The sequence below is a fragment of the Anser brachyrhynchus genome (genome assembly GCF_964034855.1).
Source record: "Anser brachyrhynchus genome assembly, chromosome: 2".
NCBI lineage: Eukaryota > Metazoa > Chordata > Aves > Anseriformes > Anatidae > Anser > Anser brachyrhynchus.
The window spans coordinates 111,593,868-111,738,046 of record NC_137695.1 but is presented as its reverse complement, the minus strand read 5'-3'; the positions used below and the strand labels follow the sequence as shown (position 1 = coordinate 111,738,046).

Sequence of the window (144,179 nt, the reverse complement as noted above, 5' to 3'; positions counted from 1 at the left end):
CAAGATAATAAAAAGTGGGAGAGGATGACAAAACACCAGTGGCAAGCAGAAGGCACACAGAGCACAAGCACTCAGGAGCACCCTTCGGAGAAGCTCCGATCCTCATCTCTTTGCGTTCTTCACTCTTCTTTCCTGCCCCCTGCGGAGGAGCACAGGCACACAGTCATATCTGCGGTGCTTTCACAATCCCGTGGCGCTCTCTTTCCAGTAAAGCGAGAGCGGTTTAAGGAATGAAGGATCTGTTAAAGCTGTGCAGGGTGTGAGAAATGTGAAAAATTTGGAGGCTGGATTCTTGGTCTTGTAAAAGTTATGCATCTAGGTAATCTAGCTGCCTGTTTTATGGGGAAATCCCATACGGGCAACCCTGTAAGGTGACCTGTTTCATCCTAGTATAGGAGTCCAGACTAAAACAGGTTAAATCTGTCCCTGCTATTAAATCTCTCTCACCAGCAATTAGCTTGGGCAATTAGCTGAAATTAACCATCTAACTTTCAGTTAAGTGGGATGAATCCCTCGGGTCCCAGCTTCTTAGCTGTGGCTTAACATTTCCTGCCTTTTACAAGACACATTTCCCATTTGCTTGGAGTTCAGCGAGGCGATGCAGCAGGCGGTTTGTCCAAGGAGGGGGTGAGCTCCTTGGATAGACTTTGCTTTTTGGCACCCTCACTCCACCCTGTGCGCACCCTTCCCTCTAGCAATGACATATTCCATCTTCAGGCAAATCAGGCAATTACTGCTGAGCACACCATTGTCCCATTGTCCAGGACACAAGCATTATGCCTGCTCTTCCCTGAGTCCCTCCAGGAAACGCCAGGAAATTTGTATAGGCAGATAACTGCGTGGGGAGAGGGCATAAGAGAAGGAAGGCTACAGGACAGAGGAGAAATTTAAAAAAAAATAGATAAATACAACAGTTATTGTTTATTAATTTACCTCCTCCATTTTGTATGGTGTTGGTGTTTTTTTTGTTTGTTTGTTTGTTTGTTGTTTTGTTTTGTTTTGTTTTGTTTTTTCTTCACCAAGAAACACTGTGCTTAAGGAGTAACCACCTCTTGCCTCCAGTTGCTGATAACCATTGTGGAAAACAGGCAGCCTTCCAGCCTCACACGCCCCCGAATGGTTCCAGACTCACTGGACGTGTCCAGAAGTAGATCGATGACATTTCTGGCATCCTGAGGCTGTCAAGCCAGCACAGATGACCACAGCCCGGCACCAATCATTGATTATTTCCACTCTTCACTTGGACTCCTGCAAGCTGAGAGGTGGAATAAGAGACATTGCAGCAACCTTTGTCCGCCAGAGGAATCCCCCAAGCAAAGAAATCCTTGCAAAGACTGCCTTTTCTTTGTCTAATCCATTCCTTAATTATGATTAATTGTTTATCTTAGTTTGGCCATAAATCATCAAGCATGCTCAGGGACTTGTCCAGCAGAGACAAGCACAGCTTCTGAGCTGACACACCGCTGGCGCTGAGTCTCCTGATCTACTGGCAAAAGAGCTCTCGGTAAAACCCAGAAAAAAGGAACTGCAAAAACAAACATGAGCAATAAAATAATACCCTACACAGAGGATAAAGAAAAGGCTAAAGTCAGCATTTTATCTGATAGTCCATCTTCAGGAAACGTCTGTGAAAACAGCTTTGGAAAGTAAGAGCTGATCTGGCTGCAGATATTCCTTGAAATAAAAAAGGTGCAAAACCCCGGTGCCATTATTTTTAAGAAAACAAAATAGTTCTAATGAAAAGAAAAGCATTTTGACAACCTGTGAAATGCAGAGAACCTGATTAAGGGTAAAGTGTTAGAAGATACAAAGCTGCTCGCAGAAGGATTCGTATACTTGTAAGAGCAAAAGGAAATAGTTATGCATTAAAAAAGAGTGAAAGAAAAGGGATAGACAAACACAGAAGAGGCTGGTACAGTGATGAAGTGTTTACCTAGCTAGGCTCTCCCTGAATCCCTGAGTGCCATCATCACGGTTTTCCTCATTCTTGGAATTTTTTGTTTCTTTTTTTTTTTTAAAATGACAGGCGATCATACCCACAAAAATCTCCACACTGCTCAGCTTTGCTGCATGCCTTCCCCTCTCCACTCACACAACATGCTTTCTGCAGGAGAAAGATCAAGACAGCAAGCTGACAGGTGTCACACTCCCATTAAAGACAAGAAATACGGCAGCAAAGGTATTTTTGCTGTTCCAGCACCCTGGCTAATGACCCCAGTTAAGAAAGGCATCGTAGCTATTGCTCCTAAAAGCAAGCTCCCCTTCTCTCCTCATGTTCATGTTCGTGTTCAAAATGCACATACCTCCTGCTACACCAGTGGAATTAATCTCACCTGTGCCAATGTCTTTTCCTGGGGACAGGATTGGAGTGCAATGCAGAGAAGCCCCAGTTCCTGCAATGCAAAAGATACCCTAAACCTGCCACCAGAAAATGAAGGCATAGCAGTGGGGAGACCTGGCAGAAGCGCTGTCCTGAAGCCTGGTAGCAGTGTAGGTACTGCTAACCCCACTGTCACATCCGAAGTACTGCAGAGGCACATTTACCATGGGGGACGCTTCCCAGAGCGACGCAGAAGTGGGCACACATCTGCTGCAGGCTGTGGTTCGTTCTCCATTTCTTTAAAGATAGCAGAAGCATCCCGAGGACTGCACAAGAAGAGGAGCCCTGGAGCCGGGGGCATTGTTAATACAGGGGGTGGCTGTGGGATGCAGAGCTCCTAAAAGTATCTGGTTATTAAATAATAGAAAGCCACTCTGCTCAGGTATTGGAGGCGGTATGCCTGGAAATTATGTGATAGGAATCAAGTGGCAGCCTGCCATCCTACCCTGCGACTCCTGCCTCTTCCTCACATCCTGTGCCAGAATCAGCCGATGGATCCAGATCCTGATCTGATCTAGCTGTTACTGGCATGAAAATGGGAAGGGAACCATCACAAACAATAACAGCTATACGAGTATCCCTTCAGAAATTGCCTAAGCAAACAGACACAATAACATAATCCATCCAAAAATAAAAAAGGGATGCCTCTAAACAGCAGCAAGTGGAAGATAAGAACTATCCTTTTATCGAGTCCAGAGGCCTCCTGGACAGAAGAAAAAACAAGTGGAAGATCAAATGGATTGTGGGTCAAGTAAAGCACTAGGCAAAGAGGTTTGAAGCGAAACCACAGGACACATTTGTCAAGCTCTTAAAAAAATAGAAATGCAGGATCAAAGCAGAAGCACTTTGCAAATATTAACATTTGTCACCTACTTTTACTTTTGATGTACTTCATTTTGAAGACATTTCTCCCTTTTCTCTCTCTCTCTTTTTTTTTTTTTTTAAACAGGATAATCTAATCTTTTGGTACACACACTTGCCTCCTTCAAAAGAAACACAGTGAAAATATTACTGAAACATGGATGACTTTAATAAGAACAGATTAAAAGAACCAACATAAGTAAAATAAATAATAAAAATATATCAAACAGCAGTCCAGGAAAATGCTGTTGATACGGTCATCCAATGTTCTAATATAAAGGTTTTGGTAGTTTTCCCAGCAAAATATGCGTGAAACAATAACTCTTTGTATTGCCTTGCATTCAAGTGGAGGAAGAGCATTTACGCAGCACTTGAGTCAGCAACAATATCATTAAAGAAAACCACATCAGCACCAAATAGATCACGTTCATTATTGGTGTGTTTGTGTGGTTTTGGAGATGTTACTCCGTTGATTAATAGGATCAAAATATGGAGAAAGAAAAGAAAGAAAGAAAGAAAGAAAGAAAGAAAGAAAGAAAGAAAGAAAGAAAGAAAGAAAGAAAGAAAGAAAGAAAGAAAGAAAGAAAGAAAGAAAGAAAGAAAGAAAGAAAGAAAGAAAGAAAGAAAGAAAGACTTGAGAACTTCTTTGGGAGCACTTTCGGCTGTGTTTTCCTCTGCTACATGTACTCTGTGGCCCACGTTCTTTGGAAAACAGCAGTAAGAGAAGTCCTCACTCAACGGTGGGGTGCTGCTCCTGCAACACAGGGCAGTGGTTTGGCTTGATCCCTTCAGTCAGAAGCTTTTCGTGTCTCCACCAGCACCCAGAGCAGCAGGACAGCAGAGGGAAGCGGTGCTGGAGGACCTCCAGTGTGCATTGAGAGCAACCTCATCGAGAGCAACATCCTGGATCTGCAGCACTGCGGCACCGCTCTGTGCAGCGCAAGGTAAAAACAACAATGCCTCAGGCCCAATTTAGGAAATTCGGGAATTGTCAAGTGTGGTAAATCATCTTTAAAGCAAATACTCTCAAAACGAGAGAGATAAAGCTCCTTGCCCTGCGACGAGGCCGCAGGCAGGGTTTCAAAGCAGCCTGGTGGCGTTGGGTGCGATCCTGCCGCCCGCTGCCGCCGGCGCTGCTGAGACTGCTGGCACCAGGGTGACACGCCAGCAGTCGTCAACAGGGGAAGTCTGTCTGGTGCCTGCTCTTTGTTCCAGCCCCACTTTCGCATTTGAGAACCCTTATGATATACTTTCTATTCACAGCAACTTTTTAGCCTGTCGCAAGTGTGGCCCCAGCGATTGTAGTTTGGCAAATACAGCAAGAACCCACACAAGCCTGAGCCCTTCAAAGTACATATATATATATTTTTCTTTTTGCTCAGTTTCCACTTGTTAATATTTGACTGAGTCTGTAGTTTGAACAAGTACTTCCCAAATATATTTCAGCTTTCAGGAAAAAAAAAAAGCCACTGAACATTTACGGTTCTCAGAGCATTTATGGCTGAAACTAGTTCTGCAGGTTCAGCCATCTGTCCCGCCTGTCCTTGCACAAGGCTGCTCTTGTAAAATGCAGGCACTTGTCTTCATGGGGAGCTCATACTGCCCCTGGCACCACATTCAATTCCTGGATGTCTCATCAGGATGATTTCTTGGAAACACTAAGAACAAGGAAGATGCTAGGAAGATGTGGCTCAAAATGCTTACAGCAGCAGTGGGGTGAGAGGCATTGATGTGCAGATAGCAATGTTTCAGTGGTTCCACCTGAAGCTCCACAAGGATATACCCAAAACAAAGGACTGCCACCATCTCCATAGAAAGAGGACGATGAGGCATGTGCTTCTGATGACAATAAAGAGAAGAGTGGTACCAGCAGGAACATCAGAGCTGGTCCAATGGGGTCATGACTCAGATTACCACGTGGGGTGGTTATCATTGCTAACTGCCACCCCACTTTGCTGTGTGTATCACAACTTCCAGGTACTTGCTCAATTTGCATAAAAGTTTGATTTCTCACTGAGGTTCATGTGTAAAAATTAGGCAAAAGTGCTTCACACTAAGGAACATTTCAGCCTTTTAGTCTCTGTTGGAGAGATGTACCTGAAACTCCACAGAAGTTGGAATAAACAGGGCCCCACCAACTCCAGCAGCTGCTCTTCCAAGCACTTTGTGGTCTGTGCAATCTTTGCAGAGGGGACCTGATGTGGATTTACACAAAGACTTCTTCATCCTGCTTCTGGCAACACAATAAATTTAAAGAGGATATCAATGAAGGAAGTTATAACAATTGTTCTTATGTGAACCTGTTCATTTATTTTAAATCTCCTTAATCCTATGCCATGACAAGTGTGAAATCTGAGAATTTTACAAGGCCAGGTTTTTTTCTTTCTTTCTTTCTTTTTCAGACGTGCACATATGTCAGACCCAAATTTTATATTTCTGTACACAAGACAGAAATCATTTATGTTGATTTTTCTTTTATATCAAGATGAGGAAACAAGCATGCAGCAATAACAACAAGGAAGCCCATTTTCCTTTGAAGAAAGACCCTTTGTTTTAAAAAAAGCCTTATGATGTGTAAATAGCTGTGTTATTAGATGTGATAGGTGGTTTTTAACATGCAACTATAGCATAACTGTGGTAACCTTCAGGAAGCCCTGAGAGGCTTTCACTTGAACGAAGAAGTAGAATCCAGGGTTGATCTCAAAGCCTGTCTAATTACACAGGCTTACAGGAATTGTAAAATAGGATTGAAACTGCACTGCATCACAACAATTCAACTTTCATATTTCATTGCTTCTGACTAGAACAAGGTTACATTAGGTGAAGCTCTGGTCTTCTATGGCAATTAAAAAAATCCGATCTTACCTGTATTTCTGGTCCCAGAGAAAAATAAGTAGAGTTGAGAAAGATGAAAATTATGAAAGTTTTTTTAATAGGTTGACTTCTGTTAAATACATCATTAAGGTTAATAGCATTTATTTATGGTTCAGGATAAGTGTTTGAATCAAGTAATTATTTTTGTTTTTGTTTTTGTTTTTTAACCTTATCTGTCTCACTATACCATAACAAACCTCAGAACCAAAGAAACCCCCAAACCCAAGAACAGAAGCTAAAAACCGTTGTTGTCCTCTCTGATTCTGTCTCAGTGCTGGTGAAACCACACCATCTCAGACTGGTTGCATCCCCGCCCCTTGCAGGCATCCTGGGTGGTGGCCTGGTTTCACTGAGCTGGGTTTTGCTTGGCCGCTTAAATAATTACTTAATTTCCACTAGTTTCTTCCCCACCTTCCCATGGTGCTACCTTTCCACCCTTTCTGTTTTCCAGACTTCAGGTGTTAATGTCAATTCTCCATCACCTCTCCTCTGTTACCATTTTTCCAGGTGTTGCTTTACCTTCACAGATGCTTATCCCAGTGTATCTTCTTACCGGGTCCTGCTAGGAAATTACAGTTGGAGATGTCTTACCATCTCATCCCTGGAAGACACCACTTCTGCTCTGGCACATGGAAAGATCACTGCTTTCCTTGCAGTAATAACACCTTTCTAGCTTAAGTAGGCAAGCAGAGGCAACCTGCAAGCTCTTGTCTACAGGAACAGCAGCTGCTGCCCAACAACTCCTCTTTGTAGCACTTCTTCATCCTGGAAGCACAGCCACGGGGCTGCTCACATCTTCAAAGTGTAAATCAGGCTCATATCTTGGATGCAACTGGTACAGTTAGAGCATGGTCTGTTTAAATCAGCTTAGAAAGTGAAAACCAAATAATGAATGAGCACAGAATATTAGCTTGGCAAAACTCCACCACAATGATTTGTTTTCCAAAGTGCAGCTGATTTACAGATTTGAGGCCTTCATTGGTGCTCTCCAGGTTTAAAGCAAGATATTTCAACAAAAATTATAGCTGATGAGCAGTTCTGCTGATCCAGGAAATGTTCTGCGGGTGACAGGAGCCGCTCGTGGTATGTGGAAGAGCAGCGTACTCCAGCCGGTGCCGCTACATCTCTGCACAAAGCAGCCAAGAGGTGTCACTGAATTTATTGGCTTTCCACCCCCCAACCCTGCCCAGGGCCCTGTGGCTGCCCCACTACCCCCATGAGTCCGGAGTGGGTTTCACTGGATTTCTGCTGATTCTCCTCTTGGCAACACTGGTGAGGCCACCCCTGGAGTGCTGGGTCCAGTGCTGGGCCCCCCAGTACAAGAGGGACCTGGATAAATGGGATAGAGTTCAGCAAAGGGCCACCGAGATGATGAAGGGGCTGGAGCATCTCTCCTCCAAGGAGAGGCTGAGAGAGCTGGGACTCTTCAGCCTGGAGAAGAGGAGGCTCAGGGGGATCTGATCAGTGTGTAAAGATACCTGGAGGCAGGGAGCAAAGAGGTCAGAGATGGGCTCTTTCCAGTGGTGACCAGTGCCAGGACAGGAGGCAATGGGCACAAACTGGCACACGGGAGGCTCCCTCTGAACACCAGGCCGCACTTCTGTGCTGTGCAGTTGATCAAGCACCGGCACAGGTTGCCCAGAGAGGCTGTGGAGTCTCCTCCTTGGAGATCTTCAAATGCTGCCTGCACAGGGTCCTTGGGCACGCTGCTCTGGGTGGCCCTGCTTGAGCAGGAGTTGGCCCAGATGACCTCCACAGGTCCCTTCCCTCCTCAGCCACTCTGTGGTTCTGTGAAAAAGTCACCTTTGGCCTGAGCAAGCCAGCAGAAGCTCGGATGCAGCTCTCTACCACAAAACTACCCATGGACCATGGGGACAAGGTGCTGCCTGAATAGCTCAGCTGCTGGAGCTGCACCTACATAACTGGGAAGTGTTTCTCTTTTTAATGACAGAGGCACTCATAGCTGATGTCAACATGAATATCTGACTTTCCATCCTCAGGCAGTCCCCCACATGCATTTAGGAGCTCTCTGGGACAGAAGAGTTTTTTTCACTGTAGCATGCAATGAGACAACAGAAGTTTAATCCCCATGTACAACAAAGTGCCATCAGAGGTGGTATAAGCAGTACAACCCTATTGATTTCAGTGTCCTGTAAATAAAGATTTACATTCACTGTGTCAAATTTTGTAGTTGTTGTTGTTCAAAGCACAATGCAAACTCCAGAGGATGAATTGTGTCTACACTTTAACTCCTGTCCCATAATTAAGTCACCTGGTTTATGGATGTGATTAAGGGGGACAATCTGTCTTTCAGATGGCATGACATATTGGCTAGGAAAGCAATGTGGATGTTTACTAACAACCTCCTCACAAATTCTCATGTGAATAAAAATGGGAAAAAGGGTTCACTCAACTTTTAAAGTTAGGAAGACAGATACAAGACATTATTCCAGGTATGATGTGAAAGACAAAAAGACAGAGCTCCTTCCACAGTCAGGGGAAAAGACGACTTTGTTTCTAGTACATCCAAGCTTGAGAAATTATGAAGCAGTGGAACAGCAGATGATATTAATTTACTTGGGTCTCTGGAAGAAGAAGTTAAAAGATTCTGCCACAATATTCTCACCACCAGAAAGACCAACAGTCAAGGGACAATTCTCGGGATGGTGGGAGAGGCTTTAAGAAGAAAAGCTTTGGCAGATTAGAAAGTGGAAGGGGATGCACTCGCATTACAGGGAAAGGACTCGACTGTGAGAAGGTCTAGTCAGAAATGCAAATGTTTTAGCCTTCAGACTTAATGGCATAAGTGTTTCTATGTGGTATCATGATACATTGTGCAACATCTCCTGGGCCTCTGTACCATGTGGACTTTAGTGACGTAAAACCAGTGGTTTGTGGGGCATCCTCTCTAATTCAGTGATACGGAGAGGAAAGATGGGTGTTGTAGACAGCCCCATTCTGTACCCGATGCCAGGACTTCCTGCTGGATTGACAGGAGCCGGGAACATTTGGGTGCAGCTGGTAAATGTGGCCCTCACCAGTCCGGATGGGCAAACAGGGATGGCCCTGAGGCCTCCCCGCCACCAGACCTGGGCCTACAAGGCCTCTCAGGCTCACTTTTAAAGTTCTCACTTCTAAAGTTTTTTCTTAGATTTTTTTTTTAAACATTTTATATTTGGGCTTTTTTGGTTCACTTTCTAGCCCTGGCCTCTTTCATGCTACAAGTTGTTCTTCTTTATGCCACCTCCATGACTTGTTTTTTCTCACAAACAAAAAATGAGAAAATTATTTAAAAAAAAAGAAGAAGAAGAAGAAGAAGTGGAGGGGTGGATAAATATAAACCAAAAGGGCAAGAACACAGGAGAAAAAAGTGCTTTTTAATGTAAAATTTAAGGTAAAAACAACAACAACAACAACAAAACAGGAAAATGTTGAGAGAGTATCAGAAGTTTCTCCAAGAAATTTCTTCTTCCAAAGATGAGCTCTGAAATTTCTTCTCCTCTTTATTTTCATCTACATATTTTCAGCTTAGGTATTTCTTTTTTTGCAAGTAGCCATGCAAATGCTTAGCAGCTCCTGAGGGCACGTGAAACCCAGCTCACCCCTTAAACTCCTCAGAGACAGCACTCAGTAATGCGAAGTATGAGATGATTACTTATTATATTCACACACCATCATGTAATTAAAACTTTATCTGAAGAAGAGAGAGGGGAAACCTCAGAGCTGATTTCATGTGGCTATCAGTGAAAATTTTTAATTGCTGTTATGTCTGCTCACATTTTTTCATACGTACTTCTAGGGTACAGTGAGGGGAAAGCTCACCACTGTAGCATGCCATTCACAGCATGGTATGAGGTTAGTTTTTTTTTTCTTTCTTTCTTTCTTCCTTTTTTTTTTTTTTTTGCAAGTGTTTCACATTTTTCCAATAGATGTGGGCAAAGTTTTGTGTAATTTTCCAGTGACCTTGATTATGCAATTCTGTGTGGCTGCTGCCCCAGGCGACATCAAAGATGCCACTCTTGTTATCAGGTCGTGGGCAGCCCCAGGGTGCTAGGGACACCCTGAGGGCACCTGGCCATGCCAGGGGCAGATGGCCCTCCATCCTGCCTTGATTGATGAGCTTGACCTGGGGAAACTCTTATTGCTCCTACTCCACTCTTTTTTTTTAAAGCAGGTTAAAGCTGGCAGGCATAAATCTCACAGAGGCATCATCAGACAGGTGATCATACCCCCAAAACTCAAGGTATTTACGCCCCCCTCCAAATAGAGAGGGTGGTCCCAACCCAGCTTATCACATGCTTACCTCCAAACGGGGGCTCTAACCCCACTGAAGTCAAAGGGTTAAACTGGGCCTCCTTTGAAGTCTGCAGTGCAAACCTTCATCCCAACCGGGCCCGTTCCTCCCCCCAGCGCTAAGTGCTTTGATGAATCAGCGCTGAAGCACCCAAACGAGGTGCAAAGCAACATCTCCTCCCTAGCATGGCAGGCCCAACCCTCACGAAGGATGATGGAGCTGTGGCCAGGGCATGGCCCTTCCACGCTTGCTCTCAGGGCCCATCATGGATAACAGTGGGAAATCCCACATGTGTTAAATCCACGATCCTCTCCACAGCCTGGCCACCACCACACAACTAAGGGTGACGACCTTGCAGAGGCCATCAGAAGGAAGCAGCACGGGAGTTACTGGTCTTGCTCAATAAACTCGCCAACCTCGCTGTCAGCAACGGGTTACAGGAACGGGAGAAACCAACAGCAGATCAGAAGTGCGAAAATGCTGCTAATGTTGCAAAAAAAACCCCTCCCATCACAGATGGATTATTTTTAACTGTTACCATAATTTAAACCTCACCCCCCCAAAAGGCGAAAGTCACCTACACCCAGAGTTTCAGATGGTTCAGTGTTAGATATTTCGGGGGTAGGACCTGGAAAACCAACCTATGAGAGGTTTCTACCTGCTTCTCTTTGAGTACTCCTCTCCATTTTTTGTTCCCTTTTCCACAATTTCTTTTCCTTGCAAGCCTGGGAGGAAGGTTTGAGCAACCAGGTGATCTGTCTCCCAAGTGTTTGGTGTGATGAAGCGGAGAGGAATGGAAATCACCCACTCATCCTGGATTTTCAGAATTGCTTTGCTTTGCATCATGTTTCCTGCTACACCAGTAAAGAAGCATCTTTTTTTTTTTTTTTTTTTTTTTTAAAGCAGAAAACTGAGTGAAAAATAAGAAGGAAGAAAAAAGAAAAGATAAGCTCTGGTCAATCAAGCCCCAGCTCTCTTGTCTCCAGTTTGTGATATGTTTTATGATCTCAGACACAACAGATTGTGAGCCTGCAATGTTTGGAAATGGTAGATGATTAAACCTTCTGGCCAGGTGTAAATGCAACCTTTGTCTTCTGCTCACTGTGTGAGAATCACCTTCCTTCTCAAAGTCCCCGGCTGGCCCTGGTCTCATCAGTGTTACAAACATCCCCTGCCTGGAGTCACAGCCACCATGCACTGCCACTTTATTTCTAATCTATAAATGCACCAATGCAATCCATACCACCTGAATTTTCCTGAGCTACAGAAAAGAAAAAAAAATGCCAAGCAAGCTACTAAAAATTTGAAAGAATGTGGCCTGTGAGTTTTTCTACTTCTTCTGCTGGGGGGATTTTGTACCAGGTAAATAATAAAAAATGTGTAATGATTGACTAGGCTTTTAAACCTGAACTGAAGGTAAGTTTGTCTTGCTGTTCCAGTTAAATATTCTCACTAGCCCCCTTCTCTTTCTCCAGTTTATCATGCCACAAAGTCCCTTTCAGCCTGATTCATTCTTTATTCTTTAGAAATTTGGGCAACAGTCAAATCTGACCTTTAGAGCCATAAACAAATTAAATTGTTTCACAACCAAATAATACGAAACAATATTGAATAGCTCAGCTTCCGCCGAGTTTCCTCTTAAAGAGAAAGAAGCCCCAGAACAGCACGACACCGAAAAATGGAAGATAGAGAGATGGAGCACGAGTGATGGGGAAACACTGGAGCACAAGTGGTGTTCATACAAGCGATGGGGAAACACTGGGGTCTGGCCCCGGACTGGCAGACACCAGCACTTGGGAAGATGCTGTCAGAAGCCTTAATTTACCTAATTATTTACTCTGCTGGGAGCAGGGTGCTCCCCCAGGGCATGTCCCACTGCAAGCTTGTTGCTGCAGAGACCTCAGGCACTGGCAGCTGTGGTTCAAGGCGAAACCCAATGGCGGCCAACGTGTCCTCGGTGCCACCAGGCTGGAACCATGCCTCCTCTTCCCTCTGTTTGCCTGAACTTTGGCTGTGCACAGGGCGGCCTCCCTGCGCAGGTGGCACCCACTGCCACACGGTCCCCCTGACACAGACGAGGGGCAGGGCTGTGTCACCCGCTATCGACACCGCGGGGGCATCCTTGGCAGCCGTGCCATGCCCGTCCCCTGCGCCTGGGACGGAGCCCAGGTGGCAGCTGCTGGCCCTGGGGACAGCAGGATGCAGTAGGGCTCAGCACATCTGCGGCGCATCGCTGGAATGCGAAGCATCTGGCGCAGATGAGGAGGCTCGATAAGGCTCCTCGCTGTCCTTAAAAACGCTGTGGAGTGCCAGCTGGGGATTCCCCTGGCAAAGGTGGATTCCCTGCCTGGCACCAGGCTGATCCCAGGCGCTGGGACCACCACAAGCAGCCCAGCCCCAGCCCCCGGGGAGATGCCCTGTGGTCCCCTCTGCGGTGGGTGGCAGGGTCACACCCGCATGCCTGCTCACCTTGTCCCCTTCGCAAGGGGAGACCGTGGCTGGCTGCATACAGGGAGCAACAGGCACAGGCTAGGCATAGGAGACATGTACTGCCTCTGTGCTACCTGCGTTTCGGCAGCGATACTCTGAGAATTATATACTCACTTATATAATATATATATATAATATATAATAATATGTAATATAACAGGACCCTAAGCCATGATTAATTCTTCTCAGACACGCAGTTTGCACACAGGCAACAATATGCTTACATGAGACACAGAGACAGCTCGCTTTGCTGCTGCTTGTCACCTAGGCTGAAGCCTCAGCTCCATATGTGCTGATAATCACTGCTGTTACAGCCACTGATAGGAAAAGCCTTTAATTATACACAGCTTTGTACAAAGCTGAGGCACGAAGAGCATTTGGCTGCTTTAATTAACCTTAAGAATTATGAAGCCGTGTCTGCAACTGAAATATAGTTTTGCCTTTTGTAAACCATTTGACACAAGAATTATGAGGCCAAGAATTAGATGTAGGAACACATCCAAATATTTATACTACGTTCATTACTCTGGTATCTGAGCGCGTGTTTACACTGTAACCTCCACTTCTACATCCGTTAATTTTACTTTGCTGCACAGCCCGTGTTACCCACCCATCGCACGGTGCCACTGCCTCCCTGCTGCAGGAACTGCCCTACCTCACCCTGTGCTCTTCCTTGTCGCTAAATGCCACTGGCTTCGGCAGCACGGAGAGGAGCAGATGTTCTTGCAGTTGCCACAATTACGCCGCTAGTGGTTAAAGAGAGTTTGGGCAGGAGCCGCACAACCAGGACGTATTTAATTGCTGGGACGATTCGGATAAAAGCTCTTTCTCTGGGTAATACACTTCCCACGTGCTCAGCACAAAACCTGCTGCAGCTTCTCCTGTAGCAGGCAGTTCTCCTTGCTTCGAAGCCAGGAAGCTGGGTACAGCAGACTTCCGCCCTGCACTGGGATGTTGCACGTCCCCGATGGACTATACCCGCTTACTTTGCCTTGCAAAGAGCTCCAGCCCCAGCATTTCATTATGGCAAGAAAACAGGGCAGCAGAGCTCTGGTAGCTGCTGTCATCAAAATGCTAACAGAGACTCAGGCTAAGTGTACTAAATGCTTCACCATTAGCAAAGCCAACGTGATGTATTTTTTTCTGAAGACTGGGGGAGGGAGGAAGCTGTCAGCAGTGACACTGAGATAGATGCAAAGCTGTGAAAATGACTTTGGATAAGGGTTTAGAAGTCTTCTGACAAAACAAAATATACACGCATTTTAATCAAGTGTTTTGCTCAATCTTTAATGAATCTTTTCATTTGAAATATGTTAGCTGATGAAGTGAAAAACAAACTGAATTTGGAAAAAGAAAAAAAAAAGCCAACAAGCTTAATTTCAGAAAGTTCAAAACAAAATATGGTGTGCCTTGGAATTTCCTTACTAAATTATGTTCTAATAAATCACTTGTCTATCCAGACTGTCCCATCTAACTACATTTATTATAGTGAAAAGTGGTGTTAGTAATTACACTCAGACACACATAAGAATTTACCTTTTTTTTTCTTCATGCCTATGAACGATCAGAATCGCAAGCACGCCAGGCAGAGAGTTTGTGCAAAGGGCATTTTGTAGCTTTTATATTAGGAAGCTAAACAATTTGAGAGGGTACTTCCAATTCCTTGTATCAGACCCCCTAACCCATGCCCAGGAGACGCCTGTTGAGGTCAGCACATTCACAGGGGCGATCCCAATGGGCACCCCCTGCTCTGACTTCCCTGCTGGTCTCTTCTGCCACCCCCAGTGCCAGACACAGGCAGCAGAGGTGCGAGCATGGTCCCAGCGTGTGGCAGTCTTGAACTGGCTTGACACCACCATTTAACATCGCCACCTTGCCTCTGCATTAATACCAAAAGGTTTTGTTATTTCTGTGGATGCATTTCTTTTTCCCCACACCGGTCTCACCCCCCTTGAAGAAGGAGCGTGGCTTTCAGGGGACATTTCATGACTGCCAGCCAGATGGAGAGGAGGAGCACCGTCCCACCCTCACCTGCCTGTCTGTTGGCAAGTGGGCAGGAGATGCTGGCCACCACCAAGAGAGGCTGGGAGAACCTGCTGAGGTGGGAAAGGAGCTGCTGCCCCACCACACGGGGCCCGTGGCCACCAGGGAAACCCAGCACGAGGAGCTGGGACCAGTCCCACATTTGCACACTCATCCCCATGGGGACAGCTCTTGTCCCCCCACCTAAGAGCAATTCAGGTTACGGAGACTCAGCCTCAGCTGTGCTGTTGCTGTTTCATCCACCTGTTATCTTCTGGTGTTCTTCAGAAATTACTGCCAAATTATGCCTTTTTTTTTTTTCCTTCCTCCATTATTAATTTCTTTTCTAGGGTGGATAGCTTCCCAGATCACCCTCCACCCACTTACACACATGCATGCACATACACTTTATAGAAAGTGTTTACTTATGCGGGGGCAATAGTTTAAAAGGTAAATGAAATAGAGGACGCAGCCTGGATTGGCTTAGCAACACAAACAGTGCCAGCAGGTAAAGGGCCCGGGCCTGTTCTTTCCCACCTCAGAATTGTTTTAAAATGACACCCCTCCATAATTAATTGTACAGCACCTGATTAGTCACTATTGACAGACCCAGAGCCAATTGACTCTTTTTTTTTTTTCTTTTTTTTTTTTTTATCTGGCTGGGGAGAAAATATGAAGTGCCTGTAGCCACACACACACACACACACACACACGCGCTGCACCTCCTGGTGATTACATCAGGCAGCTGAGCAATTAGAGCCCCGAGTATCAGCGCTCGAGCTGGAGGCAGCCGTGGCAGGATCACAGCCCCGCGTTAGCCTTTAATATGAAAATGAAGAAGGGAAGCAACAAATCCAATAAACCCGAGGAGTCAAACAAAGCCAACTGGGAGTTCGTTTGTTGATAAGCCGAGGGAAGAAACGCGGCTGATAAAGCCGGGTGCTTCTGCGACTCCCGTCTCTCCCGTGGGTGAGGAGGATTAAATTACTCAGGAGGCAGCCTGAATACACCCAAGCAGGAAAACAACCCCAAAGGCAAAAAAAAAAAAAAAGAAAAGAAAAGAAACCACGTGCGTGCCCTTCATTTGCAGCGGGGCCGGGGCAGAATGGGTGCGTTTCTACCCCTTTTCCTCTTCCAGGCATCTGTGAGCGCTTTGCAAAGCAAATGAGTTTGCTCCCTGACAGGGCAAGGACACACGGGAGTGGACCAGCAGCTTTTGCTCACCTTGATCTGAAATTGTGTTATCTTGCTGAAAGTTTGGAAAGAACAAAGTCAGCCTCCGCTACCAAGAAGGCAGTTTCCCACTCACTTCACAAGGTCCTTCATCTCAAGCTCCCCAGCAGCCCGCTCCCCCAGACGCAGGGGCTTCATGCGCCTCAGCACAGTACCAGTTTAACTCACCTGCTGTACAACCCAGTAAAGCTAAGTCCTGCCACTGTGCAAACACTTTACTCTCAAAGAAGAGGATCTGTACAAGACCTTAGCCAACTTCAGAGTACTTCTGTGTAAGGTATTAAGCCAATATTGGTGCCTACATAGGAGCTCGCACTGGTTTGAGTTAATCAGTTTAAACCCATACCTTTAGATAAATACTTGTGTGCATGCAGACAATGACTTAGGATTTGACCCAAAGCTCAATGAATACAATGTAAATGGATGCGTAGTCTGAATAAATACATACATACATACATAAAGAGCCACTTGATTAAGGTTCTGTGGCCATTCTCCTCCCAGAGGATGCACTGTGCTCAGAAAAACCCAGAGCCAGCTCTAAAGTGGATTACACAGCTTTGGCAGAGAATCTGCTGCTCTGGAAGATGAGGAGCTCATCAGGAACATGTTACAGTAGAAAGTTTTCCCTCTGTGGAAAGGCCCCCACATATCTGGACTACTTTAAGCAAGGTGATTTTTCCCTGAAGAAGTGCCTGCAGAGCAGGGATCCTGCTCTTGACTGACATGAACCGTCTTGGCTATAGGAGGAGTCCAAGCCACGCTGGGTCCAAGGTGACAAGCCCTTCTAAACATGCCTAGCTCTGGACTGGGCTGGTACACGTGGTCCAGACGTGCCCTGAGTTACTTTCTCAGTTAATATATTACAACAGTATAAAATGCAGCATATGGTTTATAGAAATTGCACCGGTTGAAAAAGCACCAAATCACAGATATTTATAGTTACACATCAGGGTTCAGATCTCTGTGGAAGCACATAAATACTGCACCAGTTGATGTCCGCACAGTCCATGGCCAAATCCTGGGATCAGGAACATTACCTGTCCTCCTGCACTTGTTCACAGCTGCCCTAATAATGAGAATCAACTTTTATGGCTCAAAAGAATGCTGCAAGGACTTCGGGGAAAAAGAAAAAAAAAAAAAGGAAACTGAGCCACACCTTTGCTTTTAACTGGAATCAAAACTGTTTTGTTTCTGTAAAACCATTATTAGCCTCAAACATTTTTTGTTTACAGGAACTGTGTCACAGGCTCTATGTCAAAACACAATTTTCTCAAGAAACACTCTGTAATTGCCACTTAACTCAAATCCCTAAATGTCTGCAGAATAAGGGCCTAATCAGAGGCAACGAATCCCAAGAAAAATAAAAGATTAGACAACAGCAAGCCTACAGGCTGAAGCAGTGTATTGGGATTACAGTGGCATGGCAACTTGGCTTCAGAGGAAGGTGCACAATTCTCACTTCAGTTCTGATTTTTTCTTCAGCTTTATTTTTAGGCCACGTTATATTTTAGTCTTGCTTTGCCTCTTATTTTTCAGGGAGGGCTCTTACACTCCTCTTCATTCCTGTTTTCTCATTCCATTCCAGAACTTCTGCAAAGAGCAGGTTTTCTGCATTTTCCATTCCAGAAATCTCTACTGGATCTGGTCCTACAGATGATATTGTAACCAGAAGTCATTTCTCATATTTTATCCTGCACCTGCTGAAACAAAGCATGGAGCTGCTGCTCCGGTAAAGAATACATACTTTTGGATCACAGCGCAAAAGATGGACACCTAAAATTATGCATGCAGAGAACATCCGCACTGATTTTCCAAAGAGACATACAGAATTCAAAATACTCTTGTGGTAGCACGTGTGTCCTCACACTGAAAGTCAGACTCTCAAAATTGATTCACAAACCTATTTAATACAGCACTACATAAACAGAGTCAAAAGTTTGCAACATTTCCTCTGACCCACCACCAATAAACTCCTGCTGCTACCTTCAGTCACTCCTGGTCTCCAGAAAGAACACCTGTACTACGTAGCCCAGCTAAGTCTGGCTCTCAGGGTTCTTGCTTGACTTCTGCAGATGATTCCCTTTGCTATTCAAAAGTGGCTTACATCTTCAGCAGCAAACCAACCTCCTGTGAAACCAATAGCTACCTGGATTGCCTGGTCTGAGTGACAGGTGACTTTGATAACAGAATAGAGATTATTGCAGTGGAAGAAGAAGGGTAGGATAGTTTCTGATGGGGTTCAGTCCCCAGGTTTTGTTGAAAAAGCAGTGGTCTGGACTATTGAAATACATCACCTCAAGTTTTCTTTCTTGCATGTCTCCAGAAACTTAACTTTACATGCAGGCCTTGTCCTCCTGGTTTGAATTTCCCCTGGCCTATTACTCAGCCACAGCCCATCTTCTTTCCCTCCCTATCTGCACGCAGAGAGACTTTTCCCTCTGACTCCAGCAACTGCTTCCCTTTTACAAGCCCCGTCTGCATGCAGCTGTGCTAACAGGCCTCTCCAGGGCCCTGCCCACTCCCCAGCTGCCTGGTGTCAGGAGGTTAAACCCAGCACGTGCAGGCAGGTGGGACCTGCACAACCTCCTTCTGGCCATGCTTGTCACCTCTCCCTCCATCCCACTCTGTTTCCCTGCCCGTGTCCTCACGACGTTCCCACAGGAGCTAAACCCACTCCCTCAGGACCTCCAGCGTCCCCTGTTTCCAGTCAGGCTGTCTTTCTTCTCACCTCTTCCATCTTCTGGTTCCAGGACTGGACCATGTAGGCAAGGAAAGCCATGTTCTTGTAGCCTGAGGCACCAGCTTGGGACTCAAGAGCCCGAGAGTCTGATCTACCTGGTTCTGCTCGTTGCCTTAATTGTGAGCTCCCATCTCCCCATTCCTATGACAGGTTATTGATATAAGAGTGTCTTTGGGATACTAAATTCATCTGCAAAGTACTCCCTGTGTTAATGGACTGGCTATTACCCCAGAAAGAGTGCTTTGGGCGTCCCTATTCGAAAGGCAGCCCTGCTAGCTCTGGCATAGACGTGGTGGAAGGACAGGCACAGGGAGCTATGGTATACTCAGGTACAAACACAGGACACAGGGTCATCAAAAATGGAAGTCCCTGCTAACCACAAATGTGTCTCTGTCCACAGCAATGCACGAAGAAAATAAAGAAGTCACTAATTTTTGGAAGAGGTTCTTGATCTGTTTTGCAGGGTTTGCAGTGATCTGGCTAATACCTTTGATAAGCCATCAGAGCCACTCCAGAGCTCAATCTCCTGAGTCCTCTTAGGATGTAACTCCAGTGTCCAGTTTACATATTGGTACTGTGCAGGGAAGCATTACAAATGGATGACTGCGTGGGATTAATCCTGCTCAGGCCGCATGTTCCTGTAGGCTCTGGATAGCAGCCAGTTCCACATCATTACAGCTTCTGAACAAGAGGAAGAGCCTCCTCTGGGGCAAGATACAGCCTGCAAAACCTTGTTAAGTGTTCACAGGTGGGGTAGTCAGTAGTGGGTTATATGACTAATGTTATCTTTAGCAGGACATCCTCCTTGCTGCACTGCTTTGTAGCAAGTATCTGGAGAAGGGATGAAGTTGGAAGTGCTCCCACTGTGGGGGGAGCAGGGAAATGGGGGGACACTGGGCAGAAGGCGAGTATGAGATCTGCAGGCACAGTGGTGTTTGGTGCTTCCTGAGAGAAGACTCCAGGTATAAGCATCTCAGGTGATGCCAAGAGGCTGAAGATCTGAAAACCACTGTCAGAGAAGGAAAAAAAAAACCAAGAGACAAGGTCTTCCAGGAGCAGAGCCTGTTGCTCCAGATCGTGTGTGGGTGTTGGGAAAGCTGAGACCAATGTCTCAGGCACTGGGGTGGGAGTCTGGAAGCTCAGGTCCTGTCCCTCACCTCTATATCTGACCTGCCACGAGGATCTCACATGAGCTCATCTGACTGTACCCAATGGTATCTAAGTAATAAGCATCCTAGAGGCCAGTGGAGCCCCGCATCTCAACATGCTGCAGCAGCACGACTGATCCTAACAAGAGGAGGGGTGATAGGCTGTGAAGTCATGCTTCCCTGGGTCCTGGGCAGCTGTAATCCATTACAGACAACATTGTAATAAATGCTGATAATCCTTTGTTGGTGGGGGGGAAATGTCTGGGGGCGGGCAGGCAGTACATTCAGGCTGAGAGCTTCAAGCCAAAGGCTGAGGAAATGCTGGCGAACCTGGAAGGCCAGAGCACTGGGGACAAAAATCTTCAAATCTTCATGGGAGTCCCACCTTGATCATCAGCAAAGACCTACCAGTGAGATTGTACTCCTGGAGTCGTTTATCCCTGACACTCTTATGCTTGCTCCAGCTGTATTTTTCTGGCTTCTGAGCTTAGTGGAGCATGAGGAGGAGAGAAATGGAAGTGTTTAGGAGAGGCTGAACTGCACAACCAAAGCATTTTATTTCCCTCCGCCAGTCACAGCACTGCATGGGCAACCATTGGCTTCCAGCATACCCCTAGCTTTGATCTCAAATATCTCAAATCTGCTCTGTTATCTGTCTGCATTGTAAAATAGAAACATAAATTTGTGCTTTGTCCATTTTGGTGTCTGCTGCAATACACCCTGAGAGCCAGACCTGGTCAGCCTTAGAGCGACCAACAGCCCTGCGCATCAGTGAGGAAATGTGAAAGAGATGTGCCTGTACCCAGATCAGGAGATATGCACTAACCATAGGCTTATCTAAGGGATATTCCAGGTGTAACAGCTCTGACAGACCTGGATCACTGTTCTTTCTCATTAATGGTGTTTAGAAAATATTATTTCTATTCTACAGATCACTTTACTGTTAAAAATGTTTGCACCGTTTCAACACCAAAGTAAAAACCTGAATTGTTATTTTAAATCTCAGAATGGATATTATGGAGGGCTTTGTTGGGATAATTCCAGGAAACTTCACTTTGTCAAAGGCAATGCAAGAGTTAAGCTGAACCTACAGCTACTTGGAGCAAAAGGCTGAAATAGCAGATTTCAACTTCAGCCTCCACATGAAATGCAGACTTAATGATTTGTTTCAACATATCCAGTGCCACCAGGACTGGAAATTTTCCATGCAATGTTTAGAATTTTCAAAGGGAAAAATTGTTCCACCCAGGCTTTACTATATCCTGCAGTTACGCCAGGCGTCACCGTGTTTGTTAGCTGTTGCTGGTTTGCGTATTTCTTATTCTTCTCATTTTCCGCTGCATGTGGGCATCAGTCCACAGGTACTAACACTCCAGAATCACAGCCCAGAGACAGATCACTTAAAAGATTTAGTAATCTGTGAGCAAACAATCTCTGTCTAAGAGAAGCCACAAGTTTTGCTGCAGTCCTGCAGCTCTGACTGGTGAGGAGCCCCACAGGATTCCCAGACAGCTGGAATATCATTATTCCAGATGACCACTCAGCCCTGCCATCTCTTGCTCGTTTATCAGTCCATATTTGAGCAGGGTTTTCTTCAAACTAGGGAGTGATACCTGAATGATACCTGCACGTTGGCAATATTTGCTGTTTACTGTTTGCGGTGTCGCCTTCTTTTGTCTTCAAGCAGTTGAGCAAAGACACAGGAACTGCGCCACGAGACTGTGGCAACCTGCCACAAGCTGTCTGTGATAAATGTTTCATCAGATAAGCAGCACGTTGATCTAAGAACCTGTCAAAAAAAGAGAAACTTTGCTAGATAATATACTTCCAAGGAAAATCCAACCCGCTTGAAACTTTGGCAATCTGTTTCCAGCAGTAGTCGAGACTCACTGTTTAAAGAAAGAAGGCTGAGAAAAATAAACCCGTAATGCACCTGCAGATTTGTGCTTTCTTGTGATGGGAAACAGCTCTACCTCTGCCCCCACTGCTTTTGGTATGTTGCTCATGGTGTTATGGGGTCCCACCAAGTAGGGACAGGGAGCTGCTTGTAGTGGAGACAGCCCTGGTAGGTTACTGGTTCTTGGTCAGGGTGTCCACACCTCCAAAAGTACCAAAAAATTGGAGGCTGTGCAGGAAATTACAGATCAAAGGCGTCATCTCAGTGTTCAGCTTTTTAAACGGAGGCTGAGTTGGCTTGATGGTGGTACAAATTCATTCACAAGCAGACAATGTCACGTAGCAAAAGCCTCCTGGTTTTGGCAGAGAAAGCCACAACAAGAATAGCTGGAAGTTGAAGACAGATCAAAAATAAAATCCTATGTGAGAACTAAGAACGGTATTTTTACCAGTGAGGATGAAGAGCATGCCAGCAAAGGGCCACAGCCTTGCTGGTAGGTGTGTTTCAGCCAAAAGCAAGCTGCCTTTGATACCGATACAGGGATGAAGTCCAGGGGGGAGCTGTGAGGTCGGTGTTAGGCAGGAGACCCACAGCACTGCACTAACAGCGCCTCACAACCGGTCACAAGTAACATAGGAAGGACTAAAACTACTAACACTCGTGTTTCACTGCTGCTGCCAGCAGCCACCTCTTACACATTTTTTTTTTCCAATTTTCATCTTTAGCAATCCTTTGTATTCCTGCAGGAAAAGCCTTGGAATTGCATGCGCATCTTTATCCACTTACTTCAGTACACATATAATTTTTCACAGCCTGGACCACCCCCATCCACTTGCTGTGCCCTCAGCTCTCCCAGATCGTCAGATTTCCAGATGCTAAACATGAATCACCAATTGGGGGGGGATGCATACAACCCCCAGAAACAGATCCTATACATCCTACTTTATGTCACGACAAATGATTTGCCATTAATGAATTTCACCAGGACTAGCGGGGTGGTGGTCACAGGTGTTTTTCAGAAATCCCAGCGGCAGCTGTTTGAGGTATGGCAGCCGTGAGAGGCTAGCAGAGGTGTGTGCAGTGGCCAGTCCTGAGAAGGGACTCTCCAAAAGACAGAGGCATGACCAGATGCAAGAGGCAGAGTGGTGTGGGACCAGCTGAGGCTGGCATTGCTTGAATAAATCCAAGCTGTATATAGGAATTGTTGATTCAGGGCACTTGACCCTCCTATCTTCTTTTATTTTCTAATGCATCCACACCCCTAACGTGCCTTGTCATCTGTTCTTCCCCAGTTCTCCCCATCAGTAGTTCCCCATCCTACCCCTGGCCTATTACTCCTCCAACGCCAACACAACACGCCCCTGACCCTGCCTTTCCCCAGGGCAAGATGGGGCCACATCCCGTGTGTTCAGTAGCACCGTGGATGGCACCAGGCCACCCCAGCGGGGTGTCCTGCGGCCTGTCAGCCCCAGGGACGGTGGCGGAGGTGGCTTCCTGCTGCGTGCACACAGACCAGCTCGTTCCTTCAGCCCCAGCCGAGCCAAGAAACATCCTCCTGGCGAGACAGCCCATATTATGACTAAGGCAGAAGGCCACAGGTTTAGTCAGTTTGTGTACAGTTTGCAGTTATTCAGCTGTTTTAATGAGAAGAAAGACCTTCAGGCCCGTGATGTCAGAGATAAGAAAGTGTGGAAAGCAGCAGATGTGTGACCTTGCGGCTCTCCTATTGCTTTCTCCTTTGTTCTGGGTGCTGCAGCTCTTCAAGGTTTTAATACCGGGGAGGGGTGAGGGGAAGGTGAGGTGCAGGTTTCGTGGTAACTCAAAATCTAGGCTTGTGGAGCAACCTGCTGGCCTTTAGTACAAGCCACTAATGGTAACCGGAATCCAGCAGCTGCTTGGCAGTCGGGATCTCGCAGGCTGCAGCACTCTCCTGTAGTTGGATCTCTGTTCACTCTAGTAAGCTAGAATAAAGTTTCTCAGTGTTTTCCTGGGCAGGAAAGTTTTCCAAAAGAAAAATTTCAGTCTAGAGCCTTTTACATATAAAATAACATCTCCAAGCAGGTGAACTCACTTGAAAGAAACATTTCTGTTTGATGTGAATTTGTGCCCTTTGGTCTAGCCAGGAGAGCTGCACTGCAAGAGCCAGCAACAGGCACAGGTGCCTAAATCAAACCTGAATGGTCCCAGAGGCACAAAGTACTAACACTGGGAGCCCCACTTCTCTGCCCAGCTGCCAAAGAGCTCTTCAGATGCCTGGGACATATCAAGCTGAGTGGCAAAACATCTAAAGCCCATGGGGTTTTGTGCCAAGGTGTCCTTCCAGCCACCTTGCCATCACTCTGCCTGGATGTAGGGTTGGTGCTGTCTCAAATATCTTTAGGAAAAATAGGAGAACACAACTTCAGTGCAAAACTGGTTGGATAACCCAGTCCAAGGAGCAGTTGGTGGTGGTTCATTGTCAAAATGCCTCTTAGGCATCAGTTCTGTATAAAAGACCGAATCACACTATTAGCAAAAACAAAAACAAAAAAGTAAATATTTACAAAAAATGTTGGAAGGAAAAAAGATCAGCATTGTCCATACAACAGAAGAAATTATCCTTTTGTCCAGAGCAGTCCTGGTATGGCTGCTGATGTGGTGTCCAGTTTGGGGCAATGCATTTCAGTAAAGAGCTGGACTCCTTGGAGGGACCATGGGAATAAGCAGAGGTCTGGGGAATGTGACCTGCTAAGGCAGGCTGAAAAAGCATTTTAGGTCAAAAAGATTGGTGAGGACATGGTAATGATCTTCAGCTACATAAGACAGCTCTCAGATGAAGAGGGAAATAAGCCAACTCCCCTGTTCATAATGGCCAGGGAAGAAAACCTTTCTGATGGTAAGAGGGAGTCCTTAACAGGAGTGTAAAAACACCTTTCAGATACGGTGCATGCATAGCTGGTCACTTCTTGGGCAAGGAGATGTCTTTTGGAGGCCTCTTCCAATCCCCTTGTCCATTTCTGTGCCTACAGACATAGAAACCCCTCGCCACATGCATGCACACACACCATCAGCCACCCTCACGTACCCAGCACCACATAACCATCCTCACCACCAGTCTCCAGGCACCTCTCCCCTTGAAATTGTTCCATTTTTCACAGAGCAATGATGGAGCCATTTGTCCAGAGGCAGGGGTTATGCTTGCCTGGCCCGCCCTTGCGGCTCTGGTCGGAGCGGTGTGGATTGGAAAAGGTCGGCACAGCTGCTGGCCCCAGCACAGCCGGCCACCTACTCTCCCCGGAGCATCGATGGAGAAGATAGGCCTATTTGAAGACTATTTAGAGCACCTGTGTTACCCCTGAAAATATTTCCTGAGGGAGTTTCTCTCCCTTCATTGACTATGGGGGGAGCCAGGGTGATCAGGAAGCTAGATAAGCTTACTTGGTTCATAAGCTTCATCTCTTGGTTTGTAAGGTTCATCCCCAAAATGCCCTGCTTAGCAAAAGCAGCATTTCTGCATACGTTTCCCAAGACATATAATTCTGTTGCCATTTCTTCAGTGAGATGTAGAACCTGGAACAGCGAGGGGGAAACAGCCTGACACAATATTTATATTTCAAATTAAAATCCCACCACAGAGCCTTGTTGGTTGCGCCTGGAAGGCGGCACGGCAGGCCGTCCCCACGTGCAAACACCTTGCTTGACACATCAGGGACAGCAAACCGAGGCTGGCCGTGCCTGGCACTGGTGCAAATGCCACCAGCACCCAGCGCTGGCCCCGTGCGTGTTGTTCTCCTCCCCATCTTCTTCGTGTCGAGGAAGCTTTTGTGGCGTGCTGCTGCATTCACCTTGCCCCGGTAAAAATAAAAAAACTATTCCGGCCATATGACAGCTTTCTGCCATTTTGCTCAGATGGTTTCCCCAGGAAAGCCTCCTGCTATACCTCTAGACACATGCAAGGGGCCAGGGATGGGTAGGTAAACGGGGGGGCTGCCCCGAGCCCCCCCAGAGCAGGTAGGCAGCAGGCACCGCGCTCCCCGTGCGCAGGCCCCCCAAGCAGCTCATTGTAATCCTTATCGGGCCGACGCACATTTTTTGCTGGAGGTGGCAAAACGCCCAGGGGCTGCCAGGCTGCCAAGCTTTCGGCTAAAAATACCGTAAGGCACATTTCAGCCGGGGTCCATTAAAGAAAAGAAAGAGAGAGCGTGTTCTGGCTACAATGGGAATTACGTGAAGCGAGGCAGGGGGAGGGAGAGGGGGAGGCCCGGAGGGGTGGGATGGGACACGGGCTGGAGTGCTGCCCACCGGTCGAAGTGGTGGCACGGGGTGGAGGTGTCGCACGTCCCCGGGGTGATGGGCACAGCCGCTGGCACACCGTCCTGCTCCCCTTCCCTCCTTGTGCTGCAAAGCATGCTTGTTTTCACCACGCCTGCTACATGTGCTGCCACCACTGTCATGGTCATGGTGGAAGAGGGAAGGATAAAAAGAAAAAGAGGACAAAAAAAAAAAAAGGAGGGTGAAATACCCTTAGCATGAAAATCCTTTGGCTTCATCTGCTGCCAAGTGGGATGCCATTAGCTTGGAGGTCCCCAGGGAGATCCCCATTTAGATGGAGGCAGTCTGGGGTATATTTTGGGACCCCTGCACGATGGCAGGTGGTTCATTGACTTTCCCAGCCTTCATCAAAGCTAATTAAACACAACAAATTAAATTTCATCAATATTACAAAGGAAAGGAATAATTTCTGGGATCTACAAAGGGGGTTAGGTTTGTGAGAGTCATGACAGGCTAAGACATTTTGCTTTTCTTTTTATTTTTAACGTGCTGCCTCCGTGTTTAATTTGCAGAGAACCAAGGAACCTTCACCAACACAAACTGTTCTTCTCGCTGACCTTGCAGATAACCATGAACCAAAACATGTGGCTCTCTAATTGCTGTTCCTGACAGTGCTTTACAAGATTGTGCTAAATTTAACGAGGAGGAGGAGGAGCAAGCTGAAAACTTTTCCAAACATTTCTTTTCTGCAGTGGAGGGGAGGATTCAGGTGCAAGAAGAGTCACCGCAGACCTCCTGAGAAGGCAATGGAAGAGCAATAGGTGGAAATAACCAGAGGATCTGACTTTATTGTACAGAACTAATCTAACCTGAGGCTGAAGTCTGCATGCATGCGGGCGTTAAATGTCCATGTGCACGTAAAAAGCTTCCCAGTTTTACATGCTGCTGGTCCCAGTCCCCGTGCTTTGGGTTTGTAGGACAAGGGAGGACAGGAGAGGTGAGGAACAGTAGTGCCCTGCACTACCCTGCTCCTGCCCCATCAGCCCCACACCATGACGAGGACAGGAGGTGTGGGTGCCAGCATGTACCACAAATGCTCTGTAGGTGCTGGAGGACTTTTTGTTTTAATTTATAATATTTTGGTGTTGGTTTTTTTTTTTTCCTTCTCCTGCCTCTTCTGGCCTGGTATGTTCCACGCCTGTGATTTTTCAGAGGAAGCAGATGTTGCTCCGACCACAGTCATTGTCACAGTGCTTAATTTTATTAGGCTCTTAGGCAAGACTCTCAGCACCTTTCACAAGCTACATATGCCACCCAGAGTCTCAAACCACACTAGGGCAAAGCCATCCCTCAGGTGGATCACAGCATCTCCAAAAAGGACCCTAAAGCCAGGAGGCACCACATCAGCTTGGAGCTGCTTGTTTAGTCAGCTGGTGCTGCAGGAAAATAACTTGCCAGAAATCAGAGTAAAATCAGTACAGGGACATCAAAACACTGCCTTAAACATTCACTGATCAAGAAAAAATGGCTACAAAAGTCTGTTTAGAGTTGGTGCCTGGTTTGGTGAGCAACCCAGGGCCCTGGAGAGCCTTCCATGAGCAGAAACCTGGGATTAATTACTCCTCGCCCTGCCACTGCCGTCTCCATGCCTCTCCTCCCTGCCTGCGTATGTCGTGTCTAACAGGACTGCAGCTCCTCGGGCCAGAGGCTGCTTCTCACTCAAGCTTTGCATATTACCAGGGTGGCAAAGCCATTTTGTGGTTGTTTCCACAATCCGAGCAGCAGCAGCAGCACCAAACCAAACCTTTGGGCACGCTCGATGTTGACAAGTAGCGCTGCTGCCCGTGTTGACGGAGCGGTGACTTTGTACTGCGCTGGAGCCCGGGCTGTTGTGTCTCTTCCAATTGTATTGTGTTGTTTGGCTTTGGAAAAGAGCAGAAGCACATGACTACAAGGACGGGAGATTCTCCCATGTCCCCACCGCATATTTCAGGCAACCAAAATTAACCTCTTCACAGGAGGCAGAGACACAGCGTGCAGCGAGTTACAGCGAGCGCAGCGAATGCAGCAAGGGGGAGCGGAGCAGAAACAAACCGATTCACAAACACAGGAAACACAAAAAGCTGCTGCAGATAATCCAGGGCGAAATACGGAGCAGCTGCAGAGATCCACCTGGGCGGGAGGGAAGAGAGCATGGAGGACCTGCCAAGGGACGGGGCTGCGGTTGAGCTGTATATGAGAGAGAAGCATTTGATAGCTCGCGTTGCCAAGCTTTTATGATCCATTTATTTTTCCTGGAGGAGTGTTCAGCTTGGAAATAGTGTAGGAAGCACTGATTAAGGCAAACACCCACATTCCGGCACTGAAAGGAGATGGGCCATCAGCAGTACCTGCACTACGTGGTCTCCAAAAGGCCGTGTTGTGCCACCATCCTGCTACAAACCCAAACTCGTGCCCCAGCGTGCTGGGTGTTTTACCTCTCTCCTGCCTGCCCAAGAGAGGCCAGATGAGCTGTTGCCATTCAGGTGCTGCAGCAAGGGAGGAGAGGTTATTAGCAGGTGGCCCAGAAAGCTGCTGTAATGCACAGAGAATTCAGCAAAACATCTAAAATCACTGTTAGCACTTCAGGGAACAGCCAGCACAAGGATTTGGGTCTGAAAAGTCCCTCAGGTCTTTGCTATCTCTAGCTGCACATGGATGTAAAACAGCAACATCAGCAGAATTTGACCAAAATAATGGCCCAGAACCCAAAATGCCACTCCTTACATCCACTCATATTCCCTTCCTTCCTTTCCAGCCCTGGCTCCAAAATTACTAACCATAGAGAGCCCAGGTAGCTCCAACCCCAGCAGCAGTGGGAATTCCCACCCGGTGCTAACTGGTTAAGAATAATCTTTACATTTTCCCTAGCTGCCGTGTTCCAGCAAACTTGAATTAACAATTCACCGAGCGTGTTAGTTTTGAATGACTGCATTGAAATCAGCACAAACTCAAACAGAAGCCCTATAAAAAGCCAGGGCTTTATCGTGCGCTCGGTGGTGGCAGAAAGAAGGCCGGTGGGAAGGAAACAATACCCGTCTGAGCGGAGCGAGCGGTTATCTGCTTGCCATCAGCACAGGCCAGTCGTGTTGTTTTTCCGTCCGCTCACCATGTGAGCAGGCTACGGTGTACAGTACCAGGCGGTGCAAAAGCCCACGGCCGGGTCCTTCTGTTTGTAGGGCTTGCTGACATAAGGTGGAGTTCAGGTTATTGTGGTGTGGGACGTTTCCTGCCCCAGCCGCTGATAAAGGCAAATCCCAGCAGCCTTACAGGCTCTCTTTGTCCGGGACCAGAGCTATGCACAGCCTGCATACGCCCAGCCTGCTCCCTGTGCCCGAGGATGCTTCACCGCAGGCCGAGCATCCCCTGGGTGAGCAGGGGATGCTGACAAGCCTGGCACACCGCATCCCCTGAGCTTTTCACCTCCGGAAGCAGAGGAGGATGTGTCTGTGCTGAGGAGCAGTGCTGGTGAGCACGCATTCCTTCACACATGGAGTAAAAGGATTAAATCCGCCCCTAAAAGCGAGCCCAGTGCCGGCTGAGGTGTAAATGAAGGTCTGGCAGTGAAAACAGCATTAAGCTTGCTTTGCACCATCCAGCTTGGTGTCGGTGCGGGCGGCTCCAGGGCGATGCCTCTGTCGTGCCAGGTGTGCCCTGCCCCAAACGCCTGTGCAGTCACACTGGCACGGCCCCGTGACTCTGTGCGTGGCTCTCGCAAGCAGAAAAGCCATGTGAGGGGGTATGTTTTTGTAAAGAGGATAAGGCTGTGACAAGCACAGCTACATTGAAGCCACTCTTGTACAAAGCCTTGTACAAAGCCACAAACAGCAGTGTGTGTCAGACCGTGGAAACTCCTCTTACCTGTGCGACCCTTCCCCATGAACACACAGCAAAGCTGGCAGTGGCCAAGCCATGGCACGGGCAGTGGTTTCTCGTCCACATTCCCCCAGCATCTCCATCAGCCAGGGGGATTCAGTGTTCATTTGCATGGAGCAGAGACCCTCTGATCCTCACCTTGAGGGTGCTTACTCGGGTGTTAGCACACCGGTGCAGATCTTTGGGAGCCTCCTGATCGCATCTGAGCTGGAGGAAACCACCTGGCCAAGCCCGGTTTGATGGCGCTGTGCCTGCAGGAGGGGCGAGCACAGGTTCAGCACTGCAGAAGGATGACAACCACGAGGGGGGGAGAAGCCCTGGGTTAAATCACACAGGAAAAGAGGGACAGCCTGCACAATAAGCACGGCCAGGGTCACATCTCAGTCACGGCAGATCAATCCATCCATCTCGCCCCCATGCTAGTCACTACCGGCAAATTTTGCCCTCTGTGAATATTCCTCCCCGTTTCCCCGAATAAAGGCAATTCTCTCCAAGCTGTTTAAACTAACAGCAGCACAATTCACAGCCAGCGGCTTCGACCACTTTGTGTTCATTTGCTCAATCAACATTCGCCCTCTGGTAAGTAACTTTCAGAGAAAACTGTCACTCGCAGACAATGGGCTGGCAGTTAGCAGCAGCAGTTCTGAGTCTAAATGTTTGCAGACACTTGGGTAACATGTCTCATCCCAAATTTAAGCGGACAGCTGCCTCCCCACCTTCCCTCAGTGCACAGGGCTGGCGGAGCAGCTGGGGGACCGGCTTGGCCACCTTCAGCCCCATCGGACGAAGGCACCTCGGGAGGTGATGCGAAGGACGCGGCTCTGCTTTGAAACGCTGCCACCAAAGCCAGCGCTGCCTGGGTGCCACAGCCCTCGGCGGCCAGCAGCTCTCTGGCATCGCCCCCAAACCTCAGGGCTGCATGAGAATAATTTGCCTCTCTCCCCGTGGCTCACTTAAAACATTTGTTTTGACAATGAAAGCGACCATTAATTCCTCTCATTGATTTATTTTTCCTAAAAGCCCATTGTTACCGCTTAAATGTGCATGATAACTTGCCATTTGAGATACCAGCGAGTGGTTTATAGGCTTGTCTACCAGAAAAAGCCATGTCGGTTTATAAATGGGCTACTTAATGTGCCTCCCTTGTGGCAGTGTCCTTATTTTGCTTTGAGAGCAATGCTTGATATTGTTTAAACTCAAGACAAATCATTGCTTGCTTTCATTGACATGGTTTTCTTGTGCAGCTAGGACCTAACACCTTCCAGTTTTGATCATGCCGTACAAGTACCATGTATCAGCAGATCATCCAGAAGCTGCTGTTAGATGACAGACTCCCTCCCATCCCTCTAACGTGGATGAGGCCCCGAAATATTGTCATGCATCCTGTGACCACGATGGAGAAGTGAACAAAAATTATGTAGCAATAAATGCTCTTGGTGTAATTGTTTCAGACATTTATGTGTGTCTCTAGAAATTCTCCAACCATTTCCCTCCAGGCTGTGACTCTACCCAAGCTGCAACAAACAGTCATCCTTGTCCCCAACACAGCCTTTTTGTGTCCCCCCAGTTTCTGCCCTCTTCTCATCTGGGCACTTTAATTAAAGTTTCAAGGACTACCTGTCCTGTGCAGATGGATTTCTCTTTTTCACCTCGCCCTGCCAGCCTTCCTGTGAGTGTGTCCATGGGGCTACATGGGGTAGAGGAGGACCATGCCAGAAGGGCCACGAGAGCAAGCTGGACGTCCAGGCATTCACAGGACTTTTACCACGTGCTTATTGAGGCAAAGCACAAAGCAACCGTGAAATTGGTTTGCAGCAACAAATAACAGGTCTTAGAGAGCGGGGGCAAGCAGATGGAAAAGCTCCTTCTTCACGTTAGGTTCAGTCAGCACCTCCATCAGGCTCAGCCAGAGATACGTGGATGAGAACTGCTACAGAAAGGCAAGAGTACTTTTAGCTAGTGCGAAGATTAGCCCCAGAGCATCTATTCTCTGTTAATTCTTTGTTGTGTGATAATAACTGCAGAAATCACTGGCTTGTTTGTAGCCAGCATGCCCTGACCAGGGTGACAAGAAGAACTGCCCCTGGAGCACTCTGGTTGAGGCCAGGTACCGCTGGGTTTCTCAGTGTTACAGCTGTGCAACCTTTGTGGGCACAGGTATGCCATCCCTAATGTTTTTAGTGGGGTCCTTCCATCAAATGTCTCTACTTGCACATCTCAGAAAATAGAAGAGGCCATTTGTAGCCTTCCTGGCTGCACAGAAAAGCTCGAAAGACAGATCTTCTAAAGATTCAGAGGTCAGAAAGAGAAAAGTGAGGAGTGTCTCAGGCTTTTCCCTGTTTCATCAGGTATTCAGCAACCTCCAGCTCTTCCAGCCAGATCTGATTTCCCCATGTGTGGTGCTCTGGCAGCGCAACCTGGCAGCCTGGCTGGGTCCAACCGGCTCCTGTCAGGTGCTGAGGCTCTGGATTTTACATAGCTTGAGAAACCCTGCCTGGCATTCACCATCGGCATCTCCCACTCAGCTTACATTAAAATGAAAGCCAGGGGGGGTACATCCACATAAATCACCCCTCGCGCCTCGATCTACCCCCAGATCTGCCCACCTCAGCAGCTGTGGCAACCTCCCTCTCCCTGCTGTGCCACCAAGACCCCACTCTGCCGGGGGTCTTTCCCGGGGGGTGTCCCCGGGGGTGTCCTTGATGCTGGGGATCGTTCCAGCACAGCCTGCCTTTCGGGAAGGCAAATACACAACCAAAACATCCAGGCTGCGGGGCAGCTTGACCTTCGAGCGACCCTTCGCCTGACCCAGCGCTGGTCACTCTCACCAGCAGATTTGTTTATCTTGGGACCTCGAGGCTCCCAGCCCCGCTTTTTCTCCCGCCAGCCCCGCTCAGAAAGGCACAGCAAGGCCTGGGGTTTGTTTTTAGCCCCTTTCCTTCAGGCTTGTGCCGGAACGGGGCACAGAGAGTCCGTGGACAGCTGAGCTTAGCAGCCCTCGCGGAGGTCCATATTCTCACGTGCAGCACTTGGTCCTAGTGAAAATCCTAGGATAGGCCCAAAGTGTAGAAGTATCTGCGGCTTAAGGCAGAAACTAGATTCCCGGTTAGAGCACTACGGGATAAACGTCTGTCCTAGAGAAAAGAAATCATTGCTTTGATCTGCTCACGCTAGGTAAGAGGCCCCAGCTCAGCCAACAAGCCCTGGTACATTACAGTTGGGCCCAGTCCCCAGCCTGAGGAGCCGCTGGGCTGTGGAAACCACCCTGCGAGGGGCTTTGCCTTTCTTCCAAGCTCTGAGGAAAATTTGCCCAGGGATTTCCCCTCGTTTGGCCAGCAGATGCAGAAACGCAGGGCGATTTTTTGTCTTACCGTAGGAGAGCCGGAGGCAGGGGGCCTGGGGGGGCAGCAGGCCGCATCGCTTTGGGGAATGTCTGCTATCCCAGAAGGGACTGGAAACAACCCATCTGAAATATGCAGAGCCATTATCAGGCCCGGGCTTAAATAAACTTTACTGTCCATTCAGTGATCAACCTCCCTGGGAGCCGCTGGCTCCATTCGTCACTGTCACCTTTTCAAAGTGACTGCGATGACAGTTCATGATCATTAACTAGTAATGGTGTGCTTTGCATTAACAGGAGGGCACATCAAACAGGCAGACTCGCAAGTCGAGAGTTAACTAAATTATATAATAAACATTCTCCAGCTAACCAGGTACAGATGGCGACAAAAGGTGGAACAAAGTGGCAGGCAGCAGAGAGCGGGGACGGGGGGCACGGTGGGAGGGAGTGCTTGGTACGGGGCCTGTGGTGCTGCCCGGCTGCCCCGCGAGATGCTATTAATTAGCAATAACGAAACGTGGCCCTCCAGCTGGAGGTTGAAGCTGCAACAGCAAAGATGCAGCAGGGTTTCAACAGAACTGCTGTGGCCAGGGGCTTTTTTGGGTGCATTTTTGTCTTTTTTCTCAAAGGCGTCTTCTCTGGCACGCATGGTGGGCAGAGCGGAGCACTGAGGGCAGGGTTTGGATGGGAAAGATTTATCTTTGGAGAGATGAGGACGTGAGGTGGGAGATTTCAAAGGTTTCCTTGACACATCTTTCATCTGGGAGGGCAGGGACGGCTCGTCACCACTTCCTACTGGCACAAAGCACCAGCTGCAGGACCCTACGATTTGGTGGGCCTGGGGACACCAGCCTGGTTCAGAGGAGAGCTTGGGAGGCCAGAGCTGCTAGCACTACTCCCAGTACAATCCCTGCTGGGTAAGAAATATCAAAAAAATAAAATTAAAAAAAAATAATAAAATGATTTTTTCAATCTATTCACTAGAAGAAATTAAAAAAAAAAAAAAAGAAGCCATAAATCATATTAGTACAATTTATTTTATTATACTTGTTACAAGATCTTTCACACAGACAAAACTGATGCCTGAAGTTGGGGTTTTTAAGTCCATAATTCAGCACTTCAGGAAATGGAAAAATACTTTAACAGAGACTTCAGTGGGAGCTGGTGGATGCTCGGGGCTTTTTCAGAAATCCAGCCCAAACCCACTGCAGTGAATGCGTCTCCTGCCACATACTGACGCAGACCCTCTACTTAGATGCTTATCTATACATTGAAGGGCTTAAGGTTTAGGCAGCCATTTTTCAACCTCTTGATGTTTTAAATTAGCGCACAGTCACGATTGGGGAGACTGACTTAGAAACTGAGGAAAAATCATTACTCTCCAACAGTTTGTCTTCCTTCACTTCCCCACACCTCAGTCCCTTCAGCAACCGCTCAGGTCACTTACTTTTCCATCAGTTACCCTGCTTCCACGCCAGAGGTATGAAAAAAAAAAAGTCATGGGAAAAGTAACCCACTCTCAGCTCTTATCCTAATCTAGATGGCCAGCCGGGGGGAGGGCAGGGAAGGACACCCAACTGGTTCTTGCAGTTCCTCTCCCAACCACGCTTCAATCTGCGCTCGAAGAGCTTGGACCCACATTTTCCAAAAACAGCAGTTTTTCAGTGCTAAAATCATCAGGTGGGGAGAGCACTGACACATTTAGCTGCCTTTCTCTATGAACTTTGAAATAGGTTTTGTTCCACACCACGTCACTATAGCTTCAGGGAAAGTTGCTAGAATTCAGATTTCCAAAAAAGTCCTTTAAATTTGGGTCATCTTCTGTTGGGGCAGTTAATTTTGAAAGTCCACAGCTTGGCTTTCTGAGGCACCCAGAGCCTAGGCTTGTGTTAGATGGGGACAAAATTCACTTGGTCAGTGGGGACGCCGTGGGGAGCACTGGTGCTTGCAGAGCTGAGAAACCTGCAGACAGAAGGTCTTATCCAGGCATTTTTGCAGACGGACAGCAACTCCAAACATGATTATCTGCTGTTGCCATCCCCCCTGTCCTGGCGGTCGCAGGTCCCCGTGTGGGGTGGCATTGGGACGAACCGAGCTCTCCCATCTCAGCAACACCCCTGCCAGCCCTGGCTGCTGGTGCAAGGGGGCAGCTCCGATGCTCCAGCTGCGAATGGCTGTGACCAAGATGTGGCTCTGCCTCTGCTGCTGCCCCCCTACAAGGTGGCACCTTGGGGAAAGGGGGGTGTGGGTGCTGTCAACCGCTTTGGCCACCTCTGTAGGTACGAGTCCTTGGTGCATGCTCTGTTGCCAGCCTTCCTGCGACTGTCCTGTGTCATAAGTTTGGATGAAAGGCACTGCCTGGTTTGGTTCATACACAGCATCACGCTTCTGAGCACCCACATGCTCTGTTTCATGGGAGCAGAAGAGCAAAATAAACACTTGTCAGGCACAAAGGTAAAACATAATGTGACAAAACTGAAATAAGGAGACACAGGCATAACTACACCCCTCTTCAATGCTTAGGAGGGAGATTTAATTTCCATAGAGCCACCCTTGTCTACTTTAAACTGCAGCAAAAGAAGTGACAGTGTCCAAAGGCTAGCAAGGAGGCGAGGACACCCGCTGCCTCCCGTCCCCTCTCCAGAGCCCTGCCAGGATCACAGCTGGGCTCCGTCGCCTGCCCGGCACAGCGGTGTTGGGACACCGAGCATGTACCATCCTGCGAGGGACGGAGGCCTTTCAGGAGTCAGATAGGATGAAGAAGCCACATTATTTTCTCAGGAGATTTATATTGCTCATGGGATATTGCTTAACAGATCTTTCTGTCCCTCTTCCTCAGTCCTAAAACAATGCTTATGACAGAACAGAAAGGCCGAAAACTGCAACTGGTTTATGATTTGTTCTTTTACACATGCAGATGTTTCACAAACATTTAAAATAACAACCAACCCTGGGAACATAGCGGCTGAGGGAGGCAGCTCGGCTGAGGACTTCTGGGTCCTAAGCCTGGCCCCATCAGCCGTCGGCTGTGTCATCGCACACAAGTCCCCGCAGGACTGCTCTCCGCCGCTGCTTCCTCCCCTTGTTCTGTGGCACTTCTTCAGACGGTGAGCACGTCGTGGGGCAGGAACTGCTTCTTTTTAAATGTCTGCATGGCACCCGACATAATGAGAACCCTATGTGTGAGGGTCTTGCAAACGAGAGGCTTTGTATTTCAGTATCAGTGTAGCTCTTCTGGCAGCCCTAGAGCTGATATTGAATGAGGGCTGATGGACTCAGATGTACTTAGAGCAAAAACAAACAAACAAACAAACAAAAAAGAGCTCGGCTAGGGTGTAATATTAACCATATGCCCCATAGGGGATTGACAGAGAGTCTGTACTTATTCCTGAAGGTTAGTGCTGGGCTAAAGGTTACCATATGCTCTAGGAATGCTCTGCAAACACCAATGAGTGGCCATGAAAGTTGAAAACTTGAAGTTACTATACAGTCAAAGGTGGTTAATTGCAGCTTCTACAACCTGTTTGCCCAGGTATATAGAGCATTCAACTGCTTGGTTACAAGGGATGTTAGCTTTTCTCCTCACACATGACTGACTAATTTTCTACATACCATGTGAAAGAAAATGCAAATAAAAGTGGTTTTCAAACAGAACAGGTTTTCTTTTCCAGTGTGGCCTCTACAAAACTTTATAAGCTCAACAGTGGCTGGTCAGAAAGAAAAGATCAAGATCCACAGCCACGTAGCCTGGAAAGGAAAGGGAATGGAGTTTTAAAAACAGAACAAACCAAACCAAACCAAACAAAACAAAAACAAAAACAAAAACAAAAAAAAAAAGAGGAAAAGCAAACTTTAATATTGCCAGGAACTGCTTCTGGTTATGCTGTGAGGTCTCCATCTATTTGGCAAGCTGTTAAATCCTTCTGCACACCACACACATCTCTTGGCATTTGATGTGGGCAGAAGCATGTGGTAAAGACTGTTTTCCAAATGTTCTCAACTCTTCTAGGTGCTATGGACATTTCATCCTAAATAATAAGTATGGGTGGGCATCAAGGAGTGTAGATCCATAGAGGCTACATTTATCTTGACAAATTGTGCCTGTAGTTCTCCAAGGACCGTGAAGGCAGGGGCAGAGAGAAGCAGGGCAGGCAAGCAAATCAGAAGCACGAGCAGGATGGGGCTTATAGCATCATATCGTGGGACCCAGCTATAAGCAACAGAAATAGAAAGGAAATAACTGTGCTGGCCTGCCTTTACCACCTGGCTGGAGCTGTGTTCAAGCTGAAAGGTAGGTGTCCTTCTCCCAGCCATGGTTCGTGCTGTGGGGGAAGATGTTCCTCTGTGGGAACGTCTCCTCATTTGCAGAAACTGAGTGAAGGAACAGGCTGAGGTGAGGAATGTCAAGCTAAAATGCAATAGTAAAGGGCCCTTAAGGCACATAGGGGACTTCCCTTGTGACTGCAAAGTGCAAACTCAAGAACATAAATCACAGAATATTCAAAGGCACAAAAACACTGGAAACAAGACTGAAGTGGAGCTGGAAGGCAGAGTAGTGACTGGGACTTCTGACAGTACAACTCAGCCATTCTTTAGAGGTCTTAGATCAAATGTTTAAAAGTGATGGGTTCTTAACCGCATCAGAGTCTGTACTGAAACATCTCTGTCCCCAGCCATCTAAGCAGCTGAATAATCTACTGCAAAATGCCTATCTTGGCATCTCAGCAAAGAGCTACTCCAAGCAGCTGGCTTCTTTGGAAACAATTGTCCCCATCCACACTTTCTTCCTTCTTCAAAAACAAACAAACAAACAAAAACAACAGGAAAACCAAAAAAGCCAAAGCCTTTCACACCTGGTAGAAGATGAGATGCATTGCTAGTAAAATGACTTGAGGAGGGAAATGAGTCAAAAGTTGTGTTATTAATCCAGACAGGTAGGAGAGGACAGCACACAGGACTCTGATGTTTTGCCCTACCAGCACGGGAAGGGTAGGCTGCAAAGGAGCAAAAGGCAAAGCAGAAGAAACCCCCAGTAGTAGGGCTGGAAGGAAAGCCTTGCTGGCCACACTCAGCTGCAGACAAAACCTCTGCAGCCGGATTACTGCCCCAAGCCTTACCTTGTACCAGGGGCAGGTACAAGATCATTCCTTCAGGAAAAATGCACCTAAAAGACAAAATGGCAAGCACAGTGCTGACTAGGACACGGGTCTGGTTAATATTATTAAAGGAACAAAATTTCCCTTCCCCCAGAGGGAATCTCTGGGCCAGAGATTTGTGTGCAAAATAGCTCAAGTTTTTCCCTGTGGTCAAAGACCGGTGTTTTATTTATTCGCGGTCAGTCACATTGGACTTGTGTCACATTTTGCTGTGGTACTCCATTATTTAATAAAGTCCCGTGGACACCGGCCAATGCTGCTGCTTGACACGGACCGCTTTCTGACATTGCACCTGGCCAAGTGGATCGTTTTTTTATTGAGAGAGGAGGGGAATTAAAGGTGCAACAAGAAATTGTTTTTTAGCCCAAAGGAAAGAGAGTTGTCAAACCTCACAGCACTTTTTTTTAATTTAACTTAACTTGTTAGATGAATACAGCTGCTTATGCCACAGAGCACTTGTGTGTATGTATCAAGCTGCTCTTAAATCCTTCTTCTAAAACAGTGCACGTCTCAGCGATTTCCCATTGCAACCAAAGCAATAATGTGCCCATCCACAAGGGCTCAACTTCACCCTTCCTAAAGGTCCTGAGCAAGACCCCTCAAACCACTGCACATTCCCCTGTCCCAGCAAGGCAGCTCGGCCCCTGCCACCTCCTGCTGTGGTCACCGACTTCCAGAGCCAAGTTTTATCACCTCTCCTCAAAGTGAGGATGGCTACCACTGCTCACCACCACCCTGCAGCTTCTTTTTCCCCATTTCGCAGACCTGAATCTTGAATAAAAGGCTCTTAGGATGGATAACACAGCAGGACTGTCATACCAGCCCTGATATTGCGGGGTTGAAGACAGAGCGAAAATGGGGACCTGCCTGCCTTAATGAGAACATTTCAAGATGGCAGCTACAAGGCCTGGGAAAATAAACCAGGGGAACTAGACAAGAGAAAATTATAAACTGTTGAAGTCCTGGAGTACTTCCCGGTATTCAAACAGGTAATAGATTTGTTTAAATAACTGGAAGTAGTTTCAAAACGTCAACTTTGCTGCATTGTCTAGCTTCTCCTTTCTGGTCCGGTTCCAGTCCAGGAATGATGACTGGGAGGTTTCTTCTTACATGAGCTCAGGGAAAAGCACCTACTGCAAAAATAAAGCAAAACCCCACAGCACTTCAGTGGGGAATTTTTCAGCTGGCACACGTCTAAAGCTTTCATGATTTCCTGTTGTGCAGATAGCTTTGGGGAAATGGTTACATGACCTACTGCTGAAATGGCATCAATGAACTATCCACAGAACTAAATAATTAAGCTAGATAAATGTGACACTTGTTACTCTGCTTGTTGCCAGAATCCTTAAAGCTGTTATGGTCTTGATAACCCAAACACAAATTTCAGCCCATATATTACAGCCAGTTCTGATTAAGCAGGTGTCACAGAAAAGAAGTGGCCCTACTGCCCCCCAAAGCCCTCCAGCAGAAATCAGTGGATACATCAGAAACAAAAAAATATAGTGGAATTTCATCTATGTAAGAGCATGAGAGTATATTTGCTTCTTAGAAGAATGATGTCATTTTGAATCTACGTGGAAAAAAATTAAACTCCACTCACAACTGAAGATCGTTAAATGTCTTTTTTACCTTCTTGATATCCAACTTTAATTTGGGATAAAGACTGCTACTTGTGTGCTTCAAAAAATGTTCTTTTTCTCTGCAGACCTAGCTGGGACAATAATAACACACTCATGAAGTACAGCTGTCTGCCTGTAAGCATTTTATAAACATGAATGGACTATAAATTCAGCACCTCTGACATTTTGTAGATATTGTCCTCAATTCAGAAGTAGAGGAAAACAAGGCAGACAGTACTTCTTGGCTATTAATGAGGACTCTTGTTGGTTAGATGACACTGATCTCTTAATTCTCATCAGTGATCACTGACTTTAAGATAATTCCCCTTATTTATGCTACTGATCAGAAATTAGCTGCAAAACCTACACCATTTCGTATTTAGCTCAGCATTCTAAGGGACTAAAACTTGTGCAATCCTGTCGGCCACGTTTTACCAAATTTAACAAACTAAACTGAGAGACGTTAAGTTCTACAAAGTCTGAGAAAAATACACAGCTGCAAAAAAGGAAGGAATAAGGGGGAGAGGAAGAGCAGGGGACAGAAAGACCAAGAGAGACCAGCGTGGTTCCACTCATGGAAAAGCTGAAGGTCAGAGAATCCACTGTGGAGAAAGCTGATGAAAATCCAATTCAATTCACTCTGCTGCTCAGAGAGTGACTTGTTCCTCCATATGCTCCATGACAAAAGCACTCCTAATGGCAGTAACATGTGGACAGAGCAAATATTTCTCAACTGCAAGTGATTCATTGACTCAATAAGCATCTGGCCTAAACATCTGATGTACATTTAAAATTCCATCTATTTCCTAAAAAACATTCCTTATTTTTTGAGTGACTTAAAACGAACTACAACAATAGAAAATGGTGTCAGGATGGTCCTTTTGGGTGCCATTTGTGATCAGAAGCAAAAGCTGTTTACCATTGGCGTGGGCCAGATTGGGAGCAATTCTTTGCTAAAGCTGCTCCTTTCTCAAGCAGAAGAAACTGAACGCGTGCACGTAACTCCCGGCAGTTAGCGACCAGTGATGCGACCCAGGTCTGTGGGGAACAATTCGGGCCCAGAGAGGTGCTGATAACATTCCTTTGCAGAGGGCTATTCCCAAGGGCAATTAGTGACTCACGCCGCTGTGCACTCGCACACCAGGAGGACGTGGCTCCAGCCCCAAGTCACACCCTTCACGACCGGTCTCTATCAGATGACTTTTGCCATTCATGGGAACTGGCATAATTTACAGATCAATTTGTCACTTTAGACCTGGATCAAACACCAGCCCTCCAGGTCACAGTGGCTCCAGCCACGTATGAATCAACATTTAATATGGCATTAAGGTTCTCTTTCAATTGCTTTTAACTTTTGCGCACAGGGTATGCTTAGGACTGCGGAGGAGGGCTTCTCCCGTGCAGCCAAGTGGCTGCATTTTGCAGGCCAGCTCCAGCTGCCTGTCTGGAGTTACTTTCATCTTCTGATGATCCAAAGCAAGACTCTTCAGCTTCCCACACTTATTTCTCCCCTCTTCTCTATCTACAGACAAAGCAGTCTGGTCACAGGGGTCGCTGTACGCAGCATCCTTCTGTGGCATGCAGCATGGTGGGGATGTGAAGGAGCATGACATGAGTGCAAATAGTTATCATTCACTCTTCCAGCATTTCAGTTTATTTTCTTTTTCTTCCCCATTTTTGCTGGATTAAGCTTGTCTAACATAACACGGCTAACTCGGGGTGTCTGGGCTAGATTTGAAGTTCAGCGAGGTTCGTTATTTTCCAGGAAACACTCTTCCTTCCTCTCCTTCCGTGATTGTTCCCCCAGGTTTTATAGTTTCTTGTTCAGTTTCTCTCTTTTTTTCTTCCTCTTCCCCCTTCTGGGTTTGACATTTGTTCAGCTGCTCTTTTAGCAAGAGTCTTGTGAGTCTTACAAGAAGGTTTCCACGCAGTGGTGCTCCTAACCAGAAAGCCAGCTTAGCTGGGCAGATTGCAAGTTTCTGAGCTTCAAGCATGGCCTCAGACAGTGCTTGTTTCTCATCCTACTCCACTTGGAGATTAACACCTCCCAGCAGACAGCACAAGGGCTGTTGCCCTCGTGAACTGAAGAGCTCATTCTCGCTCTCGTCTACTGCAAGCAAGGATGCCTACAAAAAAGGCAAGTTGTTTTGCAGATCTTGAGACAGCATTTCTGGGAACTGAAGGCTCCTGTTGAAACAGCAATGCCTTCATTACCCAGGCACGCCAAGGCTTCTTATGAAACATATGGAAATATATGTATTGGTTTGGAAGATCCCCCCCCATCCCCCCCCCCCCCCCCTTTTGTGGTCATCTTCTATCAGTTCCCACAAGTATCTCTTCTCCACCACCAGGCAAATACTTCAGATGTAGCAAACCTGGCTATGTGCATTCTGAGCTGCCCTCCTGGCAGAGAGGACAAGAAAGACCTCAGGCAAGTGTTGCCTGACCTAAAGCCTCCACATCTTTTCTGTTTTTCCAGCACAGTTCATTTGGCCCATGACTGCTCCTGCCCTTCTTTCCAAAGGATTCCTCAAACATAAGCCAGTGTTGCAATGAATGTTGCCCTGCCCACTGCCAGCTTGGTTGCCTGCTGTCTTTGCCAATAAGACAATCTGCATACTAAACGCTTTAAACTTTCATCAGGTTCTCTAAGATGCTCACCTTGGAAAGCTCATCCAGAACTTCAGTGGTCCAATGCCAGGAATTTCCTCCTACAGCCTACTCATGGCTTGTGTATACTCCTTGCATTCACTGATAAAAATCTTTTCTTATACTCACTGATCTTCAGTTCCTGCCACTCTTTTTTCCTTTCCATCTTTCCCCTTCTGTAGTTTCTGAGCATGAGTGAAGCTGGTTCAGCCTCTCTCATACTATCGATTTTCCAGCCTCTTGGCTATTCTGCTAGCCCTACTCTGCACTTATTTTCAATGCAGATTAATTTTTTTCTTGAGTTCTTTCTAAGAGCACAGCTGACCAGAGCCATACACAGCATTTCATATGAGGCAACTGGCTTGGTGCTATGAACGACACAAAGCTCCCCTTTTCCATGGAAAAGGTTGCATTGATACTGCATTTCTCCCTAAATGCTTCAAGATCTCATCTTTTGCAGCATGACATTGCACACTGCTTCTGCTACTGTGATTACTTCATTCTCCTTGTAGAGATCCAAATCCTGCTCTTTATGGATTATGTTTCCCAACTTCAGGTCATCAGCATGATCCTACATTGACACTCGGTGAAAATATTAAGACAGTTTGGTCACCAGATTTATTTTTATGAAACTCTGCCAAGAAAACTCCCTTGAATCTATTATTTCTTTTTCCCACGTAAGTCACTGCTGTTGCGTTATTAGCCAGTTCCTTACCTATATTACAGTGCTATTATATATACTCTCATTTGACTTAAATAATACTTTTAGCAGAATTCAAATGTTTTCAGAAAAGAATCTGAAATATTAGAAATGCTTAACAAAGATGTGAATGATGAAAAATGTGTATTTTCTTATCTATAAATACAGTTACATTATAAAATAAAGCAATCTTGCTAGTCTACCATGACCGGTTTTTGCTAGGTTTTTTTTTTTTTTTCTCTTGAATGTTTGCCTGCATGTATTTAATTATTCTTTCAACCAAATTCTGTCCTGTTTTTTGGTTTGGTTGTTTTTTGTTTGGTTGTTTTTTGTTTTTTTTTGTATTGGAAGCTAGATTGACAGGGGAGTAAGTATCGAAAATCCCATAACACTGCATTCTAAAATATAGGTAGTTATTTGCTGCTCATCAGCCATACAGTATCATTCCCAAATTTGATAGTTAGAAACAGAAGTTCTAATAAAAATAATGACCAACAATTTCACAAGAGTTTTTCTTAGTATTGTGAGATGGAAAAGGACATGAAACAGCTTCTCTCCATAACTCTTTTATGGGTGTTACATGTGTCAGCTCTGCCTTCATTAAGCAAAGGGAAGATGAATTCTTAATTTGAGCTAGCTGAAGCAAAGATCCTTGTTAAAATCAAAACAAAACAAAACAAAATTCATAGCTCTTTATGACCTAGGTTTTAAATTCTAATAATCCACTTCACACAGTCTGTAATTCACTCTGCTAACAGATAAAAAAAAATACTATGATGTCCTTTACTTGTCTATATTTTATTTTGAGCTGATGCTGCATCAACACTCCCCTCATAGTAGTGAAGAGAAGACCTCAGACCAGCAATGTCTAACAAGATCCTCCAACATTTTGTTGGGCTGTCTGGCGTCTGTGAATCTTTTGACTGAGAGCAACTGCTGCGTTGCTGCTAGCTGTGTGGATTTCAGTCTGTCTGGCACATTTGGCCCACGACTCCTCCTGCATCTCTTTCCAAAGAATTGCTTAAATACAGGTGGCAAGAATTGCTTTGCCAGATGCAAGTTGTAATTTCTCCTTGGAAATGCACAGGTTGAGGTTATTCTCCCATGACACTGGGAGATTACAAATATAATCCCAACAAGGACAATCAATCAATCAATCAATCAATAAATAAATAAATAAGTAGGAAAACATCCTGATTTTCCTCTACTAATCTCATATAAAGCTTGCTACATGGAAGAAGGGACCCACAGATCCGCTGCCTATTGAGATGCATCAGTTCAATCCTCCCCTTGCAGCAAATTACCCTCCTACAGCTATGGATCACTTCCTTAATTTCCAAACGGACTCATGGTTTTCTATTGGAGACATTTTGCTTACAAAAATGACTGAGAAAAAAATCTTATTTCCATCTCTTTGAATCAGATCTAGTGCTGGAATTACAAGACCAAGTAACAACAAAAAGAAGTAGTTAGGACAGAGGCACCACAAGCACATCTATTAAACTGACAGAATAAATAATGAATGTTGGGCAAGGTAAAGGCTTGCACAACCTATCCATTGGCACCAATTCACCTTTGGTAGGCCACCATACAGACTTGGGGTTCCCAGTCTGGGGAGCCTGGTGGACAAGGACACTCAGCCCCTTCTCCACCACTGCTGGTTTTCTACCATGGCCTAGCACAGGCCCAGCCAGGCCCAGGATGTCAGAGACCTGTGTACTCATGCCCTGGTTTGGCTCCCTGCTGCCAATATTCACCAGCAAGGACTCATCGCACTTGCAAAGTGATAAAAACAGGAAAAGTGGAAAAGTCATCGAGCTCAGCACCTTTTCTTGGGGTGCCCAGCGCCTCTGAAGATCAGGCCCTGGGTGTGCAGGCCGGTCGCCCTGCGGATGAAGACATGAATAGATCTTTCTCCCTCCCTGTGCTGGAGACACTGGTGGCATTGTTAAAGCACAACCAAGTCTAACGTGGCTGAAAATTTGGCAGAGGCGTGCTGGCCTCTTTCCCTCCAGCACGATCAAATGGCAGCACTGCTCACTGAGGGCTGGGAGCATAAAAGGATTAGCCGCCTGCCCCACCGAGCAGGTGAGCCGAAACCCTTTCCAATTCACTACATGTCAGTTTGCAAGTAAAACATAAGGTATAAATGCAGCTATTGTTAAGGCAAAGCAGCCATCCTGGCTGGGGAGTTAGATTAGCAATTTGCCCTTTGTAAAAGGATTAGTGGAGCCCCATTGTTTCAGTGTTTATTTATCAATTTGCATTTTTAAAAGGGAGCATGGAGCCGACAAGGGCCTACATTCTCCATGTACCCACAGCCACACAGCTTTCTTCCAACTCCCCATTGCCAGAACCTACCAGAGTGCCTTTAGCAGGCCAGAAATGGAGGAGAAACCAAGAGGCCTTTAGGAGCGCTGCTGCTTACACCATAAAGTTTTATTGTCCTGCCTGGCATTTACCAGTCTTCCAGCTGAAAGCAACTGCTTGTTTGCTGCTAGCTGCGTGGATCAAGTATGAGAACTGGTTTCCCACTTTTCCTCAAAGAGCCGAGTTGACTTTTCCAGCAGATCCACAATAGTTTCTAAGCACGCTGGCTTTAGCACCTGGGCCTAGGCAGGTCATTCCCTTACCTGGATCACAGGCACCAGAGCAATGGAGCCATAGGATGAGGCATTCCTGTGCTTATCACTAATTCCACACCTGCTGTCTTCAAAGTCCCTCAAATTATTCACTCAACTTGCACCAACCTCACAAAAGCTTGGCTTTTTCACTGATGAGGGAAACAGTGAAGAAACTACTTGGCCAGTTAAGCTCTGAGGCTAGCAGCCACGCAGCAGTTCTTGTCATGCCAACCTCCATCCAGCATCTCCCCTCAGGCCTCAGGTTGGGTCGCGCTGGGAGCTTGCAGGGTCTTTGGGAGCCTTGCAAATGAATATTTATTGTTGCAACTACTAGTTCACTATCCACGCACCGCAGGGACTCCTCGCTTGAGTTCAAGTTGAGGGAAGAGCATGGGAACCGGAGAACTCCTCTTGCCAGAGCTAACTCCACCAGGAGCGCAGCCCGGCCATTTGGCAGACAACAGCTGCTCAGGCGGATTAGGTAAAAATTCCTTCATTAGAGGGAACGGGGATGTTGTGGAAGGTAAGTGGGAGAGCTGATCTTTTAATTACGGTGACACCAGTGCATTGCACTCTGGTGCAGCCCTACTCCCTGTTTTTTCATAGGACGTCAATTTAGGAAGCTATTCTTTTAAACCATAAAAACAGTTTAGAAGACGAACGAGCATCCAGCTGTGTTAAATTATTTTCCTACTCCCACAGGACCCAGCAGCAAAATTTAGCATGTATTTTACAGGCATATGATTTATTTATGTGGAGTAACATACAGGTATTGGCTTTGACCCGTAAAACCCCTCTATGGCCGGGAGCCTACACATCCAAAAGTCTTCTCCCAGCCTAGGCTCTACTGCCGCAGCTGCACCGGAGCAGGACCTCAGTTCACAAGAGGGGGAGAGGCAACTGCAGGGTGTTCTCCGTCTCTTTGTAACTCCCTCCACCCACACATTTATTTTCCTTTTTCCCAAACAATTCTGGTTTGTTGATTGTCAGGCGTCTTGCACAGGCAATTCATTTTTCCTGGTCACTGGGGAAATGAGGAGGCTCTAGTGGGACATGCTGTAGATACCTTAAAATACGTTCCATGCTGCTGGCTTATTGCAGATACCTTGATTCATGGTCGGAAGGGGAGATCACGAGTGGTCTCAATTAGGGACATGAATTTAAGAATCATCGAGGAACATATAAGGCAAGTGATAGGCATTCTGTTCTGAGGATCGTGCGCACACATTGAATAAAACATACACACACACAAAAAGAACGAAGAGGGATGTTTCAAATGCAAGGGACAGACTGTCCCACAGAGCTTACAATTTACATTTAGATTAGCACAAGTAGCAGTAACATTGCAGGGAAGATGGATAAGGATTAAAATAACAACACTTTGACCAGCCTGCAGTGTAACTCCACTAATTAGAAGAAAAAAAAAAGTGTTTGTAGTTGCTAAATCAGTGCTATGGAAATTTCCATAAATTTGAGGGAGTACACAAATACCTGTGGGGTAAAGCCTCTGACTGTATTTAGCTAATATGCTTTCTAGTGTAATGGTATTCAATCAACAGTCCTTGAGGTCTGCTTTAAAGTACATGGAAGGTATCTAAAGAAGAAACAAGCCTATTCCCTAAGCTTACATTTACTATATATCCCTGAGTATTTCGGGTGACCAGAAAAGAACAAATCATGCAATATTGTAAGTGACTGCTCTAAAAGGGCAGATGGAGAAAGGTTTGTTCCTCTTCTTTCTCAGCTGAGAAAATCAATTGCCACAGCCTCATAGGCAATGGCTGGAGCTACTAACCTCCCTATAGGGTCTGGGTTAAAGAGGATGGTCATTTTTGAGCTTTCAGTGCCCATAAACACCCACCTACATATGCAAACTTGCAAGTGAGTCTTCTCAACAGATCTGGATAGGCTTCAGTCTTCTTTTAGACAGAAACAGCATGGCTGTTATCAATGAATACCTAATCACACCTCAACATAGCAACAGTCTACACACATTCATAAATCACCAGATGCCATGGCTACAGTGCAACACACTGCAGCAAAGCAATGGCACCACCAGCACCGCCACGGTGCTTTTATCTGCACCACATGCACCTCCCTGCACGAGGCAGCAGCCTGCTCGGGGAAGGTAGCTGTGTTGGCACACACAACTGTTCAGAGCTTTTCCCATAACAGGACCCCTCTTCCTTCCAGTTTGCCAAGGTTCCCCTCTCAACATGGAAGGGGAGAAGTGACAGCAAGCCTTTGAGACCTCTTGACACTCCTCCAAAGAATGGTGATAGCAGCCTAAGATCCCACTGTGAAGACAACTGCCAATGCCAAGAGGGTAGTGTACAATGAAGTGTAGTTTCTGTCCAGCTACACGTTCAAGGTTTGATGCTGTCGGTGGAACAACTACCAGGTGTGGCTAAAATGAGAGCTGTATGAACACAGGTGAATATATTGTTTGACCCAACGAAGAACAAAAGGAAATAGTTAATTATTCTGCACTGAGAATGCCTTCCCATTCAGCTAGGTAGAAACAGACCAGTGATCTCTTGGCATTGTTAATATTTAAGAGTGTTTATTTTTTTATATACCAAATTATCGCCAGATTTTCAGCCCCATCAATACTCTGCTCACATAAACATTCTGGATTTAAATGAGGAAATAGAAATCAATATACATTCAAAGACAGATAGCTTTTGGATGGTAATCATGTTCTGGTGATTTAGCAGAATTTGTGTAAGCAAATGCATCAGGGATGGGACCTCTGCACAGAAACTGGAAATCTTTCCAAAGGCATATTTTATTGCCCTGCTTCAGATCCCCTTTCCACACCCTGCCAAAATGGCTTACTGTGTGAATGAGGCTTTCTCAACCCATCAGCAATCTGGAATCAAGGTATTTTCTATTTTAACTCCAAAAAATACCAAAAGGCAAATTAGTTATGCTTTCAGACTGCCCACGGTATAATGCTTTAAGAAAACGAAGAGGTTGACAATCTTTTTTTGCATTTGTTTATTTTTAAGGTAGGCAAAGGGAGAGACTGTTAGACAAAACAAAAGAAAACAGAAAAAAATATATAAAATCTTAAAAATGAATAAAGCTTTCTTAGAGATAACCAGATCAGAAGATGATGGAGTAATCTGAAGATGCTTCCCACACACAAGCAGGCAGGTAGATGGCATTGCTGCGCACAGTGTCTAGTGAAACCTGTATTTTTGTTATTTGTTTGCACAATACATTAGTAAAGTGGTCTCTTAATTCTCTTCTGGAGCCCACAGAGGCTTTGTAGTGATAATAAAGAGCAAAATGTAAAAAGCACAGTATTGTGTTCATAAAGCACCAAGGAGTAAGCCCTAAGGATCTCCACTCTGCTATATTCCATAGATTCTATTCACAAACAATAGCAATTCTGCTTCAAAAAGTTCTGTACTGCTGGATGACCAGCGTGTGTTTCATGATCAAGGTTAAATGGACACCAGTGCAGCAGCTAAAATAGCTTCATCCCAGGCAAATATTCCAGAGACTACCGTGACTCCTGTTTAAAGACAAACAGATAGAGTGAATTGATAAGGCAGGGGTCAACAATTGGTTCCAATATAAAACATTTCACAGAAAGCAGACCAGATCATGCTACAGTAACTTTTATTACAGAGATCAGCCTGGTTATGCATAATTACTATACACAGAAGTGCCTCATGCTTAGACCAGACATCATAGAGCTAAAATGGAAGCGTATAACAAATTAGTGTTAATAAGCAAACAATCATTAGAAGTGTTAACAAGTGATGGTGGAGAGGCTCTGTTTTTAATTTTAATACTGATCTCTAGTAAGTGTTATTATCCTCATAGAATAACATTTTATTATGAAAGCACATGCACAGCATTAAAGCCTTAGATAGCCCAGTGCCTGCCAGCAGCAATTGTAAACAAAAGTGAAAGAATCATTTGTGAAATGCCGACAGCTATCAGTATTCACAAAGTTTGTAGGATACAGAGAGGGCCAATATGCTGCAGCATAAACAACAAGAAATTGCCGTGGCCTGGGGCTCTAAGGAATCAACTAAGGATATTCAGTTTCTCCCCATTTTTCAAAAAAGCTTAAACACGCGGGCTTAATCTCAACTGATTTCTGACTGAGCTAGGGTCCTGAGTCTGTTAGATATTTTCAACTTTTTTTTTAGCCAATAGATTCCTTAGACATTCCCCTCTTATATAATACAGCAAACAGCTGCAACTAATCATTTTTCATTATGGTTTTGTGTATCTGCTTTGTTTTACAACAAATTTTACTCAAACAACAAGAATGCAACAGAACAACTTCTGCTTACTGTAAAAATGAGATTATCTGAAGATCGGCAGAAATGGAAATGTTACCAGATACAATTAGGCCAGTGTACTTATTCTAAACTATAGCTGGGAAAAGGATATGGATCAAGGGGAAAAAAAATAAAAATAAAAAATGAAGCTTAGAACACAATAAAATAAAATATTTTTGTCCATTTTCTGTTACTGTTCATCATATCCAGATAACATGAAAATTATCGACACATTTTACATGAGTACCTATTTATTTCTAGCAATCATTCCTCAGGCTTTGACTTGCAACTGAACCAATTCACCAAGTAGGTTTACATTTCTGTGTCGCAAGTACCCCGTTTCCACCCATCAGGAAAAGAGATGAGCGGGTCTGTGTGCAGCAAGCGGCAAGGAACGTCCAAGCATCGCTAGGGACAAGCAGCACCCCCTGTGCTGTAGCCACCGCACCGCACAGCAGATAAAGTGCACACAAATCGCTTTACTGCCACGGGCAAGCTAAACCTAGGAAAAGTTTACTGAATTATTAAATAAGCAATTCTGATAACACGAGATATTAAATGCAGATAGCGTTGGGTCAACCAAACTAGTTTCTTTTTTTTTTTTTTTAATTCTTCCCTGCAGAAATAATGGTGCTAAAGCAAGCACACCTCCCCTTCATACACGTACACCTCTCCTGAGAAGATAGCTAAAATCGGTGAAGAAAGGGAAAAAAAAGAACATAATACAGCAAAGTCCTACCGAGGAATAGCGTTTTAATGAACACACAAAGCAACTAGGTGACATCTTTATCAGCCCTCATAAACCTTGATTGAATACACAGCGATAAGCCCTGTTTAAACTGTCATCCTCGCGATAACACGCACAGAGACAGCGCGGGCCTTGGCAACGGCCTGCGGGGAAGAGGCCTCTCCGAAAGTGCAGGCACCGCGAGGTAATAATGTACATCACGTAAACAGCCCAGAGCCAGCAAGGCTGGTGTATTTCGGGCTGGCCGAGCACATACACGTGCGTCTTCTGGTGGCAGCGGCCTGTGAGGGCCTAGCTCCACAGCCAGCCTGCCTGTGGGGACGGCGAGTTGGCGGGGGAAGACGGGCGCCCTCAGCCAGAGCGACCTTTGGCACTGAGGTCTGCAAACACCAACAATTTCATACAGGAGGTTTTGAAGGATTTGAGGAGAGCCTGCTCTGGTTTTCTTTCCTCTCTCTTTTTTTTAAAACCAGCGTTATCCACGTCGTGCGTAACAGTCAGCACTTGGAAACAACTCAGGGACAGAATGGGTATGGAAGTCAGCAGTAATGTGACTTTTTATATCGGAGGATCTGGTCCTGAACAGCCGGGATATTTATTTCAAAAAACATATAAATAAATAAATATAATTAAGCATTTCAATATAATTAAGCATCTCCAGGAAATGTTTGTAATCTCCAGGAAAGTGAGGATTTGATTCATCCATGTTTCTGTATTTACTTCTAGCTCAACAACGAAACTGAAATTTACACTTGAACTTTTATTCCCTTTCGCCACCTCGTTCTTCCCTCTCCGTAACGCATGCAGTGACACCCTCTGGCAGCTCACCCAGCACCGCAGCACCACCAGCACCGCGAGGCCGAAACCCAAGGACGTCCAGAGCTGGCACTTCGTCACCCCTCCTTGATATTGCAGCTCAATGCCTTTATTCAACGTGGATTTCTTCCACCAGCTGCTTTAAAACATAACGACTGTTACTTGTTAACTATAATAAAATACATATTTGTATGTGATTACTAGTTAATTAATAAGTTAATAATTCCCGCTGCTTGGGAGGTGGAAGACAATAGTCCATTTTTTGCCTGTTTGGTCTTTGGCAGGCCTGTGAGCTAGCACTGGAGCTAGATTTTAGTTTTCCACCACAAAAAGGTCTGAAACCACTGCACAGCTGGTATACCACCATGCAAGGGGCTGGCAGGGGAGGCGTGTTAGCTGCTCAGGAGCTCATTTATTCATCTCTAGGCTTTTTTGCATACACTAGCTGATCTCTTCTAGTACCATCAAGTATAATTTTTTCCTCATTTTACACATAGGAATGAGAGGAAGCACAAACTACGTGGTTTGAGTGAAGACTCCCAGAAAACTCAAAAATCAAATCTAACAAATCCCAGTCTCATGGCTGCAATTAGAAGACACATCTCTTCAACTTCGTTAATGCAGTTTCTCTATAATACATGTAGGCTCCCAATCTTTAAACAAAGTGATCCAAGTTGAGGCTGGAACCCACACAAACACTGCCAGTTACACAAAGTATTCACCAAAAGAAAAGGCCAGGTTTTAATTTAACTACAACCCGATGGTTTGGAAAGGATCAAGGGAAACTTCAGAAATTCCTGGAATGAAAAATTAGAAAAAAAAGAGAACCATGTTTTGCCTACTCTGTGGCATGAGCCAAGAGCAAATGGCTCCTGGCTGTGAACATGCAAGGTATGTTTGCTGACTCACACAGATTAAGAGCGTTTTAGTCTTCTTTATGTTATTGCCCACATCCACAGCCACTAACATTCTCTAGAGAGGAGGGACAGTAACACAGCTATTATACTAATGGAAAATGCATTTATACAGGACTTCCCGCAGACCTGAAAAAATGAGAAATGTTATCCAATGCATTCCCAGCCAAACTTCCTCCTGAAGTGAAAAATCCTTCCCTCTGATAAGAAAGTTGTGTCAGACCACATTTCTGTCCCTGACAAAAGAATCACTCTCCCTTGGCTTGCTCTAGTCTTGGCAGCGGTGCTCAGCAGAACCACGCTGCTATTCCCAGATATTCACCACACTTAACAGAGCCACTGGCTTATCTTTGACCCGAACAATAAAATAAAAACGAACTACACACAAACACGAGCTAGCAGTTACTGTGGGTAACACCACCAACCTCAGCTCTGAGGCGGCCAGCTCTCCTTCGGGTTAGAAATACCATCAGTCACCTAACAGTTCATTAACCCTCCCCTCCCCTTTCTTTTTTTTTTTTTAACCTGTCCAGACTCACAGATATCTGCAGTGTTCTCCAGTGCTGCATGTACACACTTTACAGCAAAATAAGCTAGGCTTGTTAGCTTCCCCTTCTTCCCTCAGATGTTCTTTCTGTACCAGGAGGAAATAAAATAATAATAATAAAAAAGAAAGAATGTGGAGAGATACTTTCACTCAAGCATTGAAAGTCTGTACCTTTCAGGTGACTTTGCTTCTAATCCATTGGCAACTCATCCAAGGATACAGACAGCTTCTTAGCAACCTTCTTCTAAAGCATTTAGGGGTAAATCTACCATGCACAATGCAGTGGTGTGCCTCCAGCTTCCTAGGCAAGGTGACAGAAACAGCTGCGGTACTACTGACCTCGTCTCAGATAGTTACCCTTCGGCAAAATCCAATGTATTAATTCATGAAGAATATTATGTTATCATGGCCATACCACACTTCTGCTCTCACTGCTAGCTACCACTGAGAGGACATCACGCCATGAAGATGTCTTAAGCAATCCCAACCATTCAAGCAAAGGTGTAATGCTGCAGTTTTACAGAGAATTGCCCAAGTTAGCATTCAGCCATGACAGGGAAGAGCACAACCTAGGATGTGTCAAGTCCTTACCTGCCTTCTCTAGAAAAAAATGGCAGCTGCAGGCCACCACTATTAATAACCGTAAAAGCATTCAAGCTGTTTAGCTTAATGGTTTAACACCTGTATCTGTTAAAATGGCCAGGGCTAATTTTGTGGGAAATGTTGGGATAAATCCAAGAATTCCAGGCACAACTATGATACCTACATTGATTTTCTCTCAAAATTACATATCATCTGTAAAAGTAAGGCAGCCCTATTTGATAATTGAAGATGAACAGAAAGAAAAAGGCCATACCAAGTCCAAAACACTAGAGACCAAATCAAAAACATTAAAGTCCTTTCCTTGTCCTGGAAAGTTACAGGAGATACCACTAGCTGTCCTATAGAGCCATGAGAGCATCCTCACACCCTGTGGAAGGACATTGCAGGGATAGGTAGGCTGGTAGGGGGGCAGTGGCCTGCCAAATCTTGGTGTCACAGTTTGACTCAGCACAGCAGATGAAGTCTAAAATTAAATGTCTGGTGTCCCAGTCCTGCTCCTGAAGATATGTTTTTCTTATCTAACTCATTTACATGCTACTTACTGATGAAGCAATGTCAACTCAGGACCTGTAGACTCCTAGAGGGCTTGGCCCACTCAGCTCTACTTGGTTGTAACACTTTGCCCCTGCCTGCTGCAGGGCAAGCACTCAGCAGTTGACCTGCAGTAGCTTTTTCCATCACTGCCTATTTGCAGGCACCCACTGTTCACAGCAAAACCAACCCAAGATCATTTACCCCGTTACATCCTGGTGTGTGTGTCATGGGGAATAATTGTATGAGGCAGCACAGTAAATCTGTAAGGACTGGCTTGCAACTCCCACACCTTCCTTCTCCACATGTTCTAGTTCTAGTGTAAGTCTAGGACATATCATGACAGGTAGAACTGGTGTGGAAGGACCTACGAGGAATAGTGGGGCATACAAGACAAAGGAGATGACAGGGTTACAGCAGAACTCAGTGTATCTGTGATACAAGCTCACAGGAGTCCAAACGGAACAAATTAAAACTCTTCAAGAGTTTCACAATCAAATTTGCCATTTGAGTTTCTCATCTCACAAATTCCTTAGACTAAGGCCTATGGCTGCAATATAGTTTTAGATTCCCCACTGCCTTTGTCCTAACACACTTTTCTGTGCCATCAGGAATGCATAAAGGGCTTTCAGACTTTGTGTCCTCCGTATGTAGTGGGAGAACACAGTTTCAGAGAACAAGTTACATGAGGGTTCATTCAGCCTTATACAGAATAAGAATCACCTGACCAAAAACCAAGAACAATATGAATTAAGTGATCTAAGTGCCCTGTGCTATAGATCAGAGAAATGCAATTAAACCTTGGGCTTGATGTTTTGAATTGTAAGGCTATACTAGAAACAGCTTAACTAAGCCCTTTGTGTTCAGAAAATCAGCCTTGCCTACATAGATCTGAAGTAGTCTTTATTTACAGGTCTCACCACGAAAGAGGAAGAAGAGAGGAAGAATGACAGCATTGTGTTTCAAAGCCAACAAACCATATAACATGTCCTTTGGGAAATACATGCTGTATAATTGCTGTTTATTTTATATAGCTTTCATACAGAGTATCACAAGTCACAGTATGATCACATAAAGAGTAAGGATTATGAAAGCTTAGTAGGAAGAGTATTATTTGGCATGTGGTTTCAGATTTACTCTTATTCAGAGAGGCAGAATGTTTTCACACTTCTCCATGGAGGCAGCAAAAAGCCCAATAACAGAACGTTTCTTTTTGCAGACAACCCATGCTCATACAAGTGATCCCACTGACCTGAGCAGATGACTTCTGGTCAACTTAAGTGAGCAAAATACACAGGACTAAGAGACAGTAACTTCTGTCCAGAATGAGTTTGTCTGGGAAGTACCTTAGGGTGTCACCAAAAACTGAATCTGAGATATGGTAACAATGGAAATTTCAGAGAGCCTACAGGGAAAAAAAGAAGGGGGGGGAGGGGAATAACAACTGAAACAATTACTTGTTCCCTATTTTCATCACAGGGGTGAGAACAGTTTTGACAAAAGCAGCACCCCTTTCCTTTCCTCAGGTGGCAGCCACAAGCTCTTTCTTATACTGCCAATATTAAGAAACAAGGGTTATTGATAACATAACGTGAAATTTTGCTAAGACTGAATTCAGGAACTCCTCCTCTCAGTATATGAAATTAAGAGTGGAGTTAAACACAAGGATAGGGTCCCTCTCTACTAATGCCAAAGCACTGTGCTAACCTCAGCGTAATGGAGATTAGTTTTAATGAGTCTAGGAAATAACTACGCTGAGAAGGATGGGATACAGTTCTGCTATCAAAAAGAGGCTTACAGAAATAATTGAAATGGAGGACTTGAGCAGTGGGAGACAGAATCAGTGCAGACATGAAATGCAAAAACCCTAACAGACACAAAATAGAAAAGGACAAAAGTTACAAACATGAAGGTAAGGAAAGTCCCTTGTAACTCACCAAGTGTAAGTGAGAAACTGTGCCAACCTGAAAGAGGTTGACTGTAGTTACGTTCCTATTTGTGAAATACGACTTTGGTAAAAGGATTGGAAAACTTTGTCTAGGGAATAGCTGTCTGGTCTGTTCAACTTCTTGGTAGAAAGATACTGCGATACTTGAAATTTGTGTCTCCAAGTTACTCGCGTACTCTGGGAAGACTTAAGAACTTGGACATTCCTTCCACTGAGCAGACTGATAGGGTTCAAAGCATATTTAACCATAAGCTGTGCTACAACAGGGTGGAAAATATTAATCAACTCTAGCCATCTAGGGAGGCTGTGGTTATCACTAAGAATATGTGGGACACTCATGCAAGAATTTTTTTCCCTGCTCACTGGACAAGCTCTCTCCTAGAGTTTATCTACCCCAATTGCATGCTTTTGGAAAAAAAAAAAAAAAAAAAAGGAAAAAAAGCTAGACTAAATGAGTACTTTCAACTAGAGCTAAAGGTAAACACTCCATTGGAACTTTGCCCTAATCAATAGTAGCAATGTTCATGTCACATGAGAGTCAAAGGATGGAATATGGTGCTTACTGGAGTCAGCAAATAAGCTAATTATACTTAGCCTGCTTGAAGAAGGGGACAAGTGAGGTCTGGTCCACCCACATATTAATGCAATCATCATTATCCTTATCCCTTGTTTGCTCTGCGCTTATATTATAAAAAACCCTTGTCCCAAACGGAGGGTGCTACTGACCCCTTGTGGAAGAAATACTCAGACGTTTTAGGATGCACGAGCGTCACTGCATAAACCGTCTCAGATTTCAGATTGTATACTTAGCTCCCACAGGTTTATTGCTAAAGAAAACTTAGTGAAACAGTGTCATAGTTTTGAGAGGGGTCAGTATAATCTCACAAGTGTATTTTCCTGATTTTATGCTGTTTTGCAGGAACTAAATTTTGTATTAACTTCCTCAAGGTAGTCATGCAAGCTTAAGCAAACCATAATTGTAAGTATTTTACACTAAATTTCCTACAACTTTGTTTTGCATTGTAACAGAATAAAAGTTTTACATTATCAGCTGACACATTTCTTGATTTCTAATATAATTAAACCTATTTCAGCACATCATAGCATTGCCCTCTAGAGACTGCTTTTCAGAAGAATTTTTGAGTATCTCCTGGCAAGCCTGGACATACTCCTCATTCACTGCAAAGGGAACAAAAAAAAAACAAACAAACAAAAAAAACTTTCCAATGCATCCTTCTGTATTGACTTGAAATGAGCTGCACGAAGCATGAGAACTAGATCTTCAACAGTATCATTCCCGACTGAAATTACCTTTCCATATTGTGGAGAACCAAGTCTGTTAAGGAAGCCTCTCTTCTTTTTTAAATCAAATACTGCTGCTAATATTTCTCCCCTATATAAGACAAAGTACCCTCATGAAGAACCACCCTCCGCATTTACTAAATGTCAAATCTGAAGGAAATCTCCACAGTCCCATTGTTCGTGCTTTAAACATGCTGCATGATGGAAACAGCTTGAATTAGTTAGGAACGCAAGGTGCATTAAGATACAGAGCGGCATGTTTGCAAACTGCCCTTTCTTTTGGGTCTACCGCCCTTCTCAGTGTGGAAGAAGCCTTCTCAAAATCTACAAACATCAGTATCTAACACCAGCCACACCCACTGTGACCAACATTAGGGGCTGAAACCCTAGAGACCACAGAGACCACATCCTAAAGCCTATGCTAAAGCTATTGCCATCACTTTCAATGCGGTAGGTACTGAGAAGCATGTGAATAGCTTGTAAGCCTTAAAGCAAAGAACAAGTGGGTATTTAAAATGTATTTTGATAATTTGCATCAACTGTTTTCAAATAAAAAGATTTTTTTTTAAGTCTCTCTGAAAAAACTATGCATTCATATAGACCTTTCATATAAACCACAGCTGAAGGAATCTTGAAAACAACTGAGAAAGCAACAAACTTTTTTTCTGTAAGGTCATTTTTCACCTGTACGCTATGATAAATAGTTGTTCTTGCTTCAGATACAAGAAGCATCACACTCGCACTCAGCCTGATGGGGTATGTCAGCCACCCGGACGTCTGCTGGGAACACAACACGGCGGGCTGTAAGCAATCCAGGACACCCCTGGAGTGCATTGAGGATAACCTCCTGGTCCAGGTGCTAGACAAACCAACCAGAGGAGAAGCCTTATTGGATCTGGTGCTTGGCAGTGCAGAAGAGCTCATTAAACAGGCCAAGGTTGGAGGCAGTCTGGGCTGCAGTGACAGTGCCCTGGTTGAGTTTGTGATTAAGGAGCATGGGGCTGGCAAACAGCAGTCAGGACCCTAACCTTTAGAAGAGCAAACTTCCAGCTGCATAAAGAATTTGTAGGTGAGATCCCCTGGGACACTGTCCTTAGGGACACAGAAACTGATCAGAGCTGGCAGCTCCTTAAGGATGCTTTTCTTAGAATGTCAGAGCTCTCCATCCCCACGTGTAACAAATCAAGCAGGGAAGGCAGGAGAGCAGCATGGCTGAGCAAGGGCCTGACGGTCAGACTGAGGTGTAAGAAGGAAACGCACAGGCAGAGGAAGCAGGGACATGTGGCCTGGGAAGAGTACAGGGATGCTGCACAGATGTGCAGAGATGGGATCAGGAAAGCCAAGGCACAGATGGAACTGAGCTTGGCAAGGGATGCAAAGAATAACAAGAAGGGATTCTGTGGGTACGCTGGCCAGAAAAGAAAGGCCAAGGGGAGAGTTCCCCCTCTGATAAAGGAGAAGGGAGAATTGGTAACGACAGACATGGAGAAGCCTGAGGTACTCAACTTCTTTGCTTCAGTCTTCACTGTCAGTCAGGCTTCCCACATCTCTCATTTCCCTAAACATGAAGATGAAGGCTGGGGGAACAAAGTCCCTCCCACTGAGGAAGAGCAGGTTCGAGACCACCTGATGACACTGAACAAGAACAAGTCTATGGGGCCCGATGCCATACATCCCAGTGTCCTGAGGGAACTGGCTGATGGAGTTGCCAAGCCTCTCCCCATCACATCTGAAAAGTCCTGGCAGTCACGCCATGTGGTGACTGGAAAAAGGGAAATGTTACTCCCATTTTTAGAAAGGGAGGACCCATTTAGAAAGGAGGACCCAGGGAACTACAGACCGGTGAGCCTCACCTCTGTGCCTGGGAAGATCATGGAACAGATCTTCCGGGAAGCAATGTCAAGGCACATGCAAGACAAGGAGGTGATCTGAAACTGCCAGCAAGGCTTCACCAAGGGCAGGTCGTGCCTGACCGATCTGGTGGCCTTCTGTGATGGACTGACTGCATCAGCTGACAAGGGAAAACCAACTGGTCGCCTGCCTGGCCTTCTGTAAGGCCTTTGACAGAGTCCCACATGACATCCTGATCTCCAAATTGGAGAGAGGGAATTGAAGAGTGGACCATTCAGTGGATAAGGAAGTGGCTTGAAGGTCGCACCCAGAGAGTGGTGGTGAATGGCTTTATGTCCATGTGGAGACTGATGATGAGGGTGTCCCTCAAGGGCCTGTCCTGGGACAGGTGATGTTTAGTATCTCTACAAATGACACAGACAGTAGGATCGAGTGCACCCTCAGCAAGTTTGCAGATGACACCAAGCTGAGTGGTGCAGTTGATAGAGCAGAAGGAAGGGATGCCATCCAGAGGGACCTGGACAAGCTGGAGAAGCGGGCCCATGTGAACCTAATGCGGTTCAAGTCCAAGCGCAAGGTGCTGCACCTGGGCTGGGGCAATCCCAGACATGAGCACAGACTGGGAGAAGAACTCACTGAAAGCAGCCCTGCAGAGAAGGACTTGGGGGTTCTGGTGGACAAAAAGCTCAACGTGAGCCAGCAGTGTGTGCCTGCAGCCCAGAAGGCCAACTGCGGCCTGGGCTGCATCACCAGAGGAGCGGCCAGCAGCGTGAGGGACATGACTGTCCCCCTCTGCTCTGCCCTTGTGAGGCCCCACCTGAAGTGCTGCGTCCAGGCCTGGGACCCCCAGCACAAGGATGTGGGGCTGTTAGAGCGGGCCCAGAGGGCCACCTTCAGAGGGAGCAACTCTCCCATGAAGACAGTCCGAGAGAGCTGCGGATGTTCTACCTGGAGAAGGTTCCAGGGATACCTCATTGCGGTCTCAGCACTTAAAGGGATCTTATAAAAAAAAGATGGAGAGCAACTTTTTACATGGGCAGATGAGAGAAGACAAGGGGGAATGGTTTTAAACTAAAAGAGGTGAGACAACCTGATCTAGTGGGTGGCATCCTTGTCCATGGCAGGGGGGCTGGAACTACACGATCTCTAAGGTCCCTTCCAACTCAAGCCATCCTATCATTCTATGATTATTAAAACAATTAGGCATTAGAGTCTGATTGATTGTTATATTTAGTTACATACAAGTATTTTTGAATGAATCCATTAAATTGAATCCTAAAAGCATAAACTATGATGCAGCAAATGCTATCTCAGAGAACGCGAGTTACTATATCTGGCAGGAGATTTTTAAGGGATCCCATTCATGTAGCCAGATCTGCAAAGGTTATTCAATAACAAGCTGGAATATAACACAAATTTAATAGCAACTCTAATTATTATAATGAATTGTGTGCTGATACAAAAATTTGCACATAAGGAAGGTTAAGGTCAAACTTTTTGTTGTTACAATATAATCTGCCCTTCATACTTCTGTTGATTAAAAAATATTGGAATATCTGGAAAATTCAAAGGCAATCAGCATTTCTGATGTTACTGCAAACTCACTCTTCAGTGGTATATTCTAAAGAACCAGAATATTTTGAGCTTTGGATCGCAATCTCCGTCACCAGATAAGGTCTGGTGGGTCTTTAAACATTACCTGCCAAATACTCACAGAGTTACCAAACATTTGTTGAGGTATAAAATCTTCCAATTCTGTGGCAACATCTAACTTCATTACGACTAAGAAGAATCAAATTAAATGAGCAAAAAAAACCCTTCCCAGTGACGTGTGCACAAAAATCAGTATTAATTCTGTCTCTTTACATCTTTAAATCAAAGCTATTGAAAGTCAGAGTGTATCTTATATAACAAGTTTTATTAACCATACAGTACATTAGCATTTTTCTTGAAAAGCTTAGACCTTGCTAAGCAGTTTTAATGAAAGCAATTATATAATGCTATCTGCATACAGAAATCCACTACATTCACACAGACAATCTTAAATTTCTCCAATAAACAGTCATGTCAAAAGCTACAATTTACTGAAAATACAAAGTTGGTTTTAACAGAAGCAAAAACGTTCCTGTGGTTCAGTAAAACCTGTTTTGTAATATGAATAATTTGCATTCCTGAAGACATGAAGCTTGGGACAAGAAGTATTTCCTAGAAGCTCAAAATGAGACATTTTTGATAACATGAAATGGCATGCAAACATATAGGTTTGTTGCTGATTCTCTTTTTTATAAAAAACTTACTGGGCCAGAATAAAGCAGGCATTTTTACACGTTTTTTAATACAACGACCTCTCCCCTGACACCAAGGACATCCCATAAAGAACATTTTGTCAGCTCTCTTTCCCACAAATGCTGCTTCTGTATATTTGTACGCTATGCCCTTCAGAGCCCCAGGGCTGCCCCAGGACTGGTGCAACAATGAAACAACTCACAGAAAGCTTAGCAAAACCTAAATTTGCCCATTTCCTTTACAGAAAGTATATACAAGTATATAAATCCATGGCAGGGGCATTTCAGTTATATGAACGTAAACTCCTCCACTGGATTCCAAAGATACTTGCATTCTGTAAGGACTCTACGGCTGCTGCCCATTACTTAGTTCTATCAAGGCACTGTACAGTCACCACATCCACAATATTCCCCGAGATGTGTTGAAGAATATTGTGAATTTCTTTAAGTTGTTAAAAAGCCCTGAGTCAGAACTTTTTTTTTCTTTGTTTTTTACCACAGGCTCAGCTATAAAACCTCTAAACTTTTTTTATACTAAAACTTCTGTGATAAGTTTTGTTTTGTCAGCACAAACAAGTTACGAAATGCATAAAAAGACAACAGTACGGATTCCAGCAACTTCTGCAAGAATAATATACAATGTACACTGTGGCAAATCATACAGCTCTGTTGTACGTAATTTACACAGTCAGTAAAAACCATTCGCAATGAATTCAGACATCAAAACTGATGAAGCAAAATAAAACTGAAATGTTCCCCATCCTTTCCCAAAGACAACGAATAACCAGCAAAGAATTCAATACTTTGACAGAAAGGAGGTAGCCTTACTAGAAGTTAGGATGGAGTGATATTTTAAGTGAAAATATGAATCCGACTTCTGTAGCACAAATAACAGTATAGGCTTTTCGGTTCATCAGCTGCTACTGGAAGAGTAAAATTAAGTTTCTGACACTTAATGTGCAGTATTATAGAAAAAGCTTAGACAGATCACTAGCCCCAAGCAACTTCTTCAGACGATTTAGTGTTTACGTACACTGCAATACTGCTAGAAATAAGTATGCATACATAAAACTTCGTCTCTAGAAAACAGCTACACAATAAAGACTTAAATTATTTTAAAAGACCATTTCATGTCTTTAGAAGAAGCTAAAATACTGATTGTAAGACTATGCTAACAAGGCACAAGTACTTGTGCAAATCTGCTAGATCCTTACTCAATTCAAGGTAAGAGCAATAGTTCCTAATCCAACTTTCTTATTTACAAAGTAACTTGTTTATTCTCCTGCCTAATTTTTCAATAGACTCTTCAGCAAAATGGAATTCTTCCAAATCCTAGCATACGAGCACAGAGTATTTCAACAAATGGAAGGCAGGTACCAATAGCCCAAATTCTGAAAAGTGCCAAATGAGTTCAACAGGAGCTTGGGTACAGCAAATGATAAACAAGGGGTTGGAAAAAAAACAGCGATAATCACAGAAAAGTTAACAAGCTACAACTATTTAGCATGTTCTATTAGCCTTTTAGGTCATCTCCATACTTTAAATCACTGTGCACTGATGGGACCATTTATGTATTTCACTAAATTGAAAAAAAGTGCTGTAACCATCTGTGCACAGCTCGCATCTGAACAACATTTATTATCAGGTGTCTTCTTGATTTGCTTGGGAAACAAGTGGAGATATTTTACCCGATTTAATTTCAAAACTGCTATTAAATATTAGGGGACAATCTTAAGAACCAAAGCCTGCAACCCTTGAATTTTACAGTGTATCAGAGGTGAATGCCTTACTGATTTTTCATCTCATTTTCACTTTGCTCCGCAACAGGACTAAGTCTTAGGAGCAAGCCCACATTCCTGTTAGCTGCGAGCAACCTTTTAATCAGTATACTTTCTTCCACCCAAAAAGACAGGAGGAGGTACTTGTTATCAAAACGTTAACACTTTGAAGTCCTCACAGTAGTACTTCCATGTCCATGAATACCTCTCAGTCACATCAGTGACAGCTAACTCCCTCAGCTGACTTCAGCTCACCTAAGCATAGCTCAAAATTAACTCCTCTTCCAGCAATATCCTGAATTGAAGTATTACCTATTAATGTTTGTCATTAATGTTCTGGTGTAACACCCAACACAGGTGAATAAGCTATATTAATTCTTTGCTTTTGCTGTTGACAAAATTTGCCTGGAGACAACACAACTAATTTAAGAGAGGAAAACAATAGGTAGCTTGCTTCATACATCATAAGATACAACATTAAAGTTTAACTTTTGGAAACTTCATCTCAGTTTTTTTCTAATTTGTAGACCCAGAATATTTAAATGGCCCCACATATATATTTGTTCCCCCACAACTGATCAAATTCACTCATCTGAAACAGATTAACTGACCCACTGCTCCTATGTTTTACTATCCAACCAAGTTAAACACAATTCCATATGAAACTGTGTGGCTAGACAGACTTAAGAAGTTCACTAAGTTAGCTTGAACATGTTATACTAAAGTGCAGTTTGAGGAATGCAACATCTCCAAACTATGTTTCTTTTTTTCCTGTTTCTTTCCCAACCCATCCTCAGAAAGGGCACATTAAAGTTCAAATTAGCTTAACATTGTATTTTGAGGCCTGATCCTAGTGAAATAGTACGATGTTTATTATTACTGTTTATGCACTGTGTATTGATTTTGCATTATCGTGTATTTCAAGATAACAATTCTTGTGAATCGTAACTGTCACAGGAAATCTGAACGTTCTCCAGAAAAGCATAAAACAAAAAGCACTACATATTTATATTCAATAATAACTGACAATATATTAAAAAAGGGGACAAAAAAAGTACATTGCTTGACACCTCATACATACATTACAAAACATGAAAGAAACCAAAACAAGATTGTCCCTTTACACTTTAAGGGGAAGAAAACAACAGAAAGAAAACTAAAAAAAGGACTGCTGTAAATTAGCTTCAGGCTCAGATCTTAGTTTTATGAGTAAAGTTAAAAGCTGACTGTTCAAATACTGTTCTATTATTTGGTGTGTTCACAGTCTTTAAACAATTACCATGTAATGAACCTGCGCTACAGTATTAGAAATGTTTTCTTTAGAACCTTTTACTGCCTTTCAGACTTGCAGAGATTTATATCATTAAGATGTCCTTATTATTCATGAACTCTCACTGGTTCGTTCCACTGTTTTAATACAAAAGGATCCTTCGTTCGATTGCCTTGCGGCATATAGGGCATTCACTCATTCGGTCTCCACAAAGTTGACATGTTCCATGGCCACAGAGAAAGATCATATTCTTCAGACGGTCCAAACAGACAGGACACATGGTCTGTAAAAGATTTTGACAGGTTATATAGTCAATGACAGCACTGATGCAATATTGAGAATGCAATATATACTAACAGTTAACAATAAATACGCCATCTTAAGCATAATAGGTCATTGGCATAGCATAATCCAGCGACTGAGCATATATTCCAAAACCTTATTATTATTTTTTTAAAACATATATTTTTACATCACATTGATCTAAAGTTTTTGGGCTTTTCATGACACAAAGCTTGTGCTTTTTGTTCCTTTGCTTTCTGTTCTTGTTTTTTTTTTTTCCTCAGATATGATCTCCAACTAAGGCAACCAAGTAGTAGGTTGATACCAAATTTTCATTATCATCACCTAAATTTGCAAAATTAAGACACTATTCAGCAACATTCCCCTTTACATGATGTAATCTTTCAGGGAATAAACAACACAAAATTTTATGTCGTGCAATGCGCAGGTAAATGATTTACCTATTTCTTCTCAGGCTCCCTAGCTAATCAGGTACTTACCTTTACAGAAGAAGCACTAAACATATGTAAAAACAATAAAAATGCTGCATAATCAATATTACATGTAAAGATTCAATTCTGATAATTGCAGTCTTTACTCACGGAAATTACCTACATTTTCTATGAAAAGAATACCAAGTTGTATATGAAGAGCAATTAATAAATCAGTGACCTTCAGTCATAACAATAGCACAGCAAACTTTTAAAATCCTTTTTAATGGATGAATATTAAAGTGACAGCCAATGCCCAGAAAGATCTAAAGCTCTTCAACAGCAAAGTTGATTATGTACTGAATGAATAAGGAACAATGTCCTTCACCTGTCATATGTAGAAATTGAAGTTTTTGTAAGGCATGTTCCTTCACCATAAATATATTGCAGCATATCTTATATTAGGATTTCATCTTAAGAGGTTTATCAAAGGTTAGTGAATGAATAGATATTTAACGTCTGATAATTGTTAATATTGTTCTACTGTCCAACAAATCAAATCCATGATGTGCTCAGATCTGAGACGCACTAACACTTATGAATGTATATTTTATATATAATATGAAATGCTAACAGGTACAAGACTTCAAACACAAACTCGTTTTATCACTACCTTGAACTTGTGACTTGTTTCCATACTAACTGCTGGGAGTTTACTTCAGTTTGTTCATTTTTGAGAGATACAAGCCATACTAGGAACCCTGTCCAGTATAATCTTAAAACATATTTTCTATGGAATTAACAGATATTACTTTCTAGGGTTGATTGCTTAGATGAAGACAAAAATAAAAATAAAAACAAATAAATAAATAAATAAAACAGAGCTTAAATTTGCATGGAATTTGGCCAAATGCCTATTTTGATTTCCAGGATATCAGTATAATGTGCTAGCAGATATGTAAAACTTCCAGATAAAACCTTATGTCAATTTGTTATATAGAAAAGGATACAAAAAAATCACTCCACAAACACCGTGCTCCAGCTTTGCCAGAATTTCTAAACTATCATACCAAAACAGTCTCAGAACTAAAAATTTGCAGACTGACTGTCAGTCAGTCCAGCTTATCTTTCCGTTCACACCACGTCATCATCTACACTTCCCAATGGAAAAATTAGAGCTTGCTTCTGCCAGTAACCTACCGTCTTCAGTATGAGTGAAATAGCTGTCAGTTTCCAATGAATATGCAGTTGTCCTGTGACAAGTATCCATAATCTAATACCATTAACGTGATGTCCTTTGATAAAGGACTGACAAAGCAACCCAAATCTTACCACTGGAGAAAAAAAATTGCAGCCCTTATTCTACGTTCTTAGCTTAATTATTTGCCGTTGTGTCTAAATATAAAGTTAGAATTACTGGAATTAAAAAGACCTGCTTTTCTCCAAAATGCTACATGACTATTTGAAAAATGGAAACACCCATCAAGGGATACAAAAATATCTTTTCAAACACTGTTGCTTCTGATGAATTAATTCAGTGAAACACAGAAATACTAACATTTTCATTTTCTAGATCTCTTCTGCAATTGCATATGCAATACTAACGAATTGCCCAGTTTCTCCTGCTCAGTACAAACGTGGAATATTTAAAATACATGAATTGTTTTATTTCTTAATATGATACTACTTTAACATTTATGCTACTTCATAAAGTAGGAAAATTATTAGTAGCCTTCATTACTTGACTACCTGCTCATATGCACTTTTACAGGGGAATAAAGTTCATTATATGCCTTACAGCCAATTTGTGCCACAGCAGCAGGAAATAAGCAGAATCTATTTCCAGTAGTTTGCTAGAGTGTCCTCTGTATGAAATCACATTTTACATCTTTTAGCTGCGTGAATCATTTGACTACTGTCTTCTGAAGGAAAACAAATGGTATAAAAAGGCACTATATCTGTTATATGTAAAAATAACTTCTGTGGATAAGTAAAAGTAGGTCTGAAAAAGTACTCATCACACCTTTAATTATAACTTGGCCTGATAATTCAAATAAATCAATTTTTACCACTAACAACTTAAATTGCTTGAAATATTTCCTTATTACTAAAAACATTTTCTCCAACAATATACAGGTGGCACAGTGACAAAATAAATTTAAGTAGAAAGAAAGTGATGTAAGTATGGTGAAGGAACATACACAAGGTGTTAGACAGATGATGATGATAATGTATGAAATGAGGTGAAGGTATCACAATTACAGTCAAAAGGGTTCACATTCAGGGAATCCCTGAAGAATGGTGTGGTCGTCAGATGTGGGAGATTCAGCTGACATCAGGCATCACTTCTGCTTGGCACGAGAAATGGTTTTAAAAGCTTGCTGCGCTAACATATTAGATTATCATTGAAGGTATGAGTTGAAACAGGTTTATACCTGCTGAAAGAGAACAAATTAATTTTAAGTACAAAACTATCATTGTAACAAAAGAGTGAACTGTTAAAGCACAAAGCAAAAGAATACATGACTGAGACCAAATGCTATGCATCAATTCAAGCACAAAAAGATCAGATGACTAATTGTAATCAAATCCTACTTTATACTCATAAATGAGATATAAAACTTGCCCCCTCACTAGAATAAGCAGTAAAGACAATAAGCAAAACAAGAAAGAGCCTCAAGCCAAAATCTGCACAAGAATGACCAGAACTACCTCTTTCTTGTCAAACAAGCATTGAATAATCATCTGTTCTATATTTATTTAAAAAAATAAAAATAAAAATTAATGGACAAAAGGGCATTTCAAAGCAAAAGAATGGACCTCAATTCTCAAAGCATTCTAGTATTAAATCTTTCTTATTACTGCAAATATGAAAACCAGAAAATATAAGTAGAAAACAACATGTATAAAATAATTATTCTTTTCTCCCTAATACAACATAACTTTCTGATATTAGAAAGCTCACTGCTATAGCAACTCCCTACGGAAAGACAAAATTATTATGAATGAAAGAGCACCTTATGAGAACCAAAAAAAACCACAACTGAGATCACATCTAATCAAGGAGAAAAACTGTAAAATGAAGTAGTTTTTCTTTCACATCCCTCCACTAAAAAAAGTATTACCGTAGCCAAGCAGAACTCAAATCATTTATAAACTCATAAAATAAAGTAACCAGAAAAAAAAATACATCTGAAGAAAACAGATTACTTGGATTCGAGCATTCATCTCCATGTTTGGATCTATCATTTTGAATGCCAAAGCAGTAACCTTATTATTAACAAGGTTATTCTTTTCATCCAACAATGTTATAAAAAGTAAAACTGAAATAGAACAGCAGATCAAAGAAGTCACAGATATGCAGTAGCTCCAGACGTTACCATTGAGGAAGACATGCATTTTTCAAATGACAATTTTTAATCTGCATGTTCTTTTGCAGACACAAACTATGGAAGAGTATGCTTTTAATCAGATATTAGAACTTCTACTGCTACTGGGGTCTTGGACCATATGACAGGAGCAGCTTTTCACATACATGCCACAAAGATTAAAATTCACAGCATATCAGCTCTCAAATATAAGGCATTTAGGCATGGGCCCTAGAACTGGTGACCCAAAACTTCAGTCTTAACTTTCATGCACAAGAACAGCTGAGAGTAACAACCACCTCAGCTAGATGCGATGCTGCCATCACTGAAGCATTACAGACTGCTGTAAGCCTCCAAGAGGAAAAGGCAAGTAGTATAACAAGAAAGTTTCTGTCTCCTATATCCATTAAAACATTTTTTTCCAATTATGTTATACATACAGAAGTCAAAAATCACATCAGTAAGTTCATACAACAGTCAAATACTCCAAGTCTTTTACTGCTGAAAAACCTCAAATTTTCATTTATTCAGATGGAAAAGATTTAAAGGTTGGACTAGATGACCTTACACGTCTTTTCCAACCCAAATGATTCTATAATTCTAAATGATTCTAAAAGCAAGGAAACCATGTAGTGATTTACCACAGGACAAGTCCTGCATGTAGACAAGTATTTCAATAATTCTACTGGAACTAGACTTAGAGGCGTAACAAATCTAAACAGGCAACTCTCAATTCTCTGAAACATTAATTTTGAGTTTTGTTTGCTTTTATTAGGTTTCGAAATTGCATGTAACTTAATTAACCAATGAATTATCACTCTCTATAGCCAATATAAATAGATTTCCACCTGCAAACATGATGCATAATTACAAAAGAAAAAAACTCTCATTTCATTCCAAATATTCAAATAACTTAACTTACACGCCATGGATTTCATTTTGCAACCACCAAATTGTTTTAACAGTACATAAACCAGATGCTACAGCTAAATGCCAGCCACTGCTCAAAGGCAGCTCATGAACAGACAAGTTAAGGTTCAGCTAGATACAGAGCAGTGAAGAATATCTACTTTCATCAGCGTTCTGTGAGAACAACTTCTGCTGTAGCCAGTACATTCAGGTCAGCTGAACAGGCATGGGACATTCTGACTGGGCAGACCACCCTATTTAGTCACACCAACACAGACATTTTAATAGATGGATTATCAAAAATTGCCACTTCTTTTTGGTTTTTATTTTTAAATCTGTACGTGGAAGACAAATGAACATCACAAAAATTATTGGTTAACTAAAATTTAAGACCTGAGTCACTTCAATGTGTTATTTTGTTTTAAATAACAGAAGATGCACTGGCTTTTTCCAGTTACCTTAGTGACCCATAGAATTTTTATCTAGCACTTTTACCTGTTCCTTGATGTCTTGTAACTGTTGCTGCAGCTTCTGTACATCTGCATTGACATTAGTGTTGTCTTTGTCTTTCTGCATAACTGGAATGTTTCCACTTGCTGTAATTTAGAGAAAATAAAGATATGTGATTACATCTAATGAAACAGGAATAATTATTTCCAGAACACTAACTATAAATTTTCAATTATCTGAAATAATGTAATTCAAATGTATTTGATCATCTAATTTAATTCACTATAATCTCAATGCAGCTCAATTCCTGAAGAACTTTTGAATTTTGTAGCAACAAAGTCAGCAAATATTTCCTCAATAATAATGCTCAAAATGCCTCTAAGCACCTCAGTGTTGTTAGTGTTCTTATTTGTCAGTGATGCTCCTCCAGTAAAGATTTCTGCAAGTTTAAAAAAAAAAAAATCAAGCTGAGTTCTTTCACACTGAAAAACACCTTTATCCACACAGCTGATTCTATCTGGTGATCAAAACTACACACAAGTATAGAAATAATTTGTTCAAATTCTAAAGCAACTCGGGTTATCAGTTTTGTCTTTGACGGATCCAGGAAGCAATGTTGCTATATGAAACAAACAAACAAACAAAAAAAAAAGACAAGTACTTTAAAAGACAAATTTCAAATTTACAAAGTATTTACAACCCTGATTTTAAGGGTTATACTTCTCCATTTATGAGAAGTGTGAAAAGAATGACTTAATATTCCAATACAGATAAAATTCAATTCAAACACTGCACACCACACATGCAGTCCATAAAAATAATTCATAGAAATTACTCAGAGAAGTCACAAGAAGTTTTAGAAAATCAGGTGATGCAAAACTGAACAATGTCATGAAAGTTGCTTATATCTAGATGCTAAATATTTACTATTTCTTTATTAGTCAGTTCCAGAAATAAAAATAATACATGTATGTACTCTCATGCACAATCACAGTCAATCTTCAGCTTTTTCTTCATAGGTCATTAATAAGTGGCCAAGAAGTCATATATGTCTCAGCTTCTACTCTGGACAATGTAGGCAGTCCTTTAGAGAAATGGTTGGTGCTATCATAGCATTGTTACCAATATAGAAGGCAGCAACAACAGAAAGTGGATACCTGACTTAACATTGTTTTACGAAACTTTTCTTCAAAAAGGAGAGGAAAGATTTAGGTCATTTCAAAGAATAAGAAAGAAAATAAGAAGTTGGTAGTGGGGAAGGGAAAGAGTATGGGTCTTGGAGTCACTCACAAATATCATCAGTGGTATCTTCTGTACCTTTCCCTCCGCAGCACATTATGAAAGGCACTCTTCGCTCTACCACTGCCCGACATTGTACGCATTTCTTCATCAAGCTTGCACAATCTGAGGGGACAGAGAAATAAATTAACTGTGAATCCTACTATTCTCATTTTTCTTCTCTCTTAACACGAGCTTGTTTATTCTTTTCACAGTAACTATATACCAATACCATTACAAAGGTTTACAATACAAATATCTACTTCTGTTTGTTTTAACTTCATTTTCTGTAAATCACACCCATAAACAATCTCTTGTTTGGGATTCAAAGCAAACTTGTTCTATTTATTTTCTTTTAACATTATTTCTGGTGAGCAGGTTCCTCTTTTTCCAAGCAAATATCTATTCCACAAGAATTACAGAAGTTAAAAAAGTAAAATCACACCCATTTGAGACCAGAACTTCGAAGAATGTCTTGATTACCTGCTTTTTCCTTTATAACCAATGATCTCACATATTGTACTAACACGCCAGGGGCAAACAGAGGTGGCTCCTTGACCTCAAAAGAGTAAACCCATATGTTTTGATACCATCCTAGAATGAAAGCTAGCATTATTCTGCAAAAGGCAAGTGACAATGTCTCAAAATTGCCAAAGGTTATTGTAAATCAACAGAGTAGATCCTATAAAGTACACAAATTTGAGGACTCCTTCTCATCATGCTTACAAAGGATCTACAGGAAATAATCTGGAAAGAAACCTTTTGCATTTGTAGAGCCATTTGCTATCACTGCTACAGTTTTGACTTGGTAATGAGTATTTCACTGCTGAAATCACACCACAGTGATTAATCTTTTTACTGTCCTCTTCCTGGGAAACCAATTAAAAAACTTCTCTCATCATCTTTCAACTGCAGACAGAGAAAGAGCCCAGATCAGGACTGGGATCAGGATCAGGAACAATAAAGTCAGTGATGCAATGTCAGGTCTCTCAGCCAGAACAGAGAAAGAAACCAGATTTCTTTAACAAGACCAAACAAGCAATTACTTATTGGAAAAGACTACCTTCCCCCTCATATAGTACCTCAGCAGCAATTACTGCTCTTCTCTAGGCAAATGACCCTTCAACAAACCCTTGAAAAGTCTGATGACAAGGCGGTGGCTGTATTCTCACCCAATTATTCTCAAAACGGAAGATTTCTGGAGACCTCCTATGTCTTTTTGCAAGATATATGATGTATCTTTTATAGAAAAATTAGAGCCCTTGGGCAAATCTGTAGATCGCTAATGAAGCATATTAAAATATTTACTTACAGTATTTTTTAAAACATGATTTGCACTTTTGAACACACCCAGAAAACTATACCAAAACAATGAATGAACTTTATACAGCAGGCTGCTATAATCTGAGCAACCCTACTCACTATTAAATAATTCAGAGAGAAGCAACTGCTCTCTGAATTTCTGGAAATCTCCACTTTGTCCTCTAAATATTTCATTATCAGCTTGCCAAGTAATGCCAACCTTCTCCATCATCACACCAAACTATCAGGTAAGTTGTACTCAAAGTCAGATCATTAATGAGCTTTCAGCAATCTTTTATTAAAAATGTTCTGTTTCAGGACTATTTCAAAAAGAACATCCTGCCAAGTCTACTTACTCTCACAAGCACACATATGACCACAAGGCTGGAAAAGCACTGCTGCCTTTTTGTCTGAACACACCACACATTCTTCAATCTGTAAAGTACAATAAACATACATATGAGAACAGTTCATCTCCTGCTGTCTACATCAATTTGCTTTTTCATTCTCTTTGGAAAGGCATGTGGATTTTAAGAAGTTCCATCTAGTGTTAGTTATGTTTACTAATTCATCACCTCAAAATTCAATTTAAAGGAATTATCACACTGACTTCTAAGAAGACATATTTGCTGGCATTATTTAAATGTTCAGTATACTGACAGGCACATAGAAGCAGCTAGGACAGTGTGTTTATTTTTCTTTACTCTTTTCTCTTTCTTTGCTCCACCATATAGATAAAATTGTATTATGTATATAATTCATATACAAATTATATGTATACTATATATACTAATTTGTATATAATTGTACATATGTAATATATACAAAAACATATTTGCAAGACAAATTCACAATAATTTATTTTATATTCTGGGTTAGGGTTTTCCCATGCCCTTTAACGTGACAAACTGTATGGATACAGCGGCCACAGACACCTCAAGCCGCTCCATTCATACGGGCCTGGACCACTTCTTCTAAAACTGTTGTCCAGGTTCATTCATTTCTTAGCACTGCAGATATTACGCTAAGTGTTTATACAGAAGAACATTAGAGAATTATTGAATAGATACTCTCCAAATTAGCAAAAGAAATCCAAGGAAGGTTATCCACAAAGGTTAGCTTTCGCCCAGGAAGGCTGATTTCCATAGATCGTCTTCTTTAGATGGATGAGGGGGCCGCAGACTTACTTTGCTGCTCTGAACCCCCGTGGCAGAACCTTTCCACTGACTATAAAGAAAGTTTACAGAAAAGGAGCTCACACTATGTTAACATTTCGCCTTCGAAAATATGCATGGCAGAATGAGTGAACAGTCTTAAGAAGAACAGAATAGTGAACAGTAAAAACAGTATGAATTTGTATTTGCAAGTTGTGTATTTACTCGGAGACAGAGAAGAAACACAGAAGCCGACTAGCCAAAGGTGTTTGGATAGAGATAAAAAGAACAGAGTGGGTTTTCTTATGATCAGAAAACCTGTAAGTGGAATATGAGATTATTATTATTTTTTTTTAAACAGCCAAAAAGCAACAAGGAGGACAAGACCTGGCTATTACTAGGAATAAAGGAATACTCAAACAGAAAAGCAATGGGGATGCACCCAGCCTAGTCACAAATACTTGGGAGCAACCATCTGGGAAACATGAGGAACTTACTGGGATTAGGTCCCTGAAATAGGGCACAACTGGTTGATATTCTGAAGAAGAAAGTGTAATAAAATTCATTGATTCAAAAAATAATAATAATAAAATAAAATAGAAAAAGAGAAAATAAAGATGAAAATAATACTGAATAAAAACAAGCACATAACGAGCTCAGTTTACAGATGAATAATCTTTCCAAGCAGCCCTAAGGAATAAAAGAACTCAGTATAACTGAGGAGATTATATTTCAGGAAGTGCAGCAATTTATCTTAACATGGGAAAAAATAAAACACCTTCAGGTGGCTGTACTATGAACTCTGATGACCTGAGCAACAAAGACATTGACATGGAGAGAGAGAATGAGGGGCAGATAGGACACGAATACAGGCAAACAGACAAGATTATCATACAATGTTGGGACGAGATATCAAAAAGACTGAAAATTCCATCCAGTGAAATACCTGTAAGGCAAAATACAGCTTAAAATATCCACTTTTCCTTGATCTCTTTTTTACTTTTACATTAAAAATAGAAAGAGAAACAGAAAGCTTTGGAAATGCTTACCTTTGTCCTAGACTGAACTTGCTCTTTACAGATGAGGCATTTTTTCACCCGTGGTGAGCACAGAGAACACGTGGCAATATGTCCACACGGGCCAAACAGAGTGTCTCTCTTCATGTCTGAACACACCATACATTCTTCTAAGGTTTCAGAGTCATTGTTGATCATAGACGGACTTCGGGAACCAACTTGACCACTACAAAGAAACCTTGCAGTCAGACTTTTTTTTTTGAACTCACACTGCACATCAATTAGCTGCTTATCTGTATGTCCCTATACATTCAAGCATCAGTGTATATCATAACACAATCCCAACTGTATTTTCCAAAGCGTACAGTTGCCACAAGTGTGAGGTCTCGTGCTCAGATTAGACATTCTTTAGAAACAGACCACGCAAATTGGAATAGCATCTTGTAAATGCAAAAAAAAACCAAAACCTTCCCTCCCATCTCATGAGTTTAGTTTTTAACAGAGTAATAACACCCTATAGATTCAGAACTGCACACCACACCACCTAGAAAGCCTGAATATACTCGTAATACTTTCCAAACGGCAGACTTGTAAAAGAAGCCCCGAACTCCTGAAGTGACCTCACCCTGCATCTGTGTCCTATGCTGCAGCTCACCCAGCAGAGGGAGCATGGGTTAAATGTAAACAGCTCAGTCCTACAATGCTCACAAGCCCATAAAAGGTGGCAAGAAATAAGAACAACCACGGTGATGAGGCTGAGACAGACAAAAAGACTCTGCATAAAATTAAGCACTTTACGTGCTAGGGCAACATCAACAAGAACAGTCTCTCTTTGTGACATTTTGAAAGTACGTTTTTCATTTGCATGCACTGACTTTTGAGCAGAGTTAAGGATAAGAATCGTAAGCCAGTGACAGGAATACAACTAGGACGAGTAGCAAGCTGTAACTTTTCACACTAGGTGCACTTGATGACATTTTGGTGAAATTATAATTCCTTGCTTCTGAGGTGCCAGGCCTAACCCCTCCTTTTCTTTTTGCAAAGTCATGCAGCCATTCAGCCTGACAGGTACTCAAGAGGTACTCCATGCATCCCAGGGTCAGCCCTGAATTCACGTTATTCTGGGTTTTTCTCCATTCCAGTCCTCAAAATTTGCCCAGAAAGATTTCACAGCCTTTGTGGGCAACCAGTCCCGGTGCTCAGTTATCCTTTCAGTGATGTCCCCCCACCTCTTTTCTGGAGTCGGAGTTTTACCAACCTCCAGCTACACTTTGCCACCTCCCTCCCTCCCATATGAACAAGCTTTGTGCTGTGCTTCTAGGCCCTGGTACTGCAATCTTCACCCTAACTGAATGTAATAACCAGTGTTTTTTACTTCCCAACACATCAAAATCCTTGCAAACCAAGCTTCAGGGAAAAAAACAAAAACAAAACACTACCCTGGTGACATCTAGTCCAATTCTCTAAAATTGCTACAACCCATTCTTGCTTAGAAAGAGCCTCTTCAAAGTAACCAAACCCCAAATCTATTCAGTCTCCCTCCTTCCCAATAAAATTCCTCACAGCCTGGTCAGATACCTGTTTTTCCTTTAATTACAAACCTCGGCTTTTCCAAACGCACTGATATAATGCCTGCAGCAAATCCTCAGCACAGGAGGTGAGTGAGAACAGTAAGCAAGCCCTACTCAGACCCAGCTACCACACGACAGGAGTGCAACCCACCGTGGGCTGGTACCAGCCAGAGGAGGAGCAAGGCCTGGGAATGAGGCACAGTTCAAACTTCAGAGTGTGAGACTGTTGTGAGACTTGCATAGGTTTCAAGGAAGGTACGTGTAGATAGTATTCAGTGTATCACAGAATACAAAGAATTGAGTGAAAGCCAAGAAAAAGCCTGCGTGTTTTAACACTATAGGTAACAAAAGCACGATGTTTTAAATGCATCAGTTGATCTACAGAAAACAGAGATTCAGAAACGGGGTATTTTATTAATATACATACCTGACTTTTTCTTTGTGGCATTTAGCCAGCGCTTTGCAGAGGCTGGGATCAGGGCAGAGATCGAGAGGAGACTGCCCCTTCTTATTACGAATGCTGAGGTCAGCTCCGTTGGCTGCCAGGAAGCAGGCAATGGATGCTGCACTCTTCTTCTCCGCTCCCTGAGTGCCAAGTCCCATTATTAACTGAAAGACAACAAATACGTAAGCAACTTGAGAGACTCTCTACAGTTACGAGCAGTCTGGCCAAAGGAAAGCACGAGCACATACACACACACACGTACGAATCTGAAAGCCCACGGAAGCGACTCTAGAACTAAAAGCAAAACTACCGTATGGTTGCTTAATTCTGTACTCAATTTTCCTTTAAGGAACTACGATTCTGCAAGGAATAGTTCTCCTATTGAAGCACTCCATCTCCTGCACGCTGCACACACTCGTCAAGGGGCTGTCCTACTACACAAGCGTTAAAGGGCATAGTCCCACTGGGTCTATACTGGAAATACAGCCAAAGCACGCTAAAATTGCTGAGTACACATGAGAAGGTACCACCACTGCACCTGGACGGAAAACACAGCTGGGCAGAGAAGTGAACACACTTTTAGTAGCCTAGTGAGTAATGCACCTGCCCAAGACAGACTTAATTTTAGCTGTCTTCTCAGCATGGAGGGATTTAAAGTCACCTTCCTGTCCCTAATCATGTAACACTCCTTCACCCTTTCACAGCTACTACTGTATCTGTGTATTTTCTGAACTAGTGTAACTATTATGCACGATCCGCAGGGCCAGCCAGAAAAACAAAGAGAGAAGGCTCACTCCCACAGCCCCACAATGACAGGATTCACCTACTCTGGAGTATTCTGGGCCTTCTCCCAGCACCTTTTTGCACTAAAGCTTGATCAGATAAAATGCAGAAGTGTAATGCAGACTACATATCGTGTGAAACTGCTGGCACCACCAAGAGTCCCTCAGCAAACCACACAGGACTGTTATTCAAAGGAGCAGCCTGGGCACAGCTGGCACAGATTCAATTCAAGGAGTTTTAAGTGCTGAATTCCGGAGTCACAAAGGCTTCGACACTGGGAGAGAGGCAGGATTTTGTACACACCTCACTCCCACTAATTGATTTAAGTACCCAACTTGACCGATTTACATTATTCTATCCCACTTCTGTTTTGTGCAGTCTATCCCTGTACCTCTCCTTCTAAAAGCTGGGTGTCAAGTACCACCCTTAAAAAAATTAATGATTATTACCCTAGACAAAATGATTTTTTGTGTTTAGAGAACTAGGTGTGCTATTTTAGATGCTGCAGCATATAGGAATAAATTTCAAATACCAGATACCTGTCCCATATCCAAAGGTTGCGTACCTTTGAGTCTGTACCATGAAGAAAACAGTCTTCAAAACCTCTCTAGTTACTTCTCCTAGCCCTCAGAGGTGACTTGTGAAGAACAAAGCTGGGTTTGGGCCCATACCTTGCAGCATGTGAAGTATGCCTTAGAATTCTCTCCCCTGCCTTGATTATCTGCAAGATTATCTTTGCCATCATACAGCCATCCAGTTTTAGGAAAGCAATTTAAAAAAAATAAAAATCAATCTACAGTTCCTTCTAACTGGATTTTTTTATATAAACAAATGTTAACTAAGTGCTACAAGACTCTTGAAGGTTGCTTCACGAGTTCATGGATACTCGTGGTCCAGCACACTTTCCTATGATCAAATAAAAACTGCATAGCTTGAAAGATTTCATAACAAGGCAAACAGTAAGTTACAGACAGAAATTGGTTTGCGGTGTTCAGATCACGAAACCAGTTTTGTTTAGAAATTCAGCCCGTTTCTCTGCACTTCAGTTACAGCATTAGCTGAAGTGAAGCACAGACTTTATCTACAATCTGTCTACCTTGGGTCCTGTCTGTAATCCAGCTGTGGCAGCACAACGCCCAGTGAAAGCCGATTTGCTCTGAGGTTGGCAGAGCAGACGTTCTTTGAAGGCATGCCTGCAACCAATTTGCTCTAGTCCTCTCTTAGTTCCTGGGACACGAGTTCTCTTACCATCCACACTTGCACCTCACGGGCTCTGAGCTGTTCCAGAATGAAACAACTATTGTTGTTTCTCCAAGAGGAAAATCAAACACAGCTACCAGGATATTTTGCTTCACTCGGTATGGGCATACACTACGCCAAGACTGGCTCCTCCACCTGGAACAGTCACCAACATCATTCAAGAAAATCTCGAGTCCTAAAATACCTCTGCATGCTGTATGCTTTAAAATCATCAAGACAATATCACAACACATGACACTTGGTAGTTTGAAACATTTCAGGCACACAGAATAGAGAAAAAAACAACAAAAGCAAAAACAGACATTATGTCTTCGGGCCAGTATAGCTGCAGCAAGTCTCCTCTGGAGGAGGCTAGGTCAGAAATGTATCAGCACAAGCCAGTCCCAGCCCATCCACCCGCAGGAAAAAGTCTCTTCCTGGCATAATCCACACAAACACTAATTATTGTCTGCGTTATTTTAACTACTGACCCCTCAACCAGTACGTGACCTGACTGACTTCCATCAGAGTTCCTTTAGTTTAAACTAGCATTTATGCAGTGGCTACATTTTAGATCTTAGAAGTGTTTTAAGGGTCCAGAAGATGCCTGTATTAAAATACATGACATCATATAAGGCCGTGGAATTATATGTTTATTTAGAATAAAAAGTGTCAGAGGCTAAGGAACACTGCATCTGTAATAAAGGAACTGAAATGACTTCTTTTATGGTGTTGGGGATTGGACTTCAGAAAAGTTCTCCTCCTCCCAACTGTACAACCTTCATAAAGAATATGTTAATAAAATACACTTATTATTCATATTGACGCCTAAAGTCGGTAGGGCTATCTGTACTGCCAACTGTCGACAACATGCATTTTAAATAGTCTGTCTTAACAAAATAGCAACTGAACAAAACTGACAAAAATTGCTTCAGTTATTACAACAGCTTAATACTGACATTCACAAGGAACTACTAGAATCAATACTAAAGATTCCATTCCATAAAATTCCACTTATTTCATAAGTTCCCAGTGTCAGTAAAGTATGTTTTGTATTTAAGCCGTGCTTAAAGGAAAAAGTAACAACGGGTAGGTTTTCAACGATGTTGCTGTTAAACATGAAACAGCTTACTAACAAACAAAATAAAAAATCCAAAATATAAAATCCCACAAGTGAAATTTTATTTCAGTTGAAAATACTGAAAAAGAATAACTGTTGAAGTGCTATACTACAATGATGCACCCTAGGGCTCAGCAGGTTGGTATCTTAAAGACAACAGCCCAAAGTTGTTGTCTTTAAATTACCAACCAAAGTGAAACCAAAAATGTAAATTTGTTTAAACCAATACAGCTCAAATGAAACTACAAGAAAACAGCATGGAGAAGAAAACAAAAACTAAACCGTCTTTTTCTCTGAAAGATAAAACTAAAAAAAAAAATTTTTAAGGTGAAAACCACACGTCTTGTACTAAAAAACTCAAAACACAACTCATCCAGTTTCGTTGTGGGTATCACTAAGATAGACAGGCAACTGAGAAACTGATGTATGAAATGCTGGATCTGAGAAAGAGCACTTGCTTCCTGTTCATTCATTTCAAAATTAAATACATGCACACAAAGGATTTTGACGAGTCTCACAGAGTCCATTTCAGATCATGGAAACACATCTGAGCTGCAATTGGTTTCTTCCCGTACCTTGAAAGGACACGGGTATTTTTTTATATATGGCGGCCATACTTAGGCCGGTGTATGTCAGTGAAATGAAGAAGCCAATTTGAAAAATATTTGTTGTACAGTCGAATTACTGTTCTGAACAAAGACTTTTCAATCAAGTTGTTTTTGAATGAAATGCTGCAACTATCACATATAGTTAAAATTAGAAAAAAGTATTATGATATTGGTAACAAATGACTCAGCAAATCTGATTCCCTGTTACGCTGCACATCTTCACTATTTACAGGAAAAATGCTGTTTGCTTTCCACAATTCAAGTCACTCCATAATTTTCCTTTTCCTATCAGCAAAACTATAAAATTCATCTTTGCACATACTCTTTGGACAGCTTTTCAGGTGTGAGCATTTTTTTTTTTTTAGTAAAAAGATTTTGACCTTTATTAACGGGAGTTTGACTATTTCCTTACTATAGCACCATTTCTGATATTAACTCTGTCAGGCAGATACTTAGCAAATCAACATGCAAAGATTAAGAATGCTTTGTTCTAACAGAAGAAGCTTTTAGAAGGTTAGAGAAGCAGCTAAACAATTAAAGCTATGAAGTCATGCAAGATGCTGAACCACAGAAAACATAATTTTAGTCTTATTCCGTACTGTATTACTGTACGTTTGATTTTTGGCAGCCACACGCGTTTGCTATGAAAGAGTGCTGCAGAACTATTTTGAACCCATATTTTTCTTTAACAAAGGCAGAGACTAAATGTTAAAAACTCCATAAAAAAAATCTGCCTACACTGCAATGTAATGCGGGATATACTTTAACTTATGCTGCCAAAAAACAGTTCAACAGTACAGAAACTATATAAGCTACAATAATAAAGAGACAAATGCATAGAAAAAAAAAAGGAATAAATAAATGCATTTTATTTACTGTGTTCTTTGATGGCTCCCAAGCAGTATCTACCTTGCCCACATCTTGCATGTCTTGGAGTTGGCGGAGCTGTGACAGGGTGTGGTGCCTCAGGGCTTCATGCAGGGGAGTATCCCCATCTTTATCCTGAATATCCAGCTTAGCACCTGCACGGACTAAGAGCTGAAAAGAGAGAGAACTCCATTTTAAAAACCAAAAAACAGCTACTCGTTCCATTTAAAAATTAATTTCAATGAAGTATTTGGTTTAGGATGCACCAAAGGGTTATATGCACTTAGGGTCCAAAAGGTTTATATATATATATATATATATATCTTGCTACATTTCACAGTAGAGTTTATTTAAATTTATTTCTCTTGCTTCAAGCTCAGCCTCCAACTGAAGCCTTTACCTCTTCCAAACATCAACTTTATTTCAGCAGAAGCCTTGTGCATGGCTGAGTGAGAGACAGATGCATTTTACAGGATTCCTTCTACCTTTAACTCTTACAAGAAAGCCTACAATGCAATCTATTAGAGTAACGTATCAGAAACGGAACAAAATGGGCAAAACTTTAGATATGCATATATTCCGCAATAATAGGTTTCAATGACCTCAAAGATCACCACCTTCACACCATGCTGAACTTTACAACTTAATGTATAATAACCTGCTAATGTACAGTATCCTCAATTAACAAAGTAGTTGAGCACATACTTAGGTTTATCCTTACGCAGCAGAAGACACCGAAACCACTATTACACACCATCTTTGAACGCTTTGGAAAGTACTGAACTGTAAGACTCATCTTTAAGGCTAAAATTAGCCATGCCCCCTACGACATACGTTCCAGTTCATATGATATGAAGCAAGCCTAAGGCTGCATAGGCCCTCCCATTCATGCTGCACTTGCACCCAGCTCTCCCCTGATTTGATGCACCAGAACTTTCTTAAATATGCTGTCACACAAAACAGCCAACACATGCTGACAAATAACAATGCCCTTAAAAAAAAAATTCTCGTTGGTGCTATTCAGAAACCCACAGATAGCAGCAGCTGATGTTTTAACTTTAGTTTTGAACTTTTGCTACTCTGCAGAACTCTGAATTGCAGTGGAGACAAAAAGCACGGCCTAGAAACAGGAATATACAAAGGGTAATCTCCCTCTTTAGAAACAGCCTGCTTGCAAGGATTTCAGCCTCTCCGAATCAAAGGATCTCAGACTCTAGAAAAGGCTAAAATTAAAATACCTCAAAAGGAATTCAGAACTTCTATGTCAAGGAAATGCCTGTCTGTAATTGATTGCAGCTTATCATTTCCCCCCAACCCTTTCTTCCACAGCTGAAAGCAAAAAAAAACCAAACAGCTGAAACTCACAACAGTCCTCTGGACATCTTACACTCTCTAAATGGACTTACTCTGACCCAATTTTTCTTACGCTCACATCCTGTCTGCCACTAGCCATGTTCTGTTTCAGAGTTTCTCCTGGAAACAGTAGCATGTTATGAAAATTTCCCTGTCACTGCTATGGGTTTCTAGTAATCCCTCTGAAGAAAATCTAAGAGAAAACTCTTTTCAGAGCAACCTGGAATCCCTGTCTACCACGGAAATTCAAGGCCTTTGCAGAAGTTAAAAATAATAATAATAAAGACCAAAAAAAATTAAAATTAAAAAAATCCCCCTTTGTCATGACTGCAGAGCTTTCAAAAGAACCCTGCTACCTTTGACCACTATTCCACAGATGCCTGAGGGTACAACCCAACCCTGGAAAGTACCCAATAGGAATTAAATTTGAAATATAGGAGCCAACATGTTCTTTGCATGGCTGCATGAGTTATTTTAGGACTTCTCAAAGCTAATCCAGCTCTGAAGTAGGGCTGCTCTATAGGGTCGTTCACGTAAACATTCTTGGATGTAAGTATGTCAACCCAACCCATATACCAGCACTCCAACGTGCCTACCTTCCTGTCATCCGCTACGTTGGTATTGTGTTCCCAGGTGCCCTGTCAGTTCCCGAAGGGCACAAGAGCTCACCAAATAAATATAGCTGCAGAAAGGCTTGCAGAATGCAAGTGACTCTCCGAAACCATTCTTTGGTAGCAAGTGGTTCCAGATATAGGGCCGTATCACATGTTTCACTGTAATGGGATCACATCCATCAACCCGTGGAGATGGAGAAACCTTACAGCAAAATAATGCCAGACAGAGCCACCGACACAGCTCTGCACCGGGGGCACAATTCTCTCTAAGCCCGAGTAAAAATAATTTTTTAATATAGGATGATTCTCACAACACTAACACAAAAACTACACAGAGGGCCCAGGCCAGGCTGATGGATTCACTTATAGCAAACATTTCCTACAGCACTGAGCACTCTCTCCAAGCCTCAACAGCCCACTCCATGCCAGAATGGGCAAGCTGTGCTGGACTCCAGCTTCCCATGCCATCAACAGTTTTGTTAAATTATTTTTTTTTTGTTAAAAGTATTAAACTTTTGCAATCATGTGCGCAAGAACAGAAATTGCATTACTTTCACTGCTGATTTTATTACTGCTTATAGCTTTCCCAAGCTAAGAACAGGGAAAGCTACACACTCAGGAGTGAAACTGATAAAAAATGGTATCTCACCTAGTTAGTTTGCAAAAGCCAAGAGCAAAAATAATTACTCATCAAAAATGCTATTCTGAGGTCCCATTACAAGACCATAAAGCTCAGACAAATTATAGAAGAACACACAGAAGATCGCCCTCACTCAACAAGAAGGGATGCCGGAATTAGCAGCCACAGAGAGGAGACCATAATATATATATATATACAAAAATTTAGCATTCCTGAAATTTCCTTCCTATTGCCTACTGACCTTCTGTACTGTTGGTGGGTTTCCACATTTATCAGAATTAATCATACAAACATTCAATAGCTGTAACACGCTGCTAAACCTTTTTTTTTTTTTTTTTTTTTTTAAGTTCATGAAGCATCTCTGCCTTAACAGCTACACTCAGCTTGAACAAAGCACCATTCATCTTATGGCTGACTGCAACAAGATACTTACCCTAACAATTTGCGTGTGCTGTCGTTCAACGGCAAGGTGCAGAGCAGTTTGCTGGTTTACGTTCTGGATATCCAGGTTAGCATTGCCCTGAAAGATATTCAGAGCATTAGACCATTACCATCACAGCAATTCGTCTACAGGCAAGGCAGTCGATTAAGGCACCGAATAAAACCCTCACTATGATTCCCACTTGAGAGCAGTAGTGATTAGCTACTTTAATTACTCTCTGTTCAGACGCTGATGTCTTGAATCAAACCAGGTATCAAACTGTCCAGTCTCCCTGCACTACTAGGCCATTGTAATGATCTCAAAAGCAAGTTTGACCTTTACAGCTCACCACGTGGCCTTCCCTGCTCCACTGCTTCTGCACTGCGATTGCAGGCAGCAGCAGCAACCTATTTTCACATCAGATGGTTAATTGAAGTGGGACACTTAAATCCTCCTGAGAAAAGAGCCCTACCTGATGCACCAGAAGTTCAGCCACTTCCACGTGGTTATTGAGAGCTGCCAGATGCAAGGCAGTGTAACCATCATCTTTTTTCTCATCAACAATCCACGGTCGTGGCAACTTGGACAGCAATACACGCATTGCACTGAAATAAATAAGCAGAGACGGCATAAGTGCATTTGTGAAGGATTTGCTGAATGACAACGGGACAATAGCAAAAGCAGTATTCATTTGCAGAACTACAAAGCAGCAGTGACAGAAATAACATTAGCCATTTCTCAAAAAAGAGAAAAGTGGGTGAAAAGTTGTACCAACAGTTCCAAAGTCTAAAAATTTCATGTTCAGTTCCTTCCAGAAGAAGTACGCAAACAAACCAGCCAATCACCCTGCGCCAAAAATTACCCTAAATATTACTCACAAAGATTCTGAAACATAGAAGCCAGAAATGCTTCTCCCTGAAAATCTTCATGGCAAACTTTACTTAATTATTTAAGAAACGAGTTTCATTACACATTGGTTTTCTTGAAAATCATTACTTTATGAATTGATGCTATTGTCCCTAACAGTTAAGTCTTTCTATTTCTAGGATAAAACTGAAGCAAGATCTTTTAGGAACAGAAGAAATGAATGCTGAAACTGTAAAGTGAGATTAGTGGAACACAGGAATTTCAGTAACTGACAGTAGCCGAGTTTAAGAAACCATGGCAGTGTCCAGTAGTCTACCCCACTTCTCTATGTGTTTACCAAGACACCTACCAAGGGAAGTGGATTTATGGCGAAAAGCAACCTGATTACTGTAGTATTAAAGCAGGCTAAAATCCATGAAATGCAAAGAAGGCAGCGAAAAAGGCATTAATAACGCAACGCAAGATGAACAAATTGGTCTATCTTGTATTCTCTCAGAAACACACTTTTCTCAAGCTCACCTGTCTTTGCCTAGCTTTTGGAATAGGCAGGTAACCAAACTTGATTCCCTTATCGTTTTGTATTTGTAAACAGTACACGTAGCTCCCTTACGGCCGTTGCTCAGAGAAGAACAAAAAACCAGAAACTGCTATAATCTTGTTCTAGAAAACCTCTTCTATCAACCTGATCTTTCCCTTCTGTTGAAGCAAGGTGTGATTCACAGGAGAAACAGACGTTCTCCACAAAATTTAAACTTTAAAATCCAATACTAGCCAACACAAGTGGAAGCACTGAATTACAAGCCGCCTTGCAATGTAGGTACCATAACTGAATCAAACGGTTCTTCATTAGCCACCTGATATTCCGAAGGCAGAGTTTCAATAAATATTCTCACAAAGCGAGCCTTTTACTCAAAAAATATTTGCAGCGGATAACAATAAGCCATCTGCCCTTGTAAGCAATAACTTAGCTCCTGATTCATTCCACTGACCGGTTGCCTTGAACATCCACATGGCATAAATGCTACTCACTCCTCAGCTCTGTCTTAACATAAGCCAACGAGTTCCCCGTAAAACAAGCAAAAAACTGCGGTTCTGGCATGGTTCACTCCAACGAGCAGAAATAAGAGTCCCCAAGGTAGCCTGCTGTATCGTTAAGAACATGCACTCCTTCCTCTGCACTACTGGAGCTAACAACATTGGCTTCTTAAGCGTCTCCCTGTGTTCTCCTGATCCTGCAGAGCTCACTAGACAAACCCTGTTTCACCCTCCTCACACCAAAACTGTGGCTTTTCTCCCGATTCAAAGTGTACAAAGTAACCACCATGAAGTATAACTGCATCTTCTGGCCCCAGGCCCCGAAGGAGACTGATGACCAACTGCTGCGCTGCGTGTCCACCGCCAGTGTGCTCTGCAGGGTTGTCCTCTGCAAAACCACAACATCTTCACCAGGAACCAAATGCATTTGGCTGTCTGCGGGTCACCTCCATCTTCTCAGACCTCAGCACAAGCACGGCTTTCTCGAGGTAAGCGCACAATTTAAAAGAAACAGTTCTCCATCTCTTGATTTTTTGTTTTCCTGGCAGAACTAAGCTTCTTGCTTCCTCACAGTCTACATCACTTAACACAGCAAAGACCACAATGCTTAACAGGCCGTACACTGCTCAGCTTCTGTTCATCACACCTTCTGCAGGTTCTGTCGCATGCTAGGAGAAAAAGCTAGAATATTTGAAAAAACAACACAAATTCTTTCAAAGACTGAGGATTTGAAGATTTGAAGACAACTGCAGCTACATCTTGAGGAACGCTATGGCAAGGCACAACACCCAGAGAAGCGTTTCTCTAAATATAGCCAGCCTGTCTCCAAAGTAGTTCTGGTCACTGAACAAGGAACAGTTTAGCCATCCCAGCTTACATTTTATGTCCTTGTCTTCCGTAAGGAAATGAGGAAACTGCCAACTCCACGGATCTAAAGCAAACTAAAATAATACTTAATGTACATTCACGTACTTTAACAGATGCATTGGGAAGTGAGCGTGCTTCAGAAACATTACTGTTGCTATTTCTTTAACACCTCATCTCTAAGAGAAAATTAAGAAATTAATGTAGCAATTTTATATACTATGAAAAATACCACTCATCCTAATATTTGCAAGAGCACTAGCCTCAGCAGTTCTGTTTTCACATCTTTTCCCACTTAGTTTACTGTCAAACACCAGCAAGACTTTCTTCTGAAAATCATCTGTAAAATATTTGGGGGCTAAAACAGTATCTTATATAAATGAGATGCCTGGTATGTTTTTGGATGCTTTTAAAATGCTTTATTCCTACTGAAAAAAAAAAAAACCAACAACAAACAAACAAAGAAAAAACAGTAGGACCAACAAAACAACCAACCTCTATGCAAAACAGAAACTTACATTACTTCTCACCGTGAAGCATCAGAGGGCCAGTAACTAATACTCAGTTTCTTCTGCCTGTGCAAGTCAGAGACCACACTTCCCTCTCTACCAGACCTCACTAACTTACTGGACAGCAGGATGGAAGGATGGTCTTATGGACACGACACCTTAAAATGCAGCGAGGCATTCATATGCCTCAAGTGGAAAATTCCTTTAAGTTGTTCAGTGGCTGCAGCCTCCTTCCCACCAGCTCAGAGGCAGCTTCCTTCAACACACACGACTGCGTTCCTTCATTGCAGGCTTCCCTGCTACCGCTATTCTGTTTTGCAGGATTTTCTAGAGCTGCTGCCAAAACGTTGACAACTTGGCTGAGTGGCTATCATTCAGAACAGTTCTCACTGAAACAAGCGTGCACTGTACCATAAAAAGTCATGTCAGTGAATCAATGTTACATGCCAATTACACAGCCATTCTTAATTCACAGTTCCACACACAGTATTAATGACGAAGCTGAACTGTGCTGCTCCTTTTTCAGGACCGCAATGCTGATGTGGTCCTGAAAACTTGCTTTCAGCTTGTATACATTAAAACAGAAAACAGACTTCTTTCGCTGTAATTGCATTAAAAAGAAATCAGTAAATCTAATGGTAACCATGAAATCAGCTGAAGAAAACTCTTCTGACTAATCATTTGCAGTTTATTCAGCTGTTACAGATTACACGGCTAATTGAATTAGCTTTAAAGATTATTGATAATTTGTGTAAAAGCCCTGTTAAAGCACCAAATTTATGTCATTGCTATGCTAACTACATTTTTTTTTTCTTCTACAAAAGGTAAGCTTTGGCATTTGTTGCTCTGCAGTATGTACAGATTAGCAAGAAGCTGATAAAGATCTTGGGCTGTTTTCAGTTCCTGGTCGCCTTTTACTAGTTCAATCTGAACCCTGCTAGGTAGGATAACAAAAGAAAAATTTGGTGAAACTTTTAGAGGAAGCTGTCTGTAAAGCCTTGAAGGGGTTGAAGAAACCATTTCATCTTTCACAGGAGCTAAACACCTGCTCAGGGAAAAAGGTAAAGAGAGAAAGCACATGTGTGGGCAGAGACTGAGGTATCTGTTGCTTTCCCTGACCCAGCTGTTGAGGGGCACAATAACTTAGAAAACCCACCATAATTTATATTTTCTCTGGAGGGGCTGCCTTCTGGTCTGGCCTATCTGCCGACAATATGACAACCTAGGCTTTAATAGTTAGAAGAGATTGGGTACAAGAAACACCCATAAGGAATCACGGCTTAACATATATATATATATATTTAAATCATGCATAATGCAAGGATGCAAATTCAACAGCATGAATTTTACGACAAAACAGTCGTCAGTGTCATGACCAACAGCTTTAACATATGGTATACTATTCATTGTCAACCTATAAACAGGATCTGTTTCTTCGTGCGGTATTTTACTTACAGAATTTTTACAGATGCTCACATTCCCTGAAAACGCCACGTACAATAACAGCTTTATGTGAACAGTCTGCAAGGTAAAGGCACTTGCAGCACGATGAAACTACCACCTTGTTGCAAAGAAAAGATTTGAGATTTAGAGTTCTTAATTGCAAAGCTATCCTTCTACGCTGTTCAAAAATATGTAAAGAAAGAACAGAAGGAAGATTCTCTGCTACCAACTGCAATTTGACTGCAGCGTCATAAATGGGGAAGGGCAGTGGGTTGGCTTTACCGGTTTTTTTAATGTTTTTTTTTGTTTGTTTTTAGTAAAGAACAGATACTTAGGTTTAAAATAAAAGAGATTGACCACTTCACATCAGCTTAAGCACATTTAACTTAAATTGCTACCACAAGACATGGTCCCACTTCTCTCTACGCTGCCGATGCAAGCGTGGCGCTGGCTGTACAGACGCGTCACCCTCCAGCGAGTGGAACAACCTGCCAGGCTCTCGATCTGGTAAGCCCACTTTCAGTCAGATCAATGATATCATCCAGCCTGTGCTGTGACTTCCCGACCACTACCAGTGGGAGGAACGAGGAAGTGATGAAGCCGGAGCTGCAGGGAGGGCAGCCTGCCCTTTTCAGAAGCAGTCTGAGATCAGCATAAACTGATCGGGAAACCTTATCTCTAAGGGCTGGAATGATTCAGTGCGCTTTCTATGACAAGTTTCTCTCCCCTCCTGCCATTCTCCTACCCCAGGCCAGCTTTCCACTGTCACAGGGTGACATGGTTTCCTCCTATGGAAGATATTTTACAGTAAATCGTGGCTTCAAGGATTTCCCCCTCAGCTTCTTCTCCGCTCATTCCCACTGCTGCTCAGCTCAACCTGTTCACCTGTTTCCTGCCATATCCACAAACAGCTAAAGGAACAGATCAGATCTAAAGACAGTTTCCACTGCAAAGTTTTCCTTTAAGGCTATACAGTATGATATGTATTTTAAAACACCAAAAAAGCAAGACTACCTTTTACTTATCCCATTCTTGAACTCTGACTACATTTGCTCCACTTTTAGAAAACTTCTTTAAAAATTTAAGTTGTTTTTTTTTTTTTTTTAAAAAAAGCATGGTCCCACTACAGCATCTAAAAAAACCTCCTCCTTCTGTTGGATTACTTCTCATGTGGAGTACTACTCTGATCCTGTTCACCGTGAAGCCGAAGAAATATTTGTACCAACACAGTGCAAGAAGTAACGCAGGAGCAGGACAGTGCTATTTTTGGCAACGATATGACCGTAAGTGAACGTCAGCACACAACTTTAAGCCAAATCCGTTCCCCGATCTGCTTCACAACACACTCACTGTGCAGGCCAGAGAGCTACGCTGGAAAAACGAAGGAAGCATCCCTCAGGAACAAGTAACAAGCACATTAACACCTTGGACAGGTATTGCTGAGCGCTCTGTATCATGGAATGAGAGCTCAATATTTCATATCTACCTCACTGCTCAGTTAACATGAGTCTGAGTAATAAGCAGGTTGTTTCCTTCTTTTTGTCTCAGTATTTCCAAGTATGCCTTGGTATTTGAAGAATTGATTTCGACATACATTAAACTAACGAAACAACAAGGTATATCAATTTGTACGTGAGCTACAAAAACATACTCTATATTAGCCGAAATCTTGCACAGCAATTTTGTGTTAAATGCACGATTTTGAAACAGTTGGGAAACAAAAAAATGATTTTTTACCAGAAAGCTATGCTGCAAAAGTAGTTACGGGATAAGCAGCTACCAAGCACAGGGCAAAGACGACGCAAAAAGAGGAGGAAACAAGGAGAAGTGTAAATGCAAGACAGCGGTTCGTTCAGGACTTTGCAGCTCCTACCTTAAATGCACTCCCTGCCTTAGAGCACTGAACTTAAATGTATCAGTAACTACTAATTGCATCAGTATTCACTGGGATGAGCTTTATATGTTTTAGACTGAGAAACCTGTCAGCATTTTTACTCTTTCTGCTCCTAAGTTACAGAAAGACTTTTGTCTGAAAAGACAGAGCGCCTTGAAATGGTTGGGTTCCTTGGCTTGTTGTATTTAAGCGGGTACGTTTTGGCTACTTTATTCTGAGGAAAACATTGCATATATTCCCCACGGTCATAAAAAATGCCCTTTTCCTGGTTTGAGCGTGTAAACGCCGGCCCTGTTACAGACCAGATGTGTAACTGGGTGTATGAGGCAAGTGGCGTCAGTTCGGATTTTTCAACCATCCTTTCCTCCTTCGCGACTTTTTAAAGAACACCAGAGGCCGACTCCCATTTCGCTTTCTTCCAGATAACTTTATTGCTCGCCGCAAAACCCCTTACAGAAACGGCTCCTCACACAAACCCCCCGCCGAACACCCCGGGCAGGGGAAGCCGGGGGCCGGCGGGGGCCGCCCGAAGCCCCTCACAGGCCGCCTCCCCTCGGGCCCGTCCCCGCTTTATTTGGCGGTGCGGCGGCGGGGGCCGCCAGGCCGCTCAATCGATCGGCGGAGCGCGGCGGGGCTCGGCGCTCGGCAGCGCTTTCAGCGAGGGTTGACTAAATATGGTCAGGGAAGAGCCGGGCGCGGGGAGCCGGCCGGCCCGGCCGCGCGTGTTCCGAATGCCCGCCCGCCTATAAAGCCCCGCCGGCCCCGCTCCCGCCCGCCGCGGGGGCCGTGAGGGAGGCAGCCCCGGGGCCGCCGCCGGGAGCCCGGCCCCGAGCGGGGGAAGGCGCGGGGCAGGGGCCGAGGAGCCGGAGGACAGCGGCACTTGCCGCGGGAGGGCGCGGGGGGTGGGGGGGCGCAGCGCGGGGGGCATTTTTTTTATTTATTTTTTTTTTTTTCCTCAAGTGACTCCCAACTTCTGGGGCTTCTTTTTTATTTTTCGGCTTTTTCTTTTCCTTTTTTTTTTTTTTTTTTTTTGCCTGTGATTATCCTCACCTGACAGTGGGCTAAGTTCACCTTCCCATGGCTTCCTAGCATCCATCCTTGGACTCTTAGCTCTCAGTCCAGCAGACCTAAGGTATCATTTCTATACGGCAGCGTCCATCTTTGACACCCCAAGCGAGGCGGCAGGTGCCTCCGCGCCTTTTTTTTTTTTTTTTTTTCCTTATTTATGATTTTGGGAGGGGGCCGGGGAGGGGGGGGGGGTTAAGTTCTGTGCATTTAAGGAGGTGAGGCAGCACCCGCCCCAAAACTCGCCCCCTGCCCTGTCACCAAGAGCTGAGTCAGCGCCTCGGGACCCGACGAGGTGGTGGTGGTGGGACCAGAGGAGATGAGGTGGTGGGACCAGATGAGGTGACACTGGGACCAGATGAGATGACACTGGGACCAGATGGCTGCTGCCGGTGTGCCGCTAGGTCACTACCTCTCTGCCAGCGCCGCATGACAGACACTAAGCGCCCAGGTAATCACACAGCCTCAGCAGACCTGCACTGCTCTGCACGTTTCCAGGATGCCTGTGACTTGCTGCATGTCTAACTTAGCTGCTAGAACGTTTTCGGTCTTTTTTTTTTTTTTTTTTTTGTAATTGTCGTATTAATCCCTCCGCGCTGGGAGCAGTTTGATTTTGAGTGTGGTGAAGTGTCAAGCATTTGTAGTGTAAAGAGCAGGCTGAAAGAAAGCAACATTAGTCCAAAATCCGCAGCAGAAAAGCCCAACTCGTCTGACAGGCAGAATTCTTGCTGAAGAAGATAACCTCAAATATTGCAATGCCATTAACTGCTTAGTAAACAGAGTGACTGCTAGCTTCAGTCAGATACATTATTTTCCTACGCAAGCCACAACTAAAGGGTTATCAACTGTACCAAAAAAAAAAAAAAAGAGCTAACAGCATGGTAGTGCAATGCCGAGTGCTGAAGTAGGTCTAAGGAAAAATGTCAAGGTGCTTTATCTCAGATGTACATGAAGACAACCTACTTAAAACCCCAGAACGCAAACGCTGTAATTCTAATGCTGCATTGCTGTTTCTCCTTGTAGTACTGGGCTGGCTCCTGCTACACTCTGATTTGCTCTCCATCAGCTGCACTAGGTTTTTGTCAGGAGCTGCAGAAATTCTTCCTTCCTCTGCTCTCGTCTTGCCTTACGACTATTACATTTACTAATTGACAAGCTCACTTTAAATTTACCTTCTAGTGCTGCACAGACAAAGCTTAATCTTTACTATTACCCCAACAAACTCCTGAAACTGAAATTAAGCAACCATAAGCTGTATGTGACAGCCCTTTAGAAGTCAAACCCCTACCATACATCAAATGGTTAACTATCATTCCAAACCACAGCACACAGTCTGGCACAACAGGGGCAAATTTGGGTTTGTGTGGTTTGGGTTTTTTTTTTTTTTATAGGTTTGTGTGGTTTGGGGTTTTTTTTTTTTGTATTTTTTTTTTTTTAAGTTTTCATAAATATTTCAAGTGTGGACAAGATTTTAACTGAAGCAGGTGAGTGCCAATTTAGGGAAAAAAAATGCAGAAAACTGTTTGCAGAAGTGTTGAATAGATACTGGCTGTCACATCTGACCTTTGGCCTAACAATCCAAATCCTGTCACAGCAGTTAGAGGTTGTTTTCTTAATTCAATGTCATCATCTTTGCGATAAGCAGGATCACCACTGGCATGTGCAATTATGTTTTTAAAACCACGCTGAACTACAACAGAAATAAGCAGAAACCTGTGAAGAGTTTGCAGAGTACTGTACGGGATGTATGAATGCATGAAAATGGTGCTGGGGAGGGTAAGAAAGTTTGTAACTCCTGTATTAAATGAGTCTGTACTTTCCTTTAGGATGCCAGCACACCAGCATGGAAGTCTGCGAGAAGACCTCAGAGGAAACTGCAGTTTTTATGGTGGAATACAACTACAAATCCCAAGAAAACACTTTGCAAAGCTACCAGAGATTCAACTCTCCATTCAGACTTGGTCGCTGAGAATGAACATCAAGATGCTGCAAGAATTTGGATAAGCACTTCTAATGTCCATGCCATCACAGAGCAATGAACTATAACCAGCTTTAAGCCTCTGTGCAGGTAAATTGCATTGTCGAGTTCAGTTACAGTATTAAGTTTGGATTTCTACCGTCAGTTACTCGTAACAATGTTCTTCCAAAGAAGTATCAACCTGAATTTTACCTAATGAAAGCACTAGTAGGAAGCAAAATGCTTTTCAGGTTCATCTGACAGGTAGTTGAGCAACTCTGTGTGTACCTGCTCAGAGTACATACTTCTTTATGTACCCATATGAACATACAATGCTATGGAATGTAAAGAAGTATGTATTTTTGGCAGGCACGGAACAACCAGTAAGAGGAAACTAAACAGCTGTTGGAAGAAACAGGCTTCCCCCTTGTTTGAATGACATTCATGTGACAAATTAACTTGCTGAGGGCTCAGCTGGTATTGCCAAAGTAACACGTACTTATTAGTACCAAATCACAAAACGTTAAATTAAGTGACCGTAAACGTGGGTAGAAAAAGTTGTTTGTGGATTATAAGCAGAACAGTAGCTGTAAACAAAAAACTCAAAATAAGGCTGGAAACAACCGAAACATACTAATTAAGATCGCAGCATAGCAGCGAACATTACAATTACCAGTACACCTCATTCAAAAGACCCTAAGCAAACCTCAAAAGCCAAATCAATTACCAAAATATATCTCATTTAACCAAGCCATTATTTTATTAATCACAGCAAGTTCTGTGTGCTTAAGATGGCAGGTTTTAAATTTACATCAATCACAGGGTATTTAACCTACAGGCTGCAACTAGGACACAAGCAGAACCAGCTAAGAAATTCAGCCTGTGATTTAGAGAAAAGGATAATCAGAATTACTGAGTATGATAACATCTGCCATTTAATATGTGACACTTAAATCAGAATTTTCTCCAAACCAGCATTCAGTATGCTCACCAAGCTCTGCGATACAAACTGCTCTGTCAGGTTTATGCACAGAAAGTGACAATACAGAGATTTCTGGGCCACAGTTCCTAGTCAGCAGATTAAAGCTATTGACAGATTCCTAAATGAAAACACATTGACAACTAATACTTAGAAGTTAAGTTCCCTTAAATACTATTAAGTTCCCTTAAATACTATTTTCAAATGAACTGAATTTACTGTAAAGCTAGATATAAGAAAATTGGCCAAGCAAATATGATTTTAGAGCATTCAGAAAATTGTAAGACCTCTACGAGAAATATCAAAGCATTGGGAAAAAGTCCCACAGCAGTTTCAAGCTCCAAAAGCAGTATTAATTAAAATATACCAGCACATACCATCCCTACGATGCTCATTATAAAATTCAGAAATGAGGAAAATATAAAGGAAAGCTCCCAGCTCATCAGTCCAGCAATTCCTATTCATAATAGCAGCCTTCTAAAAACAGTTACATGATACATTCATGAAAAGTAGACACATTTGTCCCAGATTAAATATCCTAACTCTACCCATGTACCTACTAAAAATTCTGGGAGGAGGAAAAATAACAACAGGAAAAAAAAAAGGAAATAGGCACCATTTTTAGATGGAGAACCTTATTTTTAAATACTCACATAATTCTCAAATAGCTATTATACATAGCCTGCTATTTTTATTACCTGAAACTACAGAATAACACGTACACAAGAAAGAACATCCTCTTATCAGAACCATTTGCTTAAGTAAAATGTTAAATTTATTTGAAAGCTATTCCTTTTATAAGCAGATATTTTGGCACAAAGACAATGGCGTCTTAACATCTAAATTAAAAACTGGGTTATAGTGGGAAGCAAATCAAACTGTAGTATCTTTTCTAAACGCAGTGATGCTACTGAACTCGACCAGGCTCCGAGAAGCAATTTGGTATTACCAGCAGCTTTACAGAGAGGTTAACTGCTAAGCATTTACGTATTTTACTGAGGAGTTCCTGTCCTCGCCACCAATTGATTTGGCCTCCGCTATATAACCAAACTTTTTAACAGCTTAAATTTATTTTGACAAGTTTTTGGTAACAAGTCGTCATATGTTGTGTTCTTTTGCTGCTTCTTTGTGTAACATCGCAATGCTATTCCGAAACAAAATGACAGTTCTCAGTGATACAGAAGTTAAAATTATATATCGACATTGCTTCCTGCTAGTTCATGTTAGCATATCTCTAAGAATACATATCCAGTCACTCTGAAATGTCACATCCATCACTTAGATCAGCTGTTCAATTTTAACTGAGCACACGCTGAACTTTGGGCATCTGCTGACACAGTTGTAACTCAAACATTTCAACTGTGTGACTGACAGGGATAACAGATGCTGACATTATCAAATGCTACGCGGCTTTTTTTCCACGGCCGTTTTTTGTCCCGATATGGCCAGTACATGCAACTGTATTGCCATCCAAAAGTGCACTTGAGCAGCTGTATCTGTAAAACAGTTCCTGTATAACTGGTAAAAATAGAAACTAATTTTATAGCCATCTTTAATGCTTAAGTCCAAGCGACACACCTGCTATGCTTCTATTAGGATACATGGTGTTGGGAATATATTTACATAAATCTTCTCACCAGTATCAGGCTCTGCAACAAGCAGATGCAGACTATACTTGATATAGTCATTAGAGAATAGCTTGAACTAATGTTGCCTCCTATTTCCCTCTGCAGTCAAAGCTCATAAAGAACTCGGCACACAACGTAAAAAGAGCTATGTAAGCATGCACAAATGTATTCAGGAGCCTTAGCTGAGCAAAAATCAGATGCAACACCAGATAAATCTTTTAAAAACTGCGTTTTTCTGGCATTAAACATGCTTACATATACAATCAACAGTAAAAAAAAATAAAAAAAATGCCCTGCTATATTATATAATCATTCCTAAAAAGTTAATACTAACCAGAGATATAGTGGTGGAATTGAAAGCACTTGACATTTACACTTGTGCTAACCAGCCACAGCACTGGAGCAGCTGCAAAAGGTAACCTGCCAGAAAGCCAAGGGGGGTAGGGAGGTGGGAAAACAAAACCTTCCCTCCAGTACAGTTGAACATAAAGAGGCAAAGGAAGCCTACAGGAGCAGAGCTTGTAAGCATGCTGTTTCTGGTCAGTGCTCTAGAAGTTAGTTACTGGAGATGGAAAACAGTTTAAACTGCAACTGTTAATTTGACTTGAGACTCATCCAAAGAGCCTCGAGAAATAAACAAACGCGTGTACCGTACAGTCCTTGCTGGTACATAGCTTACCATGTTGCCCTCTCCAAATTAATCAAAGAATTTAAATTTGCAGTGACTAGAAACAAAACGTGTAACACAGCAGAAAGCCACATGTTCTTTGTAAACAGTCTGCGTATGCTAAAGGGCCTTAGAAATGTTTTACTGAATTATAACCTTCCTGCACTCCAATGCTTTGCTAAAGCTGGTAAAATGGAACCAAATCACCTCTTCAATGGATTTGGTCCCCTTCAACCAGCTGTAGCTATGCATTGATCACTACAGGATTTTTCGTATTTTTAAATCTGGACACTAAGCCTGTTCAGAGTAATTATGCAGTCCTCTCTGCAGAGGAGCTCAATTATTCCTGGTACTTTGAAGACAGAAGGTAACAAAAAGCATAGTAAGTTCTGTATTCTAAAATTTCAAGGTTGCATCTATAAATAAACAGCTACTGGTCTTTAATATCCTGTCCGTAATTCAGTGAAAATTGATCTCATAACATTTATGAAGACAGGCAAACAGCAAAATAAACAGATTTTCCAATGATTTATTGTCTCCTGTATTTTTTCTCAAGTCTGTTGCCCTTTTAACAGAACTGACCAAAAAGTGATCAAAATATGGGCAGTATTTGCAGTATACAGCAGGCCTACTACTTTCTGGAGCTGTGGGTTTTTTTTGTTTGTTTTTTAAATCATACAAGGGAAGAAACTCCTCAGGGTAGGAGCTGTATTTGCCATCTTGTACATGCTGGGCACATTATTTACTATTTAAAGATAACAAATTTGTCGCTGACCTCAACAGCTACAGGCTAATGTGCTATCTAATTATAGGTCTGCCCATGGAGATTATATTCCTTCTCCAAACGAATCTGAACAAAAGTCTTCTTTCAAAGCATTTCTGACATAATACTTCAGTAAGAGGTTTTAAGAGTATGCTTTTTTTTTTTTTAACATTCAGCTTCAACTAAGCTTCACTTACTTTCTGAAGAGCAAATGTGAAATCAAAGATCGCTTTTACTGTTTCAGAAAAGAATTTAACAACTCTTCAATTACCTCAGAACCTGTCTCTTTGAGGACTCGCATGACTATTGCACACAGAAGTCCTGAGACACTCTAACAACAGCTGACAAATCCCATCTCTCACAGATCCCTGCAGTCAAAAAAATCCCACTGCCAACCAGTTCAAACCATCTGCAAGTATAAAACCAAGGACAGATCTATGAAAAGTAATACAACAGCCATGGGGAAAAATGCAATTCCATTTTGAAACACTACCTCCTCCTATTTGCTTATTAAGTTTATAAACTTAAACGCGATATATATACTCCTCGCAACTGAACAGCAATGTAAATCTGCATCTTACCCCAATATTTTAATTTTTTTGACCTAAAATGTAGCAGAATGCATTGGTCTGAAGAACAGTGGCACATATGTGCAAACTGAGGTCAGCTCAAAAAGCAGCCACTATTTAAGATGCTAACTGCAGTGTGAATAAAGCTCTCTTCACAAGATACAATGCAAATCTAAAGCTAACTGGGGCAACGGATATAAAATACGCCCACACTTCACAGCCGTGTCTTCAAATGAAAATTCTGCAGTCACAGGTATGTGAATAGATCAAACATATCCTAAAGCCGAAAACATGGGAAATATACCCAACCTGTACATCATTCTCAAATTTTACTCTCTTCTTTTCTGTCTGAAAAATCTCATTAACACTGAAGAAGCAAAGTCTGGCAAGCTTTGAGGTTCACAGTACTTTGAAAAAACTCCAAAATAAATGCACTTTTAATATGACTGATTCGGTTAAAAATTACGTATTAAATAACATTTTAACTTCCCCGTATGTCAGTTTAAATCTCTTTTTAGCTTTATCTCCATGCACAAGTTCAAATCTACCTAGAGCATAACCTGAATTATACTTTCATCATTATACATCAGCATGAAAAAATAAGTTGTTTCTGTACCAATTCTAAAGGTATGAACAGCAGCAAATTATTGAAAGGAGAAATATTCTGCTTAGAATAGGGGGTTCTCCAAAACACACTATACATTTACTGTTGGAAAACACTGCAAAACTGTCATAGATTAACTGCTGAGAAAAATACAGGCATTTTGAAAAAAAAAACACTATTTTTCTTTTAATATTTGTCTGATATTCAAATGTTAAAAATTAGAATGTAAATATTTTCACCTGAAAAATGAGAAATTTTCAAGTGCTCTCCTCAACAGTTGTCTGTGTTTGATTTTGTTTTTGTTTTTGTTTTTTTTTTGCTTGGAGGCTTATCTCCCTACTGTCAGTAAAGTTCAGAGCTCAAGAACAAAAATAGGCTTTGCACTGAAAATGAAATTGGTTCCAAATAGCTATGTGATATCGACTGTAAAAAAATCTGTAGAAATTTATTTCACTTTATTGTGGTGTTCAAGCACTTACACACGCTTTATTATCAATAACCAGGAATATGGATGTGGGCTTTATCAATACTTACATACACAGTAAGTATATTGTTTTTGCAAATACATATAATGCATATACACATATAAACACATGAATATATGTTTAATTTTCATACGAATAACAATTATTTATATATTTATATATTTGACCTTAAGGGGAATTTAGTGCAGTACATTCCATATAAGGCACCACAGCTTGAAGCCACAAAGAAACTCCAGCATAGGTGGAGTAGGAAAGCTTAGTTTAGGGAAGACAGGTCCTTAAGTAAGGTTTTGAGCAGAATATAATATGTACGGCTTGTGACCCATACCAGTTACAAACTGAAGTTCAGAGTGTTATTTTTAACAGTGCTTTAAATATTTCGGGCTCGGGGCATTTAACTGATTGGTAGCATCTATCAGTCTGTATCAGATCAGAAAGACAAGGTGGCAAATATAAAAAACATGTTTGTTTTCATTCAGAAAGAGGCCAGTGGGAGAACTACATAATCAACATAATGAAATAAATGGCCATCATTAAAGTCTGAAAGGAAACGGAACTTAACTTGTAAATAAAAGGAATCAAATAATTATTTGGGGGGAGAGAAGCACAAGACAGTGAAATTTTTCCACAATCTATTTCTTTCATTTTTATTTCCATTCAGTTCTTCCCAGGTTGATGTGTAAAACATCTAATTTTGTGAACAAAAGAAACTACAACTTCCACAATGGAGACAAGATTCTCTCTGTTTTACCTGCTTCAGAAGTGCTCAAATACAGCTGCAACCAAAAAGTAGATATCTACCTGCTTTACATATCTCACCTGTCCAGATGCTAGTGAAAACTCATGTATGGGAGTTACCTACACAGGGTTCAAATCACTAATATTGGAAATATTTTCTTATTCTTCCAGTAAAAACTTCTGTAAAGGAGAGGGGATTCTGGGAAAAACTGTACTATGCCTCACATTCTGCTGACTGTCCAACTGAACTAGTTCAAACCACAATTTTGATCCTTCCATCAAAGAGAAAGCCCGTAGCCCCTAAAACATTCACCCAGAGAAAAATCTTCAGCATCCCTAGAAAGAGATTCTTTTTCATATGCTGTCCCTGCATCTCATATTGGTATTTTCACACAAACCAACTGTTACAAGAAGGTAACACAAAACAGAAAACTAAAGAATACTCCATCTAGGTAACTGGAGACAGCAAACAGCACTCCCGGTTAACGATATTATGTAAATATGGAGAATTCACATTAAATGAGTAGGTTACCAGCTCAGACTTGAAAGAACCACCTTCTGAACACCAAAAACATGCTCCCTTAACTACATCCTTAAAATGCTCTCTTATAGACCTTTTACAGGCACTAGAGGAAACTGCAAATACATTTATTGTTCCTGTCAAAACAGCTCCAACCACTGCTTTTAACTTGGAAGTGCGATTCCATTCCTATACACACACAAATACTTGCATTTATTTTTTAACCATCAGTCTTGACAGTTACGTACTAAGAGACTAACCCAGATTTCATTCCCATATAAAATATACACCTCCTATTTCTCCATCTTCACTCAAATGAAAAGCAGCAGAATATAGTGAAGTTAAACAAGTAAACATACACCTTTCTTCATGCAAAGCACACCCAATTCTCCACCATACGACAACATATTACTGAACTCTTTTCAGAATGACAGCCTTGAAAAAAAATCAACATTTATCCATAATGTGATAAGCAAACAGCAAATCTTCCATGAAGTTCTGTGTAATCATTTTTAAAAACTACCTTAACTGAAGGTTCACTGTAGATGTACAACATGCAGCTAGCACAAAACAAATTATGCTTTAAAACTAACTTTTTCAGAATGAGAAGCTATATAAAACATGCAATGAGAAATTCCTTCTGTAGATGGTTTTGAGGAAACAAAACTAAATCTTTCTTATACTGTCAAACCAATTTAATACAACAATCCTAAGATGACTTTATAACCACACGGTATCTTTAAGAATTACTCAAATATTTCTAAAAACTCAAATCCCTTTCCCAATTCCAATATTTGGGAAGAACATTTTTACAAATGCTTTCTCAAGATCACGCTTATTAACTTGTCACTTGTCAAAACTTTCATTTGCAAAATTTTACAGCCACCACGTGAAGTTTCCCACAGATCTAGAGATACCTCAACAGAGCGCTGAACTGAGCGGACGAGTAGTTTCATTCTAATCACAGCTACTCAACTATTAGAAAGAATTCCTACCTAAGCAACATCAAAACCTAAGAAATGTAATTATATGCAGGCTTAAGGACCTTTTGAAAGAATACCATGATTCTACACTCTCATGCACTTGCCTTCCTTTTACAAATGACGACAAAATAATCATTAAAAACCAATCTTTACCTAGGGTTTCCTCGTAGCGCGGCGTGGTGCAGAGCATTAAACCCATTGTTGTTGGTGATGGTAACATCTGCTCCAGCCTCTAACAGCACAGCCAGGATGTCATCCCGCTTCTTACTTATTGCGTCATGAAGTGGAGTGTCACCCTCAGAATCCTGAAGCCAGAAACAGCTCCCATCAGTTTTTGCGTGCATCCACATTAAAAGACACTTACGTATCACTAAGAAAACTGACTCCACAAACACGCAACAGCTCTCTGTGCCTGAAAGTGGAGCTATATTGCAGAGTTCAGAGCAAGCCACCTCTGATCCTGCTCTGTTTTTGCAAACCCTTGAGTAGGTAATCCCAATAATCCCAACCCTGGGCTCCCAGCCTTCTGTGGTTACCCAGCTCTCAGAACTCCAAACCAGTGGACTCCAAAAATGGTTCAAGTACTCTGTCCATCTGACAGAACTGAGGACTCTGGTGTAGGCATCAGCTTCCCCGTGCCTCGCACCCAAATTGAGCTGGTGCCCAAATTACAATTTCTAAGTAACAGGACGGCAACAAAGACTAACCCAGCAGAGGAGACCAGCCAGGAGGGGTAAGGCTGGCAGTTCTGAGTGATGATGGCTAAGACCAAACTAGCAATTAACCATGTAAAAGGCAATACCAAAAAAGACACTAGGAAATAAAAGCATAAGCAAAACAAAAAATAAAACGCAGCCCAAGTAATAAACTTAGGCACATCTGTTCTAACTGAAGCACATCATTTTCCATGAAGCAAAGGCCAATGTCACAAGCAATATTAAGCTTTTAAACTTGTTATGGCTAATACCAGATTACATTACGCAAGGTACATGAAAATATTTCAGTGCATAATTGAAGGCAAATAACTCATATTTTTAGCTTGTCATTGTATTTTTCAAATACCCCAAATAAGGGAAAATACTTTTTATTCCTAGAAGTAATTTGTACATTATTTATTCAAGGACTCAGACGGTAGAACTGAAAAGGAATGCCCCATGACTAACAGTCAGAGAACACATCCATTTATGCTTATTTGCTTCTATAGGCAAACTCTCCAGATTTATGCTTCCAGTAAAATTCTAATGCCATATAAGTCAGGAAGGCTTTTGTCACTGACACTGACTCAGCTGGTAACTGATAAACACAGGAACTGAACATTTTAGCAATACACTGTAGTACGAAAACAAATCTTTACCAACTTTACAGCGAGAATCACCAACTGCCAAACAAAAAGTGCCAAACAGTAGAAACACTTGAACCAGTGTGAACCAGTTTGCCAGAATTAAACTATGCAGCTTTTTTTCACTTTAACTGATCCTACTTCCTAAATTTCCTGTTTGTAGACTAATATACGTTCTTGTTTACGTAGTGAATTGGGTTAAATAGTAGGGTGCTGGCCAGTTAAATTCCAGTCATGCCTCAGTCTGACCCTCCTGTGCGCTGATCCACCAAAATCAATCACCAACTCACATTCGCGCATGAGAGCTCCTCCGCATACATGCAGGAGCTGAAGGTTCAGTATTTTCAGTGACAATTATATTTTCCAGGTGGAGTTTCATAGCACCATTCTACTGAGCTTTTCGAACCAAACGCACTTCTATAATTTAAGCTCGAGATACCCACTTTGGCCATCCATATCTCATCCATCACTATATGATGGACACAGACACCCTTTACGGGACTCTACCCAACAGACTCCTTATTTATCTTATGTTCAACAAATACTAAATAGGGTCTGGATAGCTGACACAGCTCATCCCTCAGCAAGATCAAGCGAGTGCCTGCAAAGCCAGGTGAAAGCAGATGAACAATCACTATATTTGCTAATTTTAAGAAAGTTTGCTCATCTTTTGTTACGCGGATATACAATTTCAAAAATCCTACTGCTTTTTGACATTGTGGCAGAACGAGAGAATTAATGTGTCATTACAATGTATCTTGATTTTCCCAGGACATTACAGCTTTTTCTTTCTGTTGCAAACCTCTTCAAACTTCACCATTCAGATTTCTTCTACTAATGCACTGCATTCACAACGCGGCTGCGTTCAGCTCCTGCAGAATGTGGATGCCTGCTTATTTGACAGCTGGTTTCTCCTCTACCTTCTCAACAGGAGGCTGCACTCATATGTCGCAGCTTCCGCCGCATTAGTTATGGATAAAACTCACTCCCTGTGTAATTATGGTACTTGAGGCCCTACACATCACTGCTTTTTAGATAAAATTTAAATTTAAAAACAGTTTTAACAATGATAGGTCAATTCTTAAAGAAAGGTTTCTTTTAATGAAACATTCCACAGTATCACCAGCCAGAAAAAATGCAAAGCTGTGGCTTGCAAAAGGAGCAAACAGCTGCGGATTCAATAGAGGAGGAGTTAAACAGGAGAAAAAGTTAACAATTACAGATAACTACAGTCTGTGAAAACACCAATTAACATGAACTGGTTTGAATAAGTCAGGTGCCTATATCTGGCTGTCAAGAAAATAAATTAATATAAGAGCATTTTTATTACAGTTGATCATGTTAGGACAGAGGCTGTGATAGATAACTTCGCAAGATCTGTTCTTTTCAGCCCCATTTTCCATAATTCTTCTATCACCTATACACAGCATCCACACACAGCAAATCAAAATTAAATACCTAAAAAGTGAATCTATATCACCATTCACATTACCTGGAGACTAGGATGGCAGCCAAAGTCCAATAAAGTCTTCACAACTTGTAGGTGACCTTTGTTGACAGCAATATGAAGTGGAGTCTGCCTCCGTTTGTTGCGAGCATTCAAATCTGCACTGCCGCGGTGCAAAACCTCGATCACAGCACCCTCGTCACCAAAGGCTGCGTGATGGACAGCCCGGTCTCCATCTTTGTCCTAAAGCAGAAACATTATTTTGATCCAGTGTACTCCACATTTCCTTTCAACGAGATGATGAATTTAAACTGAACCGTTACACATACTCAATTTCTTCAAAGAAAGAGAATTAAATAACCTCAATGCCTTCCGAATACTGAAATAATTAAAAAATTGATCAAAATGCAAACAATAGAGAATGAAGAATCTCTGTATAAAAACATACACATTCTTTATGACATTCAATACCATATGCAACTATTGCCCTCATACACGACCAAACAGAAAACTCAAAAACAACAAAACAAACAAACAAAAAATAATAGCACCCACCCAGTAACTAAGGGTAACCTGTTCTGTACCCTGTAAGTGCCACAGATACCTGCCTAATCATGGTATAAGATGAGAATTGGTCATATAATTAAGCTAGTATTTATTAGGGTTTGTTATGTGTCTTAGTTTTCAGTAAATAAACCTTTTCCAAAGGTAATCTGAGATTGGTGCTGAAATTATATAGAGGTTCTGATTCTGTGATGAACCTTCACAGCATTAAAACTCTGATTAAATGCAGTTTGTTTCAGTTTCATCCAAACCAGGAATTAAATAATGAAAACCACAAATTTGTCAGTCAGGGTTATTTTAACATCCAGAAGAGTGGATTTGGACTTCATAATCTTCGTGGGTCCCTTCCAACTCAGGACATTCTATGATTATATGAAACATTTAAAATAATTAAGTCATTTCAACATTAATGTCAAATACAAAAAGCAAAAAGTAGAATGGAAGGTATAAAACAGATTTCAGTGATATAGTAACTTCCATAAGCTAGCTGTCTGTCTGAATTTGTGTGCACAGTGGAGTATTGCTATGTATTTGCAAGATTTAATTTTGACAATAGAAAAATACTGAAAACTGTAGACAGGAGATAAAATCATGATTGATCAAGCGTGCACCAAATGTCAACAGAATCCTTACTGAATAAGCCTAATTTCTTTCATCAATTCCATTCCCCTTCAGAAATGTTTCTCTAAAGTTGTTTTTATTAGTGTAGCACGCTCCTAATGCACTTTTACATCAACGCAGAAATTTGTAGCTCTTAAAATACATTTCTTTGCACAAAAAATAACAATGAGACTATTTAAAGCCTTTTTTACAAAATGATGGAAGTACACTTTGCTGGTTACTAAATGCATCTTTTTGGAAATGCTAATACCATTTTCAAGACCTTCAGGGCAGTAAACAGCAACTTCAATTAATTTTGCTATTTTTATGCCTTCTGAATCAACTCATGTTACAAAACTGCCTTTCAAAATAACAAGACTCCTTCTCAGGATCATCTAATACAAGCAAACAGTCAGAAGCATCCAAAGCTGTTCATCCAGTAGGGTAATGAATCAGAAGGGGCAACATTTTGGTATTTCCCATCAAGTTATAATGATCACTAGGAGATGGCAGCATTGTCAAACTGTTAGAACACTGACTTCTGCAGAGCAATTTACAGGTAAGTGGTAATTTCTGTCTTTTCATATTTACAGTCTGCAAAGTTCACTGAGATACTTCCTGATGAAACCCCATACAATTAAGTATTTTACAGTTTTAACATATTCCAATTTTGAGACAAAACCATGGTTTTATGAAATCTTAATGTACAGAACTCAGTTTTTAATGAATAGAGGTCCCTTATTTCTAATAAGGGCATTATTACAAATGCCTTATTTCTAGCTCACCAGCAAAACAGGTAATCTCAGGAGCTAAATCCCAACCAGTAACAAAATGCTTTCTGACTAAACAGAGGCCACCTGAACTCAAAATTAAGTTGATATAAGCATAAAGGAGACAATACCATCAGGGCATCCCCAGAAAATGTCACCATGAATAAATATAGTTTGCAAAGCAGGCAAAGTAAGGATTTTTATTCATTGCTTCCATGCCACAGACCACAACAGTGAAGTAAACGGACTAAAGTTTTGCTCTGTGCTTAATGGGGTGGCTCTGCAGCATCTTCTAAAGCCTACAATATATGTTAATATAATGCTAAGAGCCTAAGCACAGAAAGTTGTTTTTCTGTTATCCAAACAATGACTGGGCCCACTATTAGTTTCTGAGTATTCTATTAAGCTTTAATTTATATTCTGAGTAAGAGAAATTTGACAGATCCTTCTTGTGCTCCACAAAATGAACAAAGGCTACACCATCAATGCATATAAAAGAGGTAAAATTGATTAAAAATGCAAATATTACTATCTGCTGGTAGAAAATTCTCTCAGGAGCAATCATTCTAAAAAATTAAACAAGAAATCCTTTCATTTTAAACTGAGAGCAGAGCTGGAAGTTGTATTACTCTCTGCTCAAACTTTCTTTAATTAGGAATCAGAAACTTTCTTGTAACTGAACACTGTATACAAGAAACAGGGTAAGTATCTGAGGTTGGAGATGCAGCATCTGACAGTATTTTCCTCCTCTGAATGCCACAGGCAGTGTGCTGGCCTACTGCTACCAGGCTTCATCCACTACAATCCCATACTAGCTTTACACGGTTCTATATATGAATTATATTTCACATAATTAAAGGTGTTAAAGAACTGGGTATTCATCCTTTGTAATCCTGTCAGCAGGATGCTAGTTTGGGAATGTAATTATGCTAAGAAAAGAGGGTTTTCACACACTGTGACATTTAAAAGAATTATCTGACCCACACATTCGACAGCACAAGGCAGGGAAGCAGAAAAAGGACTCAAACAGGAAAAAAGGAATAATGTATTCAGTATACAATTCCCTGTTACTTAGAGCAAATTCAAGATCAAATTGTTTTAAAAAACATTTCCGCAAAAATACATCTAGATGAGAACATTACGGAAGACAGTATGTAGTTTCCCGCCATGTAGTTATGTTTCCCATATGTTCCCCCATGGAGAAAACAAAAATAAAAATAATTAAAAAAACATTTCTCAGTAGATATAAAGCTATCGAGTAGGCTATTTCTTAATTAAAAAAAATGCAGTTGCAGCGTATTGTTCAACTAATGAAAGAAAGCCAACATAAGTTCTGTGTAATTCTGAAGAGTTAACAGAGCATTAATAGAGCTATTATAGATAGTGCAAACTATCAAGAAAAGATTAAGTGAATTACTGCTTAAATGAAAGCGATGTTTTCTCCCCATGAAGCCAAAATTTAACCCTCAGGTGAAAGTTAGAACAATCTAAGATCCGTTTTGCCTTCTTCCAAAAGGCAGATAGTGATATAATAAGGAATCAGTTACAGTAACGAGGAAGCATTTTTTCTAAAAGAGTTTGGTGCCTTACAAGTACTGATCATAGGCAGCAAAAGATGCAATTAATTTCCCAATAGCTAACAAGGAGGAAGAAACGGGATAGATGTACACAAGGTATCAGTGCAGACAGGGAATCAATAACCTGATGGTCAGAGTTCTGTGCACTGTTGAATTCATAGCCACTAGAAAAAGGAAAAGTAATCTCTCACATCTTTCCCACATCTCATTCACCCCCCATGCAAAACAGAAATGCACACACTGAATGGCAGCTTTTAAATACAAAGCTACACATCTTATACTAAACACACGATGCTTTGTAAGATCCTGTCCAAGAAAGGCAATTTGTATAACATACAGTCCTATTCATTTCTTTGCAATCTGGCTATATACTATTTTAAAAACATTCTTCCCTACGTTTCCAATTACACTGCAATTTTTTTTAATAGTTAGCTACCAACCAGAAAAGCAAAGACAGTTTGCCTGTCACCAGGCACACTTTGTATTTCTGTACATAGCAAAGTTTAAAACTTAAAGGGACAAAAAGTGTATATCTTAAAATATTTAATTTACCTCTGCTTCTACATCCACATTCTGTTTCAGAAGCAACTTCAAAATGTCAACATGGCCATTCTGACTAGCCGCTTGCATGGCTGTGTGTCCAGCACATTGTCCATTTACCTGGAAGCATATTAATACTTTGAGATCATCTGCAAGATACACACATGCATACCTATGAGACACTGTATAAATTCAAGTCTCTTAGAAAACTTAAAGCAACAGCATATCACAGCACATGAAACTATGAAAAGAACTATTTTTAGACAGCTGTCTTTTTGACATACATTAGGATCTCCTAGAAGATCTCCATTTCATTTTTATAGAATTATCTGGATTGAAGGAAAGACGCAACAAAGGGATTTACTTCAAACATCAAGACCTTAACGATAGCTGGATTAAAAAAAAAAATCACCTTTGGGCTACTGTAAAGGCAAGATTTTGCGAACAGGTCTCAGAATGATGCCAGTTCTCTGTTCTCAGAATGATGACAACTCTCTCTCCCTCTCATCATCATTTCCTAATTCATGTCCAGAACAGGAGTCAATCTGAACAAAATACCATGCTTTGTATAATCTTGAGCTACAGATTACCCTTCAGAATTGATGGAGTTTAATCTCTGCTGTAGTGAGAAAAACATCTCGTGATTTCAAAACATGTTCCCTGACGGAAGTCCTATAATTCTTAAACATTTTCTTCTAGATTTGTCACTGTTATGTGATTAGACAATTTGGTAAAAAAGTACCTGACAAAGCACATTAGGTGGTCTACTTTATGAATTAGAAAAAGAAAAAAATAAAACAACACACACAAAACCCACCCAAATCAGTCCTCCTTCCTTTTATCTCAAAACAGAAGAAGTTGAAGACCCTTCACTAATTGCAAGCATTTGACTCTCTGCCCTGACTCTGGAAGACATATGCCTGAAGGTATTTTAATTCACAGCAGACAACATAACACAAAACTTGTCCAGTGAAAAAAGGTACTAAGCAGCATTTTCATATATTCCCCAGCACATTTCATAGGACAACAAATAGAAGAGACACTGGAACCAGTTGTATTACCTCTGTGCAGACACATTACTGTCTGGCAAGGGTTGTCTAGGACAACTTAACTTCTTTTAGTATTACAGGTCCCCAGAACAAGCCCCCTCCAGAACTGAACACTCACATCCACATCTGGTCTCTTTAGCAGATCTTCCACTTTAGCAACATCTCCATTGGCAGCAGCTTTAACCAATTCTTCATTGAGATCTCCAGATTCTTGGGTTTCAAATAGTTTCTTCAATAGCTGGGACAATCTCTCTACAATTATTAAACACAGCACAGTTAAGATTACAGTTCTAGTCTCAAAAGAACAGAAAAATAAGTGAAATTTGTTCCAAAACACACATACATAGTAATACACAAACCACCATAAAATGGCAGCTTTAATTTACTATTCAGTTTCAAGGAAACACTGCACCCCATTATCCTTTACATAGTAGAGACTGTCACATCACGTATTTCACAACAAAATTGATTTAATCACAAATAGCTTGTCTACTGTGAAATACAAAAGGGAGGGGGAAGAAGGTAAAAATATATGTTGATATATTACGCTTTTTTAGTCTTCTAGCTTAACTTCATGTTAGACTGAAAAAAAATCTCCCACTGTGATTAGTTAAAGATTGTCTAATTAAGTTTAAGACAATGCATTTAAGGAAAGAACACTATCCTGAGTAACTGCTTGCAACAAATTCCTCCCTTATGCTTGGTATCCCACACCTTTTAAACAAGGAACAAATATGCTGCTTGCTACACTCAGTAACACACTCTTCATGCCTTAGAGCCTATTCCAGTCTAATGTCCCTTCTAATCACTTCAATTTTAAAGCCCTTGGAGCTGCACTGTTTTAAAGCCCTCCAAGCTTGCATTACACTTGTACTGTAGCCAAACAGAAACATAAATTTGGAGTTTTTGCATCTTATCAAGAGAAGATTGAATAACATCTCCATACCCACTGCAAGCTTATTCTTATATCTCTCTGTGAAGTTAACGTTGGATTAGCTGAACTCTGGGTCTGAGTTTTATTAACCTTACTTACAAATGATGTACTGGTACTTAACAATTTTGTGATTAACACTACTACTCATCATACATGCGTTACAGGTTATTCTTCCAACTTACCACCAGACGCATTACTTATAGCGGATCCTGCTGATGCCACCTTTGAGACAGCTGCTGGATTATACGTCCAAGATGTCCCACAGACCTCCACCTTTAAGTCACTATCTGAATAGATCTGCTGGACACGACCAACTTTACCCAAAGTCTGCATTGAAGAAAACATCAAGCGTAAATAATACTAAAAATAAAATATTGAGAAATCTGAAAGTTGTAACAAAACACAGATTTTATGAAGTCTGTTGTGTAATAGTACAGCCACTAATCCCTTTAAATAAGTTTCATCAGGCTAGGCAGATTACTATAGCTGAGCAAGTATTACCCTGCTTAGTGAAGTACACTTTCTCCGACTTAGAAGAAAGTCACAACTGACTCCCATAACCTCCAGGTACTTTAATAATCACAATCAGAAAAATTATACGAGTTGTATGATTCTGATAGTCCAAACATACAACTACTTACAGGAAGCATTGCTTCAGCCCACTCTCCATGACCTCTTTGAAGAAGCTTGATTCGCTCCAAGTCATAGCATACTTGAACAAGGTCACCCACTTGAAACTGAGAGGTACCTCCTTCTGCACCTTGAGCAGCATCTCCACTTCGGACAACGTTGGCTTTGGTGAGAACAGCTGGATTAAACGTCCACCTAGACAATGAATCGTTTAAAGCAGAGTCTAAACTTGGGAAGTGAAAGTATGCTTAAAATAATCTCCTTGTATGCCTAAAGCTCTCTACAATTTGATACTACGTCATATATGCTGCTAACCATTTTTTTGCCCATACACGTCTGTGGCTCTTTAGTTTAATACTGCCAGGTAATCCTCAGAGATGTATGTTTCTGAAACAAAGAAGAAATATCCTCCCAGACAAATGGGAAGCAAACTCAAAACAACGTAATAGTCCTGAAAGTAGCTACACAATTCGTTTATTTTTTCAGGGCAAGGAGGAGACAAGTCAGTCTGTTTGGAAAGGGAAAGATTCAGATTGTCTCACAAAGAATTGTACTGTAAGAGAACAACAAAGAAAGAACTCAGGATTTTGCCCCTTCCCAAGTAAGAAGATGCAACGTTCAGTTTAAAAAATGTTCTCCATCAAATGCATGGCCTAGATGCACCTCAATTTTTAACTGAGCTATCCTCATTTGTACTGTAAGTTTTATTGGTTTACAGATATTCAGCTGTTTTTACGCTGGATTACATTATAGTATCTAATACAGTGGTGTGTCCTTTATGTGTCATTTAGTCTGGGGTTGACTTGCACTCAACTGTCTGATCTCACTGAGAAGCAACAGATGATCTCTATAAAGTACAAAGTCAGGAAAGAGACCACAAGATAGATTAGCTCCCCTGACCAGCTCTGCAGCCATGACTGTCAGACACGATGGTACTTGTACCCCTTCAGCTCACGTTAGCTGGGAAAACAGCTTTTTTTTTTTTTTCAGTACTTCGCAATACTAACAAACAATATCCAGGGGCAATACATGAACAAATAACGTGATATTGATCGATTAGAGTGCTGAGCAATCACCAACTGCATGAAGTTCAACCGAAGCAAGTGTTGGATTCTGCACCTGGGACAGGGCAACCCTGGCTGTACGTACCGACTCGGGGATGAGGGGCTGGAGCAGCCCTGCAGAAATGGCTCTGCGGGGTCTGGTTCATGACAAGATGAATGAGAGCCACCAGTGAGCCCTGGCAGCCAGAAGGGCCAACCATACCCTGGGGTGCATCAGGCACAGCATTGCTCAGCAGAAATAGAGAGTTTATGTTCAGTGGAAAAAGGGAGAGGCAACTCAGGGAGAGGACAAGGAAGTTGATAGCATATGCAGGGAAAAAATCAGAAAGGCGTGAGCTCAACCTGGCCACTGTGGTAAAAGAACAAAAAATTTTTTTACAAATACATTAACAGTAAGAGGGCCAAGGAGAATCTCCATCCTTTACTGGATGCGGTAGAGAACATGACTACTATGGATAAGGAAAAGGCTGTGATTCTCACTGCCTTCTTTATAAGTCTTTAATAGTCCAGTTATCCACGGGGTACTCAGCCTCCTGACCTGGAAGTCTGGAACAGGGAGCAGAATCAAGCCCCCATGATTCAGGTGGAAACAGTAAGAGACCTGCCACTCTACCTGCACTGTCACAAGCCTACAGGGCCAGATCGGATCCACCCAAACGTGTTGAGGGAGCTGGCAGATGTGATTGCTGAGTTGCTTTCCATCATCTATCAGTGGTCCTGGTCAATGGGAGAGGTCCCAGGTGACTGAAGCCTTGCTAACGTGACACCCATCTATAAGAAGGGTTGTAAGGAGGATCTAGGAAACTACAGGCCTGTCAGCCTGACCTCGGTGCCAGGACAGGTGATGGAACAGGTCGTCTTGAATGCAATCACACAGCACGTGCAAGACAACCAGAGGATCGGGCCAGTCAGTGTGGGTTCATGAAAGGCAAGTCCTGCCTGACCAACCTCATCTCCTTCTATGACCAGGTGACCCACCTGGTAGACAAGGGAAAGGCTGTTGACGTAGTCTACCTAGACTTCAGCAAAGCCTTTGACATGGTCTCCCACAGTATTCTGCTAGAGAAGCTGGCAGCCCATGGCTTGGACAGGTACACTCTTTGCTGGGTTAAAAACTGGCTGGAGGGTTGGGCCCAGAGCGTGGTGGTGAACGGAGTTGAATCTAGCTGGCATGAGTGGTATTTCTCAAGGGTCAGTGTTGGGGCCCATCCTCTTTAATATCTTTATTGATGACTTGGATGAGAAAACTGAGTGCACCCTCAGTGAGTTTGCAGATGACACCAAGTTGGGGGAAAAGTGTCAATCTGCTGGAGGGTGGGAAGGCCCTGCAGAGGGACCTGGACAGGATGGGTCAATGGGCAGAGGCGAATGGGATGAGGTTCAACATGGCTAAGTGCTGGGCCCTGCACTCTGGCCACAACAACCCCATGCAGCGCTACAGGCTTGGGGCAGAGTGGCTGGAAATCTGTGCAGAGGAAAAGAATCTGGGGTGTTGGTTGATGCTCACCTGAACATGAGCCAGCAGCGTGCCCAGGTGGCCAAGATGGCCAACAGCATCCTGGCTTGTATCAGGAATAGTGCAGCCAGTAGGACCAGGGAGGTGATCGTCCCCCTGTACTCTGCTCTGGTTAGGCCACACCTCAAGTGCTGTGTTCAGCTTTGGCCCCTCAGTACAAGAAGGACACGGAGGCCCTGGAGCACGTCCAGAGAAGGGCTACGAAGCTGGTGAAGGGCCTGGAACACAAGTCCTGTGAGGAGCGGCTGAGGGAACTGGGGGTGTTTAGTCTGGAGAAGAGGAGGCTCAGGGGAGACCTTATTGCTCTCTACAACTACCTGAAAGGAAGGTGTGGGGAGCTGGGGGTCGGCCTCTTCTCACAGGTTACTAGTGATAGGACTAGAGGGAATGGCCTCAAGTTGCATCAGGGGAGGTTCATGTTGGAAATTAGGAGAAATTTCTCCTCAGAAAGAGTAGTCAGGCATTGGAACGGGTTGCCCAGGTGGTGGAGTCACCATCCCTGGAAGTGTTTAAGGAATGTTTGGGAGTGGTACCTAGGGACATGATTTAGGGGGTAAATATTGGTGGTAGGGGGACGGTTGGACCAGATGATCTTGGAGGTCTTTTCCAGCCTTAAAGATTCTATGATTAGATGACATCCCCAACATAAGAAGTTCACATCTTAACCCATTTTCCTGAAACCCCACAATACACTACTATTACCATTCCCCCTTAAAAACATGAGATACTTTGTAATTAAAAAAAATTAAAATATTGTATTAAGCTCTACCTCAGAAATAAGATACTCCACAGCTTTATTATTTTGGACTCAAACTTTCACTAAGTGTGAGAGGAAACAAACTTCTTTTCCCTCTACAGTTTTAGATCTTTAAAGATCTGAGAGCTGCGCGATTACTCAAGTCCTTGTTACATGTTGCAAAAGGAATATAAAAATTCTCAGGGAAATCTTAATATACAGAAAAGGAGAAAAGAAAGTTTCTGGCAGCAAGTGATCACAAGTGCAGAAGGCAAAGACAGTTTCGTGAGATCAGTGATGAAGGCTATATAACAAACCTGTTGCCACTTGGATATTGTACTACAATGTCATGATCCTCATCAATGCCACAAACTGTTCCAGTTGTTGTTAAGGTTTCAAACATGCCATCAGTCCATCCTCCGTGACCATGCTGCAAAGACTGTACAATTTCCAAATCAAGGTCAATGTTTACAAGGTCACCAATTTGCAGCCCACCAGGATTTCTGTTACCGTTTTGCTCACCTGAAATGGAAGAAGAAAATACTCAGATGGCCACATTAATTTTCCAAGCAATCTAAACAACACAAATTCATTTCTGACACGGAACTGATACCCACAAGACCTCTCCATGTCTATGAAACTGTAGTGGCCAAGAGCTAAAAGGGAGGGACGTGAACAAGTTAAAACCCTGAATCTCTGGGTATGGAATTATCTATTTCTCACTGAGTTTTCACGACAAATAGTGAAAATGGTAAATGATAAATACTTGTGACCGGCTCCAGTATGACCTCTAACAGGGATAGTAACAGCTATGGTTCTAGGCATCGAAACAACTAGCTCTGATAGTTTTGAGGCATCATATACAGAGTGCCATGTACCGACTCAGAGGCTGAAAGATATGCCCAAATAATTTTGTTTTGTTTTGTTTTGTTTTTTTTTTTTACATTGCGTCAGTCCCTGGAATGAGGAGAAGCACTGGCAAAAGACTATCCAAAATGACTAATGATTAAAGTCCTTATAACCTTGTAAGTGTGGATATGACTGCAAACAAGAAAACCCACAAATTTTTGTGCGAAAACCTTCTCCCTAAACCACGCCTGCTTTCAAAAGACACTTCATAGCAAGAAGTCAAAAGCTGGGGGAAAACAGCATACATCCACATACATTGAGCTGCGTTGACTGATGAGAGAATGAACTTGTAGATCTGCTTGCTGACAGAACAAGAGGATGGTATCTGGTACCATCCACTGAATAGCAAGAATGACAACTGCAGAACTCACGTAGATGGAGTTCAACAGCAACATCAGTGGCAAAGGAGAGGGTGAGTCTTTAATAACACTGCTGCCTTAAAGGGGAAAAAAAAGTGTTTCTCCTCTTCCAAGCAAGAAGCAATAATGGAGGAGGGGTCCTCACACTGTAATAAGTAGAAACACGTAGTTTGACGCACACAGACAATAACATTCTTTGGAGGGAGACCAATTCCAGAGACCAAAATCCACACCAGATGTTGCAGCACTCAAAGTCTGCAGAGGACAGAATGGTCAAGAAGAGACTACAACGCTGCTTTACAAGAAACTGCTAAGAGAGGAAACACAGCCATGAATGGATGCTCACGTTCAATGGACTTTGACTTCTATGACCACCCACGTTGTCACAGTGACTTCTCTCTGCCCTGGTCTTTGTTAAAGGACCTATAGACAGAACGCTATTTTGAGTCCGCACCCTTTACCTTTGCAACAAAACACTCAGAACATGGAAACAGTCAATTCCGCAAAGACAAAGTCAAAAAATATTTCTACAGAAAAGCTACTGATAAAGAACTCACTAAATAGGAAACCAATGATTTGAAGACAAACGTTCCAGAGACAGCCACGATTAGACAGGGAAGAAAGAGCAAAACCAGCAAAGATTTATAGAAGTGTTAACTGGAGAAAGGGATATCTGAAGGTTACCTGGTCTGATATTCCACACAAAGATGAGCTAGCAACAACCACCTGAGGTCAGCTATGGCTTTGTCTATCTCAGTTCTCAGAAAGCACCCAAGGACTGAGGTTCCACAACTTAGGTAACTTTTTCCAGTGCTACTGTCAGCATTACAGAAAATTTCTTCAATACATGACCTGAACGTCTCAAGTCACACCTTCAGGCTACCACAATTTGTTGTTATACCATTTGCCACAACTGACATTTTGGTATTACCATTTCGCTGAATCCGTAGATGAGGGCTGGGGGAGAAAGGTCCCTCCCACTGTAAGCAAAGAGCAGGTTTAAGACCACCTGATGACACTGAACAAGTACAAGTCTGTGGGGTCTGATGCCATAAACCCCAGGGTCCTGAGGGAACTGGCTGAGGGAGTTGCCAAGCTTCTCTCCTTCATATCTGAAAAGTCCTGGCAGTCAGGCCATGTGGTAACTAGAAAAAGGGAAACATCACTCCCATTTTTAAAAAGGACCTTGTGAGGACCAACTTGGGGTCCCGCATCCAGGTCTGGGACCCCCAGCACAAGAAAGATGTGGACCTGTTAGAACAGGTCCAGAGGAGGGTCATGAAGTTGATCAGAGGGCTGGGACACCTCTCCTATGAAGAAAGGCTGAGAGAGCTGGGGATGTTCAGCCTGGAGAAGAGAAGGCTCCAAGGGAGACCTTATTGCAGCTTTTCAATATTTAAAGGGGGCTTATAAAATAGATGGAGAGTGACTTTTTGCTCAGGCAGACAATTGCAGGACAAGGGGGAATGGTTTTAAACTTCAAGAGGGAAAATTCATATTAGATGCTAGGAGGAAATTCTTCTCTCAGAGGGTGGTGAGGCACTGGCACAGGCTGCCCAGAGAAGCTGTGGATGCCCCATCCCTGGAGGTGTTCAAGGCCAGGTTAGATGAGGCCCTAGGCAACCTGGTCTAGTGGGTGGCATCCCTGCTCACGGCAGGGGAGCTCAAACTACATGACCTTTAAGATCCCTTCCAACTCAGCCATTCTACAATTCTATGAGCATTTTCAGTCACCCTTCAATTAGTAGTAGACAGCTAGTGGATTACATCTTCACCTCTTCCTTGCCAGACTAAACAAGCCCAGCTATTTCTCCTTGTAAATTATGTCCTCACACTCCCTTAACCACTTTGGCAAACCAACATCAGATGGAACCTCTAGAGTTTCTATTAACCTTTTTTGAACTGAAGGTGTGGAGGGTGAAAGTGTCAACACAAACTGGACACAGCCTCATTATCATTGAGAAGAAAAGGCCACAAGTTGTGTCAGGGAGGTTTAGGTTGGGTATTAGGAGAAATTTCTTTATTGAAAGGGTTGTGTCACCATCCCCGGAGGTCTTCAAGAAGTGTGTAGATGTAGAACTTAGTAGCATGGTTTAGTGGTGGACATGTTAGTACTAGGTTAAAGGTTGGTCTAGATGTTCTTAGAGGTCTTTTCCAACCTGAATGAGTCTGTAATTCTAATATAGCCCCCTATGCAGTTTGCTTTGTTTGCAGTGATGGCATACTGCCATCACATTTGGTATTCACTGCAACACCCGTGTCTTCCTCAGCAAGGCTCCTCACTTAGGAATGCAAAATTCCAAGTTTGTCCTGGTACATAGGGTTATTTTAACCATTTCATCCACTTCTGGTGGAAGTCCATGAGGTCTCCATTCACCGAATTCTTCACCTTCTCAAGATTTCTCTGAATTAAAGCTCTACTTTCCACTACATGGCTCAGCCAATTTGCTGTCACCTGCAGAGTTTCTGAGACTGGATTTGCCTCATCATAAAGGTCACTGAGGAGGTACTGAACAAAATTAGCCTCGGTATTTTGTCCTGACTACATGCTACTCTATTTTAATTAGGCCCCTGCTGGACTATTATTTGTACTCTACTCTAAATAACACAAAGCTTCCAAAATAATTTCCTAGCTTTTAGTGCAAGTACAGATTTAAATTCACAGCATGAATATATCTGTGAACTATGTTTAGAATACAAATGAAAGGGACAGATGTTCTACCAAAGAGTGAGACTGAGAAGATGGAGGATAACGTGGTTAGAATGATGAACAAAGTTCATTGTCATCCCTTAAGAGCAACTTGATAAAGTGGAAGGGAAAGAATTTAAAGTCTCCTACTAACTTCAGTGATCAATATTCATGCACTCAAACACAGTATCACCCCAAAATAAGCTCATGTAGAAAGCATAGACCTGTACTTTTAAAACATGAACCAAAACGAATACAAGGTATGCATAAGATCCTAGGTTTACCTGTGCGTAATAAAGAACTTATTTCTACTTTTACATTCCCACTTATGTCAGACTCAACTGACAAAACTAATTTCAAGTACACAAGCAAGATACAAAGATCAGAATAACTTGCATTTTTACTTTCAAACAATTCCTCTACCTGACAGTACACAGCTTTCTGGACAACATTATTGTTTTTTTTGTTTTATAAAAAAGGCAAACCTTTACTGTTTTTACATTTTTACCATTGCTGTCAAAAAGCAATAGTGCAAAAATCAAAATTTTCTGTAGTGTCCCATTTTATGACCAGATGTTTCACAAAGGAAATTACACATTAAGATAACAGAGAAATTTGTGCCAAGTAATCCATAAACTTTATTCCAATTTGCCTGTATTTCAAAAAAAAAAGGAACATGTGGCAATTATTTTTATTATATATTCCATACATATTTGTAGCCCAGCTAAGACAAGAAGAATATGTCACTGCAATAGCAGATGTGGGAAACTGCAACCAGGTTTTCACAACATATACTAGTATTAGCACAAAGTAATAGGTTAAATTATATGTTCAAATGTTTTTTTTTCTGGCTGAGTATATGCTACTTTGTTAAACATCTTTGAATATCTAAAGGTCTTAGAAGAATGCATAAATGTTTATCTCCTTAGAAATACAGTGCACAACATGTGACTATTTATTACTCATTCAACATTTAACAGCTCTCTTGCCATCAATTTGGCACAATGATACCAAGTAACACTGAGGAAAGAGTTACAGTTTATTATTAATGCACAGAAGTGCTACCATTTACAGTTCACTATGAGGGAGAGTCATTTCAGATTACAGTTGAAAAGAGAAATACACACTACATACGATTAACATGGATCAAAACAAATTTACACTGTCTTCAACTCACCTAACACAGGACAATGGTCCCTGTAGAAAGAGCCTCCTTTTGCATCTTGGACACATTTCAAGTCAGACTAGGGAGAGAGATTAAGGCAACTTTAGTCCTCACTGACTGAGTCTCCAGGTTAACATAAATCAGTGAAACTAGAATTGAAATACACTCAATTAAGGAAAAATGAAAATTTCTGTGTACAGAAAACATACTCCATGAAAGTCAATGATGCAAAGAAGCTCAAATACTTCCGAGGCTGTCAGCCTTGACATTCGCAAGATTCAAGTAACACTTACCAATACAAAAAGGCTATAAAGGATAACAAATTTTTAACCCAAAAAGGTATTAAAGTAACCCATCTCCTTGGCATTGTTCTATATAGTTATTGTTAAAAAAAAAAAAGCATATGAATACAAGCAAATAAAGAAAGTAGTAACTGCAGACAGTACTTGAGGCCACAGCCTTTCCTGTACGGTATTATTTCAGGCTCGCCAGTGCTGTCCCCTCTTCCCAAACATTTTTCTGGCATACATATATTTTAAAAATTTAGAGAATAAAACCTAGCACCTGAATTCTAAAAACTGAACAATTTCCTATGAAAAACATACAGAATACAAAGATGCGGGTTTTAATTAAGCTGAACTAAACGTGATCATTTAAAGATAAAAGTACAAAAGCATATGCCTTCAGAAAGATCATTTTATTATGTGAGGGACAGAAGTTTCAAGTGTGATAACCAGCTCCTATTCATAAAGCCAGGGGAGCTCCTGTAATTCTCCCTTCCTCTAGTTCTTTCTCTGTGTAACCCTTTAAGCCAAACGGCTACCATCTGGCATTGCTCCTTACGGATCAATCCTCACTAAACAAAGGGCATTTTGTGTGCATGATGGGCTGAGAAGGAGATTGGAAACTGTCTGTATATGTGTCAGAATATTCTAACGGAATGGGGGAAGAAATAAAGACAGGCGGCTGCGATCTAATCAACCCTAACTAAGCAAATGTTTTTTATAAATATTTTTTCCACACCTAGGATTTAGTGACAGACTGTACTCCTGCAAAAGGATTAAAACAAACTCTCGAGTCTTCCAAGTCACTGAGGGAGGCATTGATGACCACCAGGCTTCCCTCAGTGACCCGGACCTCTGAAGAACGCACCATCACTTTCTGAAAAAACAACAGAAACTGCCAGATAGAAATAATGAGATTTAGCTGCTCTCCAAAGTAGGAGAAAGGAGGAGTCAGCTGGGCAGAGAACAGCCGGCCTGCAGCAGCGTGCTGCCACCCGGTGGGCAGGCCCTGGCTTCAAGTCGGCCGGGGACAAAAGGGCCGCGCTGGCCGTCCCAGATGGCGAGCTGACAGACGCCCACAGACCCATAATGGGCCTGGAACCACTCGGTCCCATCCCCTGAACGCAGCCTCCTGGGCCAGGCGACAATCACAGGCGCAGGAGTTGTTTTTCTTTCTTCACAGCATCGACCACAGAGTGCAGGAGGGTCCTACGCAGTTCTCCTTGCAGCCAGGCGACGCTCAGGTGCATTACAGCAAGCGTTAACTTGCAGAGCAACAATGGCTAAAAAGCTAACTGCAGAAATAAAATATTCAGTAAAAGGCTAATTACTATCTTGAGGCAGAAATTCTCAGGAAGCAAGTTAGTTACCTTGATTTTTACAGAGTAACACAAAAACCTACACATCTGCTCTCTCTCTTACTACGCAGCCTGCACCATGCACTATGCAGGTTATTTCTGAAGTATAATGATGTACTTGGGTGTGAAACTAAGCTGTAGCTTGATGTCCAGCATCAGCTTTACACTCACCTTCCTTCCAGCAACATGGTGGAGTCAATGTTAAGATTACTACAGAGGAAAAGAGTGTGTTTCTATTACAGAAAAGCAAAGTAACGTGTTCATTTTTAACACGTCATCACCAAAAAATTGAAAAGGACTCAAAAATGCACAGAAAGATGAGGCACTGACGGAGATTAAGGCAGTAAAACTCATATATACTGTATTTACAAAGAGTTCTTTTGACAACTTTGTAAACAGCACTACTAGCAAATGTAACATCAACATAATACAGGCCTTAAAAATAAAACACAACATAACCAACCTTGAAAAAAAAATACAGGAGTTTTATGACAGGAAACTGTTCTTATTTGTACTTCAGTACCATGAAAACTGATTGAGCAACTAGAATTGTACTTGTAGCAAACCAGATACTAGTTTTATCAAAATTGGAAAACATGCTTTCTTCTGCCCAGGTCATTTAATTCAAAAATCAGGGGCAGTACTATGGCATCCTCCTCTAGGGACCTCATGGTGAGAGAGCCCCTAGTAAGGAAGGGCCACAAACACACACGAAGCCTGGCCACAGTGAGCTGACAGCACATCACCTCATCACCTAGCTTTGCTCCTCACTTGGAAAGTGCTGCTGTACTGTCCTTCAGAGAGCTCCACTGGGATTTTTAGAAGAGCCTGAGTCTTGTAGGTGGACTGAAACGGCAGACTGTTTGGAGATTAGGTGTACAAGTGCCAAGGGGAATGTACCAAAAAAAAAGGAGAATTTGAAATGCAAGATTTAGACTCACTGTGATGCTGTGCACAGAAACAGAAGTAACAGCTGTGAGTCAGGTATAAATACCTGATGGAGACAAATATGCACAGATGAACACAAAACATAGGCTTTCATACATTAACTGAACGTAGAAATCATTCAGTGAACCCAGAAGATGGCTCTCTTCCGAGAAAAGAAACAGAAAAACAAGCTGTAGATTTTGTGGAATTTATGTATACTTAGAGAAGAGACAGGAACCCCAGTTAAGCAGAAAATCATTAAAATGAAAACTCAGTGGGTACTGACAGTTTCTGCCTACAGCAATCTTCATTCTTTTACCATCTACCTACTGACTTCGCTGAAAAACTCTCTGCTTTTCAGAAGTATGTGACTGGATTACATCAAGATCATGATCATGTCAACCAAATGGGAAACACAGAAAATGTAACAGCTGGCTTTGACTTACTATCCAATTATACCAATGAAAACCCAGCCATTTCATCATCATAAAAACTTCAAGGAATAAAAAAAGTGTATTACAGCAATGTCAGCAGATGGTATAAAAAGGGCCATCATCTCTGACCTTGAAGAGTAAAACAGTGCCGAAGGAGCAGCTGCCTATTGGAATAATTGAGTTATTCCAATCAACACAAAAGGCGAGCCACCCGAACCAGGGAGGTAAGTTTGCAGACGTAATAAGGAGACCAGGTGTGCTAAGAAAAAGAAGAATGTTTGTGAAATAGCACCTACATCAGCAGTAAATACCAGGACAGAAATTAATACTGATCTGACAGTTAAACCAGCCAGAACCATGCCACAGCTGCAGGTGTTTGAGGTAGGAGGGAACACACCCTCTAAAGGTCATTTTAAGTCTCAAAACTGAGAAATGTTTTTGGCAAGGAAACATGCCCTCGCAGGGCAAATGAGGAAAGCCAGGGCACACAGCTTTGTCACCGGATTACAGCAATGAGGGACTGGACAAATCCAGAAGTCCTAGCTAAAAGTTTTAAGAAATGCAGCATTTCAAATTAAATGAACTGAAATCTTTTTCAGTTTCAAGAAGCTGAGAAGAGTGAAAGCAATAAAAGGAGAAATTATCATTTCAGTTATTTCTCTAATCTAAAGAGATATGAGGCGTAAAAACAACAGCAACAGCTTCTTACAGAGAATGTCAGAATGCAGACACGTCCTGACTGAACAGTAAGGGTCTATTGATTATAGGTACTTATAAAAACTTTCCATGTGTAACTTCCTTTGTTTCTAAAGAGGATCATTTTAAATTCACAACTGTCTTCCTTGGAGGTTTACATGATAAATTAAAAAAAAATGTAAAATGCATTTCTGTTTAAGGGAAGTATGTTTCTAAGAAACTCACTTATGGAGAGATGAAAAATTTTGCTTGGTTGAGACTACAGGAGAATGAACAGAAATAAAGCCACATGAAGAGAAGCAAAACAAAGTCGGCTGACAAATGCAAATAAATATACAAGGTATATACGTACACATAAACATCTCACTCCTCTCTCAATTTAAAAACAACTACCCCTACTTTCTAAATGATATTGGAGTCACAGCTTGACAATACAGAAAAAAGCCATTGTATTAATAATAGAAATCAACAACTCCATGCTCCCAGCAATGTTCCAGACAAATTCGTGGATTAAGATAAAATTGACTCTTTGAGCAATTTCACAGCTGCTTGTGAACTGGATTCTTGCTGATCTTTCCTACATTCCTCATTTTTGAGGTACTGGAGGCAATGTAACAAACTGGAGATTTGACTTACATTCTGTGTTATAACTGCAGCAGAAAGAGCATTTCTACATATTTTATAACTCTCACCCGCAACGCCTTACGTGACAAGAGATCTGCCTTCTTATTATTTTTAAAATGTGTGCTAATAAACCACTCTTAAAATCCTCTAGAGTAATTTAAAGGACTATCCTTTAAACGTAACCCAATAAATACTGACTAGTAGAAATTGGGCACCAACCAGATCAGAAACAAAGTTTAAAAATAACATCAAAAACATAAGGGCCAGGAACCTTATTAGCTTCCCTCATGCACTCAACTACTCAGACTTTTGTGGGGAAAAAAAGTACACAAACGCAGATGGCTTACAGATTACGGTGACAATGATGGATGATAACTACAGTTACTTCTTTCAGAGGCTACACAGATGAAAGGAAGATCCTCCATAATGAAAAACAAGAGGAGGAGGTTAATCACAGCAAAAAAGGCAAGTGGTATAAAGCAAAGAAATTTAATAGCATAGGAATAATTCCTAAATACTGAAACAGATTTCGGACATTCCTGCTAGAGGAACCATTTTCTTCCATTTTTACAGCAAAATCATTCTACCAGTTAGTAGTAGAATTATAATGCTTATTGAAAACCAATGGATGTTACATCCTCATGTGCTTCATATGAAGAAATTAAAACTCCAAAAAAAAAGTCCAAAGAGCTAAATTGCAATTTTCTCATTCAATTCTAATTTTCAATAAAAAGATTAAACTGTATGAAAAGGCTGCATTCATGTATTCTTCAAGTAGGTAACACAGTTAACAGCTTGGTCTGGCTCTAGAACCTGAATACACATATAGGTATGAAATGCAAGCACTGTTGATAACCATATTAGCCAACTGTACTTGGTTCCTACTATGGATGTAACAAACATGTTTTTCAACCTAACAGTACCATAAAATCAGGTTTCAGTTTGGGGATTTGTGGCCTGCGTCAGCACGGCAGAATAAACACCCAGACTTAAATGCTAGACTTCATAAAGACAGACAGGATGTGCACCCTCGATCACTTCATATGTAAACACAGCAACAGCAAACTCGATTAAAAACTCAAAGGATCTGATCACAAATAAATGGAAGTTTTCAGCCAGCACCTGCTGCCCTACCAGCCAATCCTTGTCTCTCCCACAGAAAAGCTGGCAGGCTGGATAGATTCATTTTGAGGACCAGATGCAGCCTGTCAGCTATCAAATAAGCAACCCTGACTTACGATAATAAGCTGTGTTTCTTTAATCAGCTCCATTTGTGTCTGAGGCAAGTGTTATTCATTTGCAAGTATGGGTCTTTTCCCAGCTGTATTTACATGGGCAAACACTGAGTATTGTTTCCACACACTCTGAACATTCTTAATCAATTCTTAGGTCCCCAGACAAGTTTGTCCCAATTTTTATATGGACTTTCTGACAGTCTATTAACCAGCTTTTTGGAACAGTACATAATGAAACATACAAATTGGCACACAACTGATCAGTTATAAAATCTACCTTTACATGCAAATGACTGTCACAGATATACAAAATCCTGTCTGAAGTCAGAACTGCATTTGATGAAAGGGTTTGACAGAGGTAAAAATGAATGTAGAAATGGATTACAATCAGTTAAGCACTACATACAAGGCCTCAAATTATCCTTTATATATGTGTGTACATATAGTATGTATGCATTATATGTTATGCATATATATCTAGTTTCGTAAGCAGTTTAACAGCTCTTTTTTGTTAATTATCAAATTGACTGACCAAATATTTCTATTTGTACACATCTTGTGGGGAAAGCTGCCCTTTACTTCTCCATCATCAGCTTGCAGTTGATGTAGTTAATAAAGTATTTTAGAAATATTTAATACTTCCTTATGTGGCAATAGCTTGGCAAAAGAATAGTTTTGTAAACAAATAATAAATACATTTTTATTAAGGGAATAACTACTTCAGAACAGAGTATGGCTTATCTTAATGTAGTAGTTCTGGGGTCAATAGTAACATTTAGTGATTCCATAGCATTATATCTCCTATTAGACAGTCCATAAATTTTAACATAACTCCAAAATTGCAACACAAGAATCAGTTGAACTCATTCTGTCTAAACTTTGGTAACTGTGCTCCTTTTCCATGTGTCACAATCAAATATTAGGGAGAAGACACCAACCATTGCTTTAACAATATTATACTACGTAATACTGTAACCCCCTCCCCCCCTTTTGCCAGCATTTAAGAAATATTCTTTAGAACTGAAGGGACCAAGAAGGATGTCACTCAATAGTGACTTCATTTTACCCTTAGCATCTTCCTGTTGCCGGCTGAAGAAATAACAAACTTTCCAAAACATGCATCAGAAAAGCTGACCTCCACTTATTCTTTCTAAATCTGATATTAAAATAATACATTTACTGCAAAAGTGGTATTTAGTATTTTCTTTTTTATTCTGAAAGTATTTTACTTCAAGTGAGGCTAAAAAGTAAATAATTTCGCTTCCTGAAAAGCCAACTAGTCATTGTTTAAGATCTTATTACTAATACACATCTGATAAGATGACACCTCAATGTTAAGTTAACATGGTTTTCCTCTGCAGTATCAAACAAAAATCATGCAAAGAAAATGCTAATTAAGATGTTATAAGCAGTTGATAATCGAAGTAACCTTCCCCTGACCCACATTAGGATAAGAAAACTGAGCAACAGAAGGCACTTAGGCTAGAGTCTGACCTATTTTCTCTCTAAAGCTGTAGCAGTAGCCGTAGAAGCTAGGAAACAAAAAATGTAATGCTAAAGCGAATTAAGGTTGTAACGTAATTCCATACCTTCCCACTGCATTGCTCACAAGAGGGTGTTGAGTTTCTGATAACTTAAAAACTGCAAATCTTGCAGTAATCACACCAAAATTTGAAGTGAACTTGAGAAAAAATAGGGTCTTTAAAAAGTTCATGAATAAGCTTTTTTCTTTTCTGAATTTCAATTTAAGCACAGTAAGATAATTATGTATGCAATGTAAATATTTACGCTACTCAGGCAAAAAGGAGCTCTTAACTTCAAATCACTCCTATGTTTTATTCCCAGATCAGACTTTCCTCCTAATACATATGCATGATCCATACAGCTGTACTCACAATGACCTGACTAATAGCAGCACACTGACAAAGGATATTACAAAAGCAGCAGAATAGCACACGTTATTCTTACCGCCCTTCCCCCTCCAAGCATTTTACCCTTTATGTTCTTTTATACTTACCATGCCCTCAAAGCCAACTCTGTAAAGGTTTTTAGCACCATTGTCCCAAAGAACGTATGCTGCACTATGTGGACTTGACGCGCTCCAATCTTGGATTTCAGTTACCTATTTATAAATAAGAGAAGTGTTTATGTAACCAAAAAAACTCAGAAACACGATGTGAACTTAGAATCTTCTTCACCCCCTCAGACAAATTCACAATACAGCAGTCTTACTGAATTTAATTTAAAAAAATCTTATTAAGCTTCATATCTGTTGATACAAGCATTCCCTAGGTGTCTTAATAAGCCTAAGTATGTACTTTGCAAATCCATCGTTCTTCCATATATTTGGTAGATAATCTAGCTACATAAGTACAAAACAAAATCAGCACCGTAAACATTTATTTTTATGATGCTTTGACATGTTCTTGCTAGAATTAGTGTTGCACTAAGAAAAACAGGATGAAAACTGTTTTAATTGCTCCAATTTGTCTGTATAACCTGCATTAGCCTGGTGGCAGTAGCAGAGACAAGGTTTTATTTCCTGAGCCAATTTGTTTAACAGCAGGACAAAAGAAGGGAAGTGAAAAGGACTTTCCCTGACATTTCTGAAATCATGAGGCCATGCAGCAAATTCTTAGACCGCTTCTATTACTCAAAGAATCAACTTCCGGAATTTGCCTTTATTCTTAGCTTTATTTATTTGAAAACTGTTTCTGCTTTTTGCTTTTCCTAGTTTATATCCATCATGAAGACACTTTATATGCATTTATACATGTCTTCAGCTTGCAAATAAGTCCCACTAATTCTAGTTTAGTACATCGCACAGACAACACAGGCTAAGACTCATTTCGCAAGGTTTCAGAGATTTCAAAACATCCTGCAAAATTCATAGCAAGGGGTAAATAAATCAAGATGAAAATAAAGATACATCTGAATACCCTTTGCTTTAAGAGATTTATATTATTTCCTCTCAATAAAATTGAAAATGATATCCTCAGAGGTCCTAAAGCTTCTATAAACGTCTAGGATATGAAATAGACTAACTATTTTATTCAGAACTTCTCACTTTTTTTGAAAGGCTTCTTAAGCATACTAAACATGAACAAAAACATCAGTTCACCCAGACAGAAGAGCATCCAATTCTCACTCAATAATATCTCATGTATGGTGGTAAGTCATTGCCTATCTTACCACACCCGGCTTTACGTTCATACTTATAACGAACTCTCATTAGTTCTCAAGTTAAATCTACATTGTTTCTAATCTTAATCTCAGCAAATTTTCCGTGTCTTTCCATGCAATCCAATTTTCCACAAATCAAATTATTTTTATCATACAACTGTACCAAAAGCTCACCATGTCCTAAATAAGCCAGTAATATAACATCCACAACAGACACTTGCAAAGCCTTCATTTTACATCAGAAAAGTCTCTCTCTATAGATTATTAGACGAAAAACAAAAAAATCAGGGTGCAAGCACTTAAAGCCAAGACCAAGAGACTAACAAATGTGGTGACCCACAAGCAATCAGACCACAGAACGCAGGAGTGACCAGAAAGGGCTATGCTCGAGAACTGTTTTTTACATCATCTCTCCAGTAACACTAAATATACTCCAGATCTTGATGTTATAAGGCTGTCTTAGGACAGCCAAGACAAGTTTCTAAAGAAAATTGTAAAAAAGTAAATTTAAGTGAACTTCTCATACTGTACATCCCCTCCTAAGTGCTTGAGCATTACAGAGCAAGATTCGGAAATGACTAAGAAACTAAAGTACTGACTTTTACGGTGATCTATCTTCTCTTCAGTAAGAAAGGTTATTGAGATCATTACATGAACATGCAGAAATGTATCTTTTTATTTAAACTAGTTTTATTTTATTTTTTTACCTTTCCCCTACGGCCATTGCCACCGTCTTGATCTTCCCATTGCCAGTCAACTCCTCGCACCACCCTGGCACCTGCAAAGATTCCTCTTGCTGTAATTTTCTTTGATTTACGGCGAGACTCCAGCAATACCCTGAAGTTATTAAAAAAACAAACAACCACCCAAAAATGTCAAGATAATAAAGAAAGTCCAAGAATCCTTCGGGGTAGAAAAGAAGGTAACCATCTTGAAATAAAAATAACTGCATAAAAGCACATTTCATCACCACCATTAAATTCCCAACTTGAACAGCAGACCACAAGTCTGCTTTACTATGTATTTAGAATTAGCTTTTCATTCTAATAATTTCTTCCCCAAACTTCCTACTACCAACAACAACCTGTAACATATAGATTTGTACTCATATTATTTAAATATTATTAAAATCAATAAAGAAACATACAGACTCACATAACGACATATTCCTGTTTCTCTCAGATGCACCCTACGCCAACATTACTTCTCTGCAACTCCATTTTTATTTGGAATTATGCTATTAAGTGGAGGAATTATGCTATTAAGTGGAGTAACTACATCTTTCCCCTTCGTGTCTCAGACTTGTTCTACATAGTACTAATTGCAAATCTTGGCAAATTTCATTCAATATATCAGCATTTATTTTTTCGATCTTATTTTTGTCATAACACACTATTTGCCTAAAGCAAAACTCTTCTCTTCTTCAGACTTAGACAGAAGTGACATAGATAAGCCAAAACAGGACTGCTAGTGGGAACTTACAAATAAAAATAGAAACATTTTCTTGAATTTTTGGTCGTCTCGAAAGCCACCAGTTTGTATGCAACCAGACTAACTTCTTATTTCATGCCACGAGAATGTTGCCAGACAAAAGTATTCAGCTGAAATTCTGAACATTTCCTGACCTCTTCAGGAGGTATAACACTCTCCTGCTCAACTTTAAAGATCCACCAGATGGCAGACAAGGAAAAAGTTAAACTTAAAATCAATGCAAAGCGCGTATGAAAATATTAGCAATTTTTACCTAATCTAAAAGGGTGAGAGGAAACACAGGGATATGTTGTTTATAGTAGCATTTTAGAAATACCTCAACATCTACAAAACTGAGACAAAAGCTAGCACGTATTACTTTAGTATGCAGTCCATGGTATTCCAGATTTCAGAATAAAATAGGTAGAGCTCATGCTTTCCTTCATCCAAACGTATGAAGATGCATCTTGTCATTTTTCCTATGAGCTATCCCTCAAACTCCCTAGTATGGCTTTGCCCTTTTCTCCTCCCTCTTTGCCCTCTTCTCCCTGATTAAGTTAAACTTAATCAATTTTTTTTCTCATCTAAGTTTTACCCAATAGAAACAGCTCCTTGGCAGATAAAGCTACCTTCTACGTAAGAGTTGCAAGATAGATATGAATGGGAGTAAACAAAGACAGAGAGAAAGCAACAAGATGTAAAAGATTTCTGGCAATTCTATACACCGCACACTACCTCCAAAACTATGCTTAACACACCATAAGAGATCACCTAAAACTACAGGGGAAACTTCAGCTAGAAAGGAAGTGAAAAAGTCTGGCAAGCATTCTCAGAAGCAATTGAATTTATTTTTCTTAAACGGGAGTAAAACAGATTTGTATTTTATTACCTAGTCCTTATTCATCACAATAAGCCAGAACTTTCTACTCTTGGATCAAACTTCTATGTCTAGTTCTGCATTAGAACTTTATGACTCAGATACTAAGCTTATGCTATCTATTTGGTACCTACTGGCATGAATCTCAAAAAAACACAGAAGTTACTTTTTGATTAAGCCACTGACATGGGCGTTTTTGCCATAGTTAAAACCCGAAAGCAAGCATCTGAGAAAATAAACACAGTCCCTACAAGACACTAAATGAGAATCCAGTCTCTGTGCTCCAACCACTCCTCACAACTATAAACGTGCTGATAAAGCACACCATTAAATTACAACTTATTTGTAAACCTTACCTCACCAAGAAGAAAAACAACGTTCTGCCTTACACTGTCACATTCAACTGCATATCACATCTACATAAAAGAGGCTTCCAACGATATAATGAGAGTATTTTGGAGAGTTTTCACACAGATGATACCACAACATGTAGCCATTACATAGTATTTAATGTAGCTGTTGAAGTATTTAGTAACAGGCAAGCATCACTGTTCTCACTCATCCAGTCAATAAATCATGATAGAAAGGGGCTCTGGATTTAGACAAGTCACTTACAGAACATTAGAACAGCTATGTAAGAACAAACTAAAAGCCCCTTTTTTTTCCCCACAGTTCTTCTCCAGGAGACCCAAGTAACAGATGCTCAAGAAAATAACATTAAAAACAAGGGTAGAATGACCCTTCACAGCATCTCTTCTCTGCTTTCGGTAATGAACAGTGAGTTCAATTTGGTGGTTTTGTCTCCAGACCCCTATGTTCTTCACAGTCCACAATGAGGAAATTACTCTTTGATCTGTCTACACCATTTTTGAACCTAATTCAACTTTGACATTCAGGAATTTGCTGACAAATAATGTTGTGATTATACATTGTGTAAAGCTATTTGCCTTCGTTTTAAACCTGCTATATAACACAAGAATTAGGAAGCATGCAATGAGGTTAAAAGATCCTGAATAATCAAATCCTAACTTCTCTATCTGCTCCATTCTTTCTAGTTTTTCTTGTTTTCCAAACTCAAAAGATCTGTCCTATCTAAAATCCCTCACAGAGAGGCAGAACCAGTAACTGAGTTTATATCTCAAGACAATACCTTACCCAATCCAAGTTTCAATAACCAAACCTGCAGAAGTTAACCACAATGAAATGTACCCTACTTAGCTTCATGGGGAAAAGAAAATTACCTTTCACTTCCCGGTGTGGTAATTCTGTAGAAACGATGCCTCAAGTGATGTTTGTCCCCATGATAACAAACCGTGCACAAGTCATAATTTGTGCATTCTGCACATTTCCATCGGATGCCAATGATAGGTTGCTGTCGACAAGTATCACACATAGTCCCATCATGCTTGATACCTGTTAAAAGCAAGAAAAATAAAAAAAGACCAACAACATTGGTACCTTGTTACACAGATTCCTGTTGTGCATGATTATAATCTGAAGCCATACACTAGAAAGTGACCAATAAAGAAAGCCTAACAGCGACACCATATCAGTCCATATGAATTAGTGAAAAAAAATCACTGACTTTGCATGAAATATTCTATCTTCTTTTCCTCTTCTCTCAAATTTTGAGCTATGCTTGGGTTTTTTTCCATCTATACAAGTACTCAGAGATGATCTTATGAGAAAGAAGATGAGAACTCATTTAACTGCAAGTTAAAGGGTCAGAAATGCATATACAGAAATATATAGGAAATCTGGAATTTTATTTCTGGATTAAGACTATCCTTAAGTCACTACCTTGCACAACAAAGACTGCTGAGTTCAATAGTGCACGACAGTTTGAAAATCACTGGCTTATTTTACTTCGTACAGTGGAAAAGCTAAGAGGTCATCTCTACACTTTTGCCTGTAAGACAAAAATCAAGCTCTCTTAGATAGGTGTCATTAGATTCATGGAAATCTGTTACCATTTTTTTTTTCCAAAAAGAATCTGCCAAAGGCACACCAGATATAAGGCACTGGCATGTGTCCTTCCCATCCTCCCACAAAAGCCAGGTTCTCAGGTTTGTAACTCTTGCAGAATTGCCAAGCTCCAGCAGACTGAAAGTGATCAGCCACAGACGCTTTCAGTCCATGCATTCTGAATACAATGAAAAGCCATGAGTTTAAAAAAAAGAATAAAAATCAAATTCTGCTCCTTTGGAAAAATCTGAGCAATAGAAGGGACAAGCACTGGTATGCGGTACCTAGCACAAGACAAAACTGAGCACTAAAGGTTTGGAGTAATATGCCATTATCCCAATTACTCACCCATTAAAAAAAAAAAATTTCTCTGAAATTAATGAGTAAAGAAAGTGGTTTTTATCCTCTCCAGGAGGGATGCTTTTGGAAATGACGGCCAGATTCACTACAAACCTGTTAGTCATTTGTGCCCAACAGCTGAGCCATCGGCACTGAAGAAGAATCAACAGCTGGAGAGGCAAAACTGAAGGAAATGCCTTCTCGGCTGACTATTTCACAGACTCATGCAATGTCTGAGGCTAGAAGTAACCTCTGGAGATCGTCTAGTCCAACCTCCACTGCTCAAAGCAGGGTAATCAGATCTGCTGGCCGAGGACCATGCCTACTCAGGTTTCGAGCATCTCCAAGAACAACCTATGCTAGCATGTGATCATCCCGGTAGCAAACGTGTTTCTTCTCATGCTTCAGTGGAAATTGGTGCATTTCAGTTTGTGCCCAATGCCTCTTGCCCCGTCGCTTTACACCACTGAGAATGCGTGACCCCGACTTCTTTACGACCTCCGTCAGGTATTCACGCACGCTGACAGAACCCCCCTAAGCCCCCTCTTCTCCAGGCTAACCACCACCAGATCCCCATGCCTCTCCTCATCTCTGATGCCTCAAGATCACTTCAAACACCGCTGTGGCCCTTCCCATGACCCAGTCGGTGTGCCCACGTCCCTGTGGTGCTGGGGAGCCCAGAACCAGACCCAGCTCTCCAGGGGTGCCCTGAGCAACTCCCTCAGCCCGCCGGTAGCACTTGGCCTAACAGAGCCAGGTCGCTGTCGGCCTTCATTGCCAACACGGTGTGCTGCCGGCTCCTGGTCACTTTGCTGTCCACCAGGACCCTCGGGGGTCCTGCAAAGCTGCTTTCCAACCAGTACTGGTGCAGGGATTATTCCTCCCCAGGTGCAGGATCAGGCATCTCCCTTCACTGGATTCCATGAAACTCCTACCAGCCCGTTTCTCCAGCCTGGCCAGGCCCCTCCAAACGACAGCACAATCATCTGGTGTATCTCGTGCACTGTTTCTCCTAACCAAGAGGGCTTCTCACTCCATCCTCTTTCAGCCTCGATTATAAAGGGCCTCATGATTACAGACTTTCCTGACGCACGACCATTGGAATAAAAGAGTAGGGCTGGAAAAGGCAACACATTTGGAGCAAAAGCTGCACAGAGCACCACAGAGATCTGAGCAGTATTTCAGGGTGGCTGAAGATAGCCTTCAGTGACAACAAAAACCCTGAAACTGCTGACGTTACGCTAAACGATAGCTGTAATTGCTGGAGCAGTTCATGACTGAGGCAGGATCTGTTCCTTGACCACAAATTCTGTGGTGAAATTTTGGAAGTCTGACACAGTTCCTATAACCCGTGATGTTACTTGCTGACTCCAGCTGCCAGACGACACACTTCGTACACCATACTCATTCTTTTCAGCTCTCCTTTTATATTTAAAGAATACCTACTGCCTCGTAGCAACATCTGAAAATGTAAATTTTTCTACAAAACAAGAACTTCAAAATCACTCATGCACATTCTCCTTCCCTAACAGCATCCATGACCTCGCTCCCCACATGGAGGAAGCTATCTTTCCTGCTCAGTACGCTGAGACTTTGATGTCTGCTATCTGTTGACAACTGCGGCAGTCAAAAGGATCGTATTTACTATGATCTTGGGATGGCTGCCTCACTGCTATGACTTCTATTGGACCATTACACTATTTTTGGCAGTCTTCAAGAGCAGATGCATTAAAGAGACTCAAACTGGTTACTACTTCGTTGCCCTGATTCAAGAGTCTCGCTAGCTATGATGCCTGGGGTTGTGGGGTTGAGTGATGGCACGTGCTTTTGTTTAAAAAAATGGATTGCTAAGTCAATCAGTATTTCAAATACAGAGCAGTTGTGCATATTTGGAAAAAAATTAACAGTTGCTGAACTTCAGGGAAGACATTTTGCCAAGGATCACATTTATTCTGGATGTAAAAGAACCGAGGAATTGAGTGCCTGCAAGATTCTTAAGTTTGTCCAAGCACCGAGAAGGGAGGCAACAAAGAAGTATAACCAGGAGCCCTGTAACACAGAACTAGACCATCCCACAGTGAACTTGAATAGAAAGTAAACATTTCAAGCCAGTGAGGCAAAAGTTGACTTCCTTAAGAAAGACCAAGAAAAAAAAAATATACGGAGACGTTTGATTCAAATGTCACTTGACGACAGTGCTTGGGACTTAGAAGAGATCAGTGCGTATCTGTATTTGGAGTCTCTGACTGAAAGGGTCACACGTTTAATCTCACAGACCCCTAGAAAGCACCCGGACAGGTTCAGCCTTTCTTCCCCCTTTCCCTGATACTGATACATCTGACCACTGCATTAGCGATCCGGAGAGAGAGAAGCAGGTTGGAAGGCCTCTGGTGACAGTGAACTAAGCTGTAGTTTTAAACTTCATCCACTAAAAAATAAATTGAAACACTGTGCTACTACTAAGCCATAAAATGTGATAGCTAAACTCTTACTCGTATCTCTAATACAAACAAAATGCACTACTTAAATCAATAATATATTTTAAAGAAAGTTGAAAGACTAATTGAACTTGAGCTAGGCAGCAACGAGGTATGTGAGCCTGGTGGGCTGACCTTGGCCGGCTGCCATACACCCACAGGGACACTCTCTCACTCCCCCTCTCCAGCAGGTCAGGGAAAGAAAGCAAGGTGAAAAAGCTCAGGGGGGAGACATCGGCAGGGAGGTCGCCAACCAACCACCATAAAACAGACTCGACCTGTCCATCAAACATGACGATGAAACATAATCAGTTTGCCAAAACTTAGGAGCTGATGCTGGCACTACACACATTTCAGGGGAGGGAAGGAGAGAGGCACTCCTTCAGACTCGCTCTGGTCTAGCCCAATGGACTGAATGCTCAACCAGCACTAGGATCACAACTTTCAGTCCAATTTCATCAAAAAATAAACCTGTTTGCATGCTCTACAACTTCCCTGGGAGATGAAACGAAGCACAGCTCAGCAGGAACAACCAGCAGGCTGGATCACGCGTAGGCTCTGAAGCTGAGCTGGAATTCTGGCCTAAATGCAAGCTGGATCCATCACGGACTGCTTCTGCTCCTCAAAGAAAGGCTGTGAAACACAAACTTTGCAAAGCTTACATTCAGAAAGAACGCTTTAATTAAATCACTGAAATATGTTAAAGCGCCATAAAGACTTCAGGTTCCAAACGCCAGCTCTACAGCTGGTCAGCTACAAACTAGAAGAGAATTTTAGCTCTGTAAAATGAGATAATGCAAAAATAAAACCTCCAAATATTCTTCCCAGTTTAAGAGCAAAATATTTCAAAACAAATGTTTCCTATCATCCTTCATAGTGCACCAAAAAAAACCAAAGAACTAAGTACAAGAAGGGCACTTTCACCATGCCTACCTACTTTTAAACACCTGGCATTTCCTAACGTCCCTCCGATGTTAGTACACCGTAAAATCCAGTATTCCTTATCTCAGCTTGGCAACAACATTTTCACTATTTGCATTTCAAATCAGTTTCCTGCCTTTGTGTCTCTGCCACAGTCGTCTTCTTTGGATTACCTAGGCCACAATTCCTGTCACCACTTCTTAATATAGCAATTTTACAGCCTTTATATACACGTGCTTTTAAAACCCATGGTTGCTCTTAAAGCCATAAAATGTAACAGAAGCTTTGTTGTTCAGCTTGCTCCTTGAATTTCTTAGGAATCTCTCCTTTGCACCAAAGACATTTTCAAAGGTGGCAATACACAACTATCCACCCAAAGAACATTTTAACATCCCCATACCACTCACTGTTATGCACAGAAGTCAGTGGTGATTTAGTTTTCAAAACCAACAAAACCCAATGGACTCATCATTCTCTACAGAATTCAAGCCCAAATCCTTTCATATAATGGCATTGCTACCATCAGGCAAGAGATGCCATGAACTCCTTATAAAATTAATTAATTTACACCCCAGTTTACAAAGCTGTAGGAGTGCTTTGTTCTTCCCATCCTTCCACCCCAGATAATTTTGACACCGTGGCGAGACTTGGGGCAAACTGAAAACAAAGGATTCTTAGACATCAGCTAAATTCAGCCAAGCTGTGTGAAAACCCCAATCAGTGTCCCCACCAACACAACTCATCTGTTAATGTTTGGCAGCAGCTCGCTGGCCAATCCCCACATGCAGGCGATGCCAGACTTGCCATAGCGTGCGCCCCACACCACAAGATGGGCACGGAGGGAGAGGGTTATTGTGCAGGACACGTGGGGGAAGGGCAGGAAGAACAAAGGACACGTTCGTATCAAACAGGCTTCACACGTTCCCCTGCCCAAACTATTGGATTTTTAGCTGTGAGGGGTTCTGTAAGTATTAACCAACAGCCACCAAGCAGAATCTTTACCAAGACCCAATTTAAGTGCCCCAATTTACACTTTATGTGTTAAAAGACCAAATATATATTATATTATTAATAAATTATCCAAGGTGTTATACTCTTTAAAATGTCCTGACGTTTATGATTTCATGCTGATTTGTGTAACTCTTCAGGTTACAGCAGAACAGAAGCACAGAAATACAAGCACAGAAAGCCACTGAGACCTTCAGCAGGTAACACGTACATTTTTAACCCTGACAGAGTAGAGCACACACAGTTTCCCAAGCTGCAGCACACTTGCCCGCAGGATAATTTCACGACAGTATTTCATTTCCTGACCCCAGCTCCTCCACCACCTCCCCTTATTTAAGCACAAGTGGGTAAATATTTTACGCAGGAAAATGACATTGCTACTTTGAACCAAACACATGAAAGAGGAAACGGATGCCAGACAAGTTTTTGCCTCAGCTTTGCAAAAGACAAATCCTCACAAAGAGAGTAAGCGCAAAGTTTCTGTAATGATCATGAGCAGTAAGTGAACGTGGTCGGAGGTGCTCTTTGCAAACCTGCTGCTGTACAGCCTTCCTTCCTAAATACACAGCTCGCTCCTACACACTTAATCCTTCCAATTTGAGACAGAGATATAGTTTCTGTTCAACAACTCCGAAAAATAATCCTTTTCTTCTTCCACAACACTATCAGGAAGTGGGGGCTCTCAAGACTCCCCCGGATCTCTTTAGATCCTGGCAACAGGCTTCCTTACAAAAACACCAGGATTTATTACGCAAGTATCAGGACAACCACACTGCACTGCATCCCACCATTTACTCCATTTACTCCACTATGCAAGTTCTGAGATTTCCTTTCTTTTCAGATTCTTAGAGCAACTGAGAGGAATTAAATAACAATCCTGCTAAAGAAATGCTGGGCAACGTATATATGATCACCAATACTAATACAACGCACTGAAAACCAAAACCAAACCTCCGACCAGCAACCATTCGTTACCCAGATGAACAAACCCGGAGGAAACAGCTAACAGATACTTCACATAAACCACCGATGAGATTTTATTTTAACGAAAGCAGTCCTAAAGTGTTTGCCCTAACGCTACTTGAGTTTCATAAGAAGTTAACATAGCCTTGCAATATAGCTAATAGCCTGGTAATAAAAACCATTAGAAAGCAACAACAGTAGGACATCACTGAGTCTGGGAACCATTGTTCTGGCACCAAACCAAACACACGTATATACACACATACGTGTATGAAAATTCAGGGTGCTTTTGGTTTTTTTTTATTAAAGCGAGCTTCATCCATTACGTCTGCAAGACACTGGGTTCCTGATGCATCATCCTGACTGCACGTGCCTCAAACTTACCAAAGCAGCAACTCTGGCTGCAAGGACTGCTTTTAAGAGCCTATAATCAAGCCTGGTTTTGAATACCTAATAAGAAGAATTCCCAACAATAAACAATCTAATTTTGCCTTCTCCTGATGTATTTTTTTTCCCCTCAGCATAAACTTGAAACCGTGTTATGACTCTAAAGCAGGGCTGACTTTTTTTCCTAGTGTTAAACTGTAAGAGCCAGGTTTGATTTAACACCATGCAAACCGAGAACGTGCCATATTTTATAACATTTCCTTGCTCAACAGCATCATGAGCAATGCTACAATTATAAACTCCTGCCACCCACTTTTCCTGTTATTACTTGGATCGAAACAATCCAAATGACCCTAGAAATACTTTCAAATGATCATCCAAAGTCAGAGTCCCTTAAACTAAACAAGTGATAGCCACTATTGTGGAGAAAAGTGAATACTAAAAGGCTGAAAACTACATAAGAGAAGTGGTTTGCCCAAGAATACAAAGTGAATCCAGTGGTAAAACCAAGATTTCAGTCCAAATGGACAGCATCATAACCCCTTGCATTTTCCACTAGGCTGCAGTGCTTCCTTATCTCTTTTTGTTACTAGTACATCATAGATTTTTACTCTTCTGTTCTCAAAACAACTGTGACCTGAAAAGCAACTCCCTCTAGCAAAAAGCAAGCCCGGGTAGCTCCATGCAGTTCTGCAAGGATGATCCACCCTCTCTGGCCAAAAACCTGGAGAAATACCAGTTGTGAAGCCTGAAAACAGCAACATTTATGAGTTACCCCCAAAGCAATATACATAGCGCTACCTGAAGCAGAAGTTAAAATTCTAATGCTAAAGTATAAACACAACCAAAAAACAGAAGGAATAAAAGAAGCAAAAAAATCAAGGTGTAAAAATAAGTGTTAAGCATACATTGCCAGATGCAGCTAACTATACCATCAGCTTGCAAGCCAGTGAAGCAGAGCTGGAATAATGAGCACGCAAGGCTCATATTCAACATTTATGCATTTAAGCAGAAGTAGTCCCACTGGTTTCTACAAGACATCAAATGCAGGGAAAGTTTCAAAGCGTGAACACCTGCAAGACACGGATCCACAACCTGAAAGACTACTCTTCGCTTCCCATCCAAAAATCCATTCCCAAAAGCTTCTCAGCTCAAGTTTTAACAGCATCTGCATTTCCGAAACAACAGCAAAACCAACCAGGAAGCCAGGGGAGAGGAAGGCACCCAGCCACAGAAAAATGAAATCCATCTCAAAGGATCACCATTAAAATCAACATGTGTTTTTTTTTTTTCTTAGCAACGTTTTTGCAATTAATTAGAATTAATCCCATGATCCCTGTCTCTTCAGAAGTCTGTTAGCTCCCATTCATCGCTATAATCTTCTAAGCTGTAACACAACACGCAGCTGGCTCAAAGATGGTCTCTCCTCTCCGTCGTATTTTAAATGAACGACGTGTTATAAAAGCAGAACATCCAGGCACCCCAACACATCCGACCAAGCACCTTGCTACTGAGGAAACCCTGCTGGGCCTGAGACCACCTGAGCATATTTCTGGGGGAACAAAATGACGTTATTTTTGAGTTTTCGCTGTGAGAACAGGTGCTAAGAGGGACGTTTCCCTGCGGTGTTTGCCACGCTACCACTGCCGCATAACGCCAGTGCGGATCCCAGCCTTTTGTCCAACCTGGCGGTGTTCAAAACATAAATATCGAGCAGCCGAGGCGTTACAGGAGGGAACGAGGGCTTTATTCCTTTCTTCCCCAGTACCTTTGCTATCCCGCAGCAGCTCTGGCAACGCGGCAGAAAGGCAACAGGCCGACAGCGAGACAAAACGATATTTCAACCCCTTGTTTAAGGCAACCCCTAGCAAAGAGGCGCGACGGCTCGAAAGGGATTTCCCGACACCCTTTTACCAAACGGCTCTGAAACACAAACTCGGGAAGGGGAAGGGGGAGAGGGAGCCCCGAAACGGCCCGGGACACCCGGACGGACGCGCAGGGAGCCGCTCACCGGTGGGCGCGCTGTCCAGGATGCGGAGGTCGTACGCCCCGGAGCAGCGGTAGTTGGCGGCGGTGCCGTTGTCCCACACCACCACCACCTCCTCGGGGCTCTCGAAGCTGCGCACGGTGCCCACGTGGCCCTCGCCGCCGTCCTGCTTCCCCCACTTCCAGTCGGGGCCCCGCACCACCCGGGCGCCGACGCCCTCCACCATCACGCGGTTGTTCCGCGAGCTGCTCATCCCGGCGGCGGGGCGGCCGCAGGAGGAGGCGGGGGGGGGGGGGGGGGGCGGACCCCTCCGGGCTACCTGCGGGGGACCTCCGCTCTCCTCCCCGCTACCCCGCTACGGGCCGGCCGCCGCCCGCCGCTGCATCCGGGCACTGCCACCGCCGCGGCCCCGCCGAGCCCGGCGGCGGCCGCCAGCCCCCGGCCCCGCCCCGCCGCCCCGCACATGCGCCGCCGCCCGCTCCGTCTCCGCGCAGCCGTGGCGCCGCCTGCGGGGCCCTGAGGGGAGGCGGGCGCGGAATGGCCGCCGCCGCCGGCCCGGCTGGCGCTGAGGTGGTTTGGGAGGCGGCCCTGCTGGAGCCGGGGTTCCCAAACGTCCCTCCTCCTCCGCCTCCTCCTCGTGTTACCTCTCCTCTCGCCTCAGCGATTCACTGAGGAATTTGTATCAGGCCCCAGCGCCTCCAGTTTAAGGAAATTTGGTCGGGGAGCTGCACCCTGCCCACCCCTCGCACCACCTCCAGGTGTCCCTCCTGTAAGACAGGCGTGCTCAGGCTCTTCATAAACTGCCCTCTTCCAAATTCGCCTTCACGATAGTTAACCCCACAAGCACGTTCACGACAATCGAGAATTTCCACAAGCACTTTCACCAGAATTAACCCCATACGCACTTTCACCAGAATTTCCATTAACTCCACACACCTTGTGTAATCCCACACAGAATGTGATCCTTCACTTAAAACACGGTCCTCCAACTGCTCTCTCCCTCTCTAACCATATTCTGTGCCAATTTTTTTCAAGCAGCCATCCAAAAGGACGGACAAGTCTAAACGAGACAAAGGAATACATTTCTTAGCAGGGAAGTGTCTGCTACGAGGCAGACCGGCTGCCCTTGTATCCTGGATCTTTTTACAGTTTTTGTGCTTCCTTCCACCTTTGTGGTTATTAATATGGCCAGAAGAGTCTGTGAGATCATTTCCTGACTTCTTTTGTGGAGTTTCTCACACAATGTATAGCAGAGCACCATAATACAGACAAGTGACCACCGCCGCATTCCTCAAGTAACCCATCCCTTCCGACCCCATACTAAGACTGAAGAATGTTGCCTTAAACATGAAATTGTGTCCTGACAGTAGGCACTCCCAAAGCAGCATCTGATTACTGCTTCTACAGTGGAAACCTCAACACACTAACGGATACCACCCTAGGAAAGCATGCAATTGTCAGGCAGTTTGTTTCTTTTGGCAGATGCTTTTCCCCATACAAAAGCTACCTGCAGCTCATACTAGCCTGTTATATTTAGTACACAGAATTGGAATTAAACATATAAAACATGCCAGAATTTCCCAGAAATGCTGGAGGTTTCTTTATCTATCAAAGGCTCTATCTGGGATCTATCTAGGATATCTATAATGTTCCCGTCTGCCTCATTCTACTTTCTCAGGCTTTGATAGTTATGGGCAAGTGCCAGGTTCATGCATATCTAAGGATATGTATCTAAGGATATGCATGAAGCCAGAGCGTATTTTCTACTACTCTTTGGTACAGCTGATTAAAAAGGCCTTTTGCAACCACTGCATATATGCCAGGAAAACCAACAAAGTCTGAGATAAGAGTTAGTGACAGCTCTCCTAGACAGAATCTGAAGAGATTAATTTTTCCAAGAGATTCACTTTTCCCTTATTTTTTTTTTCAGGAAGGATATCTCCTGAATTACAGGCCTTAAGAGATAATGCTGCTGCAGTTCAGCAGTAATGCATGTGTGCAGATATTATCCTGGAGATTTTTCTCTTCTGAAAATCCTTCTCCTGACCATTCTTGCTTTATCCCAACAGTCCCTTCCTCTCCTTCTGTCAGGATAAGTGCTCCCCTAACAGCTATTAGAGAGTTATACCTCAAAATACAGAGGCTGTATCTTTTTATTGGTGTGGTAGAAAAAAATTAGAATCGTACATTATATTATTTATTATGTGAACCTGCTTGAAGTTTAACCGATTAGTAAGGAAAAAAAAAAAGTTTTCAGTTCTTGAACCTTTTATCCAAATTAGCCTTCAAAATAACCATTACATACCAGTTTCAGATGGAGACTTAAAAAGAGACAACAGAAAATGGGGAAGGATAGAGCTTTGGTGAAAGATTTATTTTGAAAGATTTATAGTGATGTTGGACATTAGTGGTCCTATCTACTATTTTTCTGGTATCAGCCACAGGCGCATGTATCAGCATGGAAATTAGAACTAGAGTGATATGCAAAATAAGCTAATTTTGAGTAAGCACCTGAAGGCTGTTTGAGACTCACAGAAAGATGGAGATAGAAGAACCAGAATGTGAGCAGCAAGAGGAAAAAGAGAGCTCTGAGCTTTGAAAAGAAGCTGAAGCAGAGCTAGATATAAATGACTCAAAAGGAAAGG

The 144,179-nt window shown here is 42.1% G+C and overlaps 1 protein-coding gene and 1 long non-coding RNA gene across 5 annotated transcripts; both read right to left on the bottom strand.

The window, feature by feature from the left end:
* Positions 1–49,172: 49,172 nt before the first annotated feature.
* On the bottom strand, positions 49,173–53,856 carry LOC308191056. The gene is made up of 3 exons (XR_013947681.1): positions 53,515–53,856; positions 52,023–52,197; positions 49,173–49,716 (listed from the first exon to the last, which is right to left on the bottom strand). It is a non-coding gene; the product is annotated as an uncharacterized lncRNA (long non-coding RNA).
* A 7,801-nt stretch (positions 53,857–61,657) lies between these two features.
* On the bottom strand, positions 61,658–142,000 carry MIB1 (MIB E3 ubiquitin protein ligase 1). 4 transcript variants are annotated; one of them, XM_080578970.1, is made up of 21 exons: positions 141,559–142,000; positions 132,729–132,900; positions 129,848–129,977; positions 127,975–128,079; positions 120,412–120,478; positions 115,595–115,799; positions 111,973–112,156; positions 111,514–111,658; positions 110,516–110,649; positions 109,361–109,468; positions 105,343–105,540; positions 102,665–102,816; positions 85,414–85,546; positions 84,954–85,040; positions 81,956–82,084; positions 77,279–77,460; positions 75,314–75,506; positions 73,467–73,545; positions 71,821–71,934; positions 70,576–70,676; positions 61,658–65,373 (listed from the first exon to the last, which is right to left on the bottom strand). In XM_080578970.1, the coding sequence occupies exons 1-21, from the start codon at positions 141,785–141,787 to the stop codon at positions 65,233–65,235; spliced, it is 2,988 nt and encodes a 995-aa protein (XP_080435096.1). In that variant the 5' UTR covers positions 141,788–142,000; the 3' UTR covers positions 61,658–65,232. The 4 variants fall into 4 exon arrangements, with proteins under 4 accessions (XP_080435096.1, XP_080435094.1, XP_080435095.1 ...); XM_080578968.1 differs by having other exon boundaries at positions 81,923–82,084; positions 141,559–141,993; XM_080578969.1 differs by having other exon boundaries at positions 71,848–71,934; positions 81,923–82,084; positions 141,559–141,985.
* Between the last annotated feature and the right edge of the window lie 2,179 nt (positions 142,001–144,179).

Coding starts and splice junctions, on each gene's coding strand:
- MIB1 (XM_080578968.1), bottom strand. CDS start 141,787: ATGAGCAGCTCGCGGAACAACCGCGTGATGGTGGAGGGCGTCGGCGCC. Junction 132,901..141,558: donor CCTGGACAGCGCGCCCACCG/GTGAGCGGCTCC, acceptor TGCTTTTAACAG/GTATCAAGCATGATGGGACT. Junction 77,461..81,922: donor GGGAGCCATCAAAGAACACA/GTAAATAAAATG, acceptor GTTGTCTTTCAG/TTAATAATGGGACTTGGCAC.